The sequence below is a fragment of the Paroedura picta genome, chromosome 1 (genome assembly GCF_049243985.1).
Source record: "Paroedura picta isolate Pp20150507F chromosome 1, Ppicta_v3.0, whole genome shotgun sequence".
Taxonomy (NCBI): Eukaryota; Metazoa; Chordata; class Lepidosauria; order Squamata; family Gekkonidae; genus Paroedura; species Paroedura picta.
In genome coordinates this window covers 32,006,711-32,148,407 of record NC_135369.1, presented here as the reverse complement: position 1 = coordinate 32,148,407, position 141,697 = coordinate 32,006,711, and the positions used below count along the sequence as shown (strand labels likewise).

Here is a 141,697-nt window from a genome sequence, read left to right as displayed (position 1 = left end):
ATGCAGAGGCCAGTACGGACAAACCAATTCTTAACTTTTCAGCCAGTAACTGGCTTCCCTCTTATTCTACTGTTCACAATGTATGTTTTGATTCTAGGGTGATACTGTACCCTTTTGCATTGTTTAAACAGCACAGTAAGCATCTGAGCATTCCTGGCATTAGAACCACCAAGAAGAATTCTTGTATAAAGACTGCACTCCTGCTGCCCAACTTACCTCTTCCACGTACTGGTACATGATGGCTTTGACAGCATCGATATTGGTGGCATCCATCATCAGGGTGACGGCTTGTCCCTTCCGGATCTTCACCACCCCTCTGAAAACCTGCTTGTTGTTGTAGCAGGCAGCCAAAGTGGCAATGGCCATCACCTGTGGCGGAGGGAGGAAAGGCATCAGCACATCGCAGGGCTTCTACCAGAGAGGGCCGTACCAGGACTGTGTCTATTCTGGGCTGCAAGATGCCCCCAATAGCGAGCCAACATAATGCAATACAAAATCCCACATCAGGAGCCTACTGGGTGTGGTTTACTCTGCTTCTGCTGATTGTGAAAATGGAATCATGAACTGTTTGGGGACCAAATTCTCACCAAGCCAGCCACTAAGGTTTCACCAGCGCACACATGTATAAAACCTACCTGAGCCCAGATTCTTGACTTGTGATCAAGGTTTGACACATCAGATCACAAAGCTTAGCAAACTAGTACTGGGAAGATACATACAAGAGAGAACCCATAAATTAAAAACCCAGAAAACAAACCAGCTAAATAATGCAGACTTCAAAGTAGATACAAGCCAACCCAATAGCTATTTTCCAGTATATTAACCTGTGTTTATGGAATGGGAGGGAAAGCGGCATGGAGTAGCCTGATTTTGTCAGATCTCAGAAGCTAAGCAGTGTACATCAAGGAAAGTTCTGCAGGGGAAGGCAAAGGCAAACCACCTCCACTTCTTACTTGCCTTGACATCCCCTTGCTGGGATCAAAGTCAGTCAGTTATGACTTGATGTCACATATCTACATATTTATTATTTTCATATTTATTAGACCATTCTTCAAGGAGGTGTTATTGGACATGATGTATGGACATGATGGAGGGGTGCCAGGCCCTTGGTGCATCCCAGGGGAGCTGTGTCCAGACACGATGGAGGGGTGCCCGGCCATTCCCTCCCCTCCCCTCAAATGGTCCAGCAGGAGTTGGAATTCATCTTAATTTTTACACTGGAGGCTCTGAAGCCATGGTAGTGCACGACAAACCCCCAGACTATCCAACCTACCTGGGGAATAGCACAGAAATTGAACACGCTTTGGTTTCTCAGCTGGGATAAGTAGGTCAAGATGTCCGGAACGTGATGGAGTGTGTCGGTGATGAGCTCATTCATGCACTGAACAGCCTTGTCGATATTCTCTGGCATGGCCAGATCAGAAAGTTTCTTCACATACTTGCTCCAAACCTGAGAACAGTCCACAAACATTTTAACTGGGGGCTCTTCCACAGTTCTGAGTTAAAGCCAACACTTAATTCACCGTCTCCCTACTAAAGCAAAACAAAACCCACACACAATTCACCAAAAAAGTCAAATCGCCAAAATCATTTCCCCCTTAACATTTGTGCATTTTTAAAAGAAGATCTGAGTCACTTATTTTGTCATTGACAGGAAGACTGTTGCTCACAATGTTCAGGGGGCAGAGCAGGTTAAAAGCTCAGAGGGACAGGTTGATGAACCCAGCTCTGCACTGTGGCCAGGAATGCCTTATCTCCTGCCTCTGCTTTGCCTACTCACTCTTTTGAGACTCAAGAGGGTCTGCACATCCAGATCCTTGCAGAGGGGACTACAGTAATGCATTGGGCATCAGGCTGCCCTTGAAGACAACCTGGAATCTGCCAGTGGTGCACAGAAAGTGGCTGCAGCCAATTGTTGTCAGGGCTAATTGGTGGGAACGCATCATGCCCATTCTGAGGAGCCACCCTGGCTGCCAGTGTCTTTGTGTTTGGCTCATGGGGTTCGTTCTGACCTTCAGAAACCCCTCACAGCCTGGGGATGACATATCTGTAGGACCTGGTGCTGAAAGGTGGCAACAGCCCTGTACTAATAAAAATCCCATTGTCTACCATCAAGGGCACAAAAAGCCCTAAATATTGAGAGAAAATAATCTGTTTTGCATAATGGCATTTACATATGCATTTCCAGTGTTTCTGATATTACAACTGTTCTATGTAAACCGCCCTGAGCCTTCCGGGAGGGCAGTATATAAATATAATAAAAATAAACTGCCCTGTAATGTAGGCCAGTGTCAGTATCTCCGTATTACAGACAGGGGTGGTTGTTTGAGACAATGTGGTTTATCTAAGACCACTTCTTAGGCAGCCTTGAGAGGTTGAGCCCAAGCAGGTCAGCAGAGGTGAGATTTATTTTAGTTTGGATTTCTACTTCTGTGCTATGATTTTTGTACTTTTCACAGCAGTTTGTTGCAAATGTTAAAAAACAAATGGGAATGTAAAACCGGCATGGATAAGCATACATAAAGTTGATGCAAATGACCTCCTTCTGCCCCCTCGTCCCTCCCTTCTTTTACCTCTCTGGGCCAGAATTCTCTGCCTTCTACTTGGTCCTCCAGGTAGTCTCGAATGATGTTGTTTTTTTGCAGGAAGAGGCCCGCGGAGTTGGCCAGATCCGTGTCTTGTCCAATGATGGGATCTTCCAGCTTGGATGCAGAGAAGAGCCGGGAGAGGCCGATCCCAACCAGGCCAGAAACATAGTGGCAATACTGTAAGGGGTTGAAAAGTTTCACTTTTTTTTCACAAAAACAGCCAGGTGCACCTCGCCGTTGCCCTCCCAAGGCCATTTTCCTGTAGACTAACGAATGATCCATGCAGGCATAGATTTATATGCTAACCAGCCCCACAGTCATGCATCCCGTCCTCTGGAAAGCCATGCTGGGGAAGTTTTCTGTATTTGATCAGTGGGGGATGTTTCACACATGGTTTGGGTTCTATAGACCTTAAGGAATAATCATGTTCATGCAAAACCACCCCATGACTCCACAGCAAGGCACCTTGCCAGCTTTGCCCAGAACTGACAGCCCACAGGCTCAACTGTCACCAAAACAGATCTGGAGGAGGACAGAGAAGCCCATCCAAATCCTGATTTGAGGAAAGATCCTTCACTTATTTCACCATTACTGCATAATGCTGATGGGGAGTCATGGTAATTGTAGTCCAAAGACATCTGGAGAGCCACTGTTTGCCCACCCCTGCCCTAGAGGGTTGTGGTGGTCAGGACAAGTGCAACCAAGGTCTAGCAACTTTGCCAAAGCCTTAGGAGCCACATAGCAAGCTGTCAGCAGGAGTATTGCTGTCAATTGTCTGATTGTCTTGTTACACTCTACTGTTTTAGGAAAAAGCAATGCTTGAACCAACACACAAATTTACTTGTTGATGTGGGACACATCTCCTGGCACTCATCATCAAATGGAAATGAATATGGACATGATGTCCATAGTCTCGCCTATGGAGTGCGCTAGAAGATGTGAGGGCCCAACGGGGGCTAAGGCAGCAGCTGCTCCATCCCCGGGGTTTTGGAAGAAGGTGTGCCGGCCCTGGGGGCCTAATCAGGCACTGCATGCGCCGCAATAGGGTGAGCCAGTGGCTCCACTGTCCCTGAAGCAGGACACCATTGACCGGGGCAGATCTTGATTAAAAATTTGGTCTATATGGAGCAACAAACATTTTCATAGAATGCATAGAATGTAAAAATAGCATTGTTATATATATATATATATATATATATATATATATATATATATATATATATATATATATATATATATATATATATATTTAATTGCAACACAAGTACAATTTGCCAGGTGCCCCCAGATGTCCCTCCAAAAGTGGGACAATCTGGTCACCTTAGCCAAGGCAGCAGTGGAGGAGCAGGTAAACAGGAAGAGGGAGAGAATGGGGAGTATCTGTGGGAGTGTGTGTTTGCTTGGGAGGGAGTGAGGTTGAGAAACCAACAGTTAAATGGGGAAACAGGAGGGGGGAAGGGAAGAGAGTCTGTGGGTGGGTGTGTTTACAAGGGAGGGAGGGGGAGGAAACAAGGAGGAGGTTGGGAAACCAACAGGTAAGTAGGGAAAAGGGGAGGAGGAAGGGCATCTCTGTAAGTCTGTGGTTGTGTGTTTGCAAGGGAGGGAGAGGCCCTGACCAAGTAGCCCCAGAGCAGGTATGTGTCCCACCTACCCTATGAGAGTCAGACTGTCAGTAAAAAAAAAAATTCACTCCACTGACTTCAAGAACTCTCACCTGACTTCACAAAAGTTGTTGCAAGGATAAAATGGAAGAGGGGAGATTAGGCAGCCCAGAGCTCTTCGGAGAGAGGCACATAATAAATAACTAAGTAAGCAACTGGCAAGGAGCAGCCCGGAGATGTAGTTTCGGCATTGCGAAAATCATCCTTAGTCCCGCCTCTCCTACAGGGCTATGAACCCATCCTTATGATTTTGGCTTCATGTGATACCAAGTGACTGCCAGCCAATCAGAGTCCATGGAGCTCCACTAGATAGGAGGAGGTGGCCCAGCCTCAGCTTAAGTGGGGGAAGAAAATGTTCTTGCCCTCAAACAAGGAATGGAGCATCTGCTTAGCCAGGCCCTTACTTGGCTTCAAGTAAGGTTTTGTGGATTGGTTTAGGGGGAAATGTTTATTTTCGTGAAACAAATAAGTGTTTTGATAAGGGCCTTTAATGTCTAACTGGTATGTGTAGGTTCTGTAAAAAAGGTGCTCTGTGCGGGGGGAAAGAAGACCATAATAGGCTTTCATAAGCATCCTATAAGATTTTCTTGAAGTTTTGTTGTGCATCTTCCTTCAGACTTGCTCTACCAGTCTCAGTTCCCATTTCCTCTCAAACAGCTCCTTTGTGTACCAAGGAGCCTGTTTGAGACGGGGCCAAGGAGGACATTGGGGAGTGATCTCATCCATTAGGCCAGCACCCGGTCTAGTAGGTCACCAAGTAGCATCGAGTTCCACAGAGCATTCAGGAAAACATCTGGATCCATACGTCTCTGTGGGTGGCCCATACAGGGAGGGGGTGGTATTAGTAATCTATCCACTTTGCCTTCAAGGCACTGTGGTCTGACCATGGAACAATCTACCGCTGCGTGAAAGATCAAATTCAGGGTGTGGCATGCCGGGGGGGGGGGGGGGACCAGTGACAACCTGTCTCCACGGCCAATACTAGGTCTGTGCCATGCCCAGAGGCTGGCATGGACATGGAAGTCACCCAGAACTAACAGTCTGGGGAACTGCAAGGCCCAGGCAGCCAGCGCCTCTAGGTTGTCAGAGACGTCACCTGGTGGTGCATTAGGTGGGCAGTACACCAACCATATGGCCAAGCATTCACTGAGCCCCATCCTAGGTCTAAGACCAACATTCTGGATGCAACCTTTCATGTACATGCACACTTCTTCAGATGGTGTACCCTTGCCAGGGGTACCCTTTAATTGAGAGCCAGTTCTACTTTACATAGTAAGGTCATCCATAGACAACAGTTATTAAATATTTTATTTGCTGTTAAATATTTTGTCATTCATCTCCACCTTTGTCTTGTCCATCAAGTCGAATGACCAAGGAGAAGTGATCTCTATTAACTTCACATATAAGTACAGCTTTACTCAAGCAGTTTCCAAATGAGAGAACTTTAGGGAGTCCATAGCTTACATGCTACGTCCTTTGTTCTGAGATTGTTCTCCCCATTTCCTTTGATGGTGGGCAGTAGGAGTTCAAAGAACTGGGAACTCTTCAGTCCAGAAAGCAATTGTTCCAGAGGCTCCCAAGCCCAGGGCCATCACAGCACTCCTAAAGATCAGTGGCCAGCATGTGACCATGGTACCTCCAACTACAGCCCATCAAATGCAAACTTAGACAGCAAAGTAAAAATATCTCTATCATAAAGATGACAACTGAGAAACTAACTGGTAAATTTGTGATGGCTGCTCACATTGCCAACTTTCTATGATCCTCACCGACCTATTTACTAAAGGTATACATCACAGAGGTTCTGCCCGCCAACCAGCCTGCAAGTCTCGCAGGGGGAATCCTCAGCCTCTTCTGCCCCCTCCATTACACTCACCTCATCCCAATCCTGCTTGGAATCCACCTTCTTCTTCAGGAACTCAGCAATCCCAGGTCCCCCCATTTGGCAAACGTCGGCAATGATGTCTTGATAGACCTTTGCCAGGTTCCGAAATTCCCAAGAGATCTAAGGCAGAAATTTCAAGCAAAAGAAACAGACAAGCAGTAAATAACAAGGAGACCATCCTGATAGCTCTTTCAACATGTCAAAATCAGACCAGTCATCAATCAGGATACCTGAAGGGTAACATTCTTGCCCTGCAGCTGCTTCTACTGACATACTGGAAGTCACAGGTTTCCAGGAAGCCATAACATACCTTCACTTCAGCAAAACACCCTCAAAGCCAAACACACTGCAAGCCTATCATGAGGCCGCAGCTGGAGGTTGGTGATTTCTGGGACAGGAACCTTCCTGGGTACAAGAGGCTTTCGCAGTAGTATAGCAATGCCAGCCATTTGGTATTCCACATACCCGTGGATTTTTCTGCAGTGAAAAGTGCTGCTTTTGAAATAGACACTCCACTTAGCTACTCCTGTCCTGAAGGACCAATCAGTATATTGTATAGCAGAATCAAGCATGTTGCCTCCTTCAAAAGAACTGGAGTTGGTGCAGGGGAGAGGGGAAGAGACAACAACGTCTTAAGCCTATGCAAGTTACAAAAGTAAGGCCAGATTGGCATTTGGGGTGGCTCTCTCTTGTTCTAGAGCCTGAACACTTCCCAGAAGCACTGCTGATCAATAACCTTCCCTTTCTCCGAACCAGTGCAACATACAACTGATGTATGTCTTGGACCACCCTTACAACTGTGAATTTTTACAAATTGAATTTGTTTTACAAGGATTGTTAACCAATTTGTTTCAGTACCATATCTGTGGACAAGCAAAGACTCTGTTGTTCCAATACACAAGGCTTTGAAAATACTCAACAATTAATTAAAACATTATCAGGCGGCACAGTGCAAACTCTGCAGCTGTAGGACCATAACAGGCAATTCACTCATGGTAGGAATACAGAATGAGCTTTGATTATGTCCTCTGAATCTATGCAAAGGACGGACTACCAGTTTAAAAACCAAGTAATGAGAGACCTGAACAGGCAAGCCTGCTCACCGTTGGGAAGTCCTCTAGCAACTGCCTGTCTTTGCCCTTGCTCCCCATGAATTTCCAGTCTGGCTGGTACAGGTAGGAGTGAAAGTTCTCTAGCATGGGGACCTTGGTTTCTAGACTGATGGTCATGTCGTCCTCAATGGTGTCCATGGCTCGGAGAACCAAGTAGAAGATGCATGTCACGTTGCTGTGAAGAACAAGGAAGGACACGTTATTACCTGAATGCCCATCTGGAGAAAACATCTGGGTCTGGCCTCTGAACAGTGCCACATTTTTCAGCTGACCCTCTCCCAGCAATTCTCCCGTCCTCGGGGGTCCCTCGGTCAATGGGTGGACTAAATCCCACAAGGTTCCATTTTAACAGAGCTGAGGGAGTCTGCTGGGAGGAGGTCAGAGATCAAAGGGAAACATGAAATTTTCCTAACAGGTATTGAACACACCCCCTTCAAGGATCGCTGCCTTGTTGTGGCAAGGGGGCTTGCGTAGTTCAGTGAAGCTATGAGCTATGCCGTGCAGGGCCACCCAAGACGGACAGGTCATAGCTGAGAGCTCTGACAAAAGGTGATCCACTGGAGAAGGAAATGGCAAACCACTCCAGTATCTTTGCCATGAAAACTCTATGGACAGTTCCAATAGGCATAACGATATGACGCTGGAAGATGAGCCCCTCAGGTCGGAAGGTGTCCAATATGCTACTGGGGATGAGCAGACGGCTAGTACGAGTAGCGCCAGAATGAATGAAGCGGCTGGGCCAAAGCCGAAAGGACGCTCAGTTGTGGAAGTAACTGGTGGCGAAAAGACAGTCCGATGCTGTAAAGATTTTTATTCCATAGGAACCTGGAACGTCAGATCCATGAATCAAGGCAAGCTGGACGTGGTTAAACAAGAAATGACAAGACTGAACATCGACATTTTAGGAATCAGTGAACTAAAATGGACAGGAATGGGTGAATTTAATTCAGATGACCATCAGGTATACTACTGTGGACAAGAATCTCGCAGAAGAAATGGAGTAGCCTTCATAATCAATAAGAGAGTAGGAAAAGCAGTCTTGGGATACAATCCCCAAAATGACAGAATGATCTCAGTGCGAATCCAAGGCAAACCATTCAACATCACAGTGATCCAGGTCTACGCCCCAACCACTGCTGCTGAAGAGGATGAAGTTGATCAGTTCTATGAAGCCCTACAACACCTTCTAGAAGCAACGCCCAAAAATGATGTGCTTATCATCATGGGGGATTGGAATGCTAAAGTAGGAAGCCAAAAGATAACCGGGATAACAGGCAAGTTTGGCCTTGGAGTACAAAATGAAGCAGGGCACAGGCTGGTAGAATTTTGTCAAGAGAATACAATGGTCATAGCAAACACTCTTTTCCAGCAACCCAAGAGACGACTCTACACATGGACATCACCAGACGGTCAACACAGAAATCAGATTGACTATGTGCTCTGCAGCCAAAGATGGAAAAGTTCTATCCAGTCAATAAAAACAAGACCAGGAGCTGATTGTGGTTCAGATCATGAGCTTCTTGTTGCAAAATTTAGGCTTAAATTGAAGAAAGTAGGGAAAAGCACTAGGCCACTCAGGTATGAACTAAATCATATCCCCGACGAATACACAGTGGAGGTGACAAATAGATTTAAGGAATTAGATCTGATAGACAGAGTGCCTGAAGAACTATGGACGGAGGTTCGCAACATTGTACAAGAGGTAGCAACTAAAACCATCCCAAAGAAAAAGAAATGCAAGAAATCAAAATGGCTGTCTGAGGAAGCTTTACAAATAGCTAAGGAGAGAAGGGAAGTGAAAGGCAAGGGAGAAAGAGAAAGATACACCCAACTGAATGCAGAATTCCAGAGAAAAGCTAGAAGAGATAAGAATGCCTTCTTAAATGAACAGTGCAAACAAATAGAAGAAAACAATAGAATCGGGAGGACCAGAGATCTTTTCAAGAAAATTGGAGATATGAAGAGAACGTTTCATGCAAAGATGGGTATGATAAGGGACCAAAATGGTAGGGACCTCACAGAAGCAGAAGAGATTAAACAAAGGTGGCAAAATTATACAGAAGAACTATACAAGAGCGAGCTTAACATCCCTGATGACCACAATGGGGTAGTTACTGACCTGGAGCCAGATATCCTGGAATGTGAAGTCAAATGGGCCTTAGGAAGTCTGAGTAACAATAAAGCTAGTGGTGGTGACAGCATTCCAGTTGAACTATTCAAAATCTTAAAAGACGATGCAGTAAAAGTGCTACACTCAATATGCCAGCAAATTTGGAAAACTCAACAATGGCCACAGGATTGGAAAAGGTCAGTTTACATTCCAATCCCAAAGAAGGGCAATGCCAAAGAATGTTCAAACTACCGCACCATTGCACTAATTTCTCATGCTAGCAAAGTTATGCTCAAAATCCTACAAGCTAGGCTCCAGCAGTATGTGGACCGAGAACTTCCAGAAGTACAGGCAGGATTTCGAAGAGGCAGAGGAACTAGAGATCAAATTGCCAACATACGCTGGATCATGGAGAAAGCTAGGGAGTACCAGAGGAACGTCTACTTCTGCTTCATTGACTATGCTAAAGCCTTTGATTGTGTGGAGCACAACAAATTGTGGCAAGTTCTTAAAGAGATGGGAATACCAGAGCATCTTATTTGTCTCTTGAGAAATTTATATGCAGGTCAAGAAGCAACAGTGAGAACTGAACATGGAATCACTGACTGGTTCAAAATTGAGAAAGGAGTTCGGCAAGGCTGTATACTGTCGCCTTGCCTATTTAACTTGTATGCAGAGCACATCATGAGAAATGCGGGATTAGAGGAGTCACAAATTGGGATCAAGATTGCAGGGAGAAATATCAACAACCTCAGATATGCAGATGATACCACTCTAATGGCAGAAAGTGAAGAGGAATTAAAGAGCCTGTTGATGCGGGTGAAGGAGGAGAGTGCAAAAGTTGGCTTGAAACTCAACATCAAGAAAACAAAGATCATGGCATCCGGCCCGCTCAATTCCTGGCAAATAGATGGGGAAGAAATGGAGATAGTGACAGATTTTATTTTCCTGGGCTCCAAGATCACTGCAGATGGGGACTGCAGCAAAGAAATTAAAAGACGCTTGCTCCTGGGGAGGAAAGCTATGGCAAATCTAGACAGCATCCTAAAAAGCAGAGACATCACCCTGCCAACAAAAGTGCGTTTAGTCAAGGCTATGGTCTTCCCAGTTGCAATGTATGGCTGCGAAAGTTGGACCATAAGGAAGGCCGAGCGTCAAAGAATTGAGGCTTTTGAACTCTGGTGCTGGAGAAGACTCTTGCGAGTCCCTTGGACTGCAAGGCGAACAAACCGGTCAGTCCTAGAGGAGATCAGCCCTGACTGCTCTTTAGAAGGCCAGATCCTGAAGATGAAACTCAAATATTTTGGCCACCTCATGAGAAGGAAGGACTCCCTGGAGAAGAGCCTAATGCTGGGAGCGATCGAGGGCAAAAGAAGAAGGGGACGACAGAGAATGAGGTGGCTGGATGGAGTCACTGAAGCAGTAGGTGCAAACTTAAATGGACTCCAGGGAATGGTAGAGGACAGGAAGGCCTGGAGGATCATTGTCCATGGGGTCGCGATTGGTCGGACACGACTTCGCACATAACAACAACAAATTGAACACAAAACCCCTTTGGCTGTTGGAGAGTTGCAAAATTTTATTGTCCAGCAGCCTACCTTACAAGGCTGCTATATGAATCACATTCAGAGAAGCAGGCAAGAACCTTACATGCTTCCAAAGGAGAAGCCTGCAGTGACAAAAATGTCTGATGCAGAGCCTGAGAAAGAAACCTTCTCTGCCTTGACCCCAGGAAAGACAACTACTAGCCAGGATAAGGTTGGCGGCTTAGTTCCCCCCCCCCCTTAAGTCTTTCCTTGACGCACCAAATTGCTTGAATGAGAAGAAAAGTTGGTTCTTATATGCTGCTTTTCTCTATCTGAAGGAGGCTCAAAGCGGCTTACATTTGCCTTCCCTTTCCTCTCCTCACAACGGACACCCTGTGGGGTGGGTGAGGCTGAGAGAGCCCTGATATTGCTGCCCGGTCAGAACAGCTTTCTCAGTGCTGTGGGGAGCCCAAGGTCACCCAGCTGGCTGCATGTGGGGGAGCGCAGAATCGAACCTGGCATGCCAAATTAGAGGTCTGCACTCCTAACCACTACACCAGGCCTGTCCCCCTTGCCACTCACCGCAGCTCTCCATCGAGCGCTCGGATGACGGCAGCAAAGCTCCGGCTGGTCTGATTCAGGTACGTGTAGCAGGTGCGGAGGCTGTCACAGAGCATGTCCTGCGGAAAGAGCATGGGTGGGGAGAGGGGCTGAATGGCCAGGAAGCAGGGTGGGGGTGCAGCAGGAGCTGCTTCTGCCGTCCCTGGAACAGAACCACCTGTTGCCCAATGCAGTCAAGCATGATGATCTGGGGCCGCTGCACCTACCACCATCCCCAGATGGCAGAGAGGGTGTAAATATGTGGGTTCAGAGGAAAGAACACCAGTCTACTTGGCAAACAAATAATTCTTTATTTTTCTCAGCATTGAGTATATGTTGAAGGAAGCAACAACATGACTGAAAAACCCCTGGCACTAATTCCAGGATACCATTATAAAGGGGAAAATCACACCCACCCCCCTGCTCTTTAAAACAAAAATCATCCACTAGTTGTCTCTGGACAAGTCATCAGCCAAACAGAAATAACAACCTACATCACAGGATTGCATGGTATATTGGGGATTAAACATAAAATGGTGGTAGTGAACAGAAAAACTGAACACTGACCCTGTGAGGTGGCGACAAAAAAACATTTCTTGCAAATAAAAAGCTAGCCCATACAGAAGTCCTCACTGAAGGTATATAGTTTTATCCAAAGCCTGACATGAAGCATGAGAAAGAGTTCATTTCTTTGAGCAGAAAGAAAGATGTAACCTTGACCTATAGTCAGGTTGGAAATTTTTTTGGCATTCTTCAGAAATCAGAACAATTTGCTGTACCTAGGTGCAACAGCTGATAGAAGGAAAACTGCCTCAAGGATTCACAAGTCAGCCACAACTTCTCTTTCAAAGAGAAAGTGTTCCTACTTCAAAGGCAGTCAGGTGCATCATTATTAATGTACTGTATTCCCTGTCAGTCCAACATCTTATTACCAGGTTACAGGATAGATTTTATTTACAACATTTGCAGACAAAATGTCAATGTAAGGCAGTGAAATACACATTAGATTATTGTTGTTGTTAAGTGCGAAGTTGTGTCTGACCCATCGCGACTCCATGGACAATGATCCTCCAGGCCTTCCTGTCCTGTACCATTCCCCGAAGTCCATTTAAATTTGCACCGACTGCTTCAGTGACTCCATCCAGCCACTTCATTCTCTGTCGTCCCCTTCTTCTTTTGCCCTCGATCACTCCCAGCATTAGGCTCTTCTCCAGGGAGTCCTTCCTTCTCATAAGGTGGCAAAAGTATTTGAGTTTCATCTTTAGGATCTGGCCTTCTAAGGAGCAGTCAGGGCTGATCTCCTCTAGGACTGACCGGTTTGTTCACCTTGCAGTCCAAGGGACTCGCAAGAGTCTTCTCCAGCACCAGAGTTCAAAAGCCTCAATTCTTTGACGCTCGGCCTTCCTTATGGTCCAACTTTCACAGCCATACATTGCAACTGGGAATACCATAGCCTTGACTAGATGCACTTTTGTTGGCAGGGTGATGTCTCTGTTTTTAAGCTTATTAGATTATTACGCACCCTGAATGCAGTGGATGTCTTGCACATAGATCACTTACTGAATTATCCACGGGGGGGGGGGGGGGGACGACACACAGCTGTTCCACTATATGTTTCTGGTAAGGCATTGGAGGAGGAGCGTGTCTCATGGCTTAAGTGCCACTCAGCATTTAACACCCACTCAGGGCGGCTGTCCCGCTCCTGAGTGCCTCCTCCTTCAACCGGCTTGCTTGCCTGTCCAGCAGCCAGCCAATTGCCTTCCATCCTCAATCCCTGACCACCCCCTCCTCCTTTTATTTCCTTCTGAGGTTTGGAGGCTCCAGATCCCTGATGTGTGAGAGCTGCCCCTGCTGGTGAGTTCCCTAACAGCTGCTCGCAGCCCTTCCAGCTCCTGGGGGAGGCCATCCGCAGAGTTCTTCCACTCCACCCACCTAATCTAGCACCCATTGTATTCCTCAATGCAACGGTCTTGACTCCTAGTTACATACATAATTTGTAGATTCCTATTCTACAGGAAGGACAGGAAGGCCTGGAGGATCATTGTCCATGGGGTCGCGATGGGTCGGACACGACTTCGCACCTAACAACAACAACATTCTAGTAAAGCATTTAAAGAATGTAAGAATATGAAGAGCCTTGCTGGATCAGACCAATGGTACAAGTAGTTCAGCATCCTGTTTCACAGTAGTCACCAGCTTTCCCTGGGGGCCTAGGCATTCCCCAGATGTTGTCTTCTAACACAGAGGCTTCCTGTCTCTGTATGTGGAACAAGCAGGTATAAAAGCTGTAGGTATTTTTGAAGCTGCTTTACAGTTTTAGCAAAATGTGTACATGCTGAAATTATAGCAACATTAGTCCTTGGGGAATCTTTCTTCTTTTACTACTCCCTGGTCTTTTTCACACACACACACACACACACACACACACGCACAACACATCTTGGATGGACACTGAGAGAGACATTATACTTGTGGGGGGGGAAAAGGCTTAATTGTGTTGGTTCTCTGTTTTGGGTTTAAGCTTCCATCTTTCATTTGTCACTGGTTTGGCTAGCATCGTACACTGCCCTGAAATTCCACTGTATGGCAAGAAAGATAGAACTTAAATGATTTAATAAAGTACCTTTAAAGTTAATTATGAACTGTATTCTGTATTTTTTTGGTTGCAAGCTTGTAGCCCTTGGTGGTAGATAGGAGATATTTATCTGAAAATCCAAGTTTTAAATTTAGCCATAAAGGTAACAAGGGATCAGACCTATTACCTAACCTAATTCTGAGGATGTGGAGGGGATAAAGAGGGATAACAGTGATAACAGAAGAGCCCCTATCTATGGGACATTGTATTCCATGGAGGAAGCCATGTACATCATTAAGTTAAATTGTAAACTGGAAGCCCTAGCCCCTATTTCCCAGGTATATATGAAAGATAACTCAGAAGTGAGGAAAGATGCTTTAATTTTTGGCCCCATGAAGCCAGAGACATTAATAACACATGCTGTTAGGGTACCTAGTTTTAGTAGGTCCCACTGTTAAATCACCTTGCCATCCATTGACAGTTCACTTTCATTATCTGGCTTTCTTTCCTCCCTCCCAAGTCCTATACACCAGATTACTTACATAAAATATTTGTAACTGAAATGCCTTGTGATAGGACAATGTTTAGTGTAAGTTACACACAGCAGATTGCAAAAAGGGAGATCTGGATTCAAATGCTGACTAAGGCATGCAATCTCCCTGGGTGTACTTAGGCTAGGTTCCCTTAACCTGAGCTACTTGACATTGTTAAAATAAGAGATGCAGGGGAAAATAATCTCAAATACTGCCTTAAGGAAGGGCAGAAGAATGAAATAAACTTAACTTTTTTTCTTTTTCTTTTTTTCTTCTTTTTTTTGCTGAGTAAGTAGCAGTATTGGTCTACAGCAATATCCAGAGGCAAAAACTGCCACACCACCCCTGAAACATCAGTAACATGGCACAAAGGGTCTTTTCTTCCTTCCGGCTGCTCTCCTGCGTGGATTCACTCACCTCGTCTGCCTGGGGCATCACCGCCTTATAGCCGCCCAGCTTGAACTTCACCAGGTTGTAGAGCTCTTCCGGATGGCCCAGCCATTTCTTCAGCAGCTCCATTGGCATCCGGCCTCCCCTGGGCACAGGGGGTTGAGTGCCCGCTTTCACCGGGAGACCCACCGGGCGCTTCCCCTTCCCCGCTCCTTCAGGCGTCGCTCCGGTCTCTTCTCTCCCCGGCTTCCTGCTTTCCCGTCCCCTTCGCGCGCGCTGTTAATTTCCTCTCGCCGGACCCCCTGCCCGATGGGACCCCTTCCGCCAGCCCCTCGAGCAGCGCGGCCCTAAGACGTCTTTCCCCTCCTGCCCCGGCTCTCGTCTTTTGCAACGTCCTCCTGCAGCCGCAGCCAATCAGCCTGCCAGGCACCGGGTCCGGTGGGCTGATAGAGAGTCGAGCAGCCGCGCGGTGCTCGCACCAGGAAGGCAGCACCCAATCAGGCCGTTACAGGGCTGGTGTGACGGCCATTCGCTCTCTCCCGATTGGCTCGCCAGTGCAAAGAACTGCCTCACAGTTTAAGGTGGGTTACAGATGAAAATCACAGTACAGGTAAAAACATGGCCTAATAATAACAGCAGGATAAGAACAGTAGCAGAGCCTCTTGTGGCGCAGAGTGGTAAGGCAGCCGTTTGAAAGCTTTGCCCATGAGGCTGGGAGTTCAATCCCAGCAGCCGGCTCAAGTTTGACTCAGCCTTCCATCCTTCCGAGGTCGGTAAAATGAGTACCCAGCTTGCTGGGGGGTAAACGGTAATGACTGGGGAAGGCACTGGCAAACCACCCCGCAAATGGGAATACCATGGCTTTGATTAGACACACTTTCAATGGCAGAGTGATGTCTCTGCTTTTTTAGGATGCTGTCTAGATTTGCCATAGCTTTCCTCCCCAGGAGCAAGTGTCTTTTAATTTCTTTGCTACAGTCCCCATCTGCAGTGATCTTCAAGCCCTGGAAAATAAAATCTGTCACTACCTCCATTTCTTCCCCATCTATTTACCAGGAATTGAGATGCCATGATCTTCATTTTCTTGATGTTGAGTTTCAAGCCAACTTTTGCACTCTCCACCTTCACCCGCATCTAAGGGCTCTTTAGTTCCTCTTCACTTTCTGCCATTAGAGTGGCATCATCTACATATCTGAGGTTGTTGATATTTTGCCCTGCAATCTTGATCCCAATCTGTGACTCATCTAATCCTGCCTTTCTCATGATGTGCTCCGCATACAAGTTAAATAGGCAAGGCGACAGTATACAGCCTTGCCGAATGCATTAAACATTTCAATTAGGCAGCTACATATTGATCAGAACAACTGGGTGGAGTAGTATCTACCTGGCACCTTATGACTAAATTAAGACACTATCCCTTTGATTCCTAGAAAGGTATTAATGCCAGAAAGAATTTAGTGACATTTGCATTCTGAGAGCAAGGGAGGAAGTAAAACACATGTATTGATAGAACTGAGAAAATGACTGTTTTCTACTTAATTATGAAATTAGCCATTATTTCAGTGTACTTATCACCATATTCTTGTTTAATGGGTACAGCATCTACTTTGGGTAGACTTGACAATGTTTAAATAGCACAAACATCTCTTCGTTTAAAATATTAACAGCAGAGCAGGGGTGGGTGCTAAGAGCAAAATCTTACAAGGAGATTATATAATAATATATATCATCAAGGTTAATTATATATTCAGAGTGTATAAAACAAAATATTTCTCCCTATAAATTTAATTGAAGACATTATCTATAAAATACAAATTCCAAATTTCATAACTATTTTGTAACAACCTTATTAGTTTCATCATTATTTCATATGCAATATTACATAACTTGCCATTTCTATATGCCCAATATCTTTTAATATATTAAAGTACAAATGAAAGATGTTTCTGCTCAAAATCCACTTCCTTATATATTTATATTCAAACCTTGTTCTCATTCTGCTTCAGAATTGCAATATATATATTTACATTTTTAAACTGTTTCTCATTCTAAATTTGTCTGTTGCTTGCTTAATGCACATTCCATCTCTCCTCAGATTTCGTAATTGATCTGTTTCTCAAATAGCTTGTGGCAGTCAAAGAGCTCACACCTTGAATAAATCTTCATTGGTCTTAAAGGTACCACTGGACTCAAATGTTGTGGCACAAAATACGGGAGGCAGAGGTAAAGAGTGGAGAGGTGGAGAACATTCCAGGAATGCTCAGAGCTCTGTGCTCAGTTCTCGCCCATATTCCTCTGTCACTTTTGAGAAGGTGCTCAGATAGTGCCAGCTCAAGGCAGCCAAGAGGATGACACAGGACAGATAGATGGGTGAGTAATGGGCTCGGGAGATGAGGGCGCCGCTGGGGACACTCAGGGATCGGATGGAAGTGATGATCTGTTGAGTTCTGCTGGAAGAAGGATCAGTGCTTGGGATCTTCTGGTAGATCTAATGAGAGAAGAATGCACAGATGGTAAAGAGGTCTCATGATCCACCAAGAGAACTGTGGTCATATTTGAAGGTATGGCCCACTAATACTAGGATACGGCCTTTATTTAGAGCTGTCAATGTCCTGACTTAGATAGGCCAGGCTAGCAGAGCTTTGTCAGCTCTCAGGAGCTAAGTAGGGTTGGCCTATTTAGTCAGTTTTTGGCAGGGAGACCACCAAGAAAGTCCTGGGTCACTATGCAGAGGCCAGTACGGACAAACCAATTCTTAACTTTTCAGCCAGTAACTGGCTTCCCTCTTATTCTACTGTTCACAATGTATGTTTTGATTCTAGGGTGATACTGTACCCTTTTGCATTGTTTAAACAGCACAGTAAGCATCTGAGCATTCCTGGCATTAGAACCACCAAGAAGAATTCTTGTATAAAGACTGCACTCCTGCTGCCCAACTTACCTCTTCCACGTACTGGTACACGATGGCTTTGACAGCATCGATATTGGTGGCATCCATCATCAGGGTGACGGCTTGTCCCTTCCGGATCTTCACCACCCCTCTGAAAACCTGCTTGTTGTTGTAGCAGGCAGCCAAAGTGGCAATGGCCATCACCTGTGGCAGAGGGAGGAGAGGCATCAGCACATCGCAGGGCTTCTACCAGAGAGGGCCGTACCAGGACTGTGTCTATTCTGGGCTGCAAGATGCCCAAAATAGCGAGCCAACATAATGCAATACAAAATCCCACATCAGGAGATTACTGGGTGTGGTTTACTCTGCTTCTGCTGATTGTGAAAATGGAATCATGAACTGTTTGGGGACCTAATCCTCACCAAGCCAGCCACTGAGGTTTCACCAGCACACACATGTATAAAACTTACCTGATCCCAGATTCTTGACTTGTGGAGCTCAGGTCAAGGTTTGACACATCAGATCACACAGCTTAGTAAACTGGTACTGGGAAGATGCATACAAGAGGGAACCCATAAATTAAAAACCCAGAAAACAAACCAGCTAAAGAATGCAGGTCATTCTTATGACTTCAAAGTAGATACAAGCCAACCCGTTCCTTGATCTTGGACATACGACAGAACCCAATAGCTATTTTCCAGTATATTAACCTGTGTTTATGGAATGGGAGGGAAAGCGGCATGGAGTAGCCTGATTTTGTCAGATCTCAGAAGCTAAGCAATGTACATCAAGGAAAGTTCTGCAGGGGAAGGCAAAGGCAAACCACCTCCACTTCTTACTTGCCTTGACATCCCCTTGCTGGGATCAAAGTTAGTCAGTTATGACTTGATGTCACATATCTACATATTTATTATTTTCATATTTATTAGACCATTCTTCAAGGAGGTGTTATTGGACATGATGTATGGACATGATGGAGGGGTGCCAGGCCCTTGGTGCATCCCAGGGGAGCTGTATCCAGACACGATGGAGGGGTGCCCGGCCATTCCCTGCCCTCCCCTCAAATGGTCCAGCAGGAGTTGGAATTCATCTTAATTTTTACACTGGAGGCTCTGAAGCCATGGTAGTGCACGACAAACCCCCAGACTATCCAACCTACTTGGGGAATAGCACAGAAATTGAACACGCTTTGGTTTCTCAGACGGGATAAGTAGGTCAAGAAGTCCGGAACGTGATGGAGTGTGTCGGTGATGAGCTCATTCATGCACTGAACAGCCTTGTCGATGTTCTCTGGCATGGCCAGATCAGAAAGTTTCTTCACATACTTGCTCCAAACCTGAGAACAGTCCACAAACATTTTAACTGGGGGCTCTTCCACAGTTCTGAGTTAAAGCCAACACTTAATTCACCGTCTCCCTACTAAAGCAAAACAAAACCCACACACAATTCACCAAAAAAGTCAAATCGCCAAAATCATTTCCCCCTTAACATTTGTGCATTTTTAAAAGAAGATCTGAGTCACTTATTTTGTCATTGACAGGAAGACTGTTGCTCACAATGTTCAGGGGGCAGAGCAGGTTAAAAGCTCAGAGGGACAGGTTCATGAACCCAGCTCTGCACTGTGGCCAGGAATGGCTTATCTCCTGCCTCTGCTTTGCCTACTCACTCTTTTGAGACTCAAGAGGGTCTGCACATCCAGATCCTTGCAGAGGGGACTACAGTAATGCATTGGGCATCAGGCTGCCCTTGAAGACAACCTGGAAACTGCCAGTGGTGCACAGAAAGCGGCTGCGGCCAATTGTTGTCAGGGCTAATTGGTGGGAACACATCATGCCGATTCTGAGGAAGCCACCCTGGCTGCCAGTGTCTTTTAGCGTTTGGCTCATGGGGCTCGTTCTGACCTTCAGAAACCCCTCACAGACTGGGGATGACATATCTGTAGGACCTGGTGCTGAAAGGTGGCAACAGCCCTGTACCACCATTTATTAATGCCACCATTTATTAATGATCTAGATGAGGGGGTGGAGGGACTACTCATCAAGTTTGCAGATGACACCAAATTGGGAGGACTGGCAAATACTCCGGAAGATAGAGACAGAGTTCAACGAGATCTGAACACAATGGAAAAATGGGCAAATGAGAACAAGATGCAATTTAATAAAGATAAGTGTAAAGTTCTGCATCTGGGTCAGAAAAATGAAAAGCATGCCTACTGGATGGGTGATACGCTTCTAGGTAGCACTGTGTGTGAACGAGACCTTGGGGTACTTGTGGATTGTAAACTAAACATGAGCAGGCAGTGTGATGCAGCGGTAAAAAAGGCAAATGCCATTTTGGGCTGTATCAACAGAGCCATCACATCAAAATCACAAGATGTCATAGTCCCATTGTATACGGCACTGGTAAGACCACACCTGGAGTACTGTGTGCAGTTCTGGAGGCCTCACTTCAAGAAGGACATCGATAAAATTGAAAGGGTACAGAGGAGAGCGACGAAGATGATCTGGGGCCAAGGGACCAAGCCCTATGAAGATAGGTTGAGGGACTTGGGAATGTTCAGCCTGGAGAAAAGGAGGTTGAGAGGGGACATGATAGCCCTCTTTAAGTATTTGAAAGGTTGTCACTTGGAGGAGGGCAGGATGCTGTTTCTGCTGGCTGCAGAGGAAAGGACACGCAGTAATGGGTTTAAACTTCAAGTACAACGATATAGGCTAGATATCAGGAAAAAGTTTTTCTCAGTCAGAGTAGTTCAGCAGTGGAATAGGCTGCCTAAGGAGGTGGTGAGCTCCCCCTCACTGGCAGTCTTCAAGCAAAGGTTGGATACACACTTTTCTTGGATGCTTTAGGATGCTTTGGGCTAATCCTGCGTTGAGCAGGGGGTTGGACTAGATGGCCTGTATGGCCCCTTCCAACTCTATGATTCTATGATTCTATGATTCTACTAATAAAAATCCCATTGTCTACCATCAAGGGCACAAAAAGCCCTAAATATTGAGAGAAAATAATCTGTTTTGCATAATGGCATTTACATATGCATTTCCAGTGTTTCTGATATTACAACTGTTCTATGTAAACCGCCCTAAGCCTTCCGGGAGGGCAGTATATAAATATAATAAAAATAAACTGCCCTGTAATGTAGGCCAGTGTCAGTATCTCCATATTACAGACAGGGGTGGTTGTTTGAGACAATGTGGTTTATCTAAGACCACTTCTTAAGTAGCCATGAGGGGTTGAGCCCAAGCAGGTCAGCAGAGGTGAGATTTCTTTTAGTTTGGATTTCTACTTCTGTGCTATGATTTTTGTACTTTTCACAGCAGTTTGTTGCAAATGTTAAAAAACAAATGGGAATGTAAAACCGGCATGGATAAGCATACATAAAGTTGATGCAAATGACCTCCTTCTGCACCCTCGTCCCTCCCTTCTTTTACCTCTCTGGGCCAGAATTCTCTGCCTTCTACTTGGTCCTCCAGGTAGTCTCGAATTATGTTGTTTTTTTGCAGGAAGAGGCCCGCGGAGTTGGCCAGATCCGTGTCTTGTCCAATGATGGGATCTTCCAGCTTGGATGCAGAGAAGAGCCGGGAGAGGCCGATCCCAACCAGGCCAGAAACATAGTGGCAATACTGTAAGGGGTTGAAAAGTTTCAGTTTTTTTTCACAAAAACAGCCAGGTGCACCTCGCCGTTGCCCTCCCAAGGCCATTTTCCTGTAGACTAACGAATGATCCATGCAGGCATAGATTTATATGCTAACCAGCCCCACAGTCATGCATCCCGTCCTCTGGAAAGCCATGCTGGGGAAGTTTTCTGTATTTGATCAGTGGGGGATGTTTCACACATGGTTTGGGTTCTATAGACCTTAAGGAATAATCATGTGCATACAAAGCCACCCATGACTCCACAACAAGTCACCTTGCCAGCTTTGCCCAGAACTGACAGCCCACAGGCTCAACTGTCACCAAAACAGATCTGGAGGAGGACAGAGAAGCCCATCCAAATCCTGATTTGATGAAAGATCCTTCACTTATTTCACCATTACTGCATAATGCTGATGGGGGGTCATGGTAATTGTAGTCCAAAGACATCTGGAGAGCCACTGTTTGCCCACCCCTGCCCTAGAGGGTTGTGGTGGTCAGGACAAGTGCATCCAAGGTCTAGCAACTTTGCCAAAGCCTTAGGAGCCACATAGCAAGCTGTCAGCAGGAGTATTGCTGTCAATTGTCTGATTGTCTTGTCACACTCTGCTGTTTCAGGAAAAAGCAATGCTTGAACCAACACAGAAATTTACTAATTGATGTGGTCACATAGCAAGCTGTCAGCAGGAGTATTGCTGTCAATTGTCTGATTGTCTTGTTACACTCTGCTGTTTTAGGAAAAAGCAATGCTTGAACCAACACATAAATTTACTTGTTGATGTACAGTCATTATTACAGTCATGCATCCCGTCCACTGGAAAGCCATGCTGTGGAAGTGGTCTATATGTGATCAGTGGGGGCTGTTTCACACAGGGTTCTATGGACCTCAAGGAATAATCATGTGCATGTAAAGCCACCCCATGACTCCTCAACAAGGCACCTTGCGAGCTTCATGTGGAAGTGACAACCCAGAGGCTCAACTGTCACCAAAGCAGATCTGGAGGAGGAGAACAGAGAAGCCCATCCAGATCCTGATTCGAGGAAAGATCCTCCATGTATTTCACCATTACAGAATCATAGAATTGGAAGGGGCCATACAGGCCATCTAGTCTAACCCCCTGCTCAATGCAGGATCAGCCCAAAGCATCCTAAAGCATCCAAAAAATTACTGCATAATGCTGATGGGGGGTCATGGTAATTGTAGCCCTAGGACATCTGGAGAGCCACTGTTTGTCCACCCCTACCCTGGAGGGTTGCTGGTGGTCAGGACAAGTGCAACCAAGGTCTAGCAACTTTGCCAAAGCCTTAGGAGCCACATAGCAAGCTGTCAGCAGGAGCCCTGCTGTCAATTGTCTGATTGTCTTGTCACACTCTGCTGTTTCAGGAAAAAGCAATGCTTGAACCAACACAGAAATTTACTAATTGATGTGGGACACAACTTCTGGCGACCGCATCAGGGCCCATGGTAGCAGCGGTGGACCAAGTAAGCAGGAAGGGGGAAGAGGGGAGGGAATGGAGTCAGTGTCTGTGAGTGTGTGTTTGTTTGCAAGGGAAGGAGAGAGGTTGGGAAACAGGTTGGGAAACATTTAGCTGCACTGGATGAGTTCAAAAGCTATCCAAGTAAACAACATCAACCGAATTTCCACGATCCAGCAAACCTGTTACTCGGTCAAAAAAGGAGAGGCCCCAGGTGGGCATGTACACAGCTCTGCTTCTCAACCATATTTTGAACATTTGCTTCACTTCTGGAGGTTCTCGAAGCCTGAAGAAAGTTTCAGGGGATTCTCAACAGTAAAAAAATTGAGAAAGGCTGCCTTACTGTATTGAGCATAGAAAGAAGGTCACAGCAAAGTGTTGGGACTATCCTCAAAGAAGCTGGCAAAAGCTAATTTCCAATCGACTAGTACTTGGGTGCGCTTCCTTGAGGATAGTGAGCAATTGAATTATTACCCTAAATAAATTCAGGGTGTGGCCTGCCTGGGGGGTGTGACCAGCGACAACCTGTCTCCATGGCCAGTACTAGGTCTGTGCCATGCCCAGAGGCTGGCAGCTCTGCATGGACATGGAAGTCATTCAGAACTAACAGTCTGGGGAACTGCAAGGCCCAGGCAGCCACCGCCTCTAGGCTGTCCGAGAGGGCACCTGGTGGTGCATTAGGTAGGCAGTACACCAACCAGATGGCCAAGCATTCACTGAGCCCCATCCTAAGTCTTTATGACCAACATTCCAGGTGTAAGCTTTCATGTATATTCACACTTCTTCAGATATATTCACAGGGGTATCCTTTACTTGACAGCCAGTTCTACTTTACATAGTAAGGTCATCCACAGGCAACAGTTACCCTTATGAAATATTTTATTACCTATAAATATTTTGTTGTTCATCTCCATCTTTGTCTTGTTCACCGTGAAATGACCAAGGAAAAGTGATATTTATCTCACCTATAAGTAACATTGCTCTAATAGTTTCCAAACAAGAGACCTTTAAGGAGTCCATAGCTTACATATTACCATTCTTTCATTCTGAGCTTGGTCCTCCTTTTCGTTTGATGGTGGGCAGTTGTTCAAAGATCTTAGAGGCGAGGCCGGAGTGGGGGACTGGGCACTCTTCAGTGTAGAAAGCAACTGTCTGAGAGGCTCCCACCCCATGGCCAACACAGCACTCTTAAAGATCTACTGCCAGCAGCTGGACCTTAGAAGGCACAGGAGCCTCAGCAGATACCAGCGCTGGCCACGGTACCTGCACCTACAACCCATCAAAAGTAAACTGCACATATTTATTCTTAGAAGAAGAGTTGGTCCTTACATGCTGCTTTTCTCTCCCTGAAGGAGTCTCAAAGCAGTTTACAGTCACCTTCTCTTTCCTCTCCCCACAACAGACACCCTGTGAGGTGGGTGAGGCTGAGAGAGCCCTGATATTCCTGCTCGGTCAGAATAGTTCTATCAGTGCTGTGGAGAGCCCAAGGTCATCCAGATGGCTGCATGTGGGGGAGCGCAGAATCAAACTTGGCTCGCCAAATTAGAAGCCCGCAGTCCTAACCACTACATCGAGCTGGCTTTTACAGGGCAAAGTAAAAATAGCTCTAACATACTGATGGTCACAGCCTACTGATGGCATATTTGTGACAGCTGCTCACATTGCCAACTTTCTATGATCCTCACCAAACCAATTACTAAAGATGTACATCACAGGGGTTCAACCCATCAACCAGCCTGAAAGTTTTGCAGGGGAATCCTCAGCCTCTTCCACCCCCTCCATTTCACTCACCTTATCCCAATCCTGCTTGGAATCCACCTTCTTTTCCAGGAACTCCACCATCCCAAGTCCCCCCATGTGGCAAACGTCGACAATGATCTCTTGATAGACTTTTGCCAAGTTCCGAAATTCCAGAGAGATCTAAGGCGGAAATGGCAAGCATAAGAAACAGACAAGGAGACCATTCCTAACAGCTATTTCAGCCTGCCAAACCCAGACCAGACATGAGCCACGATACATAAAGGGGCTGCATGGAAAGGTCAGTATAAAAATCTAAGAAAAGAAATAAAATAAACATTCTTGCCCCACAGCTGCTTCTATGGATGTACTGGAAGTCACACATTTTCAAGAAGCTTCACTTCATAGCAGCCAAGTTCAAATCCGCAGGCTGCTATGTGACTCTGGGCCTAACCTTCCCCACAGGGTTCAGAGAGGATAGAAAAGAGAGGAGGGGGAACATGAATTTAAGCCCCCACTGGAGAGAAAAGCAGGCGATAAGTATTTGTGTAAGTAAAACAGAGTACAGTCAGCCAACCCCAAGGGTAAAAAGCAGCCAGTCAAGAGTGCCAGTAAGGGAGGGTTACCCCCCAGGCTCTGCTTCAAGCCCACTGAAAGAAACAATGCTAAAAATGTATGGAAGGCACTTTTGTGCCCCTGACTACCTGTTTCCTATCTGATTCCTATTCAACTTCTTTATGCGCCCTCTCGCACAACTGTTGCGGCGGTTTGGGCTGGGTTGTCATCAATATGCAGATAACACCCAGCTCTTCCTCCTGATGGATGGCCGCCCTGACTCTCCCCCCAGAAGCATTAGCCAGCTGCCTGGAAGCAGTGACAAGATGACTCAAGCAGAGTCGCCTGAAGCTCACCCTTCAAAGACGGAGGTCCTGTGGCCGGGTAAGAAGTGGCCATGCGAGGAAGTGCGCCTGCCCACCCTGGATGGCGGAGAGCTCACTATGGCTCACTCCGCAAGGAACTTGGGTGTGATTCTGGATGCTTCCCTCACAATGGAAGCCCAGATCACAAAGGTAGCGCGGCTGGCATTTTACCACCTCCGCCAAGCCAAGCTACTAGCGCCCTACCTGGCCCCGGAACACCTAGCCACAGTGATCCATGCAACGGTCACCTCTAGACTGGACTTCACTCTACGCAGGCCTGCCCTTAGCCTTGACCCGGAAACTACAGCTGGTCCAAAATGCACTGTTTATTGTTACAACAACCTGTTATTAATATTATTGTATGGTTATTCATGTGTTATTGATCATTTTATGTATTGTTCATATGTTCCATGTAAACCACCCTGAGCCTCTGGGGAGGGTGGTATATAAATTAAATTAAATAGATAAACATAAATTATGTCAAATACCAGCAAACATTCCCAGAACTCAAGAGAGTGCTGTCTAGAAGGCAATCCGCCTTCTTAAAAATTTATTTCTGGGATAATTTGTTTAGCAAAAGGAAATCAGGGACAAACCAAGGAGCTCTGCCCGTCTGCTACACTTATGGGCATCTCCAAAGGAGATCACAATCTGTCCTCAGGGGACCAGTTCACTGTCTTGGGCCACCCTTACAGCTGTGACTTTTTACAGATTTAATTTGTTTTACAAGGATTGTTAACCAATTTGTTTCAGTACCACATCTGTGGACAAGCAAAGACTCTTTCTGTTGTTCCAATAAAGTTAAGGCTTTGAAAATACTCAGCTATTAGTTAAAACATTATCAGGCAGCACAAATGCCCAATCCTGGCAATGGGACAAGGAGAGAGTCCATCAACTGAGACTCCATCTACCATCACCCAAGTGCAAACTCTGCAGCTGTAGGACCAAAACAGGCAATTCACTCACGGTAGGAATGCAGTGTGAACTTTGATTAAGTCCTCTGAATCTATGCAAAGGACGGACTACCAGTTTAAAAACCAAGTAATGAAAGACCTGAACAGGCAAACCTGCTCACCGTTGGGAAGTCCTCTAGCAACTGCCTGTCTTTGCCCTTGCTCCCCATGAATTTCCAGTCTGGCTGGTATAGGTAGGAGTGAAAGTTCCGTAGCATGGGGACCTTGGTTTCTAGACTGATGGTCATGTCGTCCTCAATGGTGTCCATGGCTCGGAGAACCAAGTAGAAGATGCATGTCACGTTGCTGTGAAGAACAAAGAAGGACACGTTATTACCTGAATGCCCATCTGGAGAAAACATCTGGGTCTGGCCTCTGAACAGTGCCACATTTTTCAGCTGACCCTCCTCCCAGCAATTCTCCCGTCCTCGGGGTCCCTCGGTCAATGGGTGGACTAAATCCCACAAGGTTCCATTTTAACAGAGCTGAGGGAGCCTGCTGGGAGGAGGTCAGAGATCAAAGGGAAACATGGGGCCATTCCGCACAAAGTTAAAAGTGGCTATTTGGTTGCCGTTTGTGAAATCGCTACTTTAATTAGCGAAAATTGCCCGTAACGCAGAGCTGCGGTTTTTGCGGAATTTGGCACTTTCATTTCTCGTCAGTTTCGTTACCCACAGGGTTCCGGTCTCCGTCTTATCGCCACAAAGGAGGTCCCTTTTTAGCGCTTCTGGCCTCCCGTGGCCGGCAATCAAACTGCAGGGACACCTTTGACCTCCACCCAGAAGATGAAATAGGTGGGGTTCCCCTTTTTTTTAAAAAAAACCCCAAAAACCCCGTAGCAACGAATCATCGTTAAATCATTGGCGCCGTTGGAACTGGTTTTCCATTGTTTTCTATGAACTAGAGGTTGATGCATTGATATGTTTGATTGGTGAATCCCCGCCCACAGTACACGCCCACAGATGACCTGCTTATATGCACCTAGGCAGACACGTGGTCGGGCTCACTCTTGTGTTTGCATAGCCTCCTGGCCGCCGCACAAGTTAACGTTGCAATGGAGAGGATTATTTTTAAATTGTTGGGTCAGATGCTTGTGGTAGTCCAGCGTATCCATACCACCGTGTCGCAGAGGAGGTCTGTTCTCGAGGACTACCGACAACGTGTGGCCAGAAGGATGACCACCAGTAGAAAACGATCTCTACGGGCACTCATGGCGGCTAAGAAATGCTGGCAAGCTCTGGCAGAGGTCCGGTTCCCCAGACAGTTCTGGGTGAACGAAAGATCCGCTGACTGGTGGGAAAATTTTGTGTGGTCTCGCTGGGATGATGACCACTGGATTGCCAACTTCAGAATGTCGAGGGGAACATTTTTTGAAATCGTGGAGGCTCTCCGTGGCCGCATGGAAAGGCAAGTAACTGGCATGCGGCGCCCTGTTCCAGTGGAAAAAAGGGGGGCAGCCACCTTGTGGTACTTGGCCACCCCGCAGTACTTCCGGACAGTTGCCCAGCAATTCGGATTAGGAGTCTCAACGGTTGGCGAGATCCTGCTGGAGTTCTGCCTCGCCATGGAGGCTGAATTGTACAGCAAAGTGGTGTTTCTCGGAGACCGGCTTGGAGCGGTGAGTGTCCTTCTATCCCCTTTGCCCTTTAAATTTTTTTTCTTGTTTGACAGGTGAGCAACGAATACGCGATGCACCCCACGCTAACATGCCATGGTTTCTATTCTTTTCTTTCCCTTATTTCAGAGTATGGACGGGTTTTCCAGGCTTGGATTTCCGCATTGTTTTGCAGCCGTTGATGGAAGCCACATCCCTATCCGTGCACCCGAGGGAAGCATAAAGGAGTACGGGAACAGGAAGGACTTTTGTTCTGTTCTCCTGCAAGGAACTGTGGACTTCTACGGACGGTTTATAGATGCCGAGGTGGGATGGAGTGGGAGGAGGCATGATGCCCTTGTTTTCAGGGAATCGAACCTCAAGAAAACCATGGACGAAGGGGTCTTTGTTCCCGGAAACCCCACCGCCACCATTGAGGGCGTGCGTGTACCGGCATTGGTGCTCGGGGATGGAGCCTACCCCTTACGCCGCTGGCTCATGACTCCCTATAAGCGGCCAAGGACAAACGTGCAGAGCTACTACAACCTCAGGCACTCCCGGGCAAGGAATGTCGTGGAGCGTGCCTTTGGCTGTTTGAAGTCTCGGTTCCGTTGCTTGATGTCACGACTCCATGTGCATATAGACAATGTGACTCCGTTGGTCATCGCATGTGTCATTTTGCACAACATCTGCGAGGACAAGGGACATAACATCCCCTTCCCTGTGGCTGAACCAGAACCTCTAGTCCTTGAGGATACAGCAGACATCCCTGAAGCCAGGAAAAAAAGGATCTATGCGGAGGGGTGCAAGGTTCGGGACGCTATAGCCAGTCACCTTTACAGAAATAGGAGACGTGTTTGATCGTTTTTTCTACTCCGGTGTTAAATAAAGTTTCATGTTCTTTGTTTAACCTTGTCTTGTGCGGTTTGTCTATTTAGCCAGCAAAAAAACGGGGATTCTCTGGTCCAAAAGCACTTTGACAGACCTAAATGATAACTCCCCGCTGAAATTGACAAACACAATACGGAAGCGCTGAACAGGGAAAGTTTGGGGAGGCGGGTAGCCAGGAAATATTGGCGACCCCTGTCAAACTGGAGGATCAAGCCACTTATGTTCCAAGGACTAATTTCATTGGTGGGCAGCTTTGATACATTTAAAATTTGGGGGGCCGATGGGAGCAACGCATATTCGTTGCCTAACCGTCATTCCAAAGATGCCGAAGCCACGGAAGGGCTCCTTCTGGCAGCGCGCCGAGGCTGAGGCACTTTTGGAGCTGGTGCTCCAGTCGAAAAGCGTTGGCCGCCTTATGGCCAGCACCCACTGCCACACCAAGGGTGCTTACCAGGTGTTGGCATCTAGGATGGAGGAGAGAGGCTACGTCCGGACCTGGGAGCAGGTCCGGACAAAATTTAAGAGGATCAAGCTGGATTTTCTTAACAGTATAGAGCAGTGGGGGGGGGGGGTCCACAGCCCAGTGGAAGAACTGTCTTCCACGATCTAATGATGAAGATCTGGGAGAAGGCTGGGAAGCCCCCCCTGGAGATGAGGCGACATATGGGTGAGTGCTGCCTTCGTTATGTTTAATCTTTTACCCTAAAGCATGCATCGAATGTCTAGATGCCTCTTTCCCCAACTGTTTCCATCTGATTTGAGAAAGCATTAAGATGCTGTCAACTCCTGCTGACATCGCCAGCCAGTACTGTCAAACCACTTTGGCAATGCACTTTGGCTCTGATTGTGGTGTGGCCATCAGCTGTGTATTATCTTTGGTTTGCGTGCTTTGAGTTATGAATTCTTTTTTACTTCGCTCAGCCACACAATCTCCTGCAAAATTAGCAGGGGCCAAAGTCGGCATTGAGCGTGAGGAAGAGGAGGAAGAGGGGCCTTCCACCTCAGCACAGGCTGCAGGTGAGAGCTATAATTCTTTAAGGGAGACCCATGTGTGTGTACCCCCTGGAAGCCATAAGGGAGCCTGCTGTGATGCTTTTATTAGAAGTGTGATTGAATTCCTTTTATTTGATTTCTATAGCAGACACGATGAAGGCCAGGATGCGGAGCATGGAGGCCAGGCTGGCATCCTTGGAGGGGCTTGTAAAGCAACAGCGGAGGGACTGTGAGTACTGCACCTGTGCTTTGGTGTGGGTTGTGTCACTAATGCCTATATATATGGCTTACCATTTGTTTTTAACCCATTTGCAGGGCAGGCAGAAGTGGCTGACCTGAGAGGGGAGCTGGAGAGGCAGAGGCAGCAGAGGGAGGAGGAAGAACGTAGGTTATGTCCCCCACCGCCCAACTCTCCGCATACTGTGGCTAAGGTCACTAAAAACTGAATCCATGTAAACTCCAGATTAAAAAATATCTGTGGCACTAATGTGTACCTGTTTTTCTTCCCCACACAGTGAAGAAGAAGGAGGAGGAAGACCTCTTCAGGAAGAAAGTCAGGGGCACAGTAACCCGATTAGGCAAAAAACTGAGGGAGATGGCAGAGGGCGGAGGGAAAGGTGCTGGTGAGGGGAGTAGTGGAACTTGATTTGGGTTTTGTTGGTGAGGGGGTGGTGGTGGTGGTGGGGCTCCAAGTTACATTCCCTGCTGTTTTTCCCCTGTTAAAAATATTTATTTTTAAAAATAAAGTTGGATTTCTTGGGGAGGGGGTGGTGGTGGGGCTCCAAGTTACATTCCCTACTGTTTTTCCCCTGCTAAAAGTTTTTTGAAAATAAAATGTTTGTTATACTGTTCTGAAAAAGACTCCAGTGTGACTCCTTACACTCGCACACCTTTCACCCCATACTCCTAAAACTCCTTGAACTGACACCCCTCCAACCTCCAACCCACACAACAGAACCAGAATAAACACAATCACTAGAAAGGCCACTTTTGGCCTTCCTAATTCTAAAGTAGGGTACACAGAGACAGAGGCAAAAATATAAACTTTATTTTTCAAACAAAAACAAACACAGAAAAAATTAAGGAGAAAAACTGGCCCAAACTAGGAGGGGGAGAACTTGTCTGCAGGTTTTATTGTTCTCTTCCCAAGAACAGTCCTCCTTCTAGTTTGGGTGGCGGCATTCAGAGAGGGGGTTGGTGGAGTGGGTGGTGGAGGTGGTGGTGTTGGTGTTGGTGGGGGGGGCATATTGACAGTAATTTGTGGCGGGTTGGCCGTTTCCATAACCAGGACCGCCCTCTCCATGAGTTTCCTTATTTGGCGCACCTCCTCCACACTTTCGCGTAGGGATTGATTTGAATCCCTTAGGATTGCCCTCAATTTTTTCCCCTCCTGGACCTGGAGGGTGTGCATAGATTGGTCGGCGGCTGCAGCACACCGTGTCTCCTCATGGCAGTGTTCCAGGAGGCTCTGGCCCACGTTTGTCAAGAGGGAGACGCGCCTCAGCCGAGTGCGTTCCCTCATCAGCCTCTCCTCTGCTGGGAGTGCACCTCTAGGTGGTGGGCTGGCAGGACCCGGGGGTGGTTCCTCCTCATCCGAAAGAACCTCTGTTGGTAAAAATGAGAAACAGAACCGTTAGTGCCATTGATACAACCAACACCGACCATGGTGCCCATGGTGGGCTTCTTTGTTTGCCTATTTTCACAGCAATATTCCCAACAATACCTAGGGAGCACATGGTTAGTGGTTTGTATCATTGTCCTGCAGTTATGGTTAGAAAGGAACAGTTCATGCATGCTCACCCTCTCGAATCTCTAGCCGCCTGCATTGGGCAGGAGATCCAGGCACCCCACGCTCTTCCTCCTCCTGTGTTCCGGGGATGAAATCTGCAAAAAAGAAAAAAAACAGATTTAGGACCAAAGGGTGGTAAAGTAAGCTTCACAACCAACACCAGCAACGTAGAGGCACTCTCTTCTTTCTCCTAGCAGGGCAACTGCCCCTGCACAAACAGAAAAGCACAAAGCAGTTTACCCAGCACACCCCCCGCCCCATTATTCTCATAAATACTTACCAAGGTTCGTTGATGCCCCCGAATCGCTATCCATGTCGCCTATAGCTGGAGACTCGCAGGGCTCCGTGCCTTGCATCTGTCTCTGTGGACAACAGCAGACAATAGTGAAAAAGGAGCAAGCATACAACCTGAACCACACAGCATGCTCCCAAAGTAGTGCACCAAAGAACTGCAGAAGGCCTATAGCTGAGGCATGCTGCAAATCTTTTGGGGTTGTTGGTTAAACATAACCGTTTCAAATAGCTACCATAGCAAGCAGTCTACAAACAGCCTAGCATATTATGCGTTGCAACGAATACACGTGAAAACGATTCCTAAACGTCAGAACACACATTTGTACAAAGTTAAAAGTGCTTACCGGAGGCAAGGGGTGTCTGCTGTGACATGTCGGTTAGCTCACCAGGAACGATGGCAAGCAGGTCCAACGTGATGAGGTCCACCCCGCGTTGCTGGACCTGGGGAGGAGGCTGGACGGTCGACGAGGTGCCCTCTCCGGGATCCTCCGCAGCGGGTGGTTCCTCCACAGGAGCAGCCGGCCTCCGGATGACCTTGAGGCTCCTCCCCACGCGTTTTGGCCGGCCGTCTCCGTCCCCCTCGCCGTACAGTGCCCACTGCTGTTCGAAATAAGGGCAGGTCACTTTCGCGTTGCCGGACACATTGTTGTGGTTCACGGCCCGCATGTATTCTGCCCGCATCGTTTTTGTTTTGGACCGGCATTCAAGGCCAGTCCTGTGGTGGCCCAGGGCACGCATCCGCATGACCACCTGCTCGAACACCTCCCGATTCCGATTTGAGGATCGGAAGGCGTCCTGAATTTTTTCTTCGGCGAAAATCGCCATCAGGTTCCATATCTCGGCGTCCTTCCATGTAGGTCCCCTGCTGGTTGCCTGGACGGACGACGACTGGGAAACGGAGTCCATACTGCCTTCGCAAGTGGCTAAGCAAATTGGAGGTGCGAGGTGCGGGGTGCAACGGGTCATATACCTTCCCGCACACAAAGACAAAAGGATTAGCCGGCTCCTGATTGGAGGGGGGCAGTCGGGGACACGTACATTGGCCACACGAGGTCACATGTCACGTTCAAAACTCCTCGCGCGGGAACCGGAGCTGTCTCTAATGGCCAGCTTGGCGCTCTTATTGTTTGACTTCTCGCATGCGCAGATTCGTTTACACGCGAGAAGAGCAGTATGGACATGCAGCAGGAGCCATTTTACTGAAATGTCCGCCATTACACAAACGCATGCCGGTGTCCACCCAGAGCAACCAGTACCACACTACTCGACAGTTCCCCAATAATATTCGCCAGCCAAAGCTTAAATCCACCAAACATGATATGTGATTGGCGATATTTCGTTGCTACGCTTAGAGAAAACTTTTCAAAAATGCTCGGGGGACGCCGACTCCGCTAGACGGAGGTCTAGCCGACGATGGAAGGGGTTGTCCGCACCCCAGCACAACCACGCACGCAGAACCACACGAACACCCACAACACAGAAACCGCCCCTCATGATATTACATCGCATCATATATATTGAACCCCTCAAAGCTAAACAGTAGACTGCGGTCGGCGAATGTTCGTTGCCACGCTTAGAGGAAAGTTTTTTAAAATGCTCCCTGTACGTTGACTCCACTAGGTCTGGCCGATGGTAGACGGGGTTTTAAGCTGTGGGCATATTTTGGGACTGTGACAGTGTGTGCTACTGTGCTTTTGAAATACTATTGTGCTGTTCGGGCACAATTTCCGAAAGTGATCGTGCTGGAAAGCCAGGCGCTGTCTCGTTGCTTCGTTGATCTGTGCTTGGTCCGAGAAAAAAAAAATGGCGAACAGTTCGCCGGAAGTTTGGAGGACAGGCTCAGGAGGAGGGACTTTGAAGAAACCGCAACAATGTTAACGCACAGGTCTTTTTCGCTAGTGTTGCAGATTGGTTGCAAGAGTGTAGCGCTTTCCGGAGGGTGAATCCACTTTTGGGGATTTCCCTGAAAGCGCTACAACGAAGCGCTTTTTGCGGATCGGTTTCAGGTGTGTGGCAGATTGTCAACGACGTTGTGCATAACGGCAAATCAATAGCGTTTTCAATTGGCAACCATTGTGCGATTTTGAAGGCGTGCGAAAAGCCCCATGAAATTTTCCTAACAGGAAACAGCGGAGGCTGTCGCGGAGCATGTCCCGCGGAAAGAGCATGGGTGGGGAGAGGGACTGAGTGGCCAGGAAGCAGGGTGAGAACACAGTGGGTGCGTGCTGCTGCTGCCCCGAGAACTGAACCACCCACTGCCCAAGGCAGTCAAGCATGACGAACCAGTCCCCAGAAATCACACCCACCTCCCTGCTCTTTAAAACAAAAATCATCCACTAGTTGCCTCTGGACAAGTCATCAGTGAAACAGAAATAACAACATACATCACAAGATAGTATGGTATACTGGGGATTAAATTTTGGAATACATTGACGTTTCAGCCTTCTTCTTCCAGCCCCCCAATCCAATGGGTCTTTCTCCCAAATATACACACTTAGACCTGTACTATCATGCAGATAACAGTGTTAGCTCCTCCCAATGATTCCATGTACCCTCGCCTACGTTGACTAGCCCACTAGTTATGCATACTTTAAATTTGTTCGAGCTAACAACCCTATTTTGTAATCTCTGTTATCCTTGTTCAAGTGTGCAACTGCAGCTAATCACACCCACCTCCCTGCTCTTTAAAACAAAAATCATCCACAAGTCATCAGCCAAAGAGAAATTAAAAACAACACCACAAGATTGCATAGTATATTGGGGATTAAATTTTGGAATACATTAAAGTTTCAGCCTTCCTCTTTAGCCAGGTATAGAAGTGTTCTTTTCTACTAACTCCCCAATCCAATGGGTCTCTCCCAGATATACAGACTTATCAGGCAGATAACAGGGTTAGCTCCTCCCAAGGATTCCATGTACACTGGCCTAAATTGGCTAGCCCACTAACTATGTATACCTTAAATAAATGTGTTCCAGCTACCAAATCTATTTCAGAATCTCTGCTATTCTTGTTCAGGTGTGTAACTGTAATTAATTTGAATGAAACAATGATTCATACCCAGAGACAGCTTGGGTTAAGGAAGATACATGTAAAGAAGAGGAGAAACAGAATGAAATACGCTTGACATTTTGTGTTTGTTAAAGAAGTAGCTAGCAGTGTTGGGCTGCAGCAACATCCAGAGGCAAAACCTGGCACACCAGCCCTGAAATGGTGGCAATGTGGCTCAAAAGGCCTTTTCTTTCTTCTCCCTTTCCCCTTTTTCATATTTGTCATTTTCTGTTTGTTACCTTCTAGCCTGGTGTTTTTATTTACCATTCAATTGTACAACACAGTTCTGTTCTTCTAAGCTGCCCTCATCACAACACTATTATGTGGCTTCTGTTTTAAGATGCTATATGCACTCCCAAAATTGGTACACACACACTCCCTTTGGAATTGCATCTCTCCTCCCATTTCTGCCAGGTTCCCGATGAATCCTACAGGTAAGGGAGGAAGGGGGCTCCATTGCCATCCGGCCTCCCCTGGGCACATTGGGTTGAGTGCCCGCTTTCACCGGGAGACCCACCGGGCGCTTCCCTTTTCTCCTCACCCTCCCCGTCTTTTGTCTCTCCGGCTTCCTGCTTTCCCCACCCCGTACCGCCACCTTTCTCAACTTTCTGACTATTGACTAACCCTTGAAATATTTCGCAGGCATCGAGAAGTGGCGTAACCACGAGGAACACAGGAAGCATAGCTCTGTCCCACACACCTGGGACCCACCTGGCCCCTTCCCGCCCCCTCCAGGCCCATCACTGGCCCTAATAGAAGGGGGTGGGTAGGGCGACATGACCTTAGATGGTCATATCACGTAACTATTTACAATGTCAAAAGAATCCATTAAATACCCCCCCCCCCCGTTCAGGAACCTTTCCAGCGCCGTCAAGAAGCCAAAGCGTCTCACGAACCCCGGGGGCGAAAGTCTGCCTTCACCGCGTTGCTACTTTTTCTCTCCCTAGATATGGGTAGCATCTCATACACCCTGCCTGATGGGAGCCCTTCTGCCCATCTGCCCGCCCGCCCAAGAGAGCTTTCTCCTCTCTCGCAACGTCCCCCTGCAACTGCAGCCAGCCAGTACAAAGTGATGCTAACAAGGGTCGTCTGCAATAAAGTCGCCGGCTTTCTTAAAGCGGCTTTTAAAGAGGCTCAGCGTATTTGGCGTCGTGTCGAAAGTAACCAACAGGCGCAGCTGCGGATAAGAGAATATTGCCCAGTTCGAGATCACCCATTTGGAATAGGGGAGCAACTGGAAGAGGACCTGCAAATTAACAATGCCTTCCTAAACAGGTCTACTAAGAACCTTCCTGAAGTCTCCTCTGGGGGCTTACTCCCAGGAAAGTGTCTTTAGTCTGACCCTGTAAATTTGAAACTGACCATGGCAGAGGCATTTGGCTGGGTGTCTCAGTTTTGCCCAGAGGTAATATTCAGCCTATCTTGAATAAAAAAAATGCCAACCTGCTTAAAAAGCACCCTTATTATTTCCCCAAAACAAAACCAGTCTGAGACCACAGCAAAACACGGAGTGGAGGGGGGAGGGGGGGTCAGTGAGAGACCTCAGTCCTTGGACCTGAAGTGGGTACAGCAAGATCAGGCCACATCTGCCCACAATGATATGTTCTGCAATCAATCTGAGTCAGGCTGAGGACATGGTAGCCCCTTGGATAGGAGGTACAGGGTTCTCCTAAAGAACTAGATCAGGGGTCCCTCATGTGGGCACCATGGCCCCCACTGACACTTTTCACAGTGGCCACCAAGTATCATTAGGAAATGGGTGGAGCCAGCTCAGGCACATGCTCAACAGGGTTTCTGATTGACCCCTGGAGAGCTGATTGACTGGGCAACTGAACATTTTTAGTAGCAGCCACAACCAGTGTAGGTTTTCTTCTTTTCGGTGTATTTTTTTTTAATTACCCCCTTTCCCCCAGGCACTTGGGTTTCTTCTCTGCATGTGTCTCTGCCTCCTGCAGCACCTCTGTTGTAGTTGGCTCCACCTCCCGTCAGCCATTTTGTGGTTGGAAGAAACCCTTCCAGGGACTTCAAGAAACTCCAACGTTTCATGAAACCCAGGTCTAGAGGTCAGCACCTGAAAGTCCTCTTGAAACACCCCACCGAGCTAGTGGCCAACCAGTTTAACAAGATGCAATGCTCTCTTCTGGTATACCTCCCACTTATGTAAAGAAGAAAACTGGCATCCAAGTGAGAAAAAAGTTCAGTACTGAAGGGTCAGAGCAGAATTGCTTGTGTAGTAGCATAGCATGAGGAGTTCACCCTGATAATAAAGTGGGCTAGAGAAGCAGCTGTTTAGATAATATTGAAGAATCCTGGTGTCTGTGTATTGATAAGATCCATCCTATAAAAAAAACCCCAGCTTTTTGGAGTAAAGGTGAAAGAGAAAGATGTTGACGCTTGCTTCTTAGGCTTATTAGCATAGTAGAATCACCACCCCCTCGGTGGACTTAGAGCTCATTTGAATGTATATGATGCTGTATAAAGTTTGTAGGTTTGGGGTGTTAAGGAAAAGAGTGTGAGCCTGCCCCAGATATGCCCTGGGAGGGACAGTTTAGATGGAGATTCCCTGGATAATAAGTTGCATAATTTGTACCAGCAAGTTTTGAGTAAGGTCTTGGCTTTCATCAAAGAAGGCTAAGCTTTGCTCCTGTTTGTGCAAACATAATTTTTTCTTTCATCTTGAAGTATGTTTGTGAAATTTATTTGGCTTAATAATCCCACTCAGCAACTTTCATTGTTCATTGGGCTTCTTATTTTCCAGATAGAATTTTAATTATCTCCTGTCTGTCATAGCTATACAGCATACAGCTGAAAATGTAAACTCCAGGTCATTGTCTAATATCCTGTCTTTTTCCCTTGGACATTGGCTGTGGAGTTCATTTGCATCCCCTCCACCTCTTATGCATACCCTGCTGCACAGTTTGTCATCCCATGAAAAGACCACCAACCTGAGCTGAAATGACAGCGGGTGTGCTTCTGAATTTATTCTGAGACCAAGTCATATGATGAAAGGGCGAGGAAGGTTGGCCTGTTAAGCCTGGAGAGAAGGTGACTGAGATGATATGATAACCAGATACTTGAGGGGCTGTCATAGAGAAGATGGAGCAGAGTTGTTTTCTGTTGCTACAGAGGGTTAGAACAGAACCAGTGGGTTGAAATTGGTTTCATCTGGAAGAAGTTTCTCACAGAGCAGTTCATCAGTGGAACAGGCTTCCTCAAGAGGTGGTGGGTTCTCCTCTTTTGGAAGTTTTGAAGCAGAGACTAGATAGTCATCTGACAGAAATGCTGATTTTATGAATTTAGGCAGATTGTGAGTAGGTGGGTAGGGAGGGATAGGCCAGTGTTTGTCTCTTGTGGCCCTTTCTTGCATATCCAGGAAATTGCTAATTGCTGCTGTGGGATGTTGTTGTTCGAATAACATTCAGAGAAGCAGACAAGAACTTTATATGCTGACAAATGAAAAATAAGTCTGCAGTTACAAAAAAGTCTGAGGAAGAGCCCCTCTCTGCCTAAGCCCCAGGAAGGTGACTACTAGCCAGAGCGATGCTGGTGGCTTAGTCCTGCTTCCCACTCCATTAACTTTTTCCTTGATGCACCAAATCTTGAAAATACGCCCCTTGAATGACTGTTGGGCCCGTCTTCCAAAGTGCTCCCCCTTGACCCCAACCCCACCTTGCCCCTCACCACCCTGCCCCTCTCCGTTGAGTGCTTGGATGACAGCAGCGAAGCTCTGGCTGGTCTGGTTCAGGTATGCGTAGCAGGTGCAAAGGCTGTTGCGGAGCACGTCCTGCAGGAAGAGCATGGGTGGGGAGAGGGACTGAGTGGCCAGGAAGCAGGTAACTGGACATGGTAACTGGACCCCAATGAGTGATTTTGTGTGAACAGTAACTCTTAAAAATGAGGAGCACAGATGCCTAGCTGATCAGGAGAGTGCTGCTTCATCACATGCCTTCCTCCCATTCCCCATGAAAACCCAAACACCAGAAGACACAAACGATGATGTGTCTTGGCTGCCCAATCCCAAAACAGGCGAGGACAATGAACAGAACATTTGATTCTAACTTGGGGAATGTAGCTTTGTGATCCCATAGCAACATGGACCGGATCATTATTTTTTTTTAATTATTGTAAGCAGGAAATTGAGAAGGGCGGATGGGTGTAAGGCTGGGACAACACTAGCAAGTCTGTCATGCTTGCCCCTGGTTGGTCCCCAATGTTAAGCTTGATAAGGAGTGGCAAATCCAGTTTTGGTTATTTCCCTCATCGCAAGGCAAATCTGGGCAAAAATTGCACCAGCCTGTAGACAGCCTTGGGTTGCTGATGATCTTGTGGAAATAGCACTAAAACCCGCCACCAAATAGACACTGTCCAGAGGCAAATTCCTCCAGTGGAAAGTTAGACAATCAGATTAGTCCACACTGAACTTAATGGACTAGTGAACTGACACATTCTTCCAAAACATTGGTGTAGTGGTTAAAAGAAGTGGCCATCTGGGTGGCCTTGGGCTAGTCACAGTCCTGTTAGAGTTGTTCTAATAACAGTTCTGTTAGAGCTCTCTCAGCTCTACCTGCCTCACAAGGTGTCTGTAGTGGGGAGAGGAAGGTAAGGGGATTGTAAGCCCCTTTGAGATTCCTTTAGGTAGTGGAAAGGGGAGTATAAAAACCAACTCCTCTTCTTCATACTTCTACTTTCCCTGTTCGATCCTCACAAACATCCTGGTGAAGCAGGTTAGGCAGAGAGTATTCTGGCCCCGCTTAGTGGATTTCCGGACACACCTGGAACGCACCTGGGACTGCTGAGTCAGGGGCTTTTCGCACGCCTTCAAAATCGCACAATGGTTGCCAATTGAAAACGCTATTGATTTGCCGTTATGCACAACGTCGTTGACAATCTGCCACACACCTGAAACCGATCCGCAAAAAGCGCTTTGTTGTAGCGCTTTCAGGGAAATCCCCAAAAGTGGATTCACCCTCCGGAAAGCGATACACTCCTGCAACCAATCTGCAACACTAGCGAAAAAGACCTGTGCGTTAACATTGTTGCGGTTTCTACAAAGTCCCTCCCCCTGGCTCTCTCCTCTGATCTTCCGGCGAAGCGATCGCCATTTTTTTTTTCTCCGAGCGAGCGGGGATAAACACACCAGCGAGCCTCTTTCTGTTTAGAGGCTTCCCCAGCTTCAGTCCCTCCCCAGAGTCACTAAGCACAAACCGTTTGCTGATGTATTTTCCCTTTATTTTTTACACTGTTTCCGGCCGAAAATCGGGCTTGTGAGAGGGGGGGGGATTTTTTTTTTCACTCGGAGGGAGCGTGGCAACGATGAAACGACAGCTCAAACACACCAGGCAGCTGGATGGGTCTCTCAGTTGCAACGAATCAACACAGATTCGTTGCAACGGGTGTGTTTTTTTTTTTTTAACTTTCTTAAAGGTAAAGGGGCTGTTTGGGAGCATGCTAACGGCTGCCCATTGGCTGCTTGACGGCCAGGGGCGGGACAAGCTTGGCAATAGCGCTTCCTTTCTAGCGATTTTTGCCGAGACCGGAAGCCTGTGGGAAACGCTACAAAACGCAACTGGATTCCACTACAAAGGCAGGTATGCATAACGACGAATTCCACTATTTTAAATGGCGATTTTTCATTTAGCAACCAATTTGCTACAAAGATCCCGGTGCGGAAAGCCCCTCACTGTTGGACTGGGTGGGCCATTGTCCTGATCCAGCGTGGCCTCTCCTGCATTCTATCCGGCCACCAAATTCATTCAGCCTCATGGCTGAGTGGGGATCAGAACCCCAGTCTTAGTTTTCTTCTCATTCTTGCAAAGCCGTGAAACTAACCACTTTGTACTGGCACTAGTTCCAGGGTACCATTATAAAGGGGGAAATCACACCCATTTCCCTACTCTTTAAAACAAAAATAATCCACTAGGTAGGTGCCTTTGGACAAGTCATCAACCAAACAGAAATAACAATCTTCATCACAAGATTGAATGGTATATTGGGGATTAAACTTTAGAATACATTGAAGTTTCAGCCTTCATCTTTAGCGAGGTATAGAAGGGTTCTTTTCTACTAACTCCCCAGTCCAATAAGTCTTTCTCCCAAATATACAGACTTATCAGGCAGCGAACAGGGTTAGCTCCTCCCAAGGATTCCATGTACACTGGCCTAAGTTGACTAGCTATGTATACTTTAAATAATTTTTTTCCATCTAACAACTCTATTTCTTAATCTTTGTTATGAAGCAATCTTGGAATGATGCCAAGAGATACTTGGTTAAGGAACAAAAATACGCATAATTGGTAGGTTGGCTGGGGAAGTTCTGTTACAAACAGGTCTAGGAACTTTTCTTGATACTGAACTCCCAGAACAGTTTCTGCTCATCAGCAGCAGAAACCAGCACCAGTTGGCTAGTGCCTGCACCATCACAAATCCATTTCTACCCTCCCCTCCTCCTAAGTCAGTTTTAAACCGAAAACATAGAAAGAAAACTGTGCGGGCGCGGCCCGCAGGCGCGACCCGATGCGTGGGCATGGCCTGCGCAGACGCGGCCCCTGCGGGCGCGGCCCGATGCCCTGCCGGTCCCCAGCCTCAGAAAGGTTGGGGACCACATCAACTTAGGGAAAAATGTTTATTTTCATGAAACAAATAAGTGTTTTGATAAGCCTGGGGAGAGGAAAGGGAAGGCGATTGGAAGCCGCTTTGAAACTCCTTTGGGTAGAGAAAAGTAGCAAATAAGAACCAACCCTTGTTCTATACATGAAAGATAACTCAGTAGTGAGGACAATAAAATCAGAGTCCAGTAGCACCTTTAAGACCAACAAAGATCTTGTTGGTCTCAAAGGTACTACTGGACTCTGATTTTCCTGTGCTACAGACCAACAAGGCTACTCATTTGAATCAGTAGTGAGGAGTGATGCTTTACTTTTTAAAAAAAATTATTGAACATTTTACACATCAACAATTAGAAAAAATAACCTATAGAACAGTATTACCAACACCCCCAAACAAGAATAATAAAAAACAAAAAGAAAAAAAAACAATGACAAAAAGCCTTTAGGAAAGACCTCCGACCATCTACATACTAGGTTCTTTGGTATTCCCAATACCCCATGCTCAAGCACCATTATTCGAAATCATAATTATATCTTAACTGGCTTCAAAGGCCTTTGTAAAAATGGGCTTTGAGAGGGGGCGGTAGGGAGGAGGGCTCTCGCAGACCGCAGAGAAGCTAAGCGGCAAGCACAGGGGGGGGGAATGCCTCGGGGGCCGCACGACTTGGGGTGGAGGGTGTCCCTTTGGGGGGGAGGCGGGGCTGTAGGTCCCCCCCTCCCTCAGACACCAGGTATCTCCCCCACTTTCCCTCCCTTTCCCCCCTCCAAGGCCCAGGTGGGCATGCCACGGCTCACCCGGGGGAGACGGCGGACTTGGAGGGCCCCGCTAGACGGCAGGGCGTAGAGAGAGGCCGGGTGGTACAGTGGGGGCGGCCCTGCCTGTGTGGGCAAGCGCCGCTCGGGTCTCAGGCGGGCTCCTCTGCTCGCGCGTGGGCCCAAGGCAACGGGCTGAGGGCTAGGCAGGAAGGAGGCGGGGGGGTGGCTTGACGGTGAGGGAGGGAGGCACAGGTGGGGAGGGACGGGCAGGCCTTACTGACCCGTGGCAACGGGTGCCCCTATCACTCTTGGGCTGCACGCTGCGTGGCGGACTGCCGCTAGAGCGCGGGCTGTGACCAGGCATGATCGTGAAGGGAGCAGGGCGAGGGTGTGCTGGGCAGGCGGCAGGCACGGGGGGTAGAGGTGGGGTGGGCAGCGAGGGAGGGAAGGAGGCCCAGGAGGCGAGCGCCAGGCAGGGCTGGTGTAGCCAGGGCGGTGGCCGCCCCTCCCGCTCTCCGGTTCAGTGGTGCTTTGGTGAAGCAGAAGGGTGGCTAGGGCACCGCAGGCCGGGATTCCTCGGCATCCAGGCTGTGTGTGGGCATGAGAATCTCTGAGCACCCTGCGGCCACCAACTGGGGGCAGGCTATCTAGGGGCCAGCCCAATTCATACCCAGAGACAGCTTGGGTTAAGGAAGATACATGCCTTCAAGAAACCCCCAGGTCTGTTGTTATTTGTTGTTATGTGCGAAGTCATGTCCAACCCATCGCGACCCCATGCACAATGATCCTCCAGGCCTTCCTGTCCTCTACCATTCCCCGGAGTCCATTTAAGTTTGCACCTACTGCTTCAGTGACTCCATGCAGCCACCTCATTCTCTGTCGTCCCCTTCTTCTTTTGCCCTCGATGGCTCCCAGCATTAGGCTCTTAGCATTAGGCTCTTCTGAAAAGTATCTGAAAATCCTCTTGAAACACCCCACCCCACAAAGTGCAGACTCTGCCCTAGTGGCCCACCGGTTTAACAAGATGCAATGCTCTCTTCTGGTGTGTCCCCCACTTATGTAAAGAAGAAAACTGGCATCCAAGTGAGAAAAAAGTTCAGTACTGAAGGGTCAGAGCAGAATTGCTTGTGTAGTAGCATAGCATGAGGAGTTCACCCTGATAATAAGGTGGGCTAGAGAAGCAGCTGTTTAGATAATATTGAAGAATCCTGGTGTCTGTGTATTGATAAGATCCCTCCTATAAAAAAACCCAGCTTTTTGGAGTAAAGGTGAAAGAGAAAGATGTTGACGCTTGCTTCTTAGGCTTATTAGCATAGTAGAATCACCACCCCCTCGGTGGACTTAGAGCTCATTTGAATGTATATGATGCTGTATAAAGTTTGTAGGTTTGGGGTGTTAAGGAAAAGAGTGTGAGCCTGCCCCAGATATGCCCTGGGAGGGACAGTTTATATGGAGATTCCCTGGATAATAATAATGCCACTCAGCAACTTTCATTGTTCATTGGGCTTCTTATTTTCCAGATAGAATTTTAATTATCTCCTGTCTGTCATAGCTATACAGCATACAGCTGAAAATGTAAACTCCAGGTCATTGTCTAATATCCTGTCTTTTTCCCTTGGACATTGGCTGTGGAGTTCATTTGCATCCCCTCCACCTCTTATGCATACCCTGCTGCACAGTTTGTCATCCCATGAAAAGACCACCAACCTGAGCTGAAATGACAGCGGGTGTGCTTCTGAATTTACTCTGAGACCAAGTCATATGATGAAAGGGTGAGGAAGGTTGGCCTGTTAAGCCTGGAGAGAAGGTGACTGAGATGATATGATAACCAGATACTTGAGGGGCTGTCATAGAGAAGATGGAGCAGAGTTGTTTTCTGTTGCTACAGAGGGTTAGAACAGAACCAATGGGTTGAAATTGGTTTCATCTGGAAGAAGTTTCTCACAGAGCAGTTCCTCAGTGGAACAGGCTTCCTCAAGAGGTGGCGGGTTCTCCTCTTTTGGAAGTTTTAAAGCAGAGACTAGATAGTCATCTGACAGAAATGCTGATTTTATGAATTTAGGCAGATTGTGAGTAGGTGGGTAGGGAGGGATAGGCCAGTGTTTGTCTCTTGTGGCCCTTCCTTGCATATCCAGGAAATTGCTAATTGCTGCTGTGGGATGTTGTTGTTCGAATAACATTCAGAGAAGCAGGCAAGAACTTTATATGCTGACAAATGAGAAATAATGAAGCATCCTGGTGTTAGATAATAATGAAGATCCCTATTGTAAAAAAACCCAGCTTTTTGGAGTAAAAATGAAAGATAAAGATGTTGATGTTTGCTTCTTAGGCTTATTAGCATAGTAGAATCACCACCCCTCGGTGGACCTAGAGCTCATTTGAATGTATAAGATATTGTATGAAGTTTGTTTGTTTGGGGTGGCAAAGAAAAGAGGAAGGGATGTGCCAGTGTTTGTCTCTTGTGGCCCTTCCTTGCATACCCAGGGAATTGCTAACCGCTGCTGTGGAATGGTAGGTGAATTTCCTCCAGGTCTGGCTGGATTTTGGATCCATTGGGCATGAAATTGGGGGCACTGGGGGTGGGCAGGTAGTTGTGAGTTACTGCATTGTGTGTGGGGGGGGGTTGGACTAGATGACCCTGGAGGTCTCTTCAAACATCATGATTCTATGAATATACAGATATAATCCAATGCCAATCCAGCCAGTTCATACTTCCTAATCCTGGGGTTGAATGTTATACAAGATCCAGTCCTTCATTGTTTACATAAACCACAGTACAAACACTGAATACTACATATGTACATTCATAATAATAGCATGAGAGCTTAAGGAGAACTGTGTGCTTGCTATGGCTGGTGCTGCAGCCAAAAATGGCCTCCTCACTGGCAAGCATTCCCTGTCCAAGCTATGCCGTTTGCGGCTGCTCAGCCAAGATCGTCATCAGCAGAATCTAAGTGACAGAAGCCAAATAATAGGACGGAGACAATTGGCACAACATGCAGATCCATTGTATTAATGCCAGGATGGTTGAAGGATCATTTTTGGTGGCATCTTCATGACAGTCATATCATGGCCTAGCCCCTCCTTCAACAGGGGCTGAATTTCATCCTGCTAGCAGAATCCCATTGCCACAGGATCGATGCAAAGGGAAGGGAGGAAAAAACTCAGCACCTCAGTTGCCATGACTCTCTTCTGGTAGCACTGCAAGTTGGCATTGAGGACACCACCAGGTGAGTCTCTTCAAGCCATCCACAGGGCCAAAGGTGTCCTTCATCACCTCATGTCCTGCAGGACACCTGTCCTTCCCGTAGATCTGTGGGTGTAACCCTCGTCCCTGTAGCTGGCTGTTGAGACACTCTGAGCTGAACTGAAGGGCATGATCAAGCAAGGATTTGAGACCAGAGGGTGGCAAGAGAGAGCCAAGGGAAAGTGGGCGGATCTTTGCCAGATACAGAACTTCATTCTTAATCACGTTCCCTGGGGCACAGAAAGAAAAAAAATCAGGGAAAAGACAAGTTAAAAGGTCAGAGAAGCTGAAATTACTAATCAGCCAGGATGGCACTGTTTCCAACAATAGACTTCTTCTCCCTAGCATGTGAAGAGGTTACAACACTAAGAGCCAAATAATGCATTACCTTTTCCCTTTGTTTTCACATGTTCCCTGCAGTCTCCTCTCAGCTTTGGGGAACTGGTTCTTTTTAATATGGAGCTTTGGTCCAGGAGAGTATTGCACACGGGGGTGGCTTTACGATCAAACTCTGGGTTCAAGATGTCAGTCGCCGGCTGAGCAGTGGGAGAAGAACATAGGTGAATCTGGCAGGCGTAAAAGACAAGGAAGCCCCTGCCATCGAAGTGCAAGATCAGCCTGAATGTAAAAGGAAGAGTCTCTTACTGATGTGTAGCTTAGTACTGATACACCTTTTCAGCATTCATGGCTCAAAGCTATGGACTGACAAAGTAAACTCAAACCAGGCCAGATACTAGAAAAGGGGGAAATGGCCCCCATGGGAGGGATCAGGGTAAACTGCTGGAGGTTCTCCTTCCTTCTAGTACTTAGCTGGGGACTCTGGACAGCCTTCTATTCAGTGTTCCAACTCTGAATATATAGCATGTGGTTTTGACAAGAAAATATCACCAGCAGCCATTCTGATTTGTGCAAAAAAGAAAGACTTCTTCCTATGAATGGCTCTGCACCAGCAAACAGAAGCATAGGAGAGAGACTAGTTCATATTTGTCATGTCTCTACTTCTGACCTACAGATTCAGCTATCTGACAAGAGATCCTTATTGGTATATTTACTATGAAAAGGACCACCTGGATCATTATTGTGGCTCATTGCTTTCAGGCACTGATGTCCTTGAATACTGTCTGTGTTCTTGCCTTGCAAGCTATGGGCCACCTTAAAATTCTTCTCTTTTGCTTGTTATGGGTGGACATAACATCCTCCGTGTTCACTTGAATTATGTGGTACATTCTTGTATGCCCCCAACTTCCACTAAAGTTAAATGTTTTTCTTCTACACTGAATCCTGTTGTGTGTGTTAACTTGGGGGATTTTTGGACAGTGGTTTCTTCACTACTTCCGTATAGGCTATTTATTTTTAAGGGTTCTGTAGATATGTAAACTCTGGAGACAAGAAAATAGAGGGGGCAGAATAGGAAACGTTTTGCTCTCAGAAAGTGGGTGGTGACATAAAAGACACTATCCTGTAAGCGCACATATTCGATCCCTACCAAAAATATGGTTGAAGATGGCTGCCTCTGCTGGGAAATGGTGACTTGCCAACAATATTGGGGTTTTCTGGGGGCAAGGACACTCAACAACGAGCTTCCTGGTCTCAGCTTTCCCACATTCACAAAGACAAGTTCTAAGAAGACTTAAGTTGAAGAGATTTTTTTTTGTAGTAGTAGTAGATTAAGATGTGACTTCTGAATCATTAGCAGCGTATGTGACTGGCCCAAGGTTATCCAATGTTAACAAAGTGGACCTGGTGTGCTGTCACTAAAGCTTCCCTGGCAGAGTGGGAATTCAATTCTGGGCCTCCCAGGCCCCAGCATGGCACATTTCACCACTGCACCAAGCTAAATCCCAGAAGAGACTGACCTCACCTTGGCAGTTGAAAGCCTGATATACCAATCCCTCCATATTTTGAAAGCTAAAGGTGCTGATAGCAGAATACTGAGGTGGGAATTGGAAACCAAGGGGTCCACTGCAGTGTGGCTTCTGCTTGGCTCTTCCCACTCTGCTCCTTTAGCAGACACCTCCCTCGGGGTCTCCCAACAAGCTCCCAAATGTGATTGAATAGAGAACCATTGAGTCCCTGATTGCAAATGTCCCTCTCTCTCCCCCACCCCTGATTTATCAGTGTACATTGAGCTATCACCAACTTTATCAGAGTTTGCTACTAAAAGATTGGCAAACAGTGCCCAAATTATCTCTGCTGAATCTATTCCCTCCCCTACCTTCACAACCTTTTAAAATGAGCCCAGTTAACTACAAAGGACATGAAGTTTCTCCTCCTGTTGGAATCAACACCAACTGTTACATGCTAAGAAACAGAAAAGGCTAACTTTGCACACTCCTTTCACACAACACCCAAGTTAAGCAAAGAATAGTGGTTTATTTCACACCTTTTCTTTTACTGTCACAGTCATAAGCAGCAAAGATGTATCTTTATCATCCTAGTTAAAAGGCAATGTATGTCCAAAATGGAAATCAAAATAGTCTAAAATAAAGAAAAAAAATCTGTTCATCTTAATAAAACAGTAAGAGGGTGTTGGCAGGAGCTGGGACTCGCAGCCTAACCACCAGTCAGGGCGGCTGTCCCATCCCTGATTGGTTGGCCAGCTAATGACAGGCCAATCAGGAGGGATTTCCCACCCCATGTCCCACTCCAGCTTTTTCCAAATGGAAGAAGTGTCAGCCACCGGTAAGGTAGGCAGGCAGCTGGAGCTGGGAGGGAGGGCACAGGGCCAGGGACTGTGGCTGGGAGCAGTGGGGTGGAGGGAGGGGGCCCTGTCACTGCTCCTGTTACCCCGAACAGCTCTGGCCACGGCCTTTACAGGGAATCCCCTGCCATCGCTCCCCCGCCCAAAAAAAATGGCCCACCAATGCCTGCGGAGGCCTCAGCAGGCCTTTGGGGGCAGTGGGGTGGAGCAGAATCTCCCCCAGAGCTTTCCCCCCACCCCGAAAGGGCCCACCAAGGCCTGGGCAGGCCTTTTGGGGGGCCATGGAGGTGGGGAGTTCTTGGCTGGCCTGCTCAGGGTAGGAGGGTCCTAGCACCCATTGTATTATTAGATACAATGGGCTTTGTTGTATGTATGTGTATACACACACACAGACTTGTTTGTAGTCAATTCATCTAAAAGCAAAATAAGGGTCCTAGTTTGGAAACTGCTATTTGTTTGATATTTCTCAGAAGATATTTCTTAGCAAAACGTTCCAGCCCTGACCAGCTTGTGACTGAAATGTGAGTCCTGATCCTGCTGGCCTAGGAATTCGACAGCCACGCACCACAAACAAACACACATACACAAAAGACAGGAAGATTCAAGTGGATCGCCATGTTGATCTGAAGTAGCAAAATAAAATGTGAGTCCAATGGCACTTTTAAGACCAACAAAGATTTATTCAAGTAATTTATTTATTTTATTTATAATAGTATTTAATGACTGCCACTACCAGCTGGCTCGTGACTGTTTACAAGAAAAACATTAAAAACCACATAAAATCAGTACATGTAACCAATATTGGCAGCGAAAACCAGTCTACAGAATGCAATCTACAACTCCCCCATCCCACCCCCTCAACTATACCACAGCAGTTACCATCGCCCCAGAGAGGGGAGAGGGTGCCGTGGCCCGGCGCCATGGCCTTTGCGGCCCGGCACCGGGCCACGGCCCACAGGTTGGGGACCACTGCCCCAGAGGATATTTACAGGAAATGTCCAGCCTATAGGGGCCGGCACCCAATCTTTCTAACCCGGCCTCAACCAAATGTAAGTGCTCTATCTTACAGGCCCAGCAGAACACTGGTAGCTCTGCCAGGGCCTGTTGATTTTCCGGGATTCACAGAGTTGGAAGGGGCCATACAGGCCATCTAGTCCAACCCCCTGCTCAACACAGAATCAGCCCTAAGCATCCTAAAGCATCCAAGAAATGTGTGTATCCAACCTTTGCTTGAAGACTGCCAGTGAGCGGGAGCTCACCACCTCCTTAGGCAGCCTATTCCCACTGCTAAACTACTCTGATTGCATTCCACCAGGTCAGGGCCAGGACCGAGAAGGCCCTGGCCCTGTTTAAGGGCAGGCGTGCCTCCCGGGGGTCAGGGACATTAGGTTTCATGTGCATGTACACTTCCTCAGACAATGGAATAAAAATCATAAGAGTACAGATATAGGGAGAGAGTAAAGGAAGCTGTTTAGTAATTTACTATATACATACACACTAATTTACTCTCTTGTTATATCTGTACTTTTATGATTTTTGTTCCATTGACTTAGGAAGCATGCATGCACACATAACACACCTTGAATAAATCTTTGTTAGTCTTAAAGATGCCATGAGAATCAATTTTTTTGTACAAAATACAAGAGGGAGAGATAAATGATGGGGAGGGGGAGAACATTCCAGGAATGCTCAGAGCTCTGTGCTCAGTTCTCGCCCATATTCCTCTGTCACTTTTGAGAAGGTGCTCAGATAGTGCCAGCTCAAGGCAGCCACAGGACAGATAGATGGGCGAGTAATGGACTCAGGAGATGAGGGCGCCGCTGGGGACACTCAGGGATCGGATGGAAGCGATGATCTGTTGAGTTCTGCTGGAAGAAGGATCAGTGCTTGGGATTTTCCGGTAGATCTAATGGGAGATGAATACATGAATGATATAAAGGCATTGTTTAAATAGCACAGTAAGCATCTGAGCATTCCTGGCATTAGAACCACCAAGAAGAATTCTTGTATAAAGACTGCACTCCTGCTGCCCAACTTACCTCTTCCACGTACTGGTACACGATGGCTTTGACAGCATCGATATTGGTGGCATCCATCATCAGGGTGACGGCTTGTCCCTTCCGGATCTTCACCACCCCTCTGAAAACCTGCTTGTTGTTGTAGCAGGCAGCCAAAGTGGCAATGGCCATCACCTGTGGCGGGGGGAGGAGAGGCATCACCACATCGCAGGGCTTCTACCAGAGAGGTCGTACCAGGACTGCGTATATTCTATGCCAGATGATGCCTAAAACTGTGAGCCAAGAGAATGCAAAACAACATCTGACATCAGGAGCTTACTGGCCTTGGTTTACTCTGCTTCTTCTGATTATGGAAGTGGAACCATGAGCTGTTTGGGGACCCAAGCCTTAAATCTTACCCCACCCCAGTGTATACATGCACAAAACCTACCTGAGCCCAGATTCTTGGCTTGTGGAGCTCAGGTCAAGGTTTGACACATCCAGATTGTACATCTTAGCAAAGTAGTACTGGGAAGATACATACAAGAGGGAACCCATAAATTAAAAACCCAGAAAACCAACAAAAGGGCTCCTTAGACTGCAGCCCATTCTAATGGCTTCAGAATAGATACGGACCACAGCCAACTCGATATAGCCTGTTCCTTGATCTTGGACAAAGGACAGAACCCATTAGCTATTTTCCAGTATATTAACCTGCATTTATGGAATGGGAGGGAAAGCGGCAAAGTGTAGCCTGATTTTGTCAGATCCCAAAAGCTAAGCAGTGTACATCAAGAAAAGCTCTGCAGGGGAAGGCAAAGGCAAACCACCTCTGCTTCTTACTTGCCTTGGAATCCCCTTGCTTGGATCAACATCAGTCAGTTATGATTTGACGGCACTTATCTGCATGTTTATTAGACCCTTTTCTTAGCCAAAACTTAGCTCCCAAAGAGATTCCTGAGTATCAGAAGACAACAGCTGTGCCAAGTCAATTCTCCACTGGGAGCTGGATTCAAGCACAGTGGAGTCATAGTGGGCTGCTGCCTCCCCCACCCTTGGTGCAGTCAGATCCCAGCAGGGTATTATTTGGAGCTGTGTCCAGACATGATGGAGGGGTGCCAGGCGATTCCCTGCCCCCCCCCCCTCAAATGGTCCAGCAGGAGTTGGAATTTCATCTTAATTTTTACACTGGAGGCTCTGAAGCCATGGTAGTGCACGACAAACCCGCAGGCTATCCAACCTACCTGGGGAATAGCACTGAACTTGAACACGCTTTGGTTTCTCAGCTGGGATAAGTAGGTCAAGATATCTGGAACGTGATGGAGTGTGTCAGTGATGAGCTCATTCATGCATTGAACAGCCTTGTCGATTTTCTCTGGCATGGCCAGATCAGAAAGTTTCTTCGCATACTTGCTCCAAACCTAAGAACAAACCAAAAGTATTTTAACTGGGGCTTTTCCACAGTTCTGTGTTAAAGCCAGCAGTCCATTCACCATCCCTGTACCAAAACAAAGTCCACACACAATTCACCAAAAACAGCCAAAAGCACATTCCCTTACATTTTGTGCATTTTTAAAAGATCTGATTCACTTATTTTGTCATTGACATGAAGAATGTTGCTCATGTTCAGGGAGCAGAGCAGGTTAAAAGCTCAAAGGGGCAGGCTCATGAACCCGACTTGCTTAAAGAGCAAAGGAGGTTGCACTGTGGCCAGGAATGCCTTTTATCTCCTGTCTCTGCTTTGCCTACTCACTCATTTGAGACTCAAGAGGGTCTGCACATACAGATCCTTGCAGAGGGGACTACAGTAATGCATTGGGCATCAGGCTGCCCTTGAAGACAATCTGGAAACTGCCAGTGGTGCACAGAAAGTGGCTGCACTCAATTGTTGTCAGGGCTAATTGGTGGGAACACATCATGCCCATTCTGAGGAAGCCACCCTGGCTGCCAGTGTCTTTTAGCGTTTGGCTCATGGGGCTCGTTCTGACCTTCAAAAACCCATCACAGCCTGGGAATTACATATCTGTAGGACCATCTCCTTGTGTATCTCCCTGCAGGTCAACTATGGCCTTCAGGCAGCACTAACCAAGGCTGGGCCATCATGCTTTGATCAGAGCCAAAGTCCTGCTCTATGCTAAACAACACACACATTTGAGCTGAACAACAGGGCTCTGGAAGTTTGCCTTGATTATTAAGGAACAACCAAATTTTCATTCCTTTGAAGCCCCTTCTGGAATTGTAGCCATCCTACCTGGTGTTGAAAGGTGACTACTAATCAAGACTCTATTGTCTGCCAGCAAGGACACAAAAAACCCTAAGTATTGAGATAAAATAATCTCTTTTGCATAATGGCATTTACATAAGCATTTCCAGTGCTTATATTATACCTGCCCTGTAATGTAGGCCAGTGTCATTATCTCCATATTATAGACAGGTGTTGTTTGAGACAATGTGGTTTGTCTAAATCCACTTCTTACATAGCCATGAGAGGCCGATCCCAAGCAGGTCAGCAGAAGTAAGATTTTAGCTTAGATTTGTACTTCTGTATGATGATTTTTAAACTTTTTACAGCAGTTTGTTGCAAATGTTAAAAGCCAAATGGGAATCCCAAACCAGCATGGACAAATGTCCATAAAGTTGACGCACGGTAAGCAGTGCTGGCGATTCCAACATGGAGTAAATGTATGTAAAGGAAATATAAAAGAACTGTTCCTCTGTATTTCTTAGTTGGGAAACTGACTACCAAGAATTATGTCAAAAGAACAGCCTAAGGGTTGAATGTGGTCATTGCACTCAAAAGGCAGACAGGAAAAGAAGAGGACCTGACCAAACCTCTAGTAGTTTATAGTAGTCCAAGAAGAAGTGGTACTCCCCCAATCACTTATTTCCCTCTCTGTTTTTTCACAGACCCAAGTTGAAAAGGCTCCAAAGACTCCTGTGGCTCTACCTGGAGCTTCCTGAAATTTTTACCACCTAAGAAAGTGACTTTCCTTAACACAACCAGCAGCATTTCACAACAATCAGTTCTCCAAGTGACCTCCTTCTTCCCCCTCGTCCCTCCCTTCTTTTACCTCTCTGGGCCAGAATTCTCTGCCTTCTACTTGGTCCTCCAGGTAGTCTCGAATGGAGTTGGTTTTTTGAAGGAAGAGGCCCATAGAGTTGGCCAGATCCGTGTCTTGTCCAATGATGGGATTTTCCAGCTTGGATGCAGAGAAGAGCTGGGAGAGGCCGATCTCAACCAGGCCAAAAGTATAGTGGCCATACTATAAGGGGTTGAAAAGATGCAGTTTGTCACAAAAACAGCCAGGTGCAGCTCGCCATTGCCCTCCCAAGACCATTCTCCTGTAGACTAAAGAATGATCCATGCAGGCATAGATTTATATGCTAACCATTCCCACAGTCATGCATCCTGTCCTCTGGAAAGCCATGCTGGGGATGTTTTCTGTATTTGATCAGTGGGAGCTGTTTCATGTGTGGTTCGGGTTCTATGGACCTCAAGGAATAATCATGTGCATGCAAAGCCACCCCATGACTCCACAGCAAGGCACCTTGCCAGCTTTGCCCAGAACTGACAGCCCACAGGCTCAACTGTCACCAAAACAGATCTGGAGGAGAACAGAGAAGCCCATCCAGATCCTGATTTGAAGAAAGATCCTTCACTTATTTCACCATTACTGCATAATGCTGATGGGGAGTCATGGTAATTGTAGTCCAAAGACATCTGGAGAGCCACTGTTTGCCCACCCCTGCCCTAGAGGGTTGTGGTGGTCAGGACAAGTGCAACCAAGGTCTAGCAACTTTGCCGAAGCCTTAGGAGCCACATAGCAAGCTGTCAGCAGGAGTATTGCTGTCAATTGTCTGATTGTCTTGTTACACTCTGCTGTTTTAGGAAAAAGCAATGCTTGAACCAACACACAAATTTACTTGTTGATGTGGGACACATCTCCTGGCACTCATCATCAAATGGAAATGAATATGGACATGATGTCCATAGTCTCGCCTATGGAGTACGCTAGAAGATGTGAGGGCCCAATGGGGGCTAAGGCAGCAGCTGCTCCATCCCCGGGGTCTTGGAAGAAGGTGTGCCGGCCCTGGGGGCCTAATCAGGCACTGCGTGTGCCGCAATGGGCTGAGCCAGTGGCTCCACTGCCCTTGAGGCCTTGGGGCCTAGCAACCCTCCACGCACACAGCAGGGGCCAAGGCTAAGGTGACCAGATTTTAACATTGGTGAAGCAGGACACCATTGACCGGGGTGGTTCTTGATTAAAAATTTGGTCTATATGGAGCAACAAACATTTTCATAGAATGCATAGAATGTAAAAATAGTATTGTGTTATATATATATTAATTGCAACATAAGTACAATTATCTGGTCACCTTAGCCAAGGCAGCAGTGGAGGAGCAGGTAAACAGGAAGAGGGAGAGAATGCAGAATATCTGTGGGAATGTGTGTTTGCTTGGGAGGGAGTGAGGTTGGGAAACCAACAGTTAAATGGGGAAACAGGAGGGGGGAAGGGAAGAGAGTCTGTGGGTGGGTGTGTTTGCAAGGGAGGGAGAGGCCCTGACCAAGTAGCCCCAGAGCAGGTATGTGTCCCACCTACCCTATGAGAGTCAGACTGTCAGTAAAAAAAAAAAAATTTCACTCCACTGACTTCAAGAACTCTCACCTGACTGACTTCACAAAAGTTGTTGCAAGGATAAAATGGAAGAGGGGAGATTAGGCAGCCCAGAGCTCTTCGGAGAGAGGCACATAATAAATAACTAAGTAAGCAACTGGCAAGGAGCAGCCCGGAGATGTAGTTTCGGCATTGTGAAAATCATCCTTAGTCCCGCCTCTCCTACAGGGCTATGAACCCATCCTTATGATTTTGGCTTCATGTGATACCAAGTGACTGCCAGCCAATCAGAGTCCATGGAGCTCCACTAGATCGGAGGAGGTGGCCCAGCCTCAGCTTAAGTGGGGGAAGAAAATGTTCTTGCCTTCAAACAGGGAATGGAGCGTCTGCTTAGCCAGGCCCTTACTTGGCTTCAAGGTTTTGTGGATTGGTTTAGGGGAAAATGTTTATTTTCGTGAAACAAATAAGTGTTTTGATAAGGGCCTTTAATGTCTAACTGGTATGTGTAGGTTCTGTAAAAAAAGGTGCTCTGTGCGGGGGGAAAGAAGACCATAATAGGCTTTCATAAGCATCCTATAAGATTTTCTTGAAGTTTTGTTGTGCATCTTCCTTCAGACTTGCTCTACCAGTCTCAGTTCCCATTTCCTCTCATACAGCTCCTTTGTGTACCAAGGAGCCTGTTTGAGACGGGGCCAAGGAGGACATTGGGGAGTGATCTCATCCATTATGCCAGCACCCGGTTAAGCCGGTCGCTGAATAGATCATCTAGTAGGTCACCAAGTGGCATCGAGTTCCACAGAGCATTCAGGAAACCATCTGGATCCATACGTCTCTGCGGGTGGCCCATACAGGGAGGGGGTGGTATTAGCAATCTATCCACTTTGCCTTCAAGGCACTGTGGTCTGACCATGGAACAATCTACCGCTGCATAAAAGATCAAATTCAGGGTGTGGCATGCCGGGGGGGGGGACCAGTGACAACCTGTCTCCACGGCCGATACTAGGTCTGTGCCATGCCAGGCTGGCAGCTCTGCATGGACATGGAAATCACCCAGAACTAACAGTCTGGGGAACTGCAAGGCCCAGGCAGCCAGCTCCTCTAGGTTGTCAGACACGTCAACTGGTGGGGCATTAGGTGGGCAATACCCCAACCATATGGCCAAGCATTCACTGAGCCCCATCCTAGGTCTAAGACCAACATTCTGGATGCAACCTTTCATGTACATACACACTTCTTCAGATGGTGTACCCTGGCAAGGTTACCCTTTAATTGAGAGCCAGTTCTACTTTACATAGTAAGGTCATCCATAGATAACAGTTATTAAATATTTTGTTTGCTGTTAAATATTTTGTCATTCATCTCCACCTTTGTCTTGTCCATCAAGTCGAATGACCAAGGAGAAGTGATCTCTATTAACCTCACATATAAGTACAGCCTTGCTCAAGCAGTTTCCAAATGAGAGAACTTTAGGGAGTCCATAGCTTACATGCTACGTCCTTTGTTCTGAGATTGTTCTCCCCATTTCCTTTGATGGTGGGCAGTAGGAGTTCAAAGAACTGGGAACTCTTCAGTCCAGAAAGCAATTGTTCCAGAGGCTCCCAAGCCCAGGGCCATCACAGCACTCCTAAAGATCAGTGGCCAGCATGTGACCATGGCACCTCCTACTACAGCCCATCAAATGCAAACTTAGACAGCAAAGTAAAAATATCTCTATCATAATGATGACAACTGAGATGCAAAATTTTTTTTTAAACTAACTGGTAAATTTGTGATGGCTGCTCACATTGCCAACTTTCTATGATCCTCACCGACCTATTTACTAAAGGTATACATCACAGAGGTTCTGCCCGCCAACCAGCCTGCAAGTCTCGCAGGGGGAATCCTCAGCCTCTTCCGCCCCCTCCATTACACTCACCTCATCCCAATCCTGCTTGGAATCCACCTTCTTCTTCAGGAACTCAGCAATCCCAGGTCCCCCCATGTGGCAAACGTCGGCAATGATGTCTTGATAGACCTTTGCCAAGTTACGAAATTCCGAAGAGATCTAAGGCAGAAATTTCAAGCAAAAGAAACAGACAAGCAGTAAATAACATGGAGATAGCTCTCTCAACATGTCAAAACCAGACCAGTCATCAATCACGATACATGAAGGATACCTGAAGGGTAACATTCTTGCCCTGCAGCTGCTTCTACTGACATACTGGAAGTCACAGGTTTCCAGGAAGCCATAACATACCTTCACTTCACCAAAACACCCTCAAAGCCAAACACACTGCAAGCCTATCATGAGGCCGCAGCTGGACGTTGGTGACTCCTGGGACAGGAATGTTCCTGGGTACAACAGGCTTTGGCAGTAGTATAGCAATGCCAGCTATTTGGTATTCCACATACCCGTGGATTTTTCTGCAGTGAAAAATGCTGCTTTTGAAATAGACACTCCACTTAGCTATTCCTGTCCTGAAGGACCAATCAGTATATTGTATAGCAGAATCAAGAATGTTGCCTCCTTCAAAAGAACTGGAGTTGGTGCAGGGGAGAGGGGAAGAGACAACAACGTCTTAAGCCTATGCAAGTTACAAAAGTAAGGCCAGATTGGCATTTGGGGTGGCTGTCTCTTGTCCTAGAGCCTGAAAACTTCCCAGAAGCAATGCCGATCAATAGCCTTCCCTTTCTCCAAACCAGTGCAACATACAGGTTACACCATCATATCTGGGTGGTAGGAGAAAAATTTGAATCCCCACACTTCTATGGGATTGTGGGCCAGTCACTCTCTTAGCCTAACCTTCCCACAGGGTTTAGAGCGGATAGAAATGGGAGGAGGGGGAACATGAATTTAAGTCCCCACTGGAGAAAAAAACAGGTGATAAGTAATCTGTGTAAATAAAACAGAGTACAGTCAGCCAACGCCAAAGGTAAAAATCAGCCAGTCAAGAGTGCCAGTAAGGAAGGGTTACCCCCCAGGCTCCACTTCAAGCCCACTGAAAGAGACAATTTGTGCCCCTGACTGTTTCCTGTCTGATTATGTCAAATACCAGCAAACATTCCCAGAACTCAAGAGAGTCCTGCTGCCTAGATGGCAATCCACCTTCTTAAACGTTTCTTTCTGGGTTAATTTGTTTAGCAAAAAGAAATCAGGGACAAACCAAGGAGCCCTGCCCGTCTGCTACACTTATGGGCATCTCCAAAGGAGGTCACAATCTGTCCTCAGGGGAATAGTTCACTGTCTTGGACCACCCTTACAACTGTGAATTTTTACAAATTGAATTTGTTTTACAAGGATTGTTAACCAATTTGTTTCAGGACCATATCTGTGGACAAGCAAAGACTCTTTCTGTTGTTCCAATACACTTAAGGCTTTGAAAATACTCAATAATTAATTAAAACATTATCAGGCGGCACAGTGCAAACTCTGCAGCTATAGGACCATAACAGGCAATTAACTCATGGTAGGAAGACAGAATGAGCTTTGATTATGTCCTCTGAATCTATGCAAAGGACGGACTACCAGTTTAAAAACCAAGTAATGAGAGACCAGAACAGGCAAACCTGCTCACCGTTGGGAAGTCCTCTAGCAACTGCCTGTCTTTTCCCTTGCTCCCCATGAATTTCCAGTCTGGCTGGTACAGGTAGGAGTGAAAGTTCTCTAGCATGGGGACCTTGGTTTCTAGACTGATGGTCATGTCGTCCTCAACGGTGTCCATGGCTCGGAGAACCAAGTAGAAGATGCATGTCACGTTGCTGTGAAGAACAAAGAAGGACACGTTATTACCTGAATGCCCATCTGGAGAAAACATCTGGGTCTGGCCTCTGAACAGTGCCACATTTTTCAGCTGACCCTCCTCCCAGCAATTCTCCCGTCCTCGGGGTCCCTCGGTCAATGGGTGGACTAAATCCCACAAGGTTCCATTTTAACAGAGCTGAGGGAGCCTGCTGGGAGGAGGTCAGAGATCAAAGGGAAACAGAAAGATTTCCTAACAGGTATTGAACACAAAGCCCCTTTGGCTGTTGGAGAGTTGCAATCATTTTATTGTCCAGCAGCCTACCTTACAAGGCTGCTATATGAATCACATTCAGAGAAGCAGGCAAGAACCTTACATGCTTCCAAAGGAGAAGCCTGCAGTGACAAAAATGTCTGATGCAGAGCCTGAGAAAGAAACCTTCTCTGCCTTGACCCCAGGAAAGACAACTACTAGCCAGAGCAAGGTTGGCAGCTTAGTTCCCCCCCCCCCAACTTTGATAAATCTTTCCTTGACACACCAAATTGCTTGAATGAGAAGAAAAGTTGGTTCTTATATGCTGCTTTTCTCTATCTGAAGGAGGCTCAAAGCAGCTTACATTTGCCTTCCCTTTCCTTTCCTCACAACAGACACCCTGTGGGGTGGGTGAAGCTGAGAGAGCCCTGATATTCCTGCTCGGTCAGAGCAGTTTTATCAGTGCCGTGGTGAGCCCAAGGTCACCCAGCTGGCTGCATGTGGGGGAGCGCAGAATCGAACCTGGCATGCCAAATTAGAGGTCTGCACTCCTAACCACTACACCAGGCCTGTCCCCCTTGCCACTCACCGCAGCTCTCCATCGAGCGTTCGGATGACGGCAGCAAAGCTCCGGCTGGTCTGATTCAGGTACATGTAGCAGGTGCGGAGGCTGTCGCAGAGCATGTCCTGCAGGAAGAGCGCGGGCGGGGAGAGGGGCTGAATGGCTAGGAAGCAGGGTGGGGGTGCAACAGGTGGGTCTCTGGAACAGAACCACCTGTTGCCCAAGGCAGTCAAGCATGATGATCTGGGGCCGCTGCACCTACCACCATCCCCAGATGGCAGAGAGAGTGTAAATATGTGGGTTCATAGGAAAGAACACCAGTCTACTTGGCAAACAAATAATTATTTTTCTCAGCATTGAGTATATGTTGAAGGAAGCAACAACATGCCTGAAAAACCCCTGGCACTAATTCCAGGATACCATTATAAAGTTGAAAATCACACCCACCCCCCTGCTCTTTAAAACAAAAATCATCCACTAGTTGTCTCTGGAAGACACGTTATTACCTGAATGCCCATCTGGAGAAAACATCAGCCAAACAGAAATAACAACCTCCATCACAAGATTGCATGGTATACTGGGGATTAAACTTTGGAATACATGAAAGTTTCAGCCTTCCTCTTTAGCCTGGTATAGCACAGTCCTTTTCTACCAACCCCCTAATTCAATGGGTCTTTCTCCCAAATAAACACACTTATCAGGCAGTTAACAGGGTTAGCTCCTCCCAAGGATTCCATGTACCCTGGCCTAAGTTGACTAGCCCACTAACTATGTATACCTTAAATAAATTTGTTCCAACTCCATTTAACAATCTTTGTTATTCTTGTTCAAGGGTGTAACTGCAACTAATTTGAATGAAGCAATTGTGGATCTACACCCAGAGGTAGCTTGGGTTAAGGAACAAAGAAGAGCAGAAACAGAATGAAATACACTTGACAATTTGTGTGTTAAAAAGTAGCTAACAGTGTTGGTTGTCAGCAAGATCCAGAGGCTAAAAGTATTACACCAGCCCTGAAATGGTGGCAACGCAGCCCAAAAGGCCTTTTCTTCCTTCTCCTTTTCCCCTTTTTCATATTTGTCATTTTCTGTTTGTCACCTTCTAGCCTGGCTTTTTTTTTTACCATTCAATTGTACAACACAGTTCTGTTCTTCTAAGCTGCCCTCATCACAACAGTATTGTGTGAGTTGTTTTAAGATGCTATATGCACTCCCAAAATAGGTACACACACACACTCCCTTTGGAATTGCATCTCTCCTCCCATTTCTGCCAGGTTCCCCGATGAATCCAACAGGTAAGGGAGGAAGGGGGGAAGAGGGCTGAGAGGTCCTAGAAGCAAGACCCAACCCTCCAACCCTCCTGCTTTTGGGTTCACTCACCTCGTCTGCCTGGGGCATCACCGCCTTATAGCCGCCCAGCTTGAACTTCACCAGGCTGTAGAGCTCTTTGGGATGGCCCAGCCATTTCTTCAGCGGCTCCATTGGCATCTGGCCTCCCCTGGGCGCAGGGGTTGAGTGCCAGCTTTCACGGGGAGAGTCCCTTGTCTCCCCCGCTTCCTGCTTTCCCCACCCCGCACCGCCATCTTTCTCAACTTTCTGACTGTTGAGTAACCCTTGAAACATTCCGCAGGCGTCGAGGAACACGAGAAGTGGCGTAACCGCGCGGAACACAGGATGCATAGCTCTGTCCCACACACCTGGGACCCGCCCGGCCCCTCCCCACCCCCTCCAGGCCCATCACTGGCCCTATTGGAAGGGGGCGACATAACCTTCACTTAACTATTTACAATTTCAAAAGAATCCATTAAATCCCCCCCCCCCCCTTTTCAGGAAACCTTTCCAGCGCCGTCAAGAAGCCAAAGCGTCTCACGAACCCCGGGGGCGAAAGTCTGCCTTCACCGCGTTGCTACTATTTCTCTCCCCAGATATGGGTGGCATCTCATCCACCCCGCCTGATGGGAGCCCTTCTGCCCGCCCGCCCGCGAGAGCTTTCTCCTCCCTCGCAACGTTCCCCAGCAGCTGCAGCCAGCCAGTCATTCTGCCAGCCGCGACGGCGATCCTCAGCCTCTCCTGCCCCCTCCATTTCACTCACCTTGATTGGCTCGCCAGTGCAAAGTGATGCCTACAAGGGGCACAACCAAACTAGAGCCCAAGAGCACCTTTAAGACCAACTAAGATTTATTCAAGGCGGGAGCTGTTGAAGGTGCTCTTGGACTCTGTTTTTGTTGTGCTACCTCAGACCCACACGGCTACCCCCTTGAATCTGTGCTCACAAGGAGCATTTGCAACAAAGTCGCCGGCCTTCTTAAAGGGGCCGAACCTTTTAGAGAGGCTCAGGGTATTGGGCGTCTCAATTTTGCCCAGAGATAATATTCAGTCAGTCCTAGAGGAGATCAGCCCTGATTGCTACTTAGAAGGCCAGATCCTGAAGATGAAACTCAAATACTTTGGCCACTTCATGAGAAGGAAGGACTCCCTGGAGAAGAGCCTAATGCTGGGAGCGATCGAGGGCAAAAGAAGAAGGGGACGACAGAGAATGAGGTGGCTGGATGGAGTCACTGAAGCAGTCGGTGCAAACTTAAATGGACTCTGGAGAATGGTAGAGGACAGGAAGGCCTGGAGGATCATTGTCCGTGGAGTTGCGATGGGTCGGACACGACTTCGCACCTAACAGCAACAATATTCAGCCTGTCTTGAATGGAAATGCCACCCTGCTTAAAAAGCAACTTTATTATTTCTAGGCAGGGCTTCTCATGCCAGGCTAGACTCTCAGGCTCATGAGAGATCCCCCAAAACAAAACCAGTATGAGACCACAGCAAAACATGGAGTGGATGGAGTGGGGGGGAGGTCAGTGAGAGACCTCAGTCCTTGGACCTGAAGTGGGTACAGCAAGATCAGGCCACATCTGCCCACAATGATATGTTATGTGAGTAACCTGACTTAGGCTGAGGGCATGGTAGCCCCTTGAATAGGAGATACAGGGTTCTCCTAAAGAACTAGATCAGGGGTCCCTCATGTGGTCCCTGTGGGCACCATGGCCCCCACTGACACAGTGGCCACCAAGTATAATTAGGAAATGGGTGGAGCCAGCTCAAGCACTTCAACAGGGTTTCTGATTGGCCCCTGGAGAGCTGATTGACTGGGCAACTGAACATTTTTAGTGACAGCCACAACCAGTGTAGGTTTTCTTCTTTTCAGTGTATTTTTAAAAATTACCCTTTCCCCCCTGGCACTTGGGTTTTGTCTCTGCATGTGTCTCTGCCTCCCGCAGCACCCCTGTTGTGGTTGGCTCCACCTCCTACGGCAGCCATTTTGTGGTTGTGCCCATCAGCCTGTGTTGGAATTCCAAAGGTGCCTGCAGGCTCAGGAAAGCTGGGGACCCCTGAACTAGTCAGTCACCGTCTAGAACAGCCTTTCTCTACTTTTGTACTGTTGAGAAACCCATGAAACATTCTTCAAGCTTTGAGAAACCCCAGAAGTGGTGCAATCATGTAGAATATGCTGGAAAGCATAATTATATAAATGCCCACTTAGAATACTTCCCCGGCTCACCCCTTCCTGGCCTATCATTGGCCATTTGGTCATATATGATCACATCACCCAATAAATGTTTAACACATTTTAAAAAATATACACAAATTAACTCCCATCCATTCAAGAAACCCTTCCAGGGAGTTCAAAGAAACCCTGGTCTAGAGGTAAGCACCTGAAAGTCCTCTTGAAACACCCCACCGAGCTAGTGGCCAACCAGTTTAACAAGATACAATGCTCTCTTCTGGTGTGTCCCCCACTTACATAAAGAAGAAAACTGGCATCCAAGTGAGAAAAAAGTTCAGTACTGAAGGGTCAGAGCAGAATTGCTTGTGTAGTAGCATAGCATGAGTTCACCCTGATAATGTGGGCTAGAGAAGCAGCTGTTTAGATAAATTCAAAAAATCCTGGTGTCTGTGTATTGATAAGATCCCTCTTGTAAAAAAACCCAGCTTTTTGGAGTAAAGATGAAAGAGAAAGATGTTGACGTTTGCTTCTTAGGCTTATTAGCATAGTAGAATCACCACCCCTCGGTGGACTTAGAGCTCATATGAATGTATATGATACTGTATACAGTTTGTATGTTTGGGGTAGCAAGGAAAAGAGTGTGAGCCTGGCCCAGATACGCCCTGGGAGGGACAGTTTAGATGGAGACTCCCTGAATAACAAATTGTATAAAATACTGCCTTAGACCAGCAAGTTTTGAATTAGGTGCCCTCACCACTTGCCTCACAGACATGCCTGGCTGTTAGACCCAGGCACGTCTGTGACTCCGACGCTTCATGTCCAGGGCCCCAGGTGAGAGCCCACAGGGGGGAGGGGGGAGAGGGGGCGCTTCCCAAAGGCCTGGTGTGCTTGCCAGGCCCCCAGGAAGCGCTCCCTCCACCCCCCACCCGCCCTTGCCCTCAGTGCTTCCCGGCGGCCTGGAAAACATCTGGGAGGCTGGAGGGGAGGACCCTTTCAAAGCCTGTTCTTATGAACGGGCTTTGAAGCTAGTACAGATATAATCCAATGCCAACCCAGCCAGTTCATACTTCCTAATCATGGGGTTGAATGCTATACAACAGTGGTCCCCAACCCCTGGTCTGGGGATCGGGACTGGTCCGTTGATCAGTCGGTACTGGTATGCAGCTTCTCCTTGTCCTCCTTCCCGGCTGCTGCCTTGGGGGCTGCCCTGCCACTTTGCCGGTGGCTCATATTAGGTGCTCTTCGGCGGCCGCCATGGCTGGGGCTCCCCCTCGCGTGGCACTGCGCAGCTGCTTCTGGCAGCGCCCTCCAGCAGGCGTGGTAAGTCCCGGGTGCTGTTGGGAAAGCAAGTGGAGCAGGAGCTCAGACAGTGGCAGCATCCCTTGGCAAAAAGACTACCCCCCCCCCACGCCTTAGTAAAATTGTTAAGCGTTGACCAGTCCCCAGTGATAAAAAGGTAGGGGACCACTGCTATACAAGATCCAGTCCTTGTCCCAGCTATGCCATTTGCGGTTGCTCAGCCAAGATCATCATCATCAGAATCTAAGGTCCATTCCGCACGACTTTAATGTAGCAGAAGGCTTTCAAATTGTAAACGCTACTAATTTGCAGTTCCGCAAAACGTCGCACACAATCTGCAACACTCCTGCAACAGTTCCACGAAAAGCGATTCGTTGTAGCGCTTCTAGGGAAATCGGGAAAAGTGGATTCACCCTCCGAAAAGCGCTACACTCTTGCAAACAATCTGCAACACTAGCGAAAAAGACCTGTGCGTTCCCATTGTTGCGGTTCCAACTAAGTCCCTCCCCCTGGCTCTCTCATCCGAACTTCCGGCAAAGCGATCGCCATTTCCCCCCCCCCCCTCGGAGCGAGTGGGGAAAGCAACAAACCAGCGAGGCTTCATTCACCCAGTGAGGCTTCTCCGGCTACAGTCCAGCCACAGAAGTGCTTTAAAGCTCCCCTAAGTCCCCAAGCACAACACAGCCCCGTTTGCCAGTCTCTACTGCTTTATTTTCGGGAAATAAAGTTCCCTTTATTTTCGGCCAAAAATCGCGCCCGTGCGGGGGGGGGGGTGATTGTTTTTTTCACTCGGGGGAGCATGGTAACGATGACTCGCCAGCTCACACGCCAGCTAGATGGGTCTGTACGTTAGGAAGAATCAAGGCATATTCGTTGCAACGTGGTTTTTTTTTTTAACCTGTGCTTAAAGGGAATGGGGCTTTTACGGAGCATGATAACGACCACCTGTTCGTGAATGGGCTGTTCGTTTGTTTGACGGCCAGGGGCGGGACCAAGCACAGAAAAAATCGCTTCCTTTCCAGCGATTTTTGCGAGACCGGAAACCTGTGGAAAACGAATGAAACGCTACTGGATTCCACTACAAATGCAGGTATGCGTAACGACGAGATTGCACTTTTTAAAATAGCGTTTCTGCTTTGTGGAACCAATTGGCAACATTCGTCCTTGTGCGGAAACACCCTAAGTGACAGAAGCCAAATAATAGGATGGAGACAATTGACACAACATGCAGATCCATTGTATTAATGCCAGGATGGTTGAAGCATCATTTTTGGTGGCATCTTCATGACAGTCATATCATGGCCTAGCTCCTCCTTCAACAGGGGCTGAATTTCCTCCTGCTAGCAGAATCCCATTGCCACAGGATTGATGCAAAGGGAAGGGAGGAAAAAACTCAGCACCTCAGTTGTCATGACTCTCTTCTGGTAGCACTGCAAGTTGGCATTGAGGACACCACCAGGTGAGTCTCTTCAAGCCATCCACAGGGCCAAAGGTGTCCTTCATCACCTCATGTCCTGCAGGACACCTGTCCTTCCCGTAGATCTGTGGGCGTAACCCTCGTCCCTGTAGCTGGCTGTTGAGCCACTCTGAGCTGAACTGAAGGGCATGATCAAGCAAGGATTTGAGACCAGAGGGTGGCAAGAGAGAGCCAAGGGAAAGCGGGTGGATCTTTGCCAGATACAGAACTTCATTCTTAATGACGTTCCCTGGGGCACAGAAAGAAAAGACAATAAGTTAAAAGGTCAGAGAAGCTGAAATTACTAATCAGCCAGCATGGCACTGTTTCCAACAATAGACTTCTTATCCCTAGCATGTGAAGAGGTTACAACACTAAGAGCCAAATATGACATTACCTTTTCCCTTTGTTTTCACATGTTCCCTGCAGCCTCCTCTCAGCTTTGGGGAACTGGTTCTTTTTAATACAGTGTTTGGAATGGCACCGTGGGAGGAAGGAAGGACTCCTCCCTCCTTCCCAAGCAATTTTGCCACTTTTGCTGCTTCATGTTCATGTTCTCAAATACTCCACATAGAATCATAGAGTTGGAAGGGGCCATACAGGCCATCTAGTCCAACACCCTGCTCAACGCAGGATCAGCCCAATGCATCCTAAAGCATGCAAGAGAAGTGTGTATCCAACCTTTCCTTGAAGACTGCCAGTGAGGGGGAGCTCACCACCTCCTTAGGCAGCCTATTCCACTGCTGAACTACTCTGATTGTGAATTTTTTTCCAGATATCTAGCCTATATCGTGGTACTTGTAGTTTAATAGAGGGGAAAAACCAGCAAAATGACCTCCCAATGTGATTTTCACATGAGAAAACTGCTTGGGGTGGGGAGGCCAGAGCCCATCTTCCCCCCACAGTGCTGGTCCAAGCATATTATGCTCTTCTTCAACTCCTGTGTGGGTGGAGGAAGTAGACAAAACACACACACACAAAATACTGCTTAGTTTGGTTGTTAGGGAGACCCAGATTGAAATCCCTTGCTAGCTTGCTGGGATTTTTTTTCTTGAAGTCCTTTCCTGTGTTTTGTACGTGACCAAAGAAACATCAGTTGATGTAAAACGCAACAACACATCACAAATCAGAATCATATCAGGAACATTTGACTTATGAAATATTGTGATTTCATTTGGGAAACTGAGGAAAGGTAATCATAAAGTTCTATCAAGGGGCTGCGAAAGAGGAAGTTGAAAAATATAAAAATAAGTTAACAAGCATGAAACAAAAAACAAAAACAAAACATATACATATATTTACCCATCCAGTTCGGAATAAAAGGACTACTTGAAAAGAAAATGGGTTGTGCCTTTTTTACTCTCTTTGCTCTCGAGTTTTGTTAGCATTTTATCAAAAACTGAAGCATCCTATACTTCTTCAATGCATAGGATTTTTATTTCTATACTGGCCACATGTATGCTCTACTGTTCCTCTGCTCAAACTATGCTAAATAAGGTCAATTCTGACTGACAGGGCAGCAGACGTGCTTAGCTTCAGCTGTCATACAGGACAAGTTGCTTTGAATTCATTTTTAAATCTTAATCCTACTTCTTGTTAACTAATCTTGTAAGTAACAATGTTAAACTTGCCACATTCCAACCCTTTCAACAGAATTCTAATGGCTTTCATTATCTATCACCCTCTTTCAGTCCAATTCTGTTTCCAGCCTCCCGTGTCCACGTCCGCTTCTCTCCCGTTCCTTGTCTCAGATTCTGAGACATCTTCACAGTCCACCTCTGAGGAAGCAGAAGCTCACAGGCACTTACCCAGCCCTGAGAAGTGGCTTTGGTCCAGGAGAGTAGTGCACACGGGGGTGGCTTTACGAAGGGCCTCCAGAGCTTGCTCCCGATCAAACTCTGGGTTCAAGATGTCAGTCGCCGGCTGGGCAGTGGGACAAGAACATCGGTGAATCCGGCAGTTGTAAAAGACAAGGAAGCCCCTGCCGTCGAAGTGCAAGATCAGCCTGAACGTAAAAGGAAGACTCTCTTACTGATGCAGCTTAGTACTGATACACCTTTTCCCCATTCATGGCTCAAAGCTATGGACTGGCAAAGTAAACTCAAACCAGGCCAGATACTAGAAAAGGGGAAAATGGCCTCTATGGGAGGGATCAGGGTAAACTGCTGGAGGTTCTCCTTCCTTCTAGTACTTAGTACATTCTAGTACTTAGCTGGGGACTCTGGACAGCCTTCTAGCCAGTGTCTGAACTCCGATATATCAAGGATATACATGAGGCCACAAGGGAGCCTCCAAGGTACTTTTAGCATGGATTTTGGTCCCAGCCAAATGTCCACTTCCCCTACAAGGAGATCCAGCATCATAAAAAAAAACCCAAAACACTACACTTTGATAATTCAAGCTAATAAGCCCAACAAGCGCAAGCAGGACTGTGATAAAGGCAGATGTAGGTCAGGCACCCTTAGGAAAGGACTAGGTGGCCACCTGGATCACTTCCTATATAGGACTTGAGAGGTTTGAGAGGACTCTTGGGCTTCTTCCCACCTGCCTATCTTCCATGCATAACAGTGGGAATTTAAGGGAGTGGCATCAGAGCTCTTTCTCTGGAAGTCAAGGGCAGATTGTGACCAATGCTATGTACTTCTGCATGGGCCAATGTAGCCTCCTTCCCTCTCTCAGTCTTCCCAATTGATACCTTGGAATTGGATCTCTCCAGTCTCCTCGTTTGTTTGCCTTACTGGCCCTTGCAAACTCGTTGGCTCGGATGCTGCCATACAGACCAAAATGGAAGCGTAGCCATTCCCTGGGCTGCTCAGTGGCATTATCTGTAAGCAATGGCAAATCATTGACTTCAGGTTCCTCCAGCAGATGGTGAGCATTCTCTTCCATCCTCAAGGGAAAGGAGTTGTCCTCACTAATGGCCATTCCTGGTACTGATGGCTGGCAGCTTGATGGTCCGGGAGAAGAACTCTCGCTGCAGGGTGCCACTTCCTGAATGGGGCCAAATGCCAGGAATAGGTTTTTCCCATGGACCTACACAATAAAAGGACAAAATATTATTATATATTATTAAATTTGAACTTGTATTCTGGCCTAGCTCTACAAATTCAGGGCAGATCACAACATAGATTTCATAATACAGAAATGGCTCTGATCTCATTTGGTAGTGTTCTACCAGGTTTGGGCCAAAAAGGTCCTGGTTGAGGCCAGTTTAATTTCCTTGGGAATCCTGATGAGGTTTTCATAGGGGAGGCAGTCCTGCAGATATGACAGTCCCAGATCATTAAAACTTTGAACAGCTACATTCTGGACCAGTTGAAGCTTCCAGAGCAGCTTCAAGGGTTGCCCTGCATAGAGCAAGAGACAGTAATCTAGCTTGAAGAAGACCAGTGCACGGATATCAACAGATATAGTGATAGTTGTCGTGCCTGACAAAGATGCTAAAAGGACTGGCTGGCAACATTCGTGACCTGGCTCTCCATAGATAGTGAGGCATCCAGAATTACACCCAGGTTCTTGCTGGTTGCTGAAGTTGTTAGTTGGACCTTGTCAAGAGTCAGGAATTAAAATCATCTTAAATAAGTAGTGTAAGTGGTAGTGGCGGGGGGAGAGAATAGTAGATATTAGAAGAACTGAATAAAGTAAAACTGACCTGAGTGTCCAACAATGTAAGTGACTTCAGATCATCAGGGTTTATCTGCCTGGTCTGTCCTCCCACTTTGGTCACTGTCTGACCCACAAAAGGAGAGCAGTGTAACTGGAACCTCTTTACAGATGGACCTTCCGGCATTGCTACAGCAGCACAAGAGCAGCTGAATTCCTGGGACTTTGACAAGTACTTATACTTAAAAAGGCTGCTAAAAAATAATCAAAAATTACAAAAGTTACAGAATGCAGTCTCCACAAACAACAGAATAATTTGCAACGTGTAGCTACTTTGTGGCTAATATGCAAGTGGTTGGCTCCTCAGAGGACAAATATGCACAGTAAGTGTTCCCTGAACAATGCTGTGCTATTTTGGAGCTATCTAGCTATCAAGCTGTAGGAATCAGGCGCTTCTGCCCTTGGGGTAATTGAGTCACATCGCCAGAAAACTCGCCCTTTTAATGTGGCTAGACTACTACTAGAAGTAGTACAGCTACTTCTGGCACACCACTACTAGAAGGAGGAGGAGGAAGAGGAGGAGGAGTTGGTTCTTATATGTTCCTTTTTTCTACCTGAAGGAGTCTCAAAGCAGCTTACAGTCGCCTTCCCTTTCCTCTCCCCACAACAGACACCCTGTGAGGTGGGTGAAGCTGAGAGAGCCCTGATATTACTGATTGGTCAGAACAGCTTGATCAGTGCTATAGCAAGCTGGCTATCACCCAGCTGGCTGCATGTGGGGGAGTGCAGAATCGAACCTGGCTCGCCAGATTAGAAGTCCCCACTCCTAACCACTACACCAAACTAGTCATATTAAGGAATAGCAAGATTTATTTCCTTCATTGGACTGGCTGAATCTGTGACCTTCAGTGTGTTGCCTAGCAACCATTTGCTTCTTCCTTAAAGCAGAGATCGAACCATCACTTCCCTCAACCTCACTGCAGCATGTGATTCCAAACTCTCCAAGAGGTACCATCTTTTGAGTATGCAGGTAACACTAATTCAGAAATAATTGCTTTGACCTGCAACCTCCCACCACTTCATGATTGCCCTCACACAGCAGCCATTTTATAATTGCTCCCACCTCCTAGGACAGCCATTTTGTAGTAGCACCTACTACCCTTTCTCAAAATTCCAATGCTTATAGATCCAACAATTTTAAAGACCCACTGGGCTAACTAAGTCAAGTTTTGGCTTGGTTCTTCTGTGTAGAGTAGAATCATAGAATCATAGAATCATAGAGTTGGAAGGGGCCATACAGGCCATCTAGTCCAACCCCCTGCTCAATGTAGGATTAGCCCTAAGCATCCTAAAGCATCCAAGAAAAGTGTGTATCCAACCTTTGCTTGAAGACTGCCAGTGAGGGGGAGCTCACCACCTCCTTAGGCAGCCTATTCCACTGCTGAACTACTCTGACTGAGAAAAACTTTTTCCTGATATCTAGCCTATATCGTTGTACTTGAAGTTTAAACCCATTACTGCGTGTCCTTTCCTCTGCAGCCAGCAGAAACAGCATCCTGCCCTCCTCCAAGTGACAACCTTTCAAATACTTAAAGAGGGCTATCATGTCCCCTCTCAACCTCCTTTTCTCCAGGCTGAACATTCCCAAGTCCCTCAACCTATCTTCATAGGGCTTGGTCCCTTGGCCCCAGATCATCTTCGTCGGTCTCCTCTGTACCCTTTCAATTTTATCTACGTCCTTCTTGAAGTGAGGCCTCCAGAACTGCACACAGTATGCCAGGTGTGGTCTGACCAGTGCCGTATACAATGGGACTATGACATCTTGTGATTTTGATGTGATGCCCCTGTTGATACAGCCCAAAATGGCATTTGCCTTTTTTACCGCTGCATCACACTGCCTGCTCATGTTCAGTTTACAATCCACAAGTACCCCAAGGTCTCGTTCACACACAGTGCTACCTAGAAGCGTATCCCCCATCCAGTAGGCATGCTTTTCATTTTTCTGACCCAGATGCAGAACTTTACACTTATCTTTATTAAATTGCATCTTGTTCTCATTTGCCCATTTTTCCATTGTGTTCAGATCTCGTTGAACTCTGTCTCTATCTTCCGGAGTATTTGCCAGTCCTCCCAATTTGGTGTCATCTGCAAACTTGATGAGTAGTCCCTCCACCCCCTCATCTAGATCATTAATAAATATGTTAAAAAGTACCGGGCCGAGCACCGAACCCTGAGGTACCCCGCTACTCACCTCTCTCCAGTCTGATGAAACACCATTGACAACAACTCTTTGAGTGCGATTCTCTAACCAATTCCCTATCCACCTAACGATCTGAAAATCCAGATTGCAGTCCTTCAACTTATCCATCAGAACATCATGGGGAACCTTGTCAAAAGCTTTACTAAAATCCAAGTAAATGACATCAACCAAATTTCCCCGATCCAGCAAACCTGTTACTTGGTCAAAAAAGGAAACTAGGTTGGTCTGGCAGGACCTGTTGGAGACAAATCCATGCTGACTTCCTTGGATCACCAAATTGTCCTCCAGATGTTTGCAGATCGCTCCCTTTAATATCTGCTCCATTATCTTCCCCACAACAGAGGTCAGACTCACTGGTCTGTAGTTTCCCGGGTCATCCTTCCTCCCTTTTTTGAAGATTGGAATAACGTTTGCTCTTTTCCAGTCCTCCGGGACATCTCCAGTCCTTAAAGAGGTTCCGAAGATGATGGACAAGGGCTGTGCAAGTTCTCTGTAAAGTTCTTTGAGTACTCTCGGGTGCATTTCATCTGGACCAGGGGATTTGAACTCATCCAGTGTAGCTAAATGCCTCTCGACCACCTCTCTATCCATGTTAACCTGCCACCCAGACACTATCCTTTGGCTACAGCCATCTCTAGATGTGCCTAAACACTTTGACCTGTGGGAAAAAACAGATGTAAAATAGGCACTAAGCCTTTCTGTTTTCTCTGCATCTTTCGTTAGAGTTTGTCCATCTGCACCCAACAGCGGGCCTATTGCCTCCTTTACTTTACGTTTGCTCCTCACGTAACTGAAAAATCTTTTCTTATTACAATGGGCTTCCCTGGCCAATCTTAGCTCACTCTCAGCTTTGGCCTTTCTGATGATTGATCTACAGTGCCTAGTAACCTGTAGGTACTCTTCTTTAGAGCTCTGTCCTTCCCTCCATTTCCTGAACATTTTCCTTTTCTTTCTTAGTTCCTCTTGAAGTTCTCTGTTCATCCAAATAGGCTTCTTAGAGCCTATTAGGCTTCTTAGAGCCTGCAGTGTTTTCGTATTTCTGGAATAGTCATTGATTGAGCATGCAATAGCTCTTGTTTGAGTAGCGCCCACCCTTCACATGCTCCCTTCCCTTCCAGCATTCTTGTCCATGGTATGACACTCATCATGTCTCTGAGTTTATTAAAGTTTGCCCTACGAAAATCCAACATCCGCGTCTGGCTACAAGCTTCCTTGGCTCCCAATCTCAAAAGGAATTCTATGAGGACATGGTCACTTCCCCCTAGGGTCCCCACCTCCTTCACCTCATCCACCAACTCTTGCCTGTTGGTCAGTATTAAGTCCAGTATGGCTGAACCTCTTGTGGGTTCATCTACCATTTGATAAATGAAATTGTCAGCCAGGCAGGTCAGAAACTTGCATGACTGAGGACGCTTCGCAGAGTTTGTTTCCCAGCACACATCTGGGAAATTGAAGTCACCCATGATGACAAGGTCCTGCCGTTTGGATATTTTCTCAAGCTGCTCACAAAGTGCAGCATCCACATCCTCTCGTTGGTCAGGCGGTCGGTAGCAGACACCAACCACCACACTGAGCGATTTATTCATTTATAAAATTTATATCCCATGTTCTACCCTTACCAGATCCACCAAGGCAACCAACAGATTAATATCATGCATAATAAAAACACATCTTAAAAACCCAACAAAATACACGATCAAAACAAAAGCTAAAATACATATAAAAACAGCAATTAAAATGGGGAGGAAAAAGAGGTAGAAGATGGCAACAGAAGGGGACAGATGAGTATCTCTGGGGAGAGAGCTCGGAGTACTGGTGCCATGACCAAGAAGGCCCTCTCCTGGATTGCCACACAGTGAATCTCAGAAGGTGGGGGCACCTGAAGAGGATCAAAGCAGTCAGATAGCAAATCTTGGTCAGAAGTAAGAGCAAATCTCACTGAAGAGGACCAAAACCTGAAGAGGGGGGGGGGCACCTGAAGAGGACCAAAACAGACTAGATGGCCTGTATGGCACCTTCTAGTTCTATGATTCTGTAAGTTCGTAAGGGAGTAGATAATCCTTCAGATCTGCTGGTTCCAAGACAGCAATTTGAATTGTGTCCAGAAACAGATTGGGAGCCAGTATAGATGGATTAAGACTGGAAGATAACCCACTCCATATAGCCCACTCCGGTCAATGTCCTGGCTGCAAGATTCCACACTAACTGGAGTTTCCAAACAAGGGCAGCCTCAGGTAAGGCCACCGTTGGTTAACTAGTCAATGCTGGTAAAAGACACTCCCAGCCAGAGCTAGTCATTCTCTGTAGCTTGTCTCACTTTATAGGATTAAGGATAAAAATGACAAAGGGAGAACCATGTTCACTGCCCTGAGCTAACTGGAGGATACAAATACACTTGAAAGAGAAGCATCAGGCAAGAGGCATGGTAGGTCTCCATTCACCAATTCCAAGTATTGTAGCTTGACCAACTGGGGTCAGTTTATACACTAGAGCAGGGGTAGTCAAACCTGAGGTCCTCCAGATGTCAATGGACTACAATTCCCATGATCCCCTGCCAGAAAACGCTGGCAGGGGCTCATGGGAATTATAGTCCATGGACATCTGGAGGACCACAGGTTGACTACCCCTGCACTAGAGAATTCCTGAGTAACAATCAGATATGAGTTGTGAGAACCCCCAACTCCCATTTTACATTGTATGCATATCTTTGGATCGAAAGGTTGATGTAATAACCCAGCCTTCTGGTTCCATGCTTGGAGTATCCAGGAACACATCTACCCAATTAATAAGAGTCTGACACAAGATGATCTACTAATTTATTTGTTAATTGCTTAGGTACAAAGGAGGCAGGGGTTCCATTGAAGAAAACAGTGCACCACTGAAAAGCCACTGGCAGTGAAGTGGGAGAAATCACGGACAAGGTTGGTGCCTAAGCATGAAATCAGCAACGGCACTCCTGACACGTTTCCCTTCCTCTTTGCGACAGTTATCATTCCGGTAGTAGTCTTCCTCATCACCGGAAATAAGAGAGGGGGCAGAGTCACTGAGGTCCACCACCACACTATGTCCTTTCTCCTCGCATATATTGTGCAGGATGACACAAGCTGTAATCACGGTGGTGATGTTCTCCTCAAAAACAGGAAGGCGCATCGTTAGGCATCGCCATCGTGTCTTGAGCCGCCCAAAAGCGGACTCTGCCACGTTCCTAGCCCTGTGGAGCCCACAGTCAAATATTTGCTGGCGCCTGTCCCCATTTTTGCCAAAGGGCTTCATTAGCCACCTGCGAATGGGGTAAGCTCCACCTGCTACCATCAGTGCTGGCACCTGTACTCCGTTGATATCCATGGTTGGGTTTCCAGGAACAAAGACCCCAGCATCCATTGCCGTGCACAAGGTAGAGTCCTGGAATACAAGCACATCCTGGGTTTGGCCACGCCAGCCAACCTCAGCATTGATAAACCGTCCACTGTGGTCTACGGTGCCCTGCAGAAGTATGGAGCAGTTTTTCTTGCAGTTGCCATATTCATCAATCCGCCCTCCTGGGGCTCGTATGAGGATGTGCATTCCGTCAATTGCCCCAATGCAGTGTGGGAATCCTAGATGTGCAAAACCATCCATGATCTATAAGTGAGTAAGAGAGGAAGACAAGGCTGTAATTGGTCAGCGATTCCCAATTTGAACATTAAACTTTCTATTGAAAAGTTACCCCCCATCTCATTCAGTCTAAATATGGTTATATTATATAACAGGCAACTGTGTTTCAATCTTCAGATACTTAAATTTGTGGGAAAGGGCCTTTTACACAGAAGTAAGATTTTTTCTACAGACTTGTAGTTGGGGTGTCCTCTGGGTTTGCAGGAAAATCTAAAAACTGAAGTCTAAAATTGAAAGGGCATTTAATCTTTCCCCCAAGTGTCATCTGTGCGAACGCCTCTCCTGATAGTTCTGCCAGAGATCACCGAGATCTGCAAATACAAACTTGTTGGTGATCCCTGATCTCAGAGAAATCCAACTGGCCTCGACCAGAGCCAGGGCCCTTGGGAATTCCACCACCTGGTGGAAAGAGGTACCAACAGAGATCCAGGCCCTGCAGGAATTAGTAAAATTCTGCAAGGCCTGTAAAATGGTCCTCTTCCACCAGGCCCATGATCAAGGCCAGGATAAATGAGGGATAACTATGGGCCTCCTTCCATCTCTCCCATACTGATGTCCTTCTCTGGTTACACTGGCTATTACTTGCACCAGAAAGACCATCCCATCAGCCTTGGAACCACCATCAACAGAAAAGCCAGTGAAACAATGATGGAAGGGAACTACAATGTATTTGTTTTTTTAACTTTTAATGACATTTTATTGCTGATGCTTTATTGTTGATACTGTCGGCTGACCCAGGCCTGCTTGCAAGGTTGGAGGGCAGCCTATAAATTAAATAATAATAATAATAATACGCTGGAGAAGTGTCACTGCTTCTGTTGTTAAGACACGTGGGCAGGTGGCCTGGCCAGTTGCTGTGGAAGCCATGTGTGAGGAGGAAGATGGGAAGAGAAGAAGGCACTGATCTTTACCCTCCTTCAGCTGCGGAGGCAGCAAAGCTGGAGGGGGGATCAGTTGTTTCTGGCCCCTGACAAACTTGTGAGTGTGTGTGTGAAAATCACTGTGGCCCCCCTGCCAAGCTGGCAAAGTAGGAGACATTGAGGGGCACAGGAGTTGCCACTGCCCCCCCCCACACACACACTGATTTGGCAATGTGGGAGGGAGTGAGGGGGTACGGGGTTTTTCTTGTGCTCTGCCCTGATGACAAAGCAGGAGGTCGCAGGGGGTGGGCAGAGAAGTCATTGCCGATCTGACCCTCAACCTGGCAAAGCTAGCCATGGAAGGGAGTCATCACCGCCCTCATGCTAACAACACAGGTAGGGGGACAGAAAAGGTGTGGAGTAGAAAGAGGGTCTTAAAGGTCCATTGCTCAGATTTGGTGTGAGTACTTCTTGTGGAAAGGTGCTCTTAGAACCTGCAGAGGTGACCAGTCCAGAGAAAGGGAAATCACATCTCCTGGATTTATTTACTTTACTTGAATGTCAGTTTTACTTTATATATCAAGTTGTCCAACCACAATATATACCTCATTAAATAAATCTTTGTTGTTCATCTTCCTATGTCTTCTTTGTTGAGTTTGATGTCCAAGGAAAGGTGATCTCTATTGACCTCACATACAAATACAGCCTCAGTCTAGCAGTTTCCAGATAAGAGACTTTTAGGGAGCCCATAGCTGACAAGTTGGCAAACCCTTATTTAAAGCTTGTGTTCCCCTTTTTATTTGGACATGGGCAGTGGAGAGGGGCCAGGCATTCTTCAATCTGGAAAGCAGTTGCCTCACATCCTGCCTCTCTACCTCTCACACGCCCCATAGCTAACAGAGAAAAGTGAATGAGAAGTGGTGGGGGGAGACAACAGGGTATTGGGGAAGGGGTGGGAGCAAGGAGGAGTATTTATGTAGGCAGATTGTGAGTGGGTGGGCAGGAAGGGATGTGCCAGTGTTTGTTTCTCATGGCCCTTCCTTGCATACCCAGGGAATTGCTGGTAAACACTGTGGGGTTGTAGGTGAATTTCTTCCAGGCCAGGCTGGATTCTGGAGATTTTTGGTAGGGGGGGTGGGGAAATCACTTGGGCATGAAATAGGGGTCACTGTGAGTAGACAGGTAGTTGTGAGTTCCTGCGTGGGGCAGGGGGCTAGATTAGATGACACTGGAGATCCCTTCTAACTCTATGATTCTACAAAGACAAGGGAAACGGGATGCTTCCTCCCCGCAGGTTCCTTGCAGGCCCCAGTTTGTATCACTATAGTGCTAAAATTGTTTACATTCTAAGTTAGCATATTCACCTTAGGGATCTCATCGCCCAGGCGCACCGTCTTCTTCAGCAGGTCGAGCTCCATGGCACAGCAAACCTCGAGGACTATCTCCCCCACCGTGGAGAGACCAACTCCAAATTGTTCACGCACCTCCCTGTAGCAGTTTGCATTGGCAAGATACCAGATGGCAATGGCCACCCTCTTCTCGACAGGTATCGGCTCCCTCATGTTGGTGGTCTGCCGCTGGAGACGTGGCCTGAGGGCTTCCACTATTTCAAAAAAGGTGGCACGACTCATGCGGAAGTTCTCTATCCACTGCTCCTCGTCCCACGTGAGCCTGATGAACTGCTCCCACCAGTTCTTGCTCCGGGGGTACACCCACCAGCGACGAGGCACCCCGACTTCAGCGAGGGCATACCAGCGTGACCGCACACTGGCCCTCCTTGAATACCTTGACGTACCAGCGAGACCTCTCTGGCTCTGCACGTGCCACGAACGGCACATTTTCCTATTCTTTGAGCGGTGGCTTCTCAAAAGTGCCGCACACAAATCCAAAGAACTTTTGCAGATCACGAGGATGACCTGCAGCACCATCAGGAACATGGTGTTCAGAGGGGACATCGTGGACCATCAGCACCACACACTGCAGGGAAAAACAGAGCTGAGAATCCGACTGAGAGTTTAGCATTAAAGCCTCACTCCTTTTGTCCAAGATATTCAAACTTTCTAAAGCACCAAGCTCATTGTCCAATTGGACCCTGCTTTCAGCTTCAGGGGACAGCTCTTAAAAGTTATAGTAAAGAATCAATACACAGCATGCATTGAGGGTGAGAATGTTTCAGGCACTGCATCTGTGTCAGCCGTGAAAAAAGCAGGCAAGTCCCTGGCAATCCAGTTTGAAGCTGCTGTATATGGAAACGAAATGCTGGGACAGTAACGTTGTCTGCACCAAGGTACAACAGCCAGTTGTGCAGAAGGTCTGTAGCCAATGCACTGCAGCTGGAGCTGCAAAAGTAACATAGAATCATAGTGGCCATACAGGCCATCTAGTCCAACTCCCTGTTCATTGCAGGATCTGTCTAAAGCAACCATGATAGATAATTGTCCTGTTGTGACTTAAAGACTGCCAGTGAGCAGGAGGTCTTTATAGTAACCTCATTTTATAGTAAAGCTGAAATGTGAGTCAAATTATTACAGTTCTCAAAAAATATGTGAAAAATATAACATTTGGGTAACAGGTGAAAAATATAAAGTCGAGACTTCTTGAAAGATCGGTTGCCAGATGTCTGAAGAAGGGCTAATATTGGCCCAGCTACCCAGGGGATGAAGGGTAAACTTGGGGACTACAGGCTGGTCAGTGTATCTTCTGTCCCAGGAAAGATCTTGCAGATTTTAGGATGCACCTTGGGTAGCCATTCTCAAGGGGAGCCATATGGCCTCCTGGGGATCTGGCACATTTGAGGGGGGGGGCACAGACTGGAAAATGTGAGAAGGGAAGTCTGAGCTGATGAAATACCCTTTTTGGTCATGTATGATATCACTGATTGCTAGAAAGCTCGACCGACATTAAAGGAAAGAAAAAGAAATGTAATCTGTTGCTCTATGCATGCTTGAAGTAATGCATTCAAGAAAACAAAATTAACATGTATGATTCTCGCCCTTTTTAGCCTAATTCATTGCGCGCACAGCCAGCCTATCGCATGGGCCCTAGAACCTGGGAAGAGTTCTGAAAAGGTCTGCAGCCAGAAAATGGCTGAGGATAACTTGGTGAGAAGTAGGAAGCATAGATCTGTCCCTAATAGGTGGTATTTGACTAATCTCATTTCCTTTTTTGATTTGGTGATTGGTTTGGTAGATCAGTGGTATGCGGTGGAGATTGTAAATTAGGATTTCAGTTAGGCATTTGATAAGGTTCCTCATGATGTTCTTATCTGTAAATTGGAGGACTATGGATTAGATTTTATGATGGTTAGGTGGATAAGAAAGTGAGTGGATAACCGCACACAAAGAGTGGTAGCTAATTGTTCCTTGCCCAATCTAGTAAATTGCCACAGGCTCAGTTTACAAGCCAGTGCTTTTTAAAAATTATATCAACAATCTAGATGAGGGTGTGAAGGGATTATTCAGTAAATTTGCCCATGACACCAAATTTGGAGAGATAACCAGCATTCTGGATGACAGCATTCTGGATACACTGGGAAAATTGGCAGAAATGATTTAATAGAGAGAAATGTAAGTTTTTGCATCTGGGTAGTAAAATGTTAATCCACACAAACTGGATGAAGGGTACTCTTCTGGGTAATAAATAATGTGTGTAAATAGGGTCTTGGTAGGTTGCAAATTCAGTACAAGTAGCCAGTGTGATGAAGCAGCAAAAGAAGGCAAATTTGAGGTTTGGGCGTATCAACAGATGCATAGCATCTAGTACACGAGATGCAATAGTACCAGAGTATACTGGAGCATACATTTGGACTACTGTGTCACTTTTGGAAGACTCTTAATAAGAAAGTAGCAGAAATTTTAGAGTGGGTGTAGAGAACAATGAAGACAATTTGGAAATGGAGCCTTACAAAGAAATGGTGTGGGAATTGGGAATGTTCTGCTTGGACCACAAACAGAACTTCCCCATCTTCTCAATCTCCAACTTCTCTGGGCAGGGGCTACTACACCAAAGGGCCTAACTGCTGTGGAGTCAGCTGTTCAACAACTGCTGCATGACTCCAAAGGCATTAGGAATGCCACAGCACTGGCAATCAGCTGTAGAGGACAGGGGCCTTTTAAAGGTGGGAGTGGCCAGCAGCCACCTTTAAAATGCCTCACGAGGCAGGCACTGGTCACCCTGAAGAAGAGTTGATTATTACTTTCCACTTTTCACTGCTCAAGGGAGCCTCAAAGCAGCTTACAACCACCTTCCCTTCCTCTCCCCAGAACAAGACGCCCTGTGAAGAAGGTGGGGCTGAGAGCTCTGACAGGACGACTGTGATTAGTCTGGGTTCACCCAGCTGGATGCATGTGGAATCAAGCTTCTATTCTATTCTAGAATAGAAACCACAACTCTTAACTGCTGCACCAAGCTGTCCGTCCTTCCACTATGGGCTTGTCTGTGCAGCATCCAGCCTTTCCAGCACTGGCTGCATTTTTGTTGCTTGTCTGGGTTTCCTTGTGCTTTGCCTCTGTAAAGTCTATAGTGCACAGATAAGTGGGGCAGCAGGAACTCAGAGCCTGTGCCTGTCTACCCAGGAGATGGACCAAGAGGATTCCCATTCCCGTGCCATGTGGATGCATGATTTGCCCAGTGCCAGTGCCTCTGCAAAAAGCAACAACTCTTTCAGGAAACAGTGCTGTTTCACAGTGCTGAATGTTCCACCTCTGGTTACTCTGTTTCCTCCTCCTTCATTAGTATTATATATGTTTAGATGTGTTTCCCACCACTCTCAGTGAAGCTGGCTCATGTTGAAAATGACAGTTTTTATTTATTATTCAATTTATAGACCACCCTCTCCAGTAAGACTCAGGGTAGTGCACATCAGTCATGATACAAAAAAAGTCTGATAAAAACAATGAAAACAATATTCTAAGTGCTCGGTTGATTTAATTTCTTGGGCCTTGTTTCTGTATCTCTCTGGCCAATATCCAGAAAGTAGAGAGGGATGCCTGTCTTCCATAATAGCCAGGTTCTCTCTTTCTTCCCCTTAGGCTGGCACTGTTCTGCCCCCTGTGTACTATTTCCTATAAAGGCAGAATAGTGTTATTGTGCAATCCTAGGCAATCCCTACATAAAAGTAAGCTCCAGTCTATTGAGTGAGGCTTACACCAGATACATATCCATGGAGTCGCATCCTTCCTATACAAAAACATGCACGTTTGTTCCTAAGTTAATTTCCATTTAATTACTCTCAGGTAAGTTTGCTTAGCAGTACAGCTCTACGGTGCAATCCCGTGCTCGGTTACCTGGAAGTAAGACCCACAGCATTCAACGGCTCTTACTTCGGTGTAGACACGCACATGAGACTACATTGCAATTTGCTTCCTGAGCCCATGCTGGGCTGAAGCACGGCATCAGGGCTATTTTTCGCTTCCCCGCGGACCACTAAGCTGAGAGGGTCACGACACCCACTCCAGTAATACTGGGGCCTGTCCTTAACTTCTGCCCAGGGCCCCGGAATCCCTCTCGGCGCCCTTGCAGGTGAAAATTGGTCTGTGTTGGTCTTAAGGGTGCCGCCGGATGCGGGGCTACTTCCGACCCACTCGGCCGCCCGCTTGAATCGATCCTGCAGCAGAAAGTAATGGCAGCTTTTGCAGGCATGGCTGCCTCAGACGCTTTTCTGGCTCTGCAACTCACCCGCGCCCCTTCGCCTCTTTATCCTGGACTCCGCCAACAAAGCCCCCGCCGGAAAACCCCTCCGGGCTCGCCCATCCCCGCGCCGGGACCCCCACCCGGCCGCCCCGCACGCTTTTTCAATCTGCCTCCATTGGCAGGCCGAGGCAGTAGAGCGCCGCACAGTCTCCAGCCAGACTAATCGAGCACGCAGCGAGCCGGTCGCTTTCACGGGCGGCGGACTCCCCTTGTGGCCCGGGCGCACTTGGGCGCTCCCGCTTTTTTGAGTAAAGGGGTGGGTGGGAGGGGGTTTGTCCATTCTTTTTCTGGGGGTTCCTGCCTTGTTTGTTTCCTGAATTGCTGATAGCCTGAGACTGTGTGCAGGTTCTGCAATCAAACTGGTGGAATACTGTTGTTTTGTAATAGAAGAAGAAGAAAAAGAGTTGGTTCTTATATGCCGCTTTTCCCTACCGAAGGAGGCTCAAAGCGGCTTACAGTCGCCTTCCCATTCCTCTCCCCACAACAGACACCCTGTGGGGTAGGTGAGGCTGAGAGGGCGCTGATATCACTGCCCGGTCAGAACAGTTTTATCAGTGCCGTGGCGAGCCCAAGGTCACCCAGCTGGCAGCATGTGGGGGAGCGCAGAATCGAACCTGGCATGCCAGATTACAAGTCCGCACTCCTAACCACTACACCAAACTGGCACCAAACAAATAGCCCATTGTTTTGTAATAAAACTGCTTTGACCGAGTAGTAATATCAGGGCACTCTCAGCCTCACCTTCCTCACCGGGTGTCAGTTATGGGGAGAGGAAGGAAAGGTGATTGTAAGCCGCTTTGAGATTCCTTCGGGTAGAGAAAAGTGGCATATAAGAACCAGCTATTCTTCAGGGTGAAAGCCGGTATAAAGATCCAAATAAATAACTAGGTGGGTAGCCATGTTGGTCTGAGGTAGCTCTGCAAGATTTGAGTCCAATGACACCTTTAAGACCAACCAAGATTTGTTCGAGGCGGGAGCTTGCATGCCCAGGTCACAATAAATCTTGGTTGGTCTTAAAGGTGCCATTGGACAAAGGCATGAGCTTTTGTGTGCATGCACACTTCTCAGTAAATGTGCATACCCAGGATAGCTCACACCTTGAACAAATCTTTGTTGGTCTTAAAGGTGCCATTGGACTCAAATCTTGCAGAGCTACTTCAGACCAACATGGCTACCCACCTGAATCTAAATTTCTTGATTTCCATTACACAGAAGTGTGCATGCGCACAAAGGCTCACGCCTTGGAATAAATCTTTGTTGGTCTTAAAGGTGCTGTTGGACTCAAATCTTGTTGTCCGAGGTGAAAGTGCTTCTGAGTGTATGGTAAGTGCTTTCCCCTGAAAGCACGGACATTTTCTATGCAGTTCTGAAAAATTGCATAAACAAATCCTGCCATATTCATTACCCGTCACTCTCAGAATGCTGACTCATGGCAGGCTACACAATATAATAAAATATAATCCACAATTTAATCCCCCATTAAAGCACCATAAAAATTACCATATGGCAGAAGTAATAACTATTTTAACAACCCAGCTACCAGCTGAGGTGGCGGGGGGTGGGTGGGAGAGGGTATGACAACCAGCCAAGCCGACAGATGAACCAGTGTGGGAACATATTTTGTGGAGATATAGAGTGCCGATCGTGAGGTTCACAACCTATGTTTTAATATTATTAAGTATACAAAGAAGGGGAATAATCAGCCAGAAACCCTGACCACACGTTCTCATCCCTTTGCCATCATCCTATGCTGGCAAGTGGCCAGAAGAGGAACGTTTTATTACATCAGTAGATTTGGACACTCGCTTGCCCTATTGCTTCCCTGCCCTCAGGATTTTAACTTTATAAGACTTTTGACTCTTGATGTGCCTCCTGATATTAAGTAGCTCAAAGATTGACCCACCTGGAAGATGGTAAACCATACCAGTGAAGGTGGCCAGTTCTGTGGCAAGGTTTTAAATTATTAATAATATCTAGTTACATTACTGTGGAAATCCAGCTAAAATTTCAGAAACTGGAGGGTTATCTCCCTCATATTTTCATTTTAAGAGCAATTTTGTAATGCTTTGCCTGTCCTCTTAGCTTGCAGAAGCCAGAGTAAATTATACCAAAGAGCAAAGCATATTATGCAAATCGGCTGAATTTGCCAAGCTTTTTCCCCATTGAAAGCCCCCTGAAACATTATTCAGAAGTAGAATGATTTGCGGAATATGGTTGGAAGAACAGCTGTGTACATGCAAACCCAGGGCCCTTCCCATTCCCACATCCTCCAGGCACACCATTGGACATTTTAGGAAGGGGATTGACATGACCATATATGGTCATATCACAGATAAATATTTAGCAAAATTAAAAAATATATAAAAAATTAACCCCCACTCATCTGAGAAACTCAAGAAATCCCAGGGTTTCACAAAACCTTTGTTAAGAAAGCATGCCCTAGCTAATATGAACTGTGGGATTTGCTCTTTTTTGAGTTTGCAGAATTTTCTTTTTCTTAATGTGGCATGTTCACATGCCTGCTAATATCATTCAGAGGTGGAACTGACCCAACATGATTTCAATCTTTGGTCTCTGCTGCAATGAAAAGGAGTAGAAAGTTAAAGAAAAAGATCAGTTTATTTGAAAACAAATGTCTATTATTTTATTTCCATTCAGTCTACTGGGTGATGTCAATATGCAGATTGGTCAACATTATTTCAAATATAAATTACAACTTTAAATAGAAAAGAAACTTGGTCAGATCCCCCCCTCCAAAAAAAAAATACAAATAAGCATCTATTTAAACAGCCATGTGCTGGGGAGTTACAGAAGCTCTACATGTGAACTTATCAAGATAAAAATTAAAATTAAAAAAAAAATTGAGGCGGAGCGGGATGTATGTCACTGAAAGTCATCGAACTTTTACTGGCCTAAATATAGCGATACCAGGGGTGAGTCTCTAAATCTAATCAGGCTCTGGCTACTGTGCATTGCCCACTGGTTCTGAACGCACAGATTAAATATAAACAGAATCAGATTGGAGTAAAGGCATAAAGGCCAAAGCCTCCCTCCCACTGCTACCCACACTAACAGCTGGTAATCAGAGACATACACTGCTACCGAATATGAAAGTTCCTTTCATCTGTCATGGCTAATAGTAATTGATGGGTCTATCTTTCACAAAAATGTGCTTAATCCAGTGATACACACTAAATGGCTTGGAAGCCACATACATCTCTTTACCATGCTGGCTCTGTCTGTTCTGAGCCACGTTATGACATCCACCACAAATTTCAGGTATATGGACAAGGCTATAATCCAGTGACGCTTTTGGAAGTCAGGTAGTCTCCAAATTGAAACAGCCACCACTGGAGGAACCAGAAGATGGGTAAATGGTAAACCTCCCTGAAGTGCAGGCCCTGTGCCAACACTGCCAAGAGGGGCAGGAAAAGGCCTGTCCAACAAATCTCCACCCTTCTCTGCAGCTTCTGGGCTCTTGGAGAAAATCGAACTGACCACATCACCAACATGGCAGTCTACCAGCAAAAGGGTGAGCTGGCCACAGTGGGGGAAGGTAGTGGTGGTTTTATTCCCCTTTCTCCAAGGCCGGCTTGTTTTCCTCCTCCAGGCACCTTAGTTGTCTCACTGCCTGACCTAAGTAGCTGTGATACATGCTGAGGAGACAGCAAGAAGGCAAAGAGGCAAATTAAGGGAGCACAGGTTCAGTTGCGGTGGGGAGACATAGCCCTGCTTACTCAGAGGTATCTGGTAATGTAGGTTATAATTATACTTACATATTTAATCTTAATGGTCGCCTCTTATATTTGTGTGTGTATGTGTGTTTGTGTGGTGGGATGGGGGCACAGGACATACAGTAGCCTTGTGGCTCTTGGTGGAAGTGGCTCTCCTAGACCAGGGGTAGTCAACCTGTGGTCCTCCAGAAGTTCATGGACTATAATTCCCATGAGCCCCTGCCAGCAAAAGCTGGCAGGGGCTCATGGGAATTGTAGTCCATGAACTTCTGGAGGACCACAGGTTGACTACCCCTGTCCTAGACCATTCAGTCCCACAAGCATTCATCTCTCATGAGAAGCAGGCTGGAAAGAACCGCTTTGGGACACACCTATATCCTGTTGCCACCTTTTTCTTGGTTTGACTGGCTGCCCCCTGTCTTTAACGACAGAGGGCAGAAATGTGACCTATCAAGCTTTTTCCTGACATTAAGAAAAAAGATAAAAAGTGATGTGAAAAGTTTGCCTCTCCTGGGTCAAAATGACCGCCAATGGCCCAGCAGCAGGGGCAGTAAAAATGGTTGGCAGTGTTTGTGTTTAAACGTGACACTTCCTCATTTCAGATACCATACCATGTATACAAAATGGGATGTATTGTGCACACAAAAAGGCTCCGCCCACAAACACACATAAACATACACATGTAAATTTGAGAGACGAAGAGACAACCTTAGGCTGAAAAGTGTCTAATTTCATCTCTTGGGCCAACTGGATCAGCGCAGTCTAATTTGTGGCTCTTAGCGAAAAGCCAGCAACCTGTCACATACTGTTGGCTGCCAGTTGTTTGCATGAAAGGGAGCTATTTTAATTTTCTACCAAAGGTTGAACTGAGAATTCTCAGTGTCCCACTGAGGATCACTTTCTGTTGAAGTCCCAAACTGTGCCCAAGGGTGTCAAAAGCAACTACCCTTCAAGACAGGCGAAATGTTAAAATGCACAAAATGCGTTGAGAATTAAAACTTTGTAATGCCCCTTATTTTTTCCTTTGATTTCAACTAGATAAGACTTTAAAAACAAAACAAACATTAAAAACAAAAACCTCAAACAACTCTGCACAAGGGAGCAGGGCTGGATTCTGACACCGTTGGCGTTAATATCACGCTAGTCACCGGATCTGCACAACCTGCAACTCGTCAAACCAAAAGTGGTCCATGTTTGCAAAGGCGTGGTAAACTTCCCTGGGTCTTGCTGCCTGCCAAGGGTATTACGAGAAAGGCAGCCCATGAGCTTGGCTGCTAACACAGCAACCCTGCTCTCATGCTTTTAACTGTGAAAAGAATTTGTTGAGGTTTGTCACTGTTAAAAAGGCACGGGAACCAGAGGTGGTAAACAAGAGTTGGCTGGGTATGTGGGGGCTGGTTTAGCACAGGCAGTCTTGGATGGACTATTGATCTCCAGGTTGAAATCTGAATCCCTTTGCTGGCCTGATTCTGCAAAGAAACGTTGCTATGCTTGAAGATGCTGCTGTCACTGATTCAAGTTTCTCCTCCTCCTTGGAGCCTTCCTCCCTCTCAAAGAACACCTATGAAAATAAGGAGGAAACGACGACGTCTCGGGGGCACTGTGCCGGGTGAAAAAGGAGTTGAAAGGTAGAAAAAGTAAAGTTTAACAATAGCAATAATCCACGCGACAGAAAAGCTGGAACACTGACCATGGGATGCTGGGGACAGTCATTGGAATGCTGCCTTGATTAGATTCTTACGCATCACTGGAATCCACTGGCCATGACCAACGCTATCTCTGCAGCCAGAACCCAGCCATTCTGCTTTTCTGCCTTTCAAAAATGTTCTCCGCTCTTCCCCAGATTTGTTTCTTAATCTAAAGCACTTCTTAACATAGCAAGGTGACAGTCTTCCGTCTGGTTTGACACGATCAGGAAATGAATTGCCAGGACATTACTGGTCAAGACATCAGATTAAAAAAACACACATTAAAAGGTAATTCAGAGTCCCTGTCAGTTTCAGGTGCAGCGGTTGTGATTTGAGGGCACAGACAGGTCAAAAGTTTAGATCAGTTTTGGTTGAATCTTCATGGAGGTTTGATTCAAAGGTAACTCCCTTCACTTTTCAAAGCATAATTCAGAGTGGTTCTACAAGAATTTACGTCCCTCGAAGGGGGTGGGTGGGGTCATGAAGCCCACCTCTAATGTGGTCTTGATTATTGAATGTTGTCTTTGTATCCTGAGCCAAGAGCCTCAAGTCCATAGCAAGTGGAAGATGGTGACGCTGTTAGAGGACGTCCCCGTGGCTTTCGCCTAAAACCAGGGTATTCCAGGAGTCTTGCTTGGAGCTTGGCTGGGGAGACTGGCTCATACCTGTCTGGTAACCCTGGGGAGAATGTTTTATGGCTGTGATGGCAGGATGTAGGCCAGATCCGTGCCCAGGCATCGTGGTGCCGGAGAATGGCTGTGGGTGGAAAGAGAAAAGGGCAAAAATCATTAGCATAAAAGGAGGAAACAATAGGGTGGCTTCCCTAATCATGTAGTTCATTTAAAGCCCTCTTTCCACGCTTGAAGGGCCCACCGATCCATCTCAGAATAACTTTGTTTAGGGGTACACTGTCAATGTCATGAGTGGAGTGATTTTCAGGCTGTGTCCCGGGAACATTTGGACCTTGCCAGTCATGGTTCTGCTACAAGGCAAATCATGATGGACAAGGACGGTTGCTTGCCATCATCCCCACCTGCTGGACTGCACATCTGGAGTTCTGCTCTGTACGGCAGGTAGGGGAAGGAGTGGATGATACGACTCCAGGATGGGACAAACGGAGGGAGAAGAGGCAACTGCCTCTTTCTTCTTCTACTCCATTTTTACTTTGGCCTTTAAATAAAACCTCTTGTGGGCTGTGTTGAACATCAAAGACATGTACATATTTCATACAAATAAATAGGATATATATCTTGCACTGGATGATTGCTAGACCCAACCAATTTAGTTATTTCTCTGCATAGCCTACAAAGAACAAAGAGCAGGTGCTTGGCAGTTAAAATGGCATGGAAATAGTTCCAAGTGTAGAAATAATCCTTTTGGACAAGTTTTTGATCTCTGTTCTCCCTCAGTCCACTCAATGTTTTTCATTTGTTTGTTCATTTATTCATTTGATCTCTATGACCGCCCCTCTTGGCGCAGCCATCTCAGGGCATTTCCTCTCCTTCCTGTTTCACCTTCTTCCTTCAATTCTGCCTGTTTTCCTCCTTCCCACTGTCACTCTCTCTTCCCCACTCTATCCCCATGTTCTCCCCTAGGGTGGCTATCTCTGGGTTGGGAAATAACTGGAGCCGGTAGTGGGCAGGATTTGGAGTGGGAAGGAACCTCTGTGTTGCCATGTCCACCCTCCAAATCACTTATTTTCTCCAGCGGAACTGATCTCTTTAGCCTGGAGATGATCTGTATTTCCAGGGGTTCCCCCAGATTCCATCTGGGGACTGGCATCCCTAGCCTGCCCCCCCACCCTAGGCTCGGTAGCACAGTTTAAGGCCCACACCATGCTATCTAGCAAGGGTTGGCCTTTGACAGACAGAACAACTCCCTCTCTGCCATGACACCACATGCCAAATTAAGGCAGAGGATTCAGTGTCTAGGGGTTGCCAACAGGCCGGGAGAAAAATGTCTTTCCCTTAAATGTCTGGAAACGGGCAGTTGAAGCTTTTTTGTGGCAGGGGGGTAAATGCCACCACCTGGTAAATAACATCCCATTCAACCCTATTAAAAGGACAGGATATTTTCCTCAAGCCCTGCTGGCAATTCTAACCATAAAACATACTGGGGGAGCAATCCTTAGCAGGTCTACTCAAAAGTCCTTCCAATATATTTAATGATCCTTACTCCCAGGACAGTGTTCTTAGGATTGCCCTGTGGGTGGCCTCTGACCAGCCAGTCGCTCCCACCATAACCCGGTGCTGGGCTGACCATAATACGATGGGTGGTCCAGTGGCAATTTCCAGCGTCTGCTGGTGGCCAGGATGATCTTGCAAGAAGCACTGAACTAAGCAAAATTTGATCTCATCCAGGAAGAGATTTCACATCCTTAAACAGGAATGCATGTTTGAGGAAACCCCTCTCCCCCCCTTCCAGTTCACGGAGAGAGTATTCTGAAGAGCCCTGGTTCAGTCCCTGACTTTGGGTGAAGGAGCCCAGGCAGCAGTCATGGGGAAAAAACCCTTATGTGCCAGACTCCCTGGAAACTCACTGCCAGTCAGAAGGTAGACAGCTGGATGACCACTGGACTGAGGCAACTTCGTATGGGAATCCCTTGACTGTTCAGGGATCCTAAGTGTGATCCATAATCTCTTGTGCAGCCACAGCCTTCCTTCTAGCAGCCGTGAAACCTCACCTGGGGAAGTGGGCTCGGGTGCCCATAATGAGATGAAATCCCTGGTTCTGTCTTGATGGGGCGCATTTCTTCAGCAACTGTGGTAGTTGTGGTGCTGGTGCAGGGGGCAGAACTAATGGCGGAGGGATGGCTTGCATTGTTGGATGGCCCTGAACATGGGATGGAACAAACAGAAAAAGAAAAAAGAAACAGTTGAGAAGAGAGATCAAGTCAGTGCGTTGATCAGAAGCTGCTTGAGGTCTGCAAGTGTCTTCCTTGACTCCGTTCTTTTAAAGTGGCTTCTGATTCTCTGTGGTGCTTAATTAGCTCCTTCCTTCCTGTTCACAACTTGGCCCCAGCCTACCTGAACAAATTCTTGTTTGGCAGAAAGCAAAGCTTTTAATTATTGCATTCCTCTTGGCTGGAAAAGCGGCTTATTTGATCATTAATTTTGACTACACTTCTAGTGAGCTGAACTCCAGTTTTGTAATCAGATTTTAGGGTATTGTTGATTGTGTACATATTTCACGGGTTTAGTTGGGAGCAAGGAGGTTGGTGCCCAACCACCTTTTCCTGTGGTAGCTAGGCAAGGTGGGACACCAAATCTTCCCACCTGTCTCCCCACTAGATCACAGCAAGGCAGGAAGCTGGTTCTCGGCCTCTTCCCCCTAAGCAGAGAGAAACCTCCCCATCCATGCAGGCAAGGTGAGAAGGAAGAGGGCTGGGTTTGACATGAGGTTGCTGGATCTGGGTTGGGAAATACCCAGAGATTTTGGGGGGTGGGGTACCTGAGGGGGGGCAGGGCTTGGGTAGGAACCTCAGCAGGGTACAGTGCCATAGAGTCCACCTTCCACAGCAGCCATTTATCTCTGTCACCTGGAGACAAGTTGTAATAATGGGAGCTCTCCTGCCACTGCCTGTAGTTGGGAATCCTAGTTTGACCCACCCCCGCCACTCAAGGGAAGGTGGGAAGGAAGGAGCAGGCTCCTCAATGACTGCCCCCCGAGGTCAGAGGCTACCCCTGGAGCAGAAGCCTATGCCATGGGCAACAGGGATCTTTTGTGCCCTTCCATCACTGGCACCCCAAGTCTTATATGCATTTCCTTAAATTCTCCGCCATGACAGCTTTGCTCAACAGAGGAGGGTTCTTCTGCAGGTACCACCCTGCAAATGGGCAAAGTCTTCAGCTACTCCTCCACGTGCCTCCTCCATTGTGGAACAGCCTGCCTGAGGAGGTCAGGAAGGCTCCCCCTCTCATGGCTTTCCGCAAACTATGCAAAACTGATTTAGGTGGGTAGCTGTGTGGGCCTGAAGCAATAGACCAACCAAGTTTAACTCTGAGACGTGTGCGTGCGCACGGGACTCCAACTTGGATCTATGCAAAATGGAATTATTCCAGAGGGCTTTTCTATGCAGGCAACAGAGAAAGTAATTCAAAAAGTTACTTTGAAAAATAATTATGGACTGTGGTCTATACTAGTGCGTCTAGTAATCTGTCATATTAACACGTATTCTTTACTGCAGTTCTGTTTTTGGACCTCTGGTTGGTTCAGCAACCCTAATCCTATTGCATTGTTTATTAAATGTCCGCTCTGTGGATTTTATCGGCTCTCTCTGTGGAATCGCTCCCTTCTCCACCACCCACGTCCAGGTAAAAAAATAGATTAAGGGACATTGCAGCATCTACCTCTAAACAGCAGAAGCATCTGTAGTTGCCAACAGTCTTGGTGAAAAAAATGTCCTGTCCATCTAAGAGGCTTAGTGGCATGTTATTTAACTCCAAGCCATGAAAAACTTCATCTGCCCACTTTCCCGCATTAAAAGCCTCTGTTAAAAGAGCAGGACATTTTCTTCCAGGCCTGTTGGCAACTCCATCTATATGCCTTTCTATGAATACTGTGCTGGTTAGAGAACCATTTTTAATTTGTTAAAAAAAATACTCACCTCCTGATGTCTTGGATTTGTTTACATTCTTTGGCTTACGCTTCCTGGTTTGGATCCCCTCTTTTCTCATCGCTAAGGGCCTTGGGACCTAGGAACATGCATTACAGACAGCTGTATTGGCATGGCCAAACATCTCTCCACCTCTACCCCACAAGCTCCCGAGAACTACCATGGGGCAAAGGTGCCCTTTAAGCTCCTCCCAGACCCAACCCAAGAAACATACGATAAAAGTTCAAAATATTTTTATCACACATTTTGCTCAGCTCCTTGAGGCCCCGGAATTTTGACCTCCTTTCCCCCCAACAAACCATGGTACTTTCTTTTGTGCACAAGCTCCCAGGGATCGCCATTTAAAAGATCTCAGGGAGCAAACAAGGAGAAAGTTCTTTCCCTTTCGCACACAATACTCAGCCGCATGGATGTTTGACTTTGTAAAAGGCAGCTTCCCACCACTGACTTATGCTCTTCCCCCTTTTGCATGACAGAGATTTTGCAGCCAGCTGTCAGCCTTGCAGAGAAGGTGCAAGGATCACTGGCAATCCCTCACTTTGATCTTCTGTCATTGTCATCGTTTTCCTTGGGACTCCATAGCCACAAGGAACTGGTTCCCACAGAAAGTGGGGAGCACTGGCTCTGGGGAGCGGAAAGGAGGGGCAAGTCATTGCTTTGTTCTGCTTACCCCGTGGAGCTTCATGTAGAGGCCGCAGGCATTGCAGACCGGCTCGCCTTCAGCATTCCGGCGCCACAGAGTGGTCTGGTTTGTACGGCAGTTGGCACATGCAAGCCCCACCCTACGGGAAGCGGACTGTAGGAACAGAAATCCAAAGAAAAACAAATGACCGTTAAACTATTGCAAACAGCGGCTACAACATAACCATTCCCTATTTGCCAAAGGTGAATCTCCAGCCCATCCATAATTTGTGCCATTCCGAGCATAAAAGCTGCTACCCGGCAACACATTCTGCTCCTTGATTGTCTGTACTTTCTCCTTTTTAAAACAGATCAAATTCCTAGTCCACGTGGAGGCAATCTCAGAAGCAAAGCAAGATTTCCAGTCTTAAAAGAGCTTTTTTGCTCTTCATAGATCTTGCATTCTTCTTCATGGCTATCCGTACCTGTGCTCTGTCCGCACCAGCGCATCTATCTCTGGGTTGTTCCCTCTCTGCCCCGTCATTGTCCACATGTTCCAGATCCTGGAAACAGAATGTCACTGTCTCTGATTCTCAAAACACCCTCCTAGAACACCTCCATGTTTTTCTTATAGATCTTTTATGCTCTTTATAGATCTTGAATTCTTCTTCATGGCTATCCGTACCTGGGCTCTGTCCGCACCAGCGCATCTATCTCTGGGTTGTTCCCTCTCTCCCCCGTCATAGTCCACTTGTTCCTCATCCTGGAAACAGAATGTCACTGTCTCTGATACTCAGAACACCTCCATGTCTTCCTTATATATATATATATATATATATATATATATATATATATATATATATATATATATATATATATATATATATATATATATATATATATATATATATATATATATATATATATATATATATATATATATATATATATATATATATATATATATATATATATATAATTATAAAATCATAGATTTGGAAGGGGCCATCTAATGCCTCCTTCAGTAATCTCCCCCTCGGTTAGAATATGGATTGTATACTCTGTAGGGCACGAATTGCCTTTTAAAATTATATCATTTTGCAAAATACCAGGAACACTGATCACATATATTAACAATAATAGCAATAAATAGATGTTGTGGGATTTAGATTTCCGATGCAACATTTGGGCTTTATTTGACTTGCATTTTGGGAACAGTTCAAGAAACTCTATGTGACCTATAATTTGTACTCCAGATTTAAAAGAGATTTTTTTTTAAAATGGCTGAATTCTGTAGTCCTTATAAATGTATTTGCTAGTTCTGCTTAGAAGCTTGGAACCACTGAAGCTTTTCCTTAGAGGTTTCAACAGGCCCCATGTTTTGGCCACCTTTGTGACCCAGATAGCTAGAAAAGTGACACATGAGCACAGCAGATGCACAGATAAATATCTGGTCCTCCTGATTCAGTGCACATTCCAGAACTCTTACATAAGAGGGTTTCACTTCTGCATCTCGTTACACTGTGCATCAGTTCCCTTGAAGCGACGGCTTCAATATCCTGCATGAATTGTGCAGTCAGGAACCTCACTTTCTCATCAGCGCCCCACAGGGTGAAAGCAGAAATCCTTCCTTCCATGGAAATGCTCTGGCAGATTCATGCCAACCTGTTCTGCTTGTCTTACATTAATCATGAGGGGGAGGGGTGAAATGACAGTGTCAACACCACAAATTATCCTAGTAGCACGTCTAGCACGTGCCAACAGGCCACACTGTTCCGGGCCCCCTACAGTGCGGTACAGTTAAGGGGCCTTCACACTGCTATGGGGTTCTTCATACTTATGCAGCTTGAGGACTGCAAGAATGGAAAAAGCAGCTGTTAGTTGCTTCCAAAGTTCCTGCTATCCCTGCGAAGAGTGACCCGGCTTCTAACACAAGTAGTAGCACCAGGTGTGCTCTGCTCCTAAGGCCCCATGAATCCTTAAAATGGCTCTAGTAGTGCTACGGGCCCTTTGCATTCTTAAAAGTAGGGGTGTCGGCCACATGCAGGCCTCTCCTTACCAGCCTCCTCTGGGGCTTGATTAGTGGTCGGTTAATGCCATTCATCTTGTGGTAGAGGCCACAGGCATTGCACAGATAGTGGCCGGTGCCATCTCTCCTCCACAGCGGCGTCGACATAGCCCCACAGTTGACACATTCTCGGCCTTCAGAATAATCGTCAAAAAATTCTGTTCAAGACAGGAAGACAAAGAAACAAGAATTAAGAAGCTTTTGCTGACATGACTGTAGCCTACTCCAAGTGGACTGTGCTAGACACCAATTTGGTGTAGTAGTTAGGAGTGTGGACTTCTAATCTGGCAAGCTGGGTTCGATTCTGCAGTTCCCCACATGCAGCCAGCTGGGTGACCTTGGGCTGGCCACAGCCCTGATAAAAGCTGTTCTGTAATATCAGGGCTCTCTCAGCCTCACCCACCTCACAGGGTGTCTGTTGTGGGGAGAGGAAGGGGAAGGCGACTGTAAGCCATTTTGAGCCTCCTTCGGGTAGAGAAAAGCCACATATACGAACCAACTTTTCTTTTTCTACTTTACAGGGTGTCTGTTGTGGAGAGAGGAAAGGGAAGGCGAGTGTAAGCCACGTTGAGACTCCTTCGGGTAGGGAAAAGCGGCATATAAGAACCAACTCTTCTTCTTCTTCATTTTCAATCTTTGTCATATGGGCCGATTTGCAGCAATTGACAGTGCTGTTGTCATTCAGTGGTGGGACATGCAGGCGATGCCAGGTTCAGCCCTGGGCATCTCCAGTCAATTGTTTCCAGGATCAAGTGATGGGAAAGACCTCTCCCTAGAGAGCTGCTGCAAGTCAGAGTAGACAATACTGACCTTGATAGAGAAATGGTCTGACTCAGTATAAGTCAGCTACATGGCTTTAGCACTAATAGGATTACAACAGCCCAGCTGCTTCAGATGCTTTCCGTTTCCGCTAATCTGCTATAAACCTCTGGAAAGCCTACATGAAACAGTCCATAAAAGTGTGTCTTTAATTAATCCATTTTTTACAGTTAGCCATAGACGTTTCTGCTGGTATGCTCTTCACACAACACAATGGAAAAATTCCCCACAACCACCACCACACCACACCACACACATCCCTAAAAGGCTTGGCCAGTTAATTTGCCACAAGCTGGGCTTCATCCAGATTGTGGGTGTGCCATGGAGTTTCCAGCATCTAGAGATTTCCTGCTATTAACATAGATCTCCAGACTACAGAGTTAAGTTCCCCTGGAGAAAATTTCATTGTGACCCCCTGGGGTCCCTTCCCTTGCTGGACTCCAACATCCCCAGGATCTACCCCCCAAAATCTCCAGGTATTTCCCCACCCAGAGCTGGCAACCCTAGTGCGCCACCCTGGGTCTGTATGAACCAGCCTTTCTCAACCTTTTTACCATTGAGAAAACCCTGAAACATTCGTCAGTCTGTGCTCAATTTGCAAAATTAGCACATATACAAAAAAGCAATTGCAGCTGCCCAGATTTAGGAAACTGGATCTGAGGAACTGGAATACGGCATCCAGAGGCATTTGCTTGGCAGGCTTGAGACTAGGCCCTTGGTCCTCTCCAGCACTGGGGTGGGCTGGATTGGGTGGAGGAGCGTGTAATGATTCCCTGTCCTTGAAGAAAAAAGAAACTAGGACTTCTGAATAATTCCACTTTCCTCATTCTCAGCTGCAGATTTACTGCCTCGCTGAAAGGCAGGCCCGAGTCTCTCATTAGGCATTGTGGAGAGGAGTTCTGCTTGGCGAATGGAAGTTTATTTGGCAGGAAATTCCACAGATCCATGCGGTGGACTCCTAAGGAAAGAAGGATGCCTAGGAACGTTCATCTCCCTGTTAGCCTTCAGAAGTGGCCACTAGAGGGAAGCCTCATCCCAGTCTGTATTCCAGCATTAGCTATCTCAAAGCTGTGGGGGAGTACCACTGTAAATCTACCAACAGAGGAAACGGCTCACCACTTCTCTTCACTGGTCTGGCCTTGCTTCCTTTGCCCATTGATTGTCTTTAATTTTTGCTATTTATAGTCTGTCTTTCTTGGGGAATGGGAGTGATCAGTGGATGATTCTCCTCCTCTGCTGTGTATGTTTCAAAAACATTCAATCAGTCCCAAGCCGCAGGTGCACTGAGTTTTGGGAAGCTTTGAATCCGTATCCAATTTGCTATGACCTCAACAGGTGGAAAGCGTTCATCTGAGGGAAAGGAATTCTGATATGTTACACGCTCTAAACTTTTTGTGGTTTCACAAGAAAGTGCATTCTCCATTCTTTGCTCAGAAAAGTATGTTTCAGATGATTTGGAATTATATCTTGGCTTTCTGTTGATTTCCTCTCCCTCCTACTCTTCCTCCACCCTCCTGCCCTGGTGTCTGCTATGACTTTTGTCTGACATCATTGGGGGGGGGGGTGGCTATCTCTACGAAGACATTACATTTCTGATATGTAAACACACCCTGATGTTTTGTTTAGTTGGCAAGTATTCTGTGGGTTCCATCCAGCAATATATTACAGAGACCAAATAACAGCCCTGCAAGATGGGCTGGTGTCACTGCCATTCACACCTGGTAGATGGGGAGAGCCTGCAGCTGCCCAGTTAGCGCATGACTGGAGTGAGATTCAAACCAGTACTCCCTTGCCAACAGCTCACGCTTACGAATGTTTGAGCATCCTTGGCAAAAGTAAATTGATGCAGGCCAATACAAAGACCATTTCTGCACGGAGATGAAAACCTCACACTGCCTCCTGCTTGCAAACCCATGGTTGTAAACCATGCGTTTGCACATCTCCTCACGGGAAACCCCTCCTGCATTTTCCCTCTGCTTCATAGCGGGTTTTTGCCTCCCAAGGGGGCTGCAGGGGAAAACAAGCCGAACTTCTCCCCCCTGCACCAGAAATCTCCTGCTTCCCAGATGCATTGCTTATTTGCACATACTGCAGATATTACAGAGAGGACCACAGTTCTTCAAAGCCCTCTCATTAGCAGTGACTCCCTGGGAATATCAACTCCGCCCTCCTGCAAGGAGCTGGAGGGTGGGGTAAATGGGCTATGCATCTTTCTCCCCTCCTCCATTTGAGCCCCGCCACAATCCTGTTTGGTAGGTAAGTCAAGGCAGAGAGTGAAACCAGCCCAAGGTCACACGATATGCAAAAGAACCCACACGAAGGTGTGGGCTGGCCAAATCCATTTCAATACATAATTTGGCCCTTGGACCAATTCGCTCAGTTTTTTTCTGCTTATAATCCTCAAACATGAATAATCCATACAAAATGCAAGGTGGAGAGAGAGATAAAAAGAGAGAGACTCCTAAGCAGGATTTGAAATAGGGCACATGGAGAGGAGAGGAGAGGAAAGAGGCGTCCTTGCTGTCTGCTTTGTTCAGGATTTATATGTGGCACACGCTAGGGACGCCTGGGATTTATCATAGTCGAACAGAGAGCTGTTTGTGCTACATACTGGAATATGGAGACAGAATATACATAACGTCCAGGCCTGGGCTGATAAGCAGAGCATTTTTTGAAGCCATTCAGACACAGTCCTGCCAGACAGAAGCTGAGACTAGAGTAGCTTGCAAAGGCAGTTCTGGGAAGGCTGGCTGAGGAAATGGGGCTTTTGCATAGGCCTTCATTTTTAGAGGCTCCAGTAGATCAGACCTCATCTCGACGGGTATGATGGAAGAAAGGGATAAAACGTTTCAAGGTTGTATACCTCAGGCTTGCCAAACTAAAAGCCAAAGGCAGCCCTACAAACATGATGGCCCAACATGTGACTCCAAAGTGGGGGAGAGGGGCTGTCAGGCACTTGGCTGTCAGCCACCCTGTGTGGCTGTTGCACTACGTTTAGCTTGGCAGGTCACCCGCTTTCCAGGCAAGAACATAAACATTCCTAGATTGGTTAGTCATTCCCTGAAAACAGGCAGTGTCTCATCTGTAACTTGACGGGTGTCATGTCATAATTCAACAGATGCAAAGTTAGTTTTCCGCTGGCATGGGGACTGAGGTTGTGGGCAGACATCGCAGACAGAGGTTTGGGACCGGAGTGCATGAACACAGCTTGTTACCATGCTTGTGCACTGGTCTCGCTCCTCCGCACGGTGCACAGAGAGCAACTGATAAGGTTTTTGCGTTTGGGAAGCTTTGAATCCAATTCCATTTGCGGTGACATTGACAGGTAGATGCCAGAGCAAGCTGGAGTTTCTTCCCATCTCCCCCAGTGGGATAAGGGTAGGGAATACGCAGGCACAGATCAAGCAGGCCGATCCGGAGGCAGAGCCTCATGAGGAATGAGAGTGGAGCAAAGAGTTTGGCTGAGCTGTGGTAGCTGCATGTGTCTGTTCAAGTGAGGGGGGGGGATTTCCTGAAGCCAGGCAGAAAAATCACCTGTCCCTTTGATTCTCCAGGAACTGCAAAGTAGGGATGCTCAGTCAGCAGCACAGGTTTCAGGGCTTCTTTCTAACCTGGACCTCATCAACTTGAACTCCTGGTAGAAAGCAGTTATTGCTTTGAAAGTTCTTTGTGTGCCTTTCCTCCCCATGAGTAACCCTGTCCTTGGACTTGCAGCTGTTGTATACCAGGCTTTAATAACATAAACACTGCCAGGCCCTGCCTCGGAGCCTTCCAGGGAGAATCTGGTTGGCCACTGTGTAAAGCAGGATGCTGAACCAAATAGTCTGATTCACCCTTAGAGCAGATGGACCCTTAGTCTGATTCACTCCAACATAAGTGGCTTTTGCACTGGAGGAAGAACCCCTTAAGCTGGAGGAAGGCTCTCCCCCCTGATGGGACAGAAAGCACCTAGGGTTGCCAACTGTTGCTTAGGAAAAATTGGGAGCCTCTAAACCTGTACTTTCCTCCACAGCAAAATGCCAGGACCATCTTGAGAGTGACAATGCCGACTCCAGGCCTTCCTAAAGTGGTGGAATTCCACCCTCTACTTCGCCCCTTGATCTGATCTGGCCTCTGTCCCCAGGACAACCCCCCTCCCCAGTCAAAACTGTTTATTTTGAATATCAGCAGCCATGTGCCCCCATCAACAGAGCCTTGAGCCCTTCTAGGGCCGCATGTTGTTACCTTGCAGAACGTGACAGGCAGCTCTAAATCTAGCCATTATGGGACCTCTTGACATTTATTCTTTCCCATATGTATCTGAACAACTTGGAAAGGAAATGCTTATTCAAGCGGCAAAAGGTCCGAGCAGCTCCTTGCCCGAGTCGGAACAATAGGCGACAAGCGGCACCTACATCCCCTTCAAGATTTATGGGTTTCTAATGGTACTTTTCAAAACCTCCCTTGCTGCCACTGAAGCATTTGAGAAGCAATGGTTTTCACATTTTTCCCTCCTGTCAAGTTGCAGCTGACTTATGGTGACCCTGTAGGGTTTTCAAGGTAAGAGATGGTCAGAGGCAGTTCACGGTTGTTCACCTTCACCCAATGACCCTGGTATGCCTTACTGTCATCCAAGTGCTGACCAGGGCTGACCCTGCTTAGCTTCTGATGAGGTCAGGCCAGACTGGGCTACCCAGGTCAGGAGAATGGTATTCACTAGAACTGCTCAAAACAACGAGTGCAAGTTTTTGAGCTCCTCAGAAACCCTTCATCAGGCACCTCTTGAGGGCTGTGTCCAACATGGGTATCTGCAAGCAGAAAACTATGGTAGTTCCTTATATTCACAAAGATGGGGTATGACCCCCCCTTCCCTCCCCCTCACTTCTTTATCAGGACAGCTAACCTTGGTGAAGACCTCTAGGGAATTTTGAAACCCAGTGCCTTGATATTTTTGTGGGCCCAAATAAAGTTATTACACTATACACTATTGTTGCCTTTTGAAAAAAAATGGAACTCATGCCACATACAATGCTCATCTATTTGGTGAAATATTTCATGTACCTGTTTTAGAAAAGGATTCTGCAACTGGAGGAAGAAAATCTAACAAGATTTTGATTATGGAGAGTGGTTCTGTGTCCTTCAGTCATTGCACAATGCTTCCCAATTATGCTTTTGCCACCAGTACAACAGTTTGGTGCAGTGATTAGGAGTGTGGACTTCTAATCTGGCGAACTGGGTTCAATTCTGCACTCCCCCACATGCAGCCAGCTGGGTGGCCTTGGGCTCGCCACAGCACTGATAAAGCTGTTCTGACTGAGCAGTGATATCAGGGCTCTCTCAGCCTCACCCACCCCACAGGGTGTCTGTTGTGGGGAGAGGAATGGGAAGGCGACTGTAAGCTGCTTTGAGCCTCCTTCGGGTAGGGAAAAGCGGCATATAAGAACCAACTCTTCTTCTTCAGTAATATCAGGGCTCTCTCAGCCTCACCCACCCCACAGGGTGTCTGTTGTGGGGAGAGGAATGGGAAGGCAACTGTAAGCCGCTTTGAGCCTCCTTCACATAGAGAAAAGTGACATATAAGAACCAACTCTTCTTATTATTATTCTTTAAAACTGTGTAAGGGAAGGATCATAGAATTCTATGACTCTATGACTTGGTTTCACAGCCCTGGTTATTTCTGTGGGTGTCTCCTTGGCTACTGGGAAACAAAAAACTAGATAAAATAGACCATTTGTCTGATCCAGCATGACCACGCTTCAATTCTTCAAATTATAATCTGACATTTTGTGAATATAAGGGTGTTTTCCTCTGCTTTCAGCTTGACGGGGAATTAAGGAGATGGTATTGATCTGGCTTTGATCTGTCGTGGTTATATCTGATTGATCTAACTAGGTGCCCCTCTTTCATTCTTTGGAATAGACTGGGTATTCTCTGGACTATCTCCAGCTTCTCTGTGTGTTGTACAAAGAAGACAATTTGGTTGACACTTCTGAAAAGTGGTTTATATTTTATTACATGCCTAAGGACCTTGGCAAGAGCCTCTAGTGGTGCAGAGTGGTAAGGCAGCAGACATGCAGTCTGAAAGCTCTGCCCATGAGGCTAGGAGTTTGATCCCAGCAGCCGGCTCAAGGTTGACTCGGCCTTCCATCCTTCCGAGGTCGGTAAAATTAGTACCCAGCTTGCTGGGGGGTAAACGGTAATGACTGGGGAAGGCACTGGCAAACCACCCCGTATTGAGTCTGCCATGAAAACGCTGGAGGGCGTCACCCCAAGGATCAGACATGACTCTGTGCTTGCACAGGGGATACCTTTACCTTTAAGGACCTTGGCACAGAGAATCATGATTCACTAGAGGGAGCTCCTGAGCTGGCCTGCTTGGTGTAATTCTCTTCCCAGGGATGCAGGATTCATTTTTATCACTCGGATTCCTTTCATCTCCCACCTTTTCTCCTATGCTCCAGATGGGAATGGGTTTTCAGTCATACCGCCCTGGCCCTCTGTTTACAGAGGGGAGGATATTTAATATCAACATTCCTGTAGCTTGCGAAGCACCTTGTCAGATTGGCAAAGCACTTCTCCCAAGGAGGAGCCACATTTCAGGCTCTGAGAAAGCAGTTTTGGCTCTAAACAGAGCTTGAGAGGAACCTTTCCCCACTCTCTGAAAAGGTGGCTTTCCTAAAACCATTTGTTATGATGAGGGAAAGTGGGCCAGAATTCTCGGGACAGCCTTGATAAATGGGGCTGCCAGGTTCAAACCAATCCTACGCAATTAGGCAGAAACGAATATCAAGCACTGCCCACTTGGGAGAAAAGCAAAATTAAAGTGTGTGTAATCCAGCAGAGAGTTAACTTGTGAGGCACTAAACATGTCCATGCCTAGTTCTTTTTTCTAGCTTGTGCTGCAGACATTTTCTGTCCTGCAAGTTACTCTTTCTTAGACAGACCAACCAATTAACCAGTTCATGGATTCAAACTAGGCCCTTTTACATAGAAGTCTTCTTGAGAAGAGCTGGGTTTTTTCATATCCTGCTTTTCACTACAAGAAGGAGTCTTAAAGTGGCTTACAAACACCTTTCCCTTCCTCTTTCCGCAACAAACGTGAGAGAGCTCTGTGAGAACAGCTCTAAGAGAACAGCGACTGGCCCAAAATCACCTCACTGGCTGCATGTGGAAGAGTGGTGAATCAAATCTGGTTCTCCAGATTAGCGGCCACCACTCTTAATGACTCTACCAAGCTGGCTCAAAGATACTGAGGGAGCTGTGAGACGAGTGATAATTTCATAAAGAAGCCATCATTGCCCTAGATCCTTAGGGCCAATTTCTACATGACAGTCACATATGTGTCTGTTCATCCACCGAGGGAGGGATGGGGATCTATTTAGAAAGCAAATCCCGTCATGTGAGGTGAGGAAGAGGACAAAGTTTTTCCTCGTACGCTCTTTTCTACTAAAAATAGACGTTTCTCCTTCTTTACATATGATTGGTTGAACAGATGACTAAATAGTGAAATACATGTTGATAGTGACCCCTATCATGTCTAGTTTCACCCTCATGATTCGATGGAATTGTACCTGGGCTTACACCACTGCAAACCTCAGGCGAAAGTTAATGCAGATGGTCTTACTCACTCCCAGAAAAAATCCATACACACACACACACACACACACACACACAAAACCCTTAATCATCGGAGAGAAAGCAAGGCTAGAAATATATATAGAAGAACATGTTCTATTGGTAGGTGAGTGAACCATATCCTTCCACCTCCCTCACACGAGTCAACATAACTTAAGAGGTTTAACCATCTATCATTATATCAGGGGTGTACAAATAGTGTACAAATGTGGTATTGTATGCTGAAGAAAAATGCCAACAAGGTATAGGAAAGGATCACTACATATTTGACTTTCAGCTTGGGTCCGCTAGCTAATGTTTACAAACATTTACAAGAGGCCGATACAGTGGCAGCTAGAACATTTGGCTTGGAATAACACTACAAGCCCATTGGATACGTCCTCTTTTTTTTTTTTTTTGTCTAGGGCTATCAATAGTACCATCTTTGCAGGAGCCCTTTGAAAGATAAGTTTTAAAAAGCGCTGACAGAATCATTCCCCCCAAATTGTTTATATAGTCTCTAGGCCTCCCTCAGCAGTTGGATTGTCTTATAAACCATGCATGATAATTTCCATCTGGCTGGCACTACTGGAAGCATTGGGGGTGGATCCTACAAACCACGAGTATAAAGCTTCATAGAGACTGATCTTTGCCTTCCCTCAACCACTAACTTCCTGGCAAAGCCAGTGCTAGAAATAGAGAGATCTTCGTGGACAACATATTTCATCTGCCGGTGAAGGGAGCACAGCAAAGCATATTTTCCATTGGCACCAAGGGATGAAGGGCAGTTTTGCCTTATTTCTCCTCCTCACTGTAGCCCCCTCTTTTCTCTGTACTGTTCTCATAGTGGTTAACACCTGCTTTTCTGGGGGGGGGGGAGAAGATTGCTGGAGAAACGGGGAAAGAGGTACCATGGATGTAGGCTACATAAATGTTCATCTGATCCAGCAAGGCAATCTTTATGTTCATATACTTTCAGGATGAGCCCAGATATTCAGTCTCCTTTGGTGGTACTTGGAATGCAATTGTTTTACCAGTCGGCAAAATGAAGTGCCAACACCTGCCATGGAAAACCCAAGGTGTGTTCCTACTTTCTTCTGGGGTGCATTTTGTACTGGAAACAAGTCAAAAACAGCCTCCGACTCATAATTAATATGGTCTGTTGGGAAGGTGGGGAAAGGAACCTACGGGAGTTTCTTTTCAAGCTGTTCAGCCCATGATCTGGTTTTCACATTAACAATCTGATATGGATTTTTATCACACCTTAAGGCACAGTATCACAGGTTTTAGCGCCTCATCGTGATGTGCCTGAACACCATTCTTTACAGTGCTTTACAGAAGCAGAAAGTTCCACCAATGTGTTTTATTTTTAAACAGAAACATCACCATTAGGGGACAAATCCTTGTAAAATGACTTGTATAACATGACTCATTTGTATAAACACAGTCTCATAAACTAGACTGGAATTGTGAGCTGGATTGTACCATTCAGAGCAGCTCAGTGCAGAGCCTTCCTCTGGCAAGAAACGTTAAGGGTTGTTTGCACTGGAGGAAGGATTTGCCCTCAGGTGAGCAGAATCAAACCATCTAGCCATGAAACATTCCCTGTCTCTCCAATTCACCCCCTGGGAGGTACTTTTAGAAAAGAATGAGTAAGTCAAAGAGACTGAGGAAAATGGAGAGGAAAAAGTTGGAAATTAGTGTTGCCAACCTCCAGGAAGATTTATAATTTTTAAGCAGCATTACAGAGAGTTGGAAGGGAGTACGTGCCTGTTGACAGCTCTGAGACGTGATATAATTGGAATTCTGAGGAAGTTTTATACTTTGAAAGCAGTATTACCGGAAGCTGTTAAATTCTAGATAAGCTAGTTAAAATGAGTTCTTGATAAGCAATTTTTTAAAAAGGAAGCCTTCACTGAACCTCTTCCTTCAACAAAATAAGCTTGGAACTTTTGTAGCACATTTTCTTCTCAAGGTCTTCATGCTTAGCTAGCCTCCAGGTAGTAGCTGGATATCTGGTATTACAACTGATCCCCAGATATCAGTTCCCCTGGAGAAAATGGCCACTTTGGCAGATGGCATTACACTCCCATTGAAGCCCCGGACTTCCCAAGTCCTGCCTCCTCAGGCTCTACTTCCAAAATCTACAGGGATTTTACAACCCAGAGCTGGTAACTCTAGTGATAATTCACCCCCTTTTCCCTTCCAGATCCCCAACATACATATTGACTTCAATCAGGGTCAGAGCCTTCTGTCCTGGCCTTCACCTGGTACAATGAGCTCCAAGAGAAGATCAGGGCCCTAACGGAACTAAAACAGTTCAGCTGGGCCTGCAAAAGAGCCCCTCCGTCAGGCATTTGGTTGGGGTCCACCAAAACTAAACAACATCTACTGGGCCCCAAACCTCCCTCCCTTGAACCCATGCGACAGATTGGACAAGCCATGGGTCTGTTAGATTGTTCACTATGTTGAATATTATTTTCTGTTTATTGTTGTTATTACTGTTACCTTTCATTCATTATAATCAGTGAGTTTGATGTATTATTCTGTTACATTCTATGTGAACTGCGCTGAGCCTTAGGGGAGGTCAGTATACAAATGTAATAAACAAACAAACAAATAGCCCTCAAGAATTACTGCCAGCTGGTCTTTACCATCTTTGCCTGTTATTGTCCTCCTTTTTCTAATGAGACAGTCCTTATTTCAGAAGTTTCATGACTATTGCAGGAAAATCCTGGCCTACCAAAGGCTAGCTTGAGAGGTGGTTCCAACAATAGGCTATGTGGTTGACCTGTAAAAGCACCACTTGCATGAAGAGTCTGTATTCCTATGAATAGGTTGGTGTTGGGAGGTGTGAACCCCCATGACGTTAGACAGCACGTCTCAAGAAGAAAAAAGCCCTCTGCTATTTTTCTTTAGAAGAAGAAGAGTTGGTTCTTATATGCCGCTTTTCCCTACCCGAAGGAGGCTCAAAGCGGCTTACAGTCACCTTCCCTTTCCTCTCCCCACAACAGACACCCTGTGGGGTGGGTGAGGCTGAGAGAGCCCTGATATCACTGCCCGGTCAGAACAGTTTTATCAGTGCCGTGGCGAGCCCAAGGTCACCCAGCTGGTTGCATGTGGGGGAGCTCAGATTCGAACCTGGCATGCCAGATTAGAAGTCCGCACTCCTAACCACTACACCAAACTGGCTTTACACAGAAAAGGACCTAAGATAACAAACGGGTTTGTGTGTCCAGGGCTACATTGTGAGAAGATATGCTAGCGACTACGGCTGTTTCCAGAAGTCAGCTGCCTGGCACAGTTTGGGACCAGTTTTTGAGCTTTCTGGTTGGCCTCTGTTGGAGACAGAACCTTTGCTCTAATCTATTAGAAACTCTTCTTAGGTCATCCTTAACTAGTTCTGCTTTGGCTCCTTATGTCAGGATTTTCTGAGACTCGTCAGATCAAGATATCCCCATTAAGAAATATTTAAAGTGTAGTACCGAACACACAAACTACAATCATTTAATGTTAATAGCTGAGCATATTTATCTTTTCTTGCCAACACTTATTTTGTCAATGCATTATCCCCATTTTACAAACAAAATGCTCCCAATTTGTTGCTGAATCCAAAATCTAAATTTCAAGAACTAGGAGGTACTTAAATTGGCTTTAATGCTCATCTAATGCATATAGTTTGCCAATTTAGGCTCATTCCACAAATCCCAGGGCTTGCTTTCAAATCATGAAACCCCTTTTTCTTTTAACTGACAGTAGGCGTCCTTTCAGCTACAAGGACTGGAAAATAGATGAAAGCTAAGATTCTTTGCCTAATCATAGGACTTTATGGGCTGGGGCCTTTGAGGATGAGACCAAAGTCTGAAAATGTTGTATGACGACATTTCAAATGAGCAACCGTTGATCTAAATCAATGGCTTATGGGCCTTTGCAAAGCTTCCTTGCCAGGTCCCAGCAAGTCTCTGTAGGCTGTTGCAGTCGCCTACAGGCTTAGGAAGTTGAAGTTTAACTAAAATGCATCCAATGAGATGCCTTCATGAATGGTGCTGGCTCAGGATCGGACCTGAGACCTGAGCATTAAAGAGTGCGTGGGAAGGGGCCCCAACACAAGCTCTTTGATAGCAAACCTTCCCAAAGGATCTAGAGCCTTTGTATGTTAAACAAACAGCATTAACTGAACTGTAAGTCTGTCTTTGATGGTCTTATCAGGAATAGTTGACATATTTAGGCCTGTCTGTCACGTGCTTCCAAATGCCCCCCAGCCACACCACCGGAGCATCTCACTGGCCTGTTTTTCGCACCTTCTTTATCCCTTGGTTCAAGGAATTCAGGGTGGAACACCAAGTTCTCCCCTCCTCCATTTTATTCTCCTAACAACTATGCCTGATCTGAAAGAGGGAGAGATGAGGATTGGCCCAAGATCACTCAGTGAGTTTCATGACTTTGTAAGGGTTGCTCTTGTGTCTTCCAGCCCTCACATTCTAAACAGTACACCTCACAAGAGATGTACTGTGATAAATCAAGGTGTAGGACAATACCAACACCTTCCACGAGTCCGTCCAAGCTCACGACTGAGGTTGCCAATCTCCAAGTCAGACATGGAGGTCTCGTGAAATTACACCTGATCTTCTCCAGATGGTTCCTCCTTGAGAAAATATAATCTTGTAAAGCCAATCAGCATTGTTCTAACGCCATTTGGACACGATGAAACTGAAAAATGCAGTCTTGGCTAAAGCCAGTTCTTGCATTTAGGGTTGAAATGACATTGGAACCAAAGACTTCCTTGGCCATACTTCAGTCTTTTATCCAGTACATAATTTTCCCCTCCAAGGATGCCTCCAGTCTGATGTCAGAAAGCTGTGAGATATATATGTGCCCCCCACCTCCATGCTTGGAGACCATCTGGAGAGACCAAGGATGTTTTCCCCTTTATTGGCATTTAGAAGGCTGTCCCATTAAGGAGTCTAGCCTATCTCTTGACAAACTAGACCCCTCTGCATTGAAAGAGAAAGTGGAGGGGAGAGAGGAAATAATAACGGCAGAGATAGTATACCAGGAGCTTTGAGATGGAAAAAAGAATAAAACCTTGTGCATCAAGCTACAAAAATGTTATTCCACCCACTGGATCTGTATAATGGGAGTCCTGATGACCAGTGTCAGAGGGCCATAAATGATGAATGAAGGCAAAGCTCTCATCTTTTAAAGCAGGGGTAGTCAACCTGTGGTCCTCCAGATGTTCGTGGACTACAATTCCCATGAGCCCCTGCCAGCAAACCACAGGTTGACTACCCCTGTTTTAAAGAATAATTTCTGAAAATGCTGAGTGATGCCTGAGCAGCCGCATGAGCTTAAGCACCCATCTGACAGCTTCCAGACCCTGGCGTCCTAAAAGATTAAGGCAAAAGAGTACACATCCTGTTGATTTCCTGGGGTGGGAAGAAAAAACATTTCTAAGAAAATCCTTCGCAAGCCTGTCCATGAACTTTTGACTGCGGGGCTTCCGCATTTCCTTCGTAGGACACAGGAAGATGGTAAAATACCTGATGCTGAGAGGATGGGTGGAACTTTCAGACAAAGTGGGTAGGGCTATTTGGCCTTGCCCAATTTGGCAAGCTGTCTTCACGTTGGGTTCTGGGGCATGAAAGAAAATCATGACCCAGGAATTCCTGTTCCCTGAGAGTCCTAGATGTGCAGTGCTGCATCCCTACTGCTATGATCCGGAGGCTCCCGTGGCAGCCACACTTAAGAGAACAGGGTTCTGACAAGAGAGAGAGAGAGCGCAAGAATTTGCAAACTGGGCAGTCCAATATGTCTGGAGAGGGTCAGCTGGAGTAGATAACCTTATGTTCTCAAAAAGGTTGCTGTTCAGTTAGATGGGGGGTTCTTTTCAAGATCTTGGAAATGCAAAGTTCCACAGCATGTTTTGTTTTTTTTAATAATAAGGACATGATCAAAGGAAGGAGCACTGTGTCTATGGGACTGTATTATGACCAAGAAAAGCCTAATCCAAAGTCTTTCATCCACTGCCATAAAATCAGAACATGGCGTAATATCTGGCCTCTCTTTTCTGCCTTAGGAGGATGGCTACAACCTGGCCTGCACAAGCTGCAGAATTGGGCAGGAAACGGGACTGCATTTTTCAAGCCCCTGTAAGCGAGCACATGAGACTGTGTTATGCATGAGTCACACCATGGGCCACTGAAGTCAGCATGATCTACTCTGACAGCAGAGGGTCTCCAGGGTCTCACACTGAGGTCTTTCGCATCACCTCCGACCTGATCCTTTTAACCAGAGAGACTGGGGGATTGAAAGTGGGATCTTCTGCGGGCAAAGCAGGGACTCTGCCCAGCTATGACCTCTCCCCAGTACGACATACAAAGTGCTGGGCCTGAATGTTTCTTTATTATGTATCTTTAAAAAAAAAAGATGCAGGTACTTTGTATATGAGGTGCATTTTTAAAAAATGACTTTCCCCACCTACAGCCTAACACTTTCACGGATACTGAATAATGTAGTTTCGATTGGGATGTGAGTGTCCTGCATAGTGCAGGGGGTTGGACTAGATGACCCATGAGGACCCTTCCAACTCTATTATTCTATGATTCTAATCCATTTTCAATGCACTTTTCAACTGGATTTGACTGTGTGAAATAGCAAAATCCACAAGTGCACTGAAAGTGGGCTTGTAAGGACATTGTTTGGCATTTGTGAAAGGTGCATCTCATTCTATCACTTCATCCTGAGACAGGTGTAGACGGTGTGTGTGACACAGGGCTCATGAAGTCCTCTCTAAAACACTATGCAGCATTATACGCCTTCCTGTGCAAGCACTGATTTTAGCCGAAATGCTGAAATGACACTTTATTGAAATCAACAGAACTTTCATTTTCTTCACTTCATTTATAGTCTGCCTTTCTTGCTAAAACTCAAGGCAGATTACAGAATCTGATAATGCAATAGGAGTAGGATTACAGAATTAGAAAGAAATGCCTCCCCAAACCACACCCAAGTAGGGCTTCCAGACTTCCGCCTCCGCTGTGTCACCCATTCCGTCTATGCCTGTATCAAGTGATAGATAGAATGGGATGCACCATTCACAGATGCTGAATAATCCCCTGTCATATTTGGGCAAAACAAATCTATGGTAGAAGCCGAATTTACCATAGAGTTTTTGCCCTAGAGCGTCACCCCAATGGCACTGCAGGATGACATCACTTCCGGGTCATGTTGTTGCAACATCGGCTGGGCTTCCCTCCCATTCCTCGTAAGCCCACCCCCCCAATCCCCCTGGTTTCCAGGAGGGACCTGGGAACATCATAATCATAAATAACAACAACAGCAATAATAGTACATTGTACCCTGAATTTCTAATCTTTGGACATCATGCAGATGAGCAGCTACTTATGCAGAACACTGATGGAGTAGCTTTACTATCAATCAAATTACAACCATTTTTTAGCTGCAAGAAACAATTTAGAATTCAGGAGATTTGAGAGAAATGCAGGCCGTGTTATCCTAAGATCACCAAAGGTTACCAACTCCACATCAGGAAATTCCTGGAGATTTTGGGGTTGAGCTTGGGGAGGGAAGGGAGTTCAGTAGGGATGTAATGCCATCGACTCTATCCTCTGAACCTGCCATTTTCTCCAGGGGTACTAATAATTGTAGCCTGGCAAGAAATTGTGATTTTGGGAGCTCTCCAGGACTGGAGGTCGACACTCTTAAAATCGCTTGATAATGTCCAGAAATATGAAGTTCAATCCATTGGTTAGTCAGATCACATGCAGCTTGTGCTTCATCAGGGCAAATGCAGCCCAAATGTCAGCAGTGGGGGTCAAGTATGACTCCCGTTTCGACTTCTTGCCTGGGCCTGCAATTATGGATAGAGAGACTGTTGGCTGAGGCAAGCCACAATCTGTGGTTAATGGGCTGCTTCAGTTTGGGAGATCGCCACTTGTGCAGGCCCGCACAAACAAAGCAAAACATGAACAAATAAAAAAAAGGCAAGCAATTATATGTTTATGGGGTTTTTTTTAACCAAACCAGCAGCTGATAAAGTATCTGCAGAGGTCAGACTCGATCTCTCAGCAGACACATAGAGAGACCGCTGACCTACCTGATAAAACGGCAGGGAGCAAAGTTATCAGAGGAAAATATAACATGCAGTTTTCTGACACAATTGATTGAGCTTTTTATCTAAAATAACAGACATTATAAGATAGGCAAAAAGCTTCAGATAAGGAAGAGAATCGAAGCAGTCTTGAATCCAGATCAGATTGGTGGGGGAGGGTAGAAGGTTCAAAATCCTATATACACCCTGGGCCGATCAATAAAACTTTCTTGGCAGGATCCTGGGGTGGGGTGGGGGGCAAGGGGGGGGTCAGAAATGCTGCTAAAGTTGGGTGAACTTTGAAACTTCAGAGTTTATTCTGTGATTATCATTAACTCGGTAAACGAGTTCCTATTGATCAAGCCTGAGTTGGAGGTGACAGTTGCAACTAATGGTCTGGAGGAAAAAGAAATGAAGAATATGGGGAGGGGGGAGGGGAAAAATAAATGCAGGAACGGTGACAGGAATTATGTCGGTGGAATCCGAGGTGTGCTCAGGCTGAAATACCAAATGTATCCAATGACTCTTCATTGGGGAGGGATAACTAATCTGCAAGGGGGGGGGGTTAAAATCTCTGGCAGTGATTGGCCCGAGGTCAGCAGGACAGATAGAATAATCTCTGCTATTGGCTGAACGCCTCCTAGAAAGAAACAGCAGGCAACAAAGTCTACCGAGGAAAGAAATAGACCTGGGGTCTGAAATGCAGCAGCCCAAAGGAAACAAAGGAACTTACGATGCTGGTTGGCGGCCATGTTAATTTGCAGCCACGAAATAAAAGTGGGGCCTCTTAAGGACAAGCAACATTGATTTCGACTTTGCTGAGTTAGTGCTCGCTCAGGGAGATGCACAGGAGTGTAAACCCACTAGGCCTGGTTTATATACAGAACTGTAGAGCCAATATCAACCCCCTATTTATACACCCAAGTCCAGAGATCCCCTGGAAGCTTTTCAGGGCTCTTCAGTACGAGATCAATAAGAACAAACTCGACCACCCTCCACTAATCTTCTCTGACCAGGGAACACTAGATATGTTAAGAGAGAATGTGAGCCTGGCCCATCCACCACCCGTATTCGGAACTGGCCACTCATCCACATGTCTGCCTATGTTACATGTTGCTGCCAATGGCTTAAAAGCTGCGTATTCCACAATCACCATGCATGGCTCTGTCATACAGTTTCAGCCGTGCTCCTTTTCCTGCACAAAAAACACCATGTAGAAATTGGCCAGGACATTCATATCCTGAGATGCATTTATAAAAACCATAGGAAAGAAGAGCAAGAAAAGCAGAGAGACACGAAAGAGCAATGCTTTGGAAAGCCAGTTCCCTTAACTGGAATTCTGTTGGTCGACAAGAACCAAGGACAGCCCCACTTCAGAGGGGAGAAGGTTCCTCGGAACGCTACATAAGCTCTGAAAACGTTCTGCAGTGTTCTGAAACAGCTGTCTTGCTCATAATAAAATTCCTGTCCTGAAGGCCCAGAAGTTTCCTCTTGGCTTCACCAAGACATGTGCTGTTAGGGAACAGGAATAGTCCTGATCCAGCCTGGTCAACCTAGTACAGCACTGTTGCTAGCAGCAGCCAGGTGGATTTCTCTGGGAAACTCCCAGGCTGAGTGTTGAGATGACCACCTTCTCCATTCGAAGGCATATGCCATGGATCAGGCTGGAAATTTCTCTGTAAAGCATCCAACCCACGTACTGATGTGGACCGGAATTAGGAATGGCTAACAAGAATGGAGATCTTGGGGTCATGGTGGAAGGAAAGGCAGAATTTGTGCAAGGGATTATTAGAGAAGAGTACAGTCAACAACTTCCAGGTAGGGCTTCAGATCTCTCAGGTTTACAATTAATTCCCAGACTACAGAGATCAGTTCCCCTGGAGAAAACAGATTCTTTGGAGGGTGGACTAAATGGCATTATAGCGTGCTGAGATCTGCTGATATACCCCCCTCTCCAAACCTTTTTTTCCCCAGGCTTCACTCCCAAATCTCCAGGGATTTCCCCACCTGAAGTTGGCAACCATAAGAAAGAGGCGGGGAATAAAACTGCTACTGTCCTCACACTGGATACAGTGCCACTATATTTGAAATGCAACGTCTGTAAAAGGACACTGCAGAGCTGGAAAAGTCACAAGAAAGGACAGCTAAAAGGATTAAGAGGCTGGAGCACTTTCCCTGCCAGAGAAAAGGCTGGAACGTTTTTAAGTTGTTGGTGGTGGGGAGATGACAAAAAGACAGAGGATAGAAATTGCATACAGCTGCAGCCAGAGTAGAAAGAATTTTTCTCTCCCTCTTATAATGCTAGAATTAAAGATCACCCAGTACAGCATTGTCACTAGTGTGGAGGATTCCCTGCTGCACGTTGCAATGGTGGTCACTGGTTTGGATGGTGTTCTAAGGCAATTAGTCTCCTTGGCAGAGGGCGTGTCTTCTGCAGCAGGGGTAGTCAACCTGTGGTCCTCCAGATCTTCACAGACTACAATTCCCATGGGTCCCACCCAAGCAAATGCTGGCAGGGGCTCATGGGAATTGAAGTCCATGAACATCTGGAGGACCACAGGTTGACTACCCCTGTTCTACACAGCCTGAAGGAACCTCCATATTCAGAGGCAGCATATCAGTAGTAGCTGATTTTGGACAGGGGCATGGCTATTGCCCTCCTACAAGGCTTCTGGCCTTCCTGAAGGCATCTGGCTGGCTGCTGTTTCAATATCCGAAATTAGATGAAACCTAGATCTGACCTAGCAAGACTCTGATGCCCTTGTGGCAGTGCCCACTTCTTTGTGTTAAACAATCCCTGCACATGTTGCTGCCTCATGGGTCCTAATAATTGTTGAAACAGCCCTTGGAGGAAAAGATTCGGCGTCTTTTCTTCAGCTTTGGCCAGAAAGAAAGGGGAGGGGGGCAGAATACAGCCATATTCTTTGGAAGACAGAGGTAGACATGGGGGTGGTGAAATGTGCTTTGGATTCATCATCTCCCCTCCAGCTAACTTCTGTCAGTCTTATTAGGAGATTCTTTCTCAAGTCTGGGAAAGAAGGGTAAGCAAGGGGAAGGGTAGGGAAGCAGAAAGTGTCCGAGCCATTTACAAGACTATAGAAAGCAGACTATAAAGAATGTTCTTTTTCAGATACTGTATGAAGAAAGCAACATAAGCACAAGCATGGGTCTATGCCTGGGGGTGGGTGGGGTGGAGTAATTCAATCACTGCTGAGGCAAGTCACAAGCTTTCAGCAGTTTCTCACTGAATGTAGATGGAGGTCCAATTTGCAAATCAATGCTTCCTTTCCGTAAGCCCTGCTAGATCAGGCCAGAAGGTCTACCATCCTTTTTCATGGAGGTTCCAATCAGCTATCCTGACTGACAAAAAAGACTATATAAATTATCTAGTGCATCACCCCATTTCCAAAAAGCAGCCAGCCTGTTGCTCTCATGAGTTGCTTTGCACTGGGGGATGTGCCTTCAGTGGCCAGGCTGAACTGCACAAACCAAGAAGGTGCTTCGAGAACAGCTAAGGGAACACCCAAGCACATGCCTTTTGTCACCACTAGATGAACTGCAAGCAACTCACACAACAACTGGGAACAGCATCACCCTGTCTTATTAGAATCATAGAGTTGGAAGGGGCCATACAGGCCATCTAGTCCAACCCCCTGCTCAACGCAGGATTAGCCCTAAGCATCCTAAAGCAATTATACCTAGTCTTCTTTTGGGGGGGGGGTGGATCCCAGCATATCATTTAATAACATGACAGCCTTCATTTAAATAATGTTTCTAGATCATCAGTCTTTAGTCCACCCCCCCCCCCCCGCTGGGGTGCCATTTGCTGCCACTCTGCCACCGGCTTAGCTTTGGTGCTCTCTAGCAGCCGCCATGGCTGGGGCTGCCCCTCAGCATGGCACTGCGCAGCTGCTGCTGGCAGCGCCCCCCAGTGGGTGGTGGGAAGTCAGGGGTGCCAGGGTTCAGGCGGCAGCCCTGGGCCTCAGTAAAATTGTCAAACATTGACTGGTCCCCGGTGATAAAAAGGTTGGGGACCACTGCACTACAGCATTCCAGTGAAGTCTCTGTAATGCCTACTAAATCATATCTCTCTGACTGCTTGAGAAGCTCAAGCTCTTCCTTCTTATTGCCTAGGCGTTATGCACTGGTAAAGAGAGGCACCTGAGCCTCTTAACCTTGGTTCCATTTGACCTATTGTTCCCAGGCAGGCCACTGCTATTTGCTCTCCTACATTAGAATACCTACATTGGACGACTCCTTCCCCTTGTGGCTCCAGTTTAAAGCTCTCCTTGTTAATCTCCCCTGGTTCCTGCCAAACACATTCTTCCACAACTTGGATAAATGAAGCTCATCATGTGCCGGTAGGCCTTCTTCTAGAAAACCTACTCCATGGTCCTAGAATCCAAATCCCACCTGCTGGCACCACCTCCATTATCTTCAGCTCCTGACTTGTACCTCTCCCCCTGGCAGGCAGGATCAAAGAGAAACCCACTTGTGTTCCCATTTATTTCAGCTGCCAAGAACCTCATAGTCAGCCTTAATATATGCAGTTGTGTTCATGGCCATGTCATTCATTCCCACATGGACCATCACAAATGGATAATGATCCATAGGTTTAATCAGTTTTGGCATCTGGTCCACAATATCTTTCAATCTTTGCCTCTGGCAAGCAACATACCTCTTGGGCTAGGAGACCAGGCCTAACCATGTGATGTTCCACACCCCTCAGAAGAGATTCAAATGAGTAGTCGTGTTGGTCTGAAGTAGCACAATAAAATCAGAGTCCAGTGGCACCTTTAAGACCGACAAAGATTTATTCAAGGTGTGAGTTTTCAAGTGCAAGCCCTCTTCCTCAGACTAACTGAAGAGAGCTTGCACTCAAAAGCTCATGCCTTGAATAAATCTTTGTTAGCCTTAAAGGTGCTACTGGACTCTGATTTTATTGTGCTCCCTCAGCAGAGAGTCACCTATGACCAACACTTTCCTTTTCCTTTGAATGCCATTTCCTCCTACCCCCATGCTCATCTTTGATTTCATTTTGGTTCCTCTTCTGCCCTTGTTTCTGCTTCCATCTCCCCCAAGAGATGAAGGCAGACCAGTCTCTGAAGTGCAAACTGAAAAATAAACTGACCAGGTGGCCATTTCAAAAAATAAATTGTTTTTTTTTATTGAAAATAACTTTTGTATAAAGGTCAAGCCAAACAGTATCTAGATAGCTTTTGCCATTTTCAAGGACCAAGCCTTTCCTTAGTGGCTTTCCCTTAAAAAAACTCTTTTTCTGATATTTTCTCACCAAATGTCATTTTTTATATTATATTCACATTCAAGAAAACTGATTATAAGCAAATTATTTTTTGAAATGCCACCTGGTCAGTCTATCTTTTGGTTTGGACTTCCATCACCCCTGCAAGGGCCTGGGATCTATTCCTGACCTCCAATGGCTCTGAGTGCCATCTTGCTCAAGGCCTTCAGTTTTCTGCTATAACAGTAAGGGGAGACTCCATAGGGGAGTCAACCCTCCCAATATCCTTTGGACTAGTCTCTTCATTCCTATGCAGGTTCACACAGCTCCTCTCAAGGAAATCCTCTCCTTCCTTGATTTCATATAGGGTTTCAATCATCTCCTCCAGGCCCCTAATCTTCTCTTCTAAAAGCCCTATCAGTTTATACTCATGACACGTGTAGTCCCATCTTGTCTTCAGAGAGGAAGGCAAACATGGCACACTCCTTGCAAGTGACTGAATAGGGGGCATGAGTATCCATTATTGTCTTCCAAATAGATTCCTTCACTCTATAATCTTTACTTTTAGGATAAAGATGTTAGGATCTCCCCCCCCCCCCCGTCCAAGAGCCCTTTGGCTTTTGTCAAAGGCTCGGACCTCTGGTGAGGAGGATCCTTTGAGCTTACAGGGTCACAGCCCAGCACAGGGCAGGGCTTGCAATCCCTCCGGCTCCACTCTACCCCCAGCACACCCTTCCTCAATCAGCCATAAAAGAAAAGCATTCAACAGAAACAACTCTCTAGAAGGCTATAAAACAGCCACTCGCTCACAAATATTGTTCTCACACACACAGCAGCCTCAATTAGAAGAGGCAAAAATAAGAAGGAAAAATCCCTCACCTTGCCAGTAATCATCCATCTGCTCTTTTCTTTCTCCCCATATGTTCAACTCCCCTTCTCCCCAGCTGCTCAACTCTGGGGAAATAATAAATGTATTATTCATTTATATCATTCATATCCGAACTTTCTTCACAGTGCAGACCAAAGCAGCCCACATTAGTCTTTTTATCCACACACCAACCCTGTGAGGTAGGCTAGGCAGAAAGTTTGTGACTGGTTCATCATCACTCAGTGAGCTTCCACAGCAAGATGGCAATTTGAACCTGGGTCTCCCAGACCTTGCTCTGAAGCTTTCTGCTGTACCACACTGACTTTCATAGGGTGGTTGTTGTTGAAGTATAGGAAGCAACCAGGCCTCTTTGAGTCATGCAGGTTAGGTGGTATCAAGTCACTCAGAGGGTGCTTCCAGCCTATGGTTGCCAACATCCAGGTGGGCCCTGGAGATCTTCCAGAATTGCAATTGAATTCCTGATGACCGGGTTCTGTTCTCTTTGAGAAAATAACTGATTTGTAGAGTGGACTCTATAGCAGGGGTAGTCAACCTGTTGTCCTCCAGATGTTCCTGGACTACAATTCCCATTGCCAGCATTTGCTGGCAGGGGTTCATGGGAATTGTAATCCATGAACATCTGGAGGACCTCTCTCCTTCTCAAACCCTGTCTTCCTCAGACTCCTCCACAAAATCTCCAGAAACATCATAAACTGGAACAGGAAACCCTAGGCAGGCCTGGGCCTGAGGCCTCCTCCCTCAAAGGCCAGATAGGCCTGGGAGAGGGCCTTGCCTTCCCCCCCTGGCTTTTACAGCTTGGAATACTGTGTTTGCCTAGCAACAGCCACTGAGGAAATCTGTTGCTTAAAGATACAGAAGATCCTTCCATCATTTTTAGATTTTTCTTCAAAATCCCCCTTGTTTTTTAATTTCACATTTTCCTGCAAACCTGGGGGCCTTTTCAGGTTTGTAGAAAGATTTGTTTTGCCAGTTCACAGCTCCAGTCACCGGCTTGAAGTATCCAAGGATCTTTGTGACTTACAGATGTTATCAGTTAAAGCAAGGGTCCACTTCTGGTGATAATTTAAGAATTGAAGAAAAGAATAACTCTCCTTATTTGGCCAATATTAAAAGCTCATAGATACCAAAATAGAGATGTTTGGGCTTGGCAAGAGGGAAATCATGGATTTTCTATTCATTTCCTTGAAGGCCCTGCCTGGAAAGACCCCCAACCCCCACCCCCACCCCCACAATTTAGTGAAGAAAGAACAACTCATGATAGAGAGGAGGGGTTGGAAACGTGCCCCAGCACCCCCCCCCCCTCTCCAGATGAAGTCCTGAAGTGCATACCCATTAGCAGTTTGTGTTTAGGATTCCCATATAAAGTGGTGCTAATGTAGCATAGCTGTGATCCGTTGGCAGTTTGGCATTAAAACAGACTGGCACCTTGGTGCCAAACATTGACACTGATTCAACAAACATTTTAAGGTTCAGGCTGGTCATTAGTAATGGAAAGGTTTACCAACTCCCATCGCAATCCCCCCCCCCTCTACAGCATGGACTGCCTTGATTTAAATGTCAAAGGGGAGTGCAAGACGGAATAATCACTACCCTTCACTGGATCCAAAGCAGAAGGAACAGAGACCCATGGCAAAAATGAGAGGACTGTTCTGTAATATTCCCAAGTAACATAGATACCAGTAGATAAGGTGTACATTTGAAATTGACACCATCTCCTCCAAGATCATGAGCATTTGGCTACAAAGCTGCTGGCTTTCTGCCATCTCCTTTTAAAGATTGCATCAGAAGCATGGAACAGCTAAATGGAACCTCCATGTATGGAGGCTGTATAACTCAGAACAGCAGATTCAAAACCGTGTGGGTCATGGACGATCCGCTCTGCTGCTGAAACAGACTAAAGGGGTTTTCGCTTGCTGTATCACCTACAATAACACCATTTCCCACTGTGTGACCTTCAGTAATACCGACAATAACAGAACTGTAACCCAAATATTGGCATACAGTTAATTTTGTCTATGTTAGTCTAATTCAGGTGCTCTCAAAAATTTTAAACCCTCCTGTAAGCTTTGAGGCAACTAAGTGGCTTTTCTTTGCACAGATGTGCATTTATAGTTAGTGCTCAAAATTATTGCCAAAGAGAAAGAAACCCTGTATGAAAAGAATGCCACCAACATTGGTGAGCAGGCTACAAAGCAATCAAAAAGAGGGCATTCGAAAGCTGAACAAATGGGAAGCTACCAGTGGTATTTCTCACCTGGGGTTTGCAAAAGGCAGCTGTGTTGGTCAGTCCTAGCAAAGGTCCAGTGACACCGTAAAGGATGCCATTTGTTTTAAGGCATTATTCATTTATTTGCATCATTTACAGCAAGCTGTTCTCACACTAAGACCCAATAGAGATTATTACAGAATGTAAAAACAAAGCCATCGGATGCATCAGACATCCAGTGAAAATGCAATCAGACTGGCACTGTCCTTCCAGTCACAAAAAGGTATGATGGTCTGATGTGCCATGAACAGTTCAGGAAATTAATTACATAAGTAGGAGACAAGGCAGCAAAAGCGAGATAGTGACCCAATGAGAAGTGCAATAGTAGACCACAAGTCTTCCTGGCTTACAAAAAGCATCTTCTCCAACCATTCCATTATCCTATAGCCCTGCTTCCATCCTCCAAATGCTCTCCTGAACATTTCTGTTCTGCACAGTCTCCTGAAAGCCATGACGTTGTTTCTTTTCTGCAGCTGAGGACATGAAACCTTTGAGCTCAAGGACTTGAATTCAATAGGCTGGATTCAAACAGCTTTTCAGCTGCTGAAAAGGGAGAACCTTTGACCCCCAGAAAGGCTGTGCTGGGGATCACGGGACCTGCATGGACAAAACCAACTGAGGTGGGGCTGTAGCACAAAAGAGAATTAGGTGAGACTGAGCAAAGAAGCAGGTAAGAGCCAGCTTCTAGTCCTTTTCCTTCTCGTTGCAGTTCCCAATGTTCACCCCAAAGTTGATTCTGACACATGGGTGGACACTCAGGGGCACAGTGAAACATGGCATGTACAATATTCCTGAAGTGGGAAAGGGGAGTCAGTAGGAATCACCCCATCCTCCCATGACCAGAAATACCAGTCTACATGTGCACAGTGGCTGGGGTTGCCAACAGTCCTGGAGAAAACTGACCTGTCCCTTCAATAGAATGGGCAGCTGAAGCTTTTCATGGCATGGGGGTAAATTACACCCCTCTATTAAGCCTGTGCCCTGATCTGGATCCTCCAGGCTAGCCCAATCTCATCAGATCTTGGAAAGCTAAACAAGATTGTCCCTGATTAGTATTTGGATGGGAGACTTCCAAGGAACGCCAGGGTTGATATGCAGGGGCAAGCAATGGCAAACCACCTCTGAACATCTCTTGCCCTGAACACTCTACGGCAGAGGGGTCCAACTCATTTGATAGAAGGGTCAGACCTGACATACATCTTGGGCCAAGCTAGTGTGCCATAAAATGTCCTGTCAGGTACTGGAGATACATACTTTAATAAAGGACAGCAGCTGATCAGCTCTGAATTGATGCATGGCCCCATGGGTGGATATGGGGGGGGGAGTTGCAGAGGAAGACCAGCATAGGCAGATTGGAGAGGCAGCAATGCAAACCCCTTCCCCACCTGCTCCTACTGCCAATGAAGAAGAGTTGGATTGTATACTTCGCTTTCACTACCCAAAGGAGTCTCAAAGTGTCTTACAATTGCCTTCCTTTCCTCTCCCCACAACAGACACCCTGTGGGGCAGGTGAGCTCTCAGGTGTTTCATGGGGGGGGAGGCCTGGCCACCAAGCTGTGTGCTGGGTGGGAAGATCCCCCCCCCCATGCAAGCACCAGTCCTCACACCCACCTGGGCTTGCATCCCCTGCCAGCTGAGTAGAGAGGCAATGTGACCTCGCCTTGGGACCCTGTGTCAGCAGGAATGCAGACCTGAGGACCCCCTGGAATCTTCAGATTAAAGAGATCAGTTCCCCTGGAAAAGATGGCTGCTTTGGAGGGTGGACTCCACAGCATTATACTCCACTGAGGTCCCTCCCTGTCCCAGATCCCACTCACTCCTGGCTCCACCCCCAAAGTCTCCAGGTACTTCCCAACCCAGACTTGGCAACCTTAGTTGTTCTGCAGTGCTGAAGTCACAAGCAGACTCCCTCACTCCCTTGCACCAGCTGCTCCAGGATCATATAAGAGCGCTGGATGGGTTGCCTGCAGTTTCTGGGCCTGACGTTTGATGCCTCTGCTCTAGGGCAGGGGTAGTCAACCTGTGGTCCTCCAGATGTTTATGGAACAGCAAACGCTGGCAGGGGCTCATGGGAATTGTAGTCCATGAACATCTGGAGGACCACAGGTTGACTACCCCTGCTCTAGGGGCTTGCTCACCAGAAGTGGATTTTGGCCCAATGACACTTTCCATCCTTAAACCTCTTTTAAAGATTCAGGGCCTTTTTTCTTCAGGACCCGTGAGACCCAAATACAGGGAATGGGGATCTCATTTATCGTGTTCCTAATTGAATTTATTCCCGTGTTTTTACAACATTGTCTTCTTATAATGCAGTTTTTGCATCGGTTATGGTACATCAAACTTTTCCAGGTGTCGTTTTCGAATTACTTAATCCATCTAGATTCTCTGCAAGAAAGGCAGACTACAAACAAAGGAAATGATGTGCATGTTACGTGCTTATGAAAATCAACTGGTTCTGCATTGATTCACATAAGATTGTAAACGATCAATAAATTAATTTGCAAATGCATTATCTTTCCAGCCTTGTAACTTGTTGTTTGAAACAAAACAAGGTAATTTCCCTCCATGCTAAATAAGTATTTTTCACTCCATTTGTTGTCTGCGCTCTGATCTCCCAAAATCATTTCAGCCCCCCCCCCTCTTTTGCCCATTTCATTCTGAACCATTCCTAACAGCTGTTCCCTCCTTGTAACCCTTTTGTCATGTTCCATTCCAACACCTTAAGAGGTGGTTGTAGTTCCCCTTAGGATAGAAAACTGCAATGAAGCTTGTAACCATTTCAATAGCATGAAACTGATTCTGCAGGCAAAATTCCAGTGGGCAAAGGTTTTCATTAATTTCCCCTGGGATAAAACATTTGATTTAGCTGGTGAAATATGAAGTATCATTTAAGAGCGATTAACACCAGGCTATTCTTAACAAAACTGAAGCCCCACGTAGAGTACAATCCTAAGCAAAGTTGCATCTTTTAAGTTCACTGAAGGTGTCCAGGGAAAGGCATACCTCTGTTTAAGACTGCACTGTCCGTCTTCTTGTGTCCCTCCCAGGACATGGATAGAGATGGGGGGGGGGGGGAATAACATAGTGTTTGAAAACCACAGCTACAGCATAAGGAGCAAGGTTGGGGTCTGCAGTGGGAGTGAGCAGGGGCAGAAACTGCCACCCCTCTGCCAGGAACCAAAATGCCATTCTGCTGGAGCAGGATTTCTCAACCCGGGTTTCATGAAACTGTGGGGTTTGTCCCCCCCCCCCTCCCTTCTCAGGCTTTCTTTAGCTCAGGAGGAAAAAATAATTTTAAAAATATTTTTTTACTGATTTTTTAAATCTCCTGGTTAGATGACCATATATGGTCATGCTAACCCACCCTCCCTCACAAAATGGCCACCGATTGGCCTGAAGGGGGTGGGAAGGGGAGGTGCCTCAGCCATAAACATCCTTATTAGCCAAGGCTTGTTGCACATGAAGCAACTGGATTTTATTCTATTAGTGATGCCATGCATGCTATAAACAAGTGACTTCTGGAGGCGTGGCAGGGAGGCATGGCTTGCTGACATCATATCTGGGGTTTCTCAAAGCCAGAAGAATGTTTCAGGGGTTTCTCAACAATAAAAAGGCGCTGGAGGAATGGTATGGGTTAGAGACATGCCAATGAATTCATGTTTCCACTGATTTATCTACTTAGTTCTTCACCCCAGTGGTCTTTTGCTTTCTTCTCCTCTTAAATTTGGAAATTATAAAATTATTTGATTATTATGTATTATTCACTATTATGTAAGTGGAACATCATTATGTTTTGTGGGATTAAAATTCTACTATCTCGTGAGGCTTAGAAATTGCCTCTGAGTGTTCTTTGTTTCTGCATATATACTAAACAAATGTCTCCTAATGTCACAATTTCCCATGGGGGATATCTTCCTGACCATTAACCATCTGTAGTCAGTAATATCTGTTGAAAAGCCACAGATTCAGGTGGGTAGCCATGTTGGTCTGAACCCGGGTAGTCAAACTGCGGCCTTCCAGATGTCCATGGACTACAATTCCCATGAGCCCCTGCCAGCAAATGCCAGGGAATGCAGAACCAATGCCTTTGCTTGTGATTATATGGGGGGGGGGGGGGAGAGAGAGAGAGAGAGAGAGAGAGAGAGAGGAGGACAATGGGACTTTAGTACATCTGTTGTTTCTAGCAGCTGATTTCTAATATTCTGGTTCCATTTAGAGGAAAGATTGGGGGAGCTTGGTCTGTTTAGCCTGGAGAGAAGATGACTAAGAGGTGATATGATAACCATCTTCAAATACTTAAAGGGTTGTCATATAAAAGGTGGAGCAGAGTTGTTTTCTGTTGCCTAGAGGGGCGGACCAGAACTAATGGGTTGAAATTAATGACAAAAATTTTTTTGGCTAAACATCTAGAAGTCCCTGACATTTAGGAGTGGTTCCTGACCTTCCTAGGGAGGTAGTGGGGGGGGGGGGAGGTAGGAACGCACATGCGCATGATTGCTGCACATGCACATTTGCGCCCCCTGCTGGTGCAAACGTGCATGCATGACAACTCTGTGCATGCGCGTTTGCACGCAGCTGTCACGCATGTGCGGCGCCCAGGCCACCGGCTCTCCCCCACCCCCGGAGGCGGTCCTCAACTGCAAAAAGGTTGGGGACCGCTGACCTAGCACATCCTGGTTGTCCCCCTCCCCCCTTCATCCATAGCATATTGTTAGTATTTAACATTCCTCTCTTAGTGGTAGAACCTGTTGTCTAGTCCCAGCTAGCTTATGATGACCCTGTAGGGCAGGGGTAGTCAAACGCTGGAGCAAATGCTGGCAGGGGCTCATGGGAATTGTAGTCCATGGACATCTGGAGGGCCGCAGTTTTACTACCCCTGCTGTAGGGTTTTCAAGGCAAGAGGCATTCAGAGATGATTTGCTGTGGTCTGCCTCCGTATATTGACCTTGGAGTTCCTTGATGCCCAAGTAGTAACCAGTGCTTGCCCTGCTTCGCTTCCCAGATCTGATGAGATTGGACTAGCATGGGCCATCTAGATCCGTATTTATGGCTGTCATTAGAGCAACTGGCTTTTTAAAAACTGCTATTTGACTATGATCTTTGCTTTTAGACCCACGGATAACCACGACTTGCCCGATTCCATCAGATTTCAGAAGCTAAGCAGTGTCGGACCAGGCTGGTATCTGGATGGAAGACCTCTAAGGACTACCAGTGTCATAATGTGGAGGCAGGCAAGGGCAGACCATCTCAGAACATCTCTTGTCTTGAAAACCCCCTGGAGTTGACATGGGCCAGCTGTGATATGACGGGACATTTAGATATATTGACTAAATGGTTTGAGTTGGAAAATAGAGAAAATACTTTCTACTTGCCTAGTATAGCAATGTGACAGAGCGGTTCCAGATAGACCAAAATGTGGACACTAGACCTTCCAATGTTTCACAGGTGAAAACAGGGCTGGACTCTTAGTGGCTTAACTTTAAGGCCCAGAACTGCTGCTCTAGTCGCTATTCTCCACTCTCCTCATGCATTGCTGAAGTCTCTCCTCTGTCTGTTGTATGTATTTACCGTGCAGTAACTTATAACAGCCTTTCTCAACATTTTTTATCGTTGCAAAACCCCTGAAACATTCTTCATGCTTCAAGAAACCCCCAAAGTGGTACAATTGTGCAGAAGATGGTTAGGAAGCAGAGCTGTGTAAATGCCCACCCAGGGACCCTCCTTTTGCCACCCCCTCCAGGTCCATCATTGGCCATTTAGGGAGGGATGGGTGGGTCAACATGACCACACGTGGTCATATCACACAATATTTGTTTAACAAAATTTAAAATATAAATTAAAATGAATTAATTCCTACTCATTTGGGAAACTCTCCCAGGGCCGCCAAGAAACCCCCAAAAGGCTGACTTCTACAAAAGCCAGGCAGGTCTTTATTCTTTGGGGGAATGATACACTCTGTGATAATAATTGTGTCTCACCCAGTTACAGCAACCAAACCTAGACCATGAAGCTTACAAGGGAAGAGATGAGCAGAAGAGGTTGACCATTGCCTTCCTCTGCATAGCAACCCCAGTCTCCCTTCTGAGCACTAACTGTGGTGGGCCCCGTTTAGCTCTGACAAGACCAGGCTAGACTGAATACCAGACAATAATTGTCGTAAAAAATGCTGTCAGCTGTTCAGAACTAACCCATCTAAGTAGCCACAGGACATGAAATGGCAAGCTGTGTGCAGCACTGTGCCTTAGTGTCCATGGGCAGGCATTTACATGCTTATGTGCCAGAGGCAAGATGCATCTACAGTCCATTGAGGCTAAACGCAGATGATGCAACAAGCTGACATTAAACTGGCATGTGCAGGAACTGTTGCGAAGCTTGTGGGGTCCCTGGCCCTCTCTCCCCTTTCCTCATCTCCCTAACTAGGGAGAAACCCCAGTTCTCCATCATGTATGAATTGTGGCCTATGACCCAAGCAGAGTCAGTATGGGGGTTGGGACACTAACTCCATGGAAACTAGGTGCTTGCTTGTCGTTTACTAGGGCAGGGGTAGTCAACCTGTGGTCCTCCAGATGTCCATGGACTACAAATTCCATGAGCCCCTGCCAGTTTTTGCTGGCAGGGGCTCATGAGAATTGTAGTCCATGAACATCTGGAGGACCACATGAACATCTGGAGGACTACCCCTGTACTAGGGTACAGAATGGGTAACCCGAGTGAGTTTCTCACTGGGATTTTCTGTACATGCAATGGGTGAAAGCAAAGCCAGGAACTAGCAAGGGTCACACACATTCTGCTTTAAGGCTTCTTCTTTTTTTTGGGGGGGGGGGAACTAGGTAGGGTGGGTTTTGGGGACAGGAGGCAGCTCAGTGGAATATGATGCTATGGAGTCTACCAAAGAAAGCCAATTTTCTCTAGGGGGAACTGATCTCTCCATTCTGGATTTCAGTTGTAATTCCAGATACCACCTGGACGCTGGCAGCTCTACATAGACTTCAGTGAACTTAGAAAACTATAACTCTTCTTTAGTATCGTACTGTTAATTTCTAGTATTTACTGGGACAGATAGCGCTGACTGCTAATAAAAGCCACATGTAGCCACTTCAACAAAAAAAATGCTAACGGCATCCCCCAAAAGAAGAAATGAGCAAGAATCAGACAATAGAGACTGTCCTGTGTCAACAGGAACACAGAGTGACCCTAAACTACAGTCTGTATTCTGTTTCTACAAAATAAACTGTACTTGTTAGAACTTGTTAGGTGGGAATACATGTGACAGATTGATCATCCTGGCTTATTCTTGGGAGACAATTTTTATGGGTTTGGACAACAGCAATGGTACATTTATTTGATGCTAAGATGAGCCTATTTGGTTCTAGAAAAATGAGGAAAAAATATTCAGAATGAGTGTTTTGGTGATTATTAGGGGTTTGCTTATTAAATGGTAAGTTATCTTATATTACCTGGAAAGGGAAGTTATACTAAGAATTCAGTGCTATGCAAATATATATAGGTAAAGGTATCCCCTGTGCAAGCACCGAATCATGTCTGACCCTTGGGGTGACGCCCTCCATCGTTTTCATGGCAGACTCAACACGGGGTGGTTTGCCAGTGCCTTCCCCAGTCATTACCATTTTACCTCCCAGCAAGCTGGGTACTCATTTTACCAACCTCGGAAGGATGGAAGGCTGAGTCAACCTTGAGCTGGCTGCTGGGATTGAACTCCCAGCCTCATGGGCAAAGCTTTCAGACAACATTTCTGCTGCCTTACCACTCTGCACAACAAGAGGCTCTTGCAAATATATATAAATTTAATCAATTAATTAACCAGTGACTCAGCGAATCAAAAGACAAATAATACTCAACAGGTATAATTCTCAGCTTATTAGAATCGTATTTTCTATTGTTTTTTGCTATGTCCCCAACACTTTTTTTTTAATTTACCTGGAAAAATGTAAAACTGAAATCGTGATAGTATCCAGTTCTGTTCGGTTCTGGTTTTTAGTTAATTATCTGTCATTAAGAGCAAAAAAGAAAAAAAGAAAGCTTCCCCCCCCACCCCAAAAAACACTATCTCAGCTGTGTTTGACACTGAAAGATATATATTTTTTGGAATTAAAAACTGCTGGCAGCAACTCTCGCAAAATGAAACCGTAGCAGCTACTTCAGCCAAGACTTAATCAAGCCCTGTCCTTGGTTTTCTTTCTATCCTTGTTTTTTTCTTTTTTTTTTCCTTTCCTTTTTTGAAAAAGAAAACCTTTCTTCCATATCCTAGAGCCTGTTGTAACATCCCCGCCCTCCTGCCTTGGGCTCCTGGGGCTTGTATTTAAATATGCATATTGACGGGAGAAAAGAAGGCTGTGCTCCTTGAGAGCTCCTATTCTTCTTCTTCCCTTGGAAAAGCAAACTCTGGGCAACAACCTCTTTTATGGGCTTTAAACTCATTTGCAAGCTATTCTTCTTTCCTAGCACAGACTAGTTAATTGTCTAGAGCAAGGGTAGACTATTTTTGGGAGGGGGAGCAAATCACAAAAGAAAAAGAAATCATCCCCCCACTCAAAAAACTAGTTACAGGGAAGACGTAGGTGTGGTGGTGGCTGAAACTGGGTGGAGAGATCAGGGGCAGTGTGGTATTTCGCCATCCACCTCTGGGAATGCTTGCCCCCTGGCACTGAGAAAAACGTCCCTTCCTTTTAAAGCAGCCTAAAAAGGTAAAGGTATCCCCCTGTGCAAGCACCGGGTCATGTCTGACCCTTGGGGTGACGCCCTCTAGTGTTTTCATGGCAGACTCAATACGGGGTGGTTTGCCAGTGCCTTCCCCAGTCATTACCATTTTACCCCCCAGCAGCAAGCTGGGTACTCATTTTACCGACCTCGGAAGGATGGAAGGCTGAGTCAACCTTGAGCCGGCTGCTGGGATCGAACTCCCAGCCTCATGGACAGACAGCTTCAGACAGCATCTCTGCCTCTTACCGCTCTGCGCCACAACCAGAGTGGTAAAGCAGCATACTGGGTAGTTATTATTAACTTCATTCATAACTGGCCTTTCTCACTGACAGGCCTGTCGGAGTACCAGACATGCCAAGAAATTCAGACCTACAGCAAAAGCCTCCCATCCACAGGGCAGCGTGTGTATGTGTGTAAAGCGCCATCGAGTCGCTTAGGGCAGAGGTAGACAACCTGTGGTCCTCCAGATGTCCATGGACTACAATTCCCATGGGCCCCTGCCAGCAAACGCTGGCAGGGGCTCATGGGAATTGTAGTCCATGGACATCTGGAGGACCACAGGTTGACTACCCCTGGCTTAGGGTTTTCAGAGCAAGTGAGAGAGGAGAGGTGGGGTGGCCTTTGTGGGCAGTGCCATCGGCCTAGGATGACGGGACTGGAAAACAGGGCACTGATAAAAAACGGTGATCAGCCTAGTTAACCCTGTTTTATATGAATGGGGCATATAGGCGATTAAAGATATGGCTGCTGCCTATCACATCTGCTTTGTGCCTTCTCTGGGCTGGTCTCTAAAATAAATTAAAGCTAGCATTTCCAAACAGTGGCTCAGCTTCAAAGGAAAAAGAGATACATTCCATGGCCATCACCAAAAGACAATAGGAGCCTTTCTGCATGGAATTTGTATTTTTACAAATTTGGACTTGAAATGGGAAGCAACAGCTTTGCTTTACGCTGAAATGAATCCCAAACTTGAGTGCAGTGCAGATCAAAGCCATATTATAGGTGTGCTTTTTAGAGTTCTCAATCCTTATACCTTCCTTCAGGAGAACAAAGTTTTGAGTCCAGTGGCACCTTTAAAGCCAACTAGTAAGTTTTATTCAAGGCATGAGCTTGCACAGGAAGGTTTAGACTTGGAATAAAACTTTGTTGGTCTTAAAGGGGACACTGGATTCAGACTTTGTTCTGCGGCTTCAGACCTACCCAGCTTCCTACCTGAATCTACCTTCTTTCCGCTGACAACCATAAGAAATCCGAAATGGAAGCCGTTTCTGAAAGGTGCTGCATTGCTTACCAAACATGGATTGGCCTGAGCAGTTTCAGTCAAGGCTGCAAAGGAACCAAACTGAATCTCCCCAGACAATTCACACTTATAATTTCCCCTCTGCTCTTCATTCTTTCCTTCAACCCAAATGGAATTTTCCTGTTTGAGCTTTTATGAAATGGTTTGGTCCAAGTCTAAACCAAAGACATTGTATCATTCTGATACAAGAGTAACACAGGAAGGGGTGGAGGAGCAGGTCCCTTTGGTTTTTCATATTGCATTGGCCAGGAGAACACATTGTGGTCACATTGTGGCTCTCCAGATGTCCATGGACTATAATTCCTATGAACCCCTGGAGGGCCACAGTCCCCCCACTCCCTGCATGGGCTGTCGTGTATCTCTGCCAAGCTTATGAAAATAGTCATGCCGAGTTTGCATTCATTTCAGCAGGACTTGTGCAAGAAAACATCCTTAGTGTATTCATCATGAACAAACTATGCACACCTCTGCATTTTGCCAAAATTAACAAGTTAGTGCTTTTAGGATCATAGCTAAGGAATCCTGAGCTCATTGGGAGAACAGAATCACAGCACATCATGTGACCTACGTCAACCATCACCACTACATAATGGTTCAGAATAATACAATCCTACCTCATAAGACTGTTGTGATAGCAAAGATGGCTGAGATGCTGAATGAGAAATGCTGTGGTCCTCCAGATGTCCATGGACTACAATTCCCATGAGTCCCTGCCAGTGGGAATTGTAGTCCATGAACATCTGGAGGACCACAGGTTGACTACCCCTGCTTTAAAGTACTACATGGTTTAGTATCCATTAGGAAGTTTAGTATATAAAAGCCAGACAGCAGTTAGTTGATATTTTAAATTGGTTTGATAGCTGAAAAAGGCCATGATGGATGAGATCACAGCCATCACATGACTTCTCCAACCAATTTGTGTCACATTAAAAACTAAACATTTCCTGTGGGGTTTGCAATTCTTGAATACCCTAGTGCAGGGGTAGTCAACCTGTGGTCCTCCAGATGTCCATGGAGTACAATTTCCATGAGCCCCTGCCAGGGTTTGCTGGCAAGGGCTCAAGGGAATTGTAGTCCATGAACATCTGGAGGATCACAGGTTGACTACCCCTGCCCTAGTGACTTCTGTAGCGCATGAATCTAGGGATTAAAGTCTGCAAGAACTGTGTAATTCAACAAAAATGGACCTATTTGTTTAAAAATTGCACAAGCTGTGGACACCTCAAAGGCCTGTCACTTCCTTTCTACCCTGAACTGTTCCAGACAGAATCATAGAGGTGGAAGGGATCTCCAGGGTCATCTAGTCCAGGGGTAGTCAACCTGTGGTCCTCCAGATGTTCATGGACTACAATTCCCATTGTAGTCCATGAACATCTGGAGGACCACAGGTTGACTACTCCTGATCTAGTCCAACCCCCTGCAGAATACAGGAACTAACAACTACCTGCCCATCCACATTAACCCCAAATTTCATGCTGAAGTGATCCCCCACCCTACCAAAAATCTCCAGAATCGAGCCTGGCCTGGAGGAAATATCAACGGTTCCATCTTTAAAGTATGTATCCTCAACTAGTGGGAAAATTGTCTTTTTCAGGGTGGAATCTACATTACCAAGGATGACAATTGAACGGGCAGATACTCAGTCAGTGATCCCACCCAAAATGCTTTAAGCAATTTCACTTTCTTAGTGTGAGTCTTTAAATGCAACAGCCTGGATAAAAGTGCCCTGGCCCTTTAAGAGAGATTTGGTAAGATGTCATTTACCAAGGATGGAATCTCTTCTGTAGCATGAAAGGTTTCAGATGCCTATTTCCATACACTGAGCCTCTCTCAAAGGGAGTAGATGTTTTTTCCAGGCTATTGTCAACCCAGAACCCACGGGACAATACCCCATCTCCAATGGCCTTCCATCGAAGGAAATGAGCCACCAGTACACAAATGATCCACCAAACTCTTGGTCCTGTGACTTAAAACATTTCTAAATTTAACATTCCTAACATCGCTTTCCTGCAATGGGGAATATTTCATATCCCCAAACCTTACTAGGACTGGCTGGGGGATCTGGGTTCAAATTCTTTCTTGGCCATGAAAGTCACTGGTTGACCCCAGACCAATCACCATCCTTCAGTCTTACCGAGATCTGCGAAGTTAAAACTAAGAAGAGAGAATCCCCTTTGCCCCCTGAGCTCTTTAGAGGCGGGGCAGGATGAAAATGTGACAGAACAGAAAGCCATCTCCAATACCTTCTATCAGTCATAGCCTTTGGATATAAATCATAGAGTCAGAAGGGACCTCCAGGGTCATCTAGTCCAACCCTCCCAATAAAATAATTTGAATACAATTCCTTCAGGAGGGATCTTCCAAATGGCATGTTCACTAAATCCCTGCGATAGCTAAGCGTGTTCCAACAGGACATGAATTGGGTAGACTCCCCTATTACCTTTCACTGATTGATTCAATCCATTGATTACATTTCTGTGAGCAACCCCACCCACCCACCTTTGAATACGGCCCTTGCTAGATAATGCCCTGTCAATGCACACTAGAAACAGATGTCCTGTTTTGCATAGGAAAAGCCATCTGCCCGAGCACGCCGAAAGGGCATTACCCAATGGGTGTGGAATGGTCTGTTCTTACCTAAGTTGGTGGCTCTGGGAGCTCCTGGCGTGCCGCGGTTCTGGAAGTTGTGCAGCATGGCTCCGTCAAAGGCCGAAGAAGTCCAGGTGGCGCCCAGCTCTGGGCTCATGTAAGGTGCAGGGTAAGGGCTGGAGTAGGACCCGCCGAAGCTCCTGGCGTATTGTTCCCTGCTGTTGGCTGAGATACTGAGGGAGCTACTGTAGGCTGCTGCCTCTCTGGAGGTGGTGGCTGGGATGGGGCTGCTGGTGGCGAAGGAGAACCTGGGGGACACCGATGGGTGAGAGGATCCCGGATTGTACGCAACAGTCTCAGCCCCAGGCGGAGTCCAGATGGAGTGGTTGGAGACCGGGCTGCCTTGCTGGGATGACCCACTTCCCTGGAGGTATGGCAGGCTGGGGATCATGGTGGTGACCCTTGTGGTAGGGATGTAGACCGGAGACGCAGCTGCGGTGCCGTGCATAAAACTGCCGCTCCCTTCGTATGCTGGGGGGCCGTGGTTGGCTGCCATGGCAATACTTTGGTACATCTCTGAAGGTGCGAATTGGGCTCCGAGACACGACTAGTTGATCTCCAGAGTTGCGATCTAAACAGGTTGGGAACAGAGGAGAGCTCCCTTCCTCTCCAAATGGAATGGGAATGTCCTAAAGGGCGGAGGTGCAGTCTCTCTTAACTTTTTCCCATTTGGTGCCATCCATCACGGGCTGGAAGAAGCTTCTGTCTTGCTGTCTGCTCCCGTGTTGTGTAGTTGGGCTTAGCTCACACCTAGGTGGGAGGAAAGAACAGGATGAGATGGCAGGTAGAGAAAGGAGAGGGGGAGAGAGAGAGGAGGAAAGATCTTCTGGCAAAGCTGTGATAAGGTTAGGGAAGGCTGGGGCAGGGCAGAGGAAGCCAGGGAGGTGATAGACATTTCCTAGACAAGGGACCCTTCTAAAGGCTCCTGGAGCCAACCCTTGTCCCCCAGGTAGGAGTCACCCCTTTGTGTTGCTAATTAAACTCCAAGGCTGTGTTTGATCTGAAATGACATCAGAGCAGAATGAGGGAGCTCTGGAGTCTGCAGCTGAGGAGGGGGAGAGTTCAATTAAAAACCCACTTGGCGGTGGAAGGAGAAGTAGAGGAGAGACCTTCCCCTACCCCCTCCCTCTCACACACACATTCACACACAAACTGTATGCAAAGTCTGTCTGCTCTGATCCTTCCCAGAGAGGATTCCTGGTTCCTGGGAAAAGGAATAAGACTGTGTATTTGCACATGGGTCTTTGCAAAATACAAATAATTCACACAAATGCACACCCGTGCATAGACAGAGCCTAATTCTGAGTCCAGTGGCACCTTTAAGACCAACAAAGTTTTACTTATAGTATAAGTTTTAGTGTGCACGCCCCCTTCTACACAAAAGCTTATACTTTGAAGAAAACTTTGTTGATCTTAAAAGTGCCACTGGACTCAAAACCTTGTTCTGTTGCTTCAGACCAACATGGTTACCCACCTGAATCAAGAGCTATATCTTGTCAAGCAACCACAGCAACTGATATATTTACTTACATTTGGGACCATCTGTGATTACTATGGAAAAATATTCTGCACATGCTCAGAAAAAACTCTCTCATGAAGACACCCTCAAGTTGGGAGAGAGGCTTCAATGAAAATTCTTATGGGAGTCAGGAGTTCTATGATATATATGATATGTGATCTCATATGGCTGTATTTGGGTGTGTGACACAATTTACTAATTTAACAGAATTAATTTTTGGCTATATATTCCCACTGTCATGAAGGGAGTTCTTAGTTTGAGGAAGAGTGCTTGTGCTCGAAAGCTCACCCCTTGAATAAATCTTTGTTGGTCTTAAAGGTGCCACTGGACTTTGATTTTATTGTGCTACCTCAGACCAACAATGCCTACCCATTTGAATGACTTCTGTGAGTACTTTCGGGTGGTGAACCTTGTAGAACCTCAGGTTAAGGTGTAGTCTAGAACAGGGGTAGTCAACCTATGGTCCTCCAGATGTCCATGGACTACAATTCCCATGAGCCCCTGCCAGAGTTTGTTGGCAGGGGCTCATGGGAATTGTAGTCCATGAATATCTGGAGGACCACAGGTTGACTACCCCTGGTCTAGAACACTCCTTCATGGCATGCGCCCAGACTTCTTGCTCATTTTGTTTCAAGGATCATGCAGTCAGATTAGCTCCCATTCGGAGGCCAAAACCCAGCTGCGGGCTTGCCACTTCAACAAGAATCAAGCCCCAGTGATGTAGAAATCCAGGCACGACCCTCTGGACAGAATGAGGCACATTTAGACAAGCAAAGCAGACCTCCCTGCACCCTTGCGCAGTAAGGAATGCAGAATTACACACAAATGCACGCACACTCACTCCCCCACAAAGATTCATATTCCTGTGACTGGCTAAGTAGTGAGCATAGTATGAACCGATGCTGGCGCATGCTCTGCAGCATTTTCCAGCTGCTCTGAGATATACTGGGTAGCTGGAATGCTTGTGTGTGTGTGTGTGTGTGTGTTTTGTCAGCTTCTCTCCTTTTTTTCTCCCCAGGCTCCTTTGCTTGCTAAGAAGGTCCTTGACAAGTGTCCCTGCAAAAGGGAGGGCAGGCTGTACTTTTGCATGGTTCCCACTATTTCCACAGGGGCTTGTATCAGAAGACTTTTCTTGGCCTCTGCAAGACACCCTACGGGGCTGTGCAATCCCATTGCTTACTGTCCACTCACATACGCTGCACTGTCCATCACACAGGTGGCATGCTAAGTGTGGAAGAATGTCCAAGGGCATCCTCTGAGAGATCCTTGCAGTGGGGGCTGATCCCAGCCCTTAGTGGCCCCCGATAATTCACCATCCACTCTGCTTTTCAATGTCCCCATAAAGGTAAAGGTATCCCCTGCACAACCACCGAATCATGTCTGACCCTTGGGGTGATGCCCTCTAGCGGTTTCTTGGAAGACTCAATATGGGGTGGTTTGCCAGTGCCTTCCCCAGTCATTACCGTTCTCTCCCCTTCCTCCCCCCCCCCCCGGCAAGCTGGGTCCTCATTGTACCGACCTTGGAAGGGTGGAAGGCTGAGTCAACTTTGAGCCAGCTGCTGGGATCGAACTCCCAGCCTCATGGTCAGAGCTTCAGACAACATGTTGCCACCAAGGGGGAAGGCTGCCTTACCACCCTGTGCCACAAGAGGCACAATTTCTCCATAGTGCAGTCTATTTCTTCGCATGTGGGCTGTGTGTTCACAATAAGCAGGCTTTAGCCATTTAGTGGGGATCCCAAAGGCTTTCCCTTTTTTATTCTCTAGATGGCTCTGAAACCAAGCTCGCTATTTAAACTGGTAAATCCCTGATCTCCCCAGAATCAGCATGGACAACACTGACCACAAGAGGACAAGGGTCTGCCTTTGTAGAAAATGCTTTCGTGTGCAGCTGCTTAGCCAGGCTTAGCTCATTCCAGAATTGGTTGTCCCTTTGCACAGATTATAACTAGAGGTGCTTCTGCACAAAGTTTGAGTCCAGAATCAACCAAGTTTTATTCTGGGTGTAAGTTTCTGTACGGGACTCTACTTCTTCACAACACTTTGAATAAACCTTGGCTGGTCTTAATGGTGCCACTGGACTCACACTTTGTCCTGCTGCTTCAGACCAGCACAGCAACAACCCAACGGAATGGCAAAGTACTTCTGATCATGTGCAAAGTGATTCTCTTTCTTCCCCCCCCCCTCCTCTCTCTTACACGGGTTGGTCGCAGGGGTTTAAAGCTGTACCTGCCCTTCGGTGTAAAGATTCCCTGCTCGGCATGCTAAGCGAGGGGGGAGCTCTTGGCCGCCTCCCACAATGCCCCTGGGCCAGACGCCCTTGCATGGAAAAGCCGTTCATTAAAAGGTTCATTACCAGTTGCCGGGCCAAGAGCAGTTGAATGGTTTCGGTTTTTGCTTCCAGAGTGGATTCGGAGTGATTTCTTTGTTTTGTTTTGGTTTTTTTGCACCCGCGTTCTTGCAAATTGGATCCCCGTTGAGGAGGAAACCAGCAACAGGGGGAATAGTAGCAGAAATAAGTTAGGGCTCATGGGGGAGGCATCGAAACCAAACGGGAATAAAAAAGTGCCAGGTCGTCAATCCAACTACAGACTTCGAGTCACGTGCGAAGTCGCTCTTTTCCCACCCACCCACTGACCATTTTCATTTTTCTAAAAGAATTAATATATTCTGATGATACCGCCTTTTGATCTATTTAAAAACGTCCGTCACGGTTCTCAGGAAAATATTTGTAGAGACTTTTAAAAGTTTCTCCCTTTAAACAAAACGCAATCCACGGCGGGTAAATGTCTCTAAAGTGAAATATGAACGACTAGAAACGGGTTGGCATTAACGCGGTGCGGATCATTCGTACCGTCTTTCAGATAAGGAGCCCCGGCGTTTCCTTAGGATTTCCCGAAAATCGTGCAACGCAAAACTTCCATCGTTTCTGAAGTTTAGAATGGAAAAATGGGCACGATCCAGCCCCAGTTCTGTTTTTCAGCCCTGTTGCCTTCAAGGGGCGGGGGGAAGGCAAGTCTCCACCAAGAGGAAATTATAAATCTGATTTAAATTAATTTAAAGAATTAAAATCACGAAAACGGTCTTTATTCCACTCATTTAATTACCACTTTATTCCGTGAGGCGGCTAATTGACGGAGGAAAACATTTAAAAGTCCTTCATTTCAAAATAAAACCAGATTTTCAGATTTGCTAGGGTGGGTGGGTGGAGAGAGAATAATTTGATAAACTGGGAAAGAAGCAAATATAATAGTATAGTAATCGTAATAATTCTAAACTGAGATTTCCGGCACGGTCAACAGCACATTATAATGACCCTGGTTTAAATTAATTTAAACCAGAGTCATTATAATTATCTGTTGATTAAGTTAAGTCTTCATTCCACTCATTATATATATGCATTTGGATACATTTTAAGGAAAGAAACAGTCAGGGCGGAGGATTTTAAACCCGGAATTATCAACAGCGCGTTGGAAAAGGGACGGCAACAGTTTCAAGCCGGGAACTGCTCAAGCCCGGCCTGGCTTGTTCCCGGCGATTTTTGCTCGGGGGAAAAGTCAAGCCCCCACCAAGGCGACTGCGGGCCCGACGGGGGCCGCGGAAGAGCAGGCGCCCCCCCCCCCCCTCACACACACACCCTTCCCGGGAGCCGAGGACGGCGGCCGGGGCCTCTTCAGGAAGGACTCGGCGACTCTCGGCCCCTCTTTCTGGCCGAGCGGGCACAATGAGAAAGCGGAACGGCCGCTCCGAGGAGGAGAGCACCCAGGCCTCGTCGGGCGAGAAGTCGCCATCGGGGCCGGCGGGGAAGAGCCCCTGCCCCAGGACGCTAAGCCCCCCGCCGGCCCGCCGCAAGCCCGCAGCGCCCCAGGCCTGGGCAGGCGGCAGCCCCGGAGAAGCCGCCGAGCGTGAGAGCGCCCCTTTCCCCCGGGCCCTTCGCACGCCTTCGGCCGCATAATAATAATAATAATAATAATAATAATAATAATAATAATAATAATAATAATAATAATAATAATAATAATAAAAGCAGCAACACTAGGACGGTGCGGACAAGAGGCGAGCGAGACGAGCGGACTCCACGGGAGCCGTCCCGAGAGCAGGGCTCATTCGGGCTGCGGCGGCTTTCCTGGGGAGGGACGTCCCCGGCGGCCAGCTCTCCGGCACGGACCCAGGCGGCGCCTCGTGGAACGGCCCACCATTCCTGCCACGGCTGTTATTACAGCCAGGGAAGGGGACAAGCTCGCCGGCGGAAAGAGAAGCCAGAAGACATCGCCTTAGGAAAGGGGAACGCGGCATGCAGAGCCTAGAGGGGAAAGAAAGAAAGAAAGAAAGAAAGAAAGAAAGAAAGAAAGAAAGAAAGAAAGAAAGAAAGAAAGAAAGAAAGAAAGAAAGAAAGAAAGAAAGAAAGAAAGAAAGAAAGAAAGAAAGAAAGAAAGAAAGAAAGAAAGAAAGAAAGAAAGAAAGAAAGAAAGAAAGAAAGAAAGAAAGAAAGAAAGAAAGAAAGAAAGAGGTAGGTAGGTAGGTAGGTAATCAGGAAGGGCGGCTTGGGCCCGGCTTCGCGTCTCTCCCGACCCCCTCCGTCCCGTTGGCGACCCACCTCCAGCGCTGCTTGGGTCCCCGGTCGGGCGGATCTGCGCGGCTCTTCTTCTTCTTCTCCTTCTCCGGCGCCGGCCGTAGTTGGAGGCTCCCGTCGGGCTCGCACCTCTTCCCGGGCCTGGCTCCCGCCGACCTCTGCGCAACACCTCAAGGCGCGGGTGCGGCGAGCCAGCGAGACACCCACCTGGCCTGGGCGGGCGGGCAGCGCAGAGAGGACTTCCCCGGGGTTGGGTTGGCCCGCAAGAGGGAGGGGGGGGAATCCGCCTTTCCCCTCCCTTCCCCCGCCCTCCCTCCCCCCGCCCTTCCTCCGGCCAGCCCCAGGACTGGTCTCCCCACACCACGTGCGGGGTGTGTGTGTGTGGAAGCAGCGGGAGCCTCTGTTGCACCACCCGCCGGCGCCAAGCGTCGTTCCTGAAGTAATTGGAGCACTCCAGCGCACGGCTGGCCGGCCGGCAGGCCACCAAGGGGGAGGCAAAGTCCGAGAAAGAAAGGAAGCTCGGTCCTCTCTTGGCCCACGGCTCCAAGCAACCCGAGGGGAGTGGGGGACCTTCCTGGAGGGGCCTCGTGGGTGTTAAATCCCGGGCCCTTTGGACGCCCCAGGTCGCTCCCTCGGGAACACCAGGCCCGGCCAGAGGGCAAAAGTCCATCCAGTCCCCTGGAGAGCTAAGGTTGGGGTAGTGGCTGGAGTGGGGGGACTGGTCAACTCAGGTTCAAAGCCCCACTCGGCTCAGGAACTGTGCTGGGTGACCCTGGGCCGGTCCCATGGTCTCAGCCTGATCTACCTTACAGGGTGGAGATTGTGAGAATTAAACATGGAGGCCGGGAGAATGATGTTGGGAACTGCTTTGGGTCTCCATGAGAGGGGGCAAAGCTGGGTTTAAATAGTTGGTGTCCTTCACTTTCTTTCGCCACCCAAAGCTCCAGGATTACACGAAGGAGAACTCATTGCTCCTTCTCCATACAGGAATCGCCATAACCTTGGTCTCTCCAAGGTCAATAACAGGCAGTTGATGGAGGAGAGCGGGGAATGGCTCTCCTGGGAACTGTTGCATCTGGGGCAAGGTGAAATGTTAGGGAGGCTCTTCTCCTCCCTGGGGCTTCATCCCCCATCTGATGCTGCAGTCATCAAGCCATGCCATGAACATGCGCTGGGGTCCATCCTGTGGAAGGAGCCCTTGGGGATGATCCACCCCTGACAGATGGAAGGGCAGCCTTGGGAGTTGGAAAGAATGCTTTCCTGGGCCAAACTGGATTTCGAAAGGGGCCTCCCTGAGGCACAGGGCTTAGCCTTCTCTCTGAGTCATCCAGAGCTGTTTGTCCTACTCACGTGTTTCTGTGAGCAGGCCTGCTTGAGGGCACAGCCGTTTCTCGGGGCTCTAGAATCCCACAGGCTTTAGGAAAATGCACAAAACCACACCCAAGTCTCTGGGGACAGCTGGAATGGCCAACATATGAAGTTGCATGCCCTTGGTCTGTCCAGGTCAATACAATCACCTCTGGCAGGTGCCAGTTCTCAAGGAGTTCATTTTAAGATCTTCCCCGTCACTTCATGCTTGATTCTTTTCAGCTGGAGATGCCAGGGATTGCATCTGGAACTTCCCACATGCGAAGGAAGTGCCCTAATATTGAGCCATGGCCCCTCCTCTAGAACTCGGTGGACAAAAAGAGACCCTCTCTCAGCAGTCAACAAGGCTGTTGCGAGGATAAAACGGGGGAAGCGACCCTATCAAAGGTCAGCCTGAGATTCTGAGTGACTTAAGGAAAGCTCTGAACACATTTTGTTAGGCTTTAAGGTGCTACTGGACTCCTGCTCTTCTCTACTGCTGCTGATGGGCTAGCAGAGCTACCCATCCTGATCTGCCAGCCTGAGAGCCCTTGAGGGAAAGGATGGAACAAAAAGGGGGACCCCTTTGCACCCCTCCTCCCTGCTGCAACTCTTTGCCGCTAGTTTTGAGTGAGGAACTCAAGTCCCTTCTCTCCCTTTGCTGCAGTTGGCAATCACATGAGAAAGGAATGTGAGGGATGGAGGGAGGACTTGGGCATGGAATTGGAGTCGCTGTGGGTGGGCAGGTAGTTGTGAGTCCCTGCATTGTGCAGGGGGTCAGACCAGATGACCCTGGAGGTCCCTTCCACCTCTATGATTCTATGCATAGGAGTGCTTTTTTTGTGCAGAGGGGGAAAAATACATTGGGGAAGGGCAGAATTCATTCTATTTATTGACTCCAGGAGACCATGAAGGGCTACTCTGTTTTACCCTCGCACCCATCCTATGAAATCAGAGTCCAGTAGCTCCTTTAAGACCAACAAAGATTTACTCAAGGCGTGAGCTTTAAGTCTTTATTCCACTCATTATACTTTAAATGCATATATTCCCTGTCATGTAAGATCATTGAAGAGGGCTTGCACTCGAAAGCTCATGCCTTGAATAAATCTTTGCTGGTCTTAAAGGTGCTACACGGCTACTCATTTGAATCTACCCTATGAAGTAGGCTTGGCTGAGAGAGAATGTCTTACCCCAAGTCACCTAGTGAGCTGCATCCTACCCACTCGCAACTTCCTATTCCCCAAATTCCCTCAGGCTGAAACAGCACTCTTCAGATGCTAGGCAGAAGTCTAATCCCAAACCTGCAAATGGCTTTCCAGGCTTCTTTGGATCTTGTCCAGTAAACAGGGCCCGTAGTTGAACGTTTGGAATGATTCAGTGCAAAAATATGGATTTCTCCAGGGCCCCCAACCGACATCTTAAGCCCTTGATGTCTTTGGTTAGATACAACTGGCTTTTCAGCTGGCAGAAGGGAGGAGGTGACCCCGTTGGCCTCCCCAAACTGTTCTGCTGGATCTGTGTGGACAATAGCCATGTGGGACAGTGGCCGTATAAAACTGAGTGGAAAACCCTGGCTGGATCTAACCCTTTGTGCTTAGCCATTTCTCATGAACAATTCATTCATAAAATCATGAGAATTTTCCAATAGTGACAAATTGACAAATTCCTGGCCAACAGAATTTATACTTTAGAAGCCAAACAAAGGGAGAGGTGGGATGGGGTGGGTAGGAGGGGAGACACAAAGTCATCGTAATTGCATAATCTGGTTCCCATGGATAACAAGCAGGATTGTCTCAGGGAAAGAGACATCTTTAAAGAGACACCCTTGTTGCCCAAGAGCTGGTATTCATCACAGTGTCACCAAGCACTTATTGTCAATAGGTATGGTGACTGTGTTTTCTGAGCTGTGGATGAGGCTGAGGTCTATAAAACGCCCGCTGTTGAGAAAGGGAATATCTGTTCTCTCTCTCTTCC

At 46.8% G+C, this 141,697-nt stretch overlaps 5 protein-coding genes across 16 annotated transcripts in view; all 5 read right to left on the bottom strand.

The window, feature by feature from the left end:
* The window catches only part of LOC143835220 (squalene synthase-like), a 16,382-nt gene extending 955 nt beyond the window's left edge, over nucleotides 1-15,427 (bottom strand). Inside the window, exons 1-7 of one of the 2 annotated variants that reach the window (XM_077332543.1) lie at nucleotides 15,008-15,427; nucleotides 11,465-11,562; nucleotides 7,238-7,421; nucleotides 6,126-6,254; nucleotides 2,574-2,765; nucleotides 1,274-1,450; nucleotides 217-369 (exon numbers count right to left, since the gene is read on the bottom strand). In XM_077332543.1, coding sequence (XP_077188658.1) covers nucleotides 217-369; nucleotides 1,274-1,450; nucleotides 2,574-2,765; nucleotides 6,126-6,254; nucleotides 7,238-7,421; nucleotides 11,465-11,562; nucleotides 15,008-15,115 — 1,041 coding nt within the window. In that variant the 5' untranslated portion in view covers nucleotides 15,116-15,427. The remainder of the gene's footprint in view (nucleotides 1-216; nucleotides 370-1,273; nucleotides 1,451-2,573; nucleotides 2,766-6,125; nucleotides 6,255-7,237; nucleotides 7,422-11,464; nucleotides 11,563-15,007) is intronic. The other variant, XM_077332552.1, reaches the window with a different exon arrangement.
* Nucleotides 15,428-17,240: 1,813 nt separating this feature from the next.
* On the bottom strand, nucleotides 17,241-42,735 carry LOC143835211 (squalene synthase-like). 2 transcript variants are annotated; one of them, XM_077332519.1, is made up of 7 exons: nucleotides 42,597-42,735; nucleotides 26,709-26,892; nucleotides 24,768-24,896; nucleotides 21,299-21,490; nucleotides 19,030-19,206; nucleotides 17,922-18,074; nucleotides 17,241-17,468 (listed from the first exon to the last, which is right to left on the bottom strand). In XM_077332519.1, exons 2-7 carry the CDS (start codon nucleotides 26,853-26,855, stop codon nucleotides 17,241-17,243), a joined length of 1,026 nt encoding a protein of 341 aa, XP_077188634.1. In that variant the 5' UTR covers nucleotides 26,856-26,892; nucleotides 42,597-42,735. The 2 variants fall into 2 exon arrangements, with proteins under 2 accessions (XP_077188634.1, XP_077188644.1); XM_077332529.1 differs by lacking the exon at nucleotides 19,030-19,206.
* A 5,451-nt stretch (nucleotides 42,736-48,186) lies between these two features.
* LOC143835189 (squalene synthase-like) lies at nucleotides 48,187-61,569 on the bottom strand. Of its 4 annotated transcripts, XR_013230034.1 has the most exons (9): nucleotides 61,029-61,569; nucleotides 59,679-59,776; nucleotides 58,673-58,856; nucleotides 57,034-57,162; nucleotides 53,574-53,765; nucleotides 51,747-51,923; nucleotides 50,954-51,030; nucleotides 50,545-50,795; nucleotides 50,321-50,411 (listed from the first exon to the last, which is right to left on the bottom strand). XR_013230034.1 is itself a non-coding variant. In XM_077332458.1 (8 exons), exons 1-8 carry the CDS (start codon nucleotides 61,326-61,328, stop codon nucleotides 50,307-50,309), a joined length of 1,338 nt encoding a protein of 445 aa, XP_077188573.1. In that variant the 5' UTR covers nucleotides 61,329-61,564; the 3' UTR covers nucleotides 48,187-50,306. The 4 variants fall into 4 exon arrangements, 2 of the variants coding, with proteins under 2 accessions (XP_077188573.1, XP_077188586.1); XM_077332458.1 differs by lacking the exon at nucleotides 50,954-51,030 and having other exon boundaries at nucleotides 48,187-50,411; nucleotides 50,545-50,697; nucleotides 61,029-61,564; XR_013230037.1 differs by lacking the exon at nucleotides 50,954-51,030 and having other exon boundaries at nucleotides 61,029-61,567.
* A 4,092-nt stretch (nucleotides 61,570-65,661) lies between these two features.
* On the bottom strand, nucleotides 65,662-82,113 carry NEIL2 (nei like DNA glycosylase 2). Of its 3 annotated transcripts, none has more exons than XM_077332499.1 (5): nucleotides 81,956-82,113; nucleotides 69,555-69,759; nucleotides 68,598-68,935; nucleotides 67,711-67,907; nucleotides 65,662-66,152 (listed from the first exon to the last, which is right to left on the bottom strand). In XM_077332499.1, the coding sequence occupies exons 2-5, from the start codon at nucleotides 69,690-69,692 to the stop codon at nucleotides 65,848-65,850; spliced, it is 978 nt and encodes a 325-aa protein (XP_077188614.1). In that variant the 5' UTR covers nucleotides 69,693-69,759; nucleotides 81,956-82,113; the 3' UTR covers nucleotides 65,662-65,847. The 3 variants fall into 3 exon arrangements, with proteins under 3 accessions (XP_077188614.1, XP_077188621.1, XP_077188605.1); XM_077332506.1 differs by having other exon boundaries at nucleotides 69,555-69,756; nucleotides 81,956-82,107; XM_077332490.1 differs by lacking the exons at nucleotides 65,662-66,152; nucleotides 67,711-67,907; nucleotides 68,598-68,935; nucleotides 69,555-69,759 and adding exons at nucleotides 74,565-75,386; nucleotides 77,644-78,256.
* A 2,457-nt stretch (nucleotides 82,114-84,570) lies between these two features.
* On the bottom strand, nucleotides 84,571-138,665 carry GATA4 (GATA binding protein 4). 5 transcript variants are annotated; one of them, XM_077332409.1, is made up of 10 exons: nucleotides 138,401-138,665; nucleotides 132,274-133,035; nucleotides 117,340-117,414; nucleotides 94,688-94,854; nucleotides 93,314-93,391; nucleotides 93,114-93,191; nucleotides 92,678-92,803; nucleotides 91,999-92,086; nucleotides 90,076-90,224; nucleotides 84,571-88,148 (listed from the first exon to the last, which is right to left on the bottom strand). In XM_077332409.1, exons 2-10 carry the CDS (start codon nucleotides 132,797-132,799, stop codon nucleotides 87,972-87,974), a joined length of 1,464 nt encoding a protein of 487 aa, XP_077188524.1. In that variant the 5' UTR covers nucleotides 132,800-133,035; nucleotides 138,401-138,665; the 3' UTR covers nucleotides 84,571-87,971. The 5 variants fall into 5 exon arrangements, with proteins under 5 accessions (XP_077188524.1, XP_077188540.1, XP_077188533.1 ...); XM_077332425.1 differs by lacking the exon at nucleotides 93,314-93,391 and having other exon boundaries at nucleotides 138,401-138,664; XM_077332418.1 differs by lacking the exon at nucleotides 117,340-117,414 and having other exon boundaries at nucleotides 138,401-138,662.
* Nucleotides 138,666-141,697: the final 3,032 nt, after the last annotated feature.

Bases quoted from the DNA above. Each gene is read 5' to 3' on its own strand.
- LOC143835211 (XM_077332519.1), bottom strand. From the start codon at position 26,855: ATGGACACCATTGAGGACGACATGACCATCAGTCTAGAAACCAAGGTC. The intron at 24,897-26,708 runs GTGAGCAGGTTT...TTTCCGCCTTAG, and splicing joins TGCTAGAGGACTTCCCAACG to ATCTCTCTGGAATTTCGGAA. The intron at 18,075-19,029 runs GTAGGTTGGATA...CCTCTGCCACAG, and splicing joins ATTTCTGTGCTATTCCCCAA to GTGATGGCCATTGCCACTTT.
- GATA4 (XM_077332409.1), bottom strand. From the start codon at position 132,799: ATGTACCAAAGTATTGCCATGGCAGCCAACCACGGCCCCCCAGCATAC. The intron at 117,415-132,273 runs GTAAGAACAGAC...TTATTTCCCCAG, and splicing joins TCCCAGAGCCACCAACTTAG to AGTTGAGCAGCTGGGGAGAA. The intron at 92,087-92,677 runs GTAAGCAGAACA...GCATGTTCCTAG, and splicing joins TCTACATGAAGCTCCACGGG to GTCCCAAGGCCCTTAGCGAT.
- NEIL2 (XM_077332490.1), bottom strand. From the start codon at position 78,234: ATGTCCCCTCTGAACACCATGTTCCTGATGGTGCTGCAGGTCATCCTC. The intron at 75,387-77,643 runs GTGAATATGCTA...ACTCACTTATAG, and splicing joins TGGGCGATGAGATCCCTAAG to ATCATGGATGGTTTTGCACA.
- LOC143835189 (XM_077332458.1), bottom strand. From the start codon at position 61,328: ATGCATCCTGTGTTCCGCGCGGTTACGCCACTTCTCGTGTTCCTCGAC. The intron at 57,163-58,672 runs GTGAGCAGGTTT...TTTCTGCCTTAG, and splicing joins TGCTAGAGGACTTCCCAACG to ATCTCTTCGGAATTTCGTAA. The intron at 51,924-53,573 runs GTAAAAGAAGGG...GTTTGTTCTTAG, and splicing joins GAGAATTCTGGCCCAGAGAG to GTTTGGAGCAAGTATGCGAA.